This window comes from Pezoporus flaviventris, unplaced genomic scaffold, assembly GCF_033815535.1.
Source record: "Pezoporus flaviventris isolate CSIRO_AGI_PZ_B2104156 unplaced genomic scaffold, CSIRO_AGI_Pfla_v1 ptg000147l, whole genome shotgun sequence".
NCBI classification, from domain to species: Eukaryota; Metazoa; Chordata; class Aves; order Psittaciformes; family Psittacidae; genus Pezoporus; species Pezoporus flaviventris.
In genome coordinates this window covers 294,964-439,142 of record NW_026892695.1, presented here as the reverse complement: position 1 = coordinate 439,142, position 144,179 = coordinate 294,964, and the positions used below count along the sequence as shown (strand labels likewise).

The 144,179-nt window shown below is 47.7% G+C and overlaps 1 protein-coding gene across 1 annotated transcript; it reads right to left on the bottom strand.

The window, feature by feature from the left end:
* Positions 1–34,900: 34,900 nt before the first annotated feature.
* Positions 34,901–121,587, bottom strand: LOC133282944 (ran-binding protein 10-like). Its single transcript, XM_061479315.1, has 14 exons — positions 121,383–121,587; positions 119,852–119,963; positions 91,521–91,573; positions 70,522–70,689; positions 66,226–66,248; positions 62,525–62,709; positions 54,272–54,384; positions 49,325–49,433; positions 48,138–48,286; positions 43,382–43,577; positions 42,255–42,379; positions 41,230–41,375; positions 40,640–40,751; positions 34,901–35,057 (listed from the first exon to the last, which is right to left on the bottom strand). Exons 1-14 carry the CDS (start codon positions 121,585–121,587, stop codon positions 34,927–34,929), a joined length of 1,827 nt encoding a protein of 608 aa, XP_061335299.1. The 3' UTR covers positions 34,901–34,926.
* Between the last annotated feature and the right edge of the window lie 22,592 nt (positions 121,588–144,179).

Here is a 144,179-nt window from a genome sequence, read left to right as displayed (position 1 = left end):
TTTATAAAGTAGACCCAGTGAACCTAGGGGGAAAAAGTGATAGAGGAAAAAGTAGGCACCACTGCAGCAACCAGGCAACTTCATGCACAGACCAAGGAAAGAAAACTGGACTTTAAGAATTAACTTGGTGGTTGGGACATTCTGAGAGACTTTGTGAGTGCGTGTCTTAGACATAGAAATAAGTATAAAGCAAGTGTGGAGTCCGGATCCATCTTTCTGTTATTCCGCAAGGCATAGAGCCAGAGAAGGACAAAGTGTAAAGACTTGCTGAAAGGAAGTCTCGGGAAACAGAATGGGGTATAAGAAAAATAGTCTTAAGGAAAAGAGACAGAATAAGAGGAATCATCCCGGGAATAACATTCCTCCAGAAAGTCCCTTAGGGAGGATGTTGAAAAACTGGAAAGATGTTGTTGTAGTTTAAGCCCAGCCAGTAACTCAGAAACATGCAGATTCTCATTCACTCCCCCCTGCTTCTTCCCCCCCCCCCCCCCCCCTTGGGATGGGGAGGAGAATTGAAACAATGCAACTCCCACGGGTTGAGATAAGAACAGTTGAGATAAAAACAGAACTAAGGTATAACACAAAACCACAACTGCAACCACCAATAATAATAATGGTAAGGGAAATAATAAGGAGAGAGAATATAAAACTAAAAGAGGAAAAGGAAAAGAAAACAACAAACACAAGTGATGCACAATACAATTGCTCACCACCCTCTAAGCAACACCCAGCCCGACCTGAGCAGAGATGTGGGCCTTCCGGGTAACTCCCCCCAGTTTATATACTGGGCATGACATGATGTGGTATGGAATACCCCTTTGGTTAGTTTCGTTCAGGTGTCCTGTCTCTGCTTCCTCCCAGCTTCCCATGTCCCTCCTCACTGGCAGAGCATGAGAGACCGAAATGTCCTTGATTGGAGTAAACATTACTTAGCAATGACTAAAAACACTGGTGTGTTATCAGCGTTGTTCTCAGGCTAAAGTCAAAAACAGATCACTGCACCAGCTACTAAGGAGAAAAATAACTGCTACACCTGAAACTGGGACACGTATTATACAAAGGGAAAAGATAAGAAAAAGATGATACAGTACTGTTGTTTTACATGGACAAAGGAAAGTATTCAGCCACTGACTGTTTTTTGGCCAAAGCATGGGGCTGAAGAAAAATAAGAATGTCAGGCTTTAAAACTTTATGTAAATGTCAAAGGCTAAAGGGTTCAAACTTAAACAGGGGAAGTTCAGGTTAGATATAAGGAGGAAGTTCTTTACTGTGAGGGTGGTGAGGCACTGGGACAGGTTGTCCAGACAAGTAGTAAATGCTCCATTCCTGGCAGGGTTCAAGGCCAGGTTGGACAGAGTCTCAGGTGACATGGTTCAGTGTGTGGTGTCCCTGCCCATGGCAGGGGGGTTGGAACTAGATGATCTTAAGGTCCTTTCCAACACTAACTATTCTATGATTCTATAATTCTTTGTTAAGGAACCTTTCTCACAAGAAGTGTCTGATTATGCAGCATGCTGGGTATGCTGGGAGTTTATTGAATCAACAGATACAGGTTCTTATGGATTGCCGGTGATAAATACACTGTCTGCAAAAGCACGTGCAAATAATAGGGTTGTGAATTATACAAACGCGTGACAAATTTATGTATAACACAGCCTGGCTTTAAAATATAAAAGTAGAAAGTGACTATATAGAGATTCCTAATTTTCCAAAGGGAAGCACTTGGTACAGTGCAAGTCTTACCCAAAGGCGTCCCTATGGGGGGGAAGAAAGGTCCAGCCCAGCAACCGGTCCCAGGAGTCAAGGGTAATCTCCTGATGGAATCTTCCTTGACTTGTGCACGATGATGCCTTCCCTGACATTCCCTCTTCCTTTGGCCATTTTTATACTATCTTTCACCTTCAAGGTGGAGCTTGAGTGACTGTAGTCATACATACCTTTATTATTACTGGTGTAAAATTCCCTTTCTTCGCTTTTAAAGGTATATACCAAAAAGAATGTAAAGAGCATGCTCATGGAGGGGTGATCTCACCTTGGAGGTGGGTAGCATTGAAGACTGATTCAGAGAAAACTCCAGGAACAAACTTGCCAACAAATTTTTCAAGTTGACAAGCAGGTATTCTTTATTGCGGCGCTGGGAGACATGGGGGATAACTCCTCCTAATGTGTGTCCCCGTATTGCTACACAATATATAGTCCCTGGGCACACATACATATTCATGAGGCTACGTATGGATTACATCTTTTTCCAGAAAGTTCCCCGCATGCGTACAGAATTGTGGTGGTGGTGGTCTCTGAGGGTCGTTTACTTCTTCCAACAATCTCCATCACTTCTGGAAGCCTTTAAAGCACACACAGTAGATGCTTATACCAGCTTAACTGGTTCGTTACCACCACAGACATAATAATCCTCCTACTTATAAGTTAGTTTAACTGTAGCCCATCCTGGACACCTGCCATTCCCAGATACTCCTTATACTTGCATCCTGTTCTTCTAGACTGTTTTTCTTAAAACTACGTCAAGTATAACGATTTATCTTGTACAAGAATTCTCAGTATGCTCTCTAGCTGTACTCTATTTTTTTTCTATGTATCATGCACCTCAGTAATTTTCCACTGCTACTGTTACAAAGCAATCAAACTTAACATTACTTAAAACTAATCCTAAAGGTTTATATATACCATTTTGTAATTTTGTGCCCCCCCTTGTCTCAAGACAGAGGTGTGTTTTTGTATTAAAATGTATTATAATGAGGCAAAGTTCTCACAAAGGACAACATTTTGTCAAAAGATGACAGACTGTTGGCTCAGGGTAGCAAGTGTGCATCTTACCAGTCATTATCAGTTTTTAGTACCACCTAGTTCCCATCTCTGCTGATGTTATGACAGAGCTTGTGTCCTGGGTTCAGCAGTAGCAGTCATTTTTCTCCTCCTTGGTAGCTGGTTCAGTGCAGTGTTTTGACTTTCGGCCTGGGAACAGAGCTGATAGCGATGTTTTGGTTTGGCCAAGGGCTTTTGAGCCTCATGCTCTGCCAGGGAGGAGGGGAAGCCAGGAGGAAGCAGAGACAGGACACCTGACCCAAACTGACCAAAGAGGTATTCCATACCACAGCACGTCATGCCCAGGATGTAACTGGGAGTTACCCGGAAGGGGGCTGGGAGACTGCAGGGTTGGAGGAGGTATGGGTCGGTGCTTGGTCGAGCCTGGGGAGTGAGTTATCGGTTGGCTGCTGGTTAGATGTTGTATTCTCTTCCCTTGTTATTTCCTTTATCATTATTATTATTGGTGGTAGCAGTAGTGATTTGTGTTATGCCTTATTTACTAAACTGTTCTTATCTCAACCTGTGGGAGTTGCATTCTTTTTGAGTCTCCTCTCCGTCCCTCCGGGAGCAGGGGGAGGGAAAGAAGGGGGAGAGTGAGTGAATGAGCCCTCTGCCTGGTTTTAAGCCACGACAGCTTGGCTGCAGAATCTCCGCTCCGCCCCATCCTCCATCAAGCAATGTTGCCATCAAGCAGTGTTGCCAAGGGAACCGCTGTGGGATGAATTCCTTGCATACCAGGTGCAGCCGCATCTTACCCTGAAAGTCCATTTAATTTTATACCTTTCTGTTATGTGTGAACAATGCTACGCTTTTAAATAGAAGTTTAATTTCTAAATCTTGTTCAGTCATTATTCCACAATTGAGGATAGGGCTTTGAAATATTAAGGCTTTACAATATTAGAGCTTTAAGATCAAAATTAAGGCTTTGCAATATTAAGATTTTGCAATATTGGGGCTGGGGTAAGTTACTGAAGAAATGAAGCTATGAGTTTGAGATACCATAACTTAGAAAGACATACTTTGTGGTTAAAGACAATATCGTCTCTGGACAAATTATACACTCTGTGGTTAAAAAGAATACTATCTTTGTACAACCTATGAAACTAAGCCAGTGCAGGCTGGTTAAACAGCAAGTTGGGGTACCACAAGTCTTCCAGAGATTTATGAAATCGAACCATAAAAGGAGATAAATAAATAAGAGGAAAGGCCATAAGATATTGAGTAAGGGGAGATGTAACCAGAGGTGGGACAGTTAGCATGTAGATTATATGTGTCAAATAGTCTGTAAACCTTGGAGTATGCAACCAATGGGGAAACAAGGGAGGGAACTTGGGAACAGGATTTGAAATAGAAATCATAGTTCTGCTTTTGCTGTTTGTGCCTACTTGACAGGACACCTGTTTTTTTTTTTTCAAAAACATTAACAAATAGCTGCTGCTTCGCTGTTGTGTCTACCCTGAGCATTTACGATAGAAGTTTTTATCTAGAGACCATTTCTCACATCCGACTGAGCAATGGCAAAGCAGGTGCAGCTGATGTGTCTGGGCTATTGCTCCACTGTTTCACTCTTTAAGGGCTTCAGTCTTGAGAAAAATTTGCAGAGAATATATTTTCTCACAGGGGGTTGCATTTCCTGTCCTGCTAAGGCAGTACTGAACAAACAGCTGGGTATTTGCTTTGTTTAAGCAAAGCTACAGCCAAACAGCAACCCACAGAAATCAAACGTTATGCTCCAAGTGTGTTCTGTAAGGGAGCAAGATCCCGAAGGCTGAGCTAGGACCTCTCCTACCCCAGCCAGGGCTTGGGCTGCCCTTGTGTGCCCCTCTAGTGTTGGGAAGAGAGGTGGGAAAGGCAACAGAAGAGTCAGTGCCCAGGGAAGCTGAAAGGATCAAGAGAGTCAAGGATGAGCATCTCCCCTGCATCCCAGGAGCCCTGGTCCCAGCTGTGCCCCAGCCCCCTGCTCCAGCAGCACCAGCATGCTGGGAAGATGGTGAGGCCCATGAAAAAAACTTCCCCCTCCATGAATCACCAGGGCAGAAAGGTAATTTGGGGGATAAGAAGCTTTTTTCTCCTCTCTGTTACATGGGAGAGGGTGGGCAAGGGAGGGGGCTGTGTAAACAAGGCAGCCCTGGCAGCAGTGAATCATTTCTGACACATGGAGCGAGCGCCAGCATGGGGCCACTCGGGGGCTGCAGCTCCGGAGTACCAAGGGAGCATTGGGATGTGTGGCCAGTCCCTTGGCTGGCTGGTGGCACACGCTTGCCAGCTTTGCTGCTGCTCCCTCACTTCTCTAAGTCTGGCAGTGCAGGGAAAAAACCCTGTGCAAAGGATGTCCAACCATGCTCCTTCCCATGCTCTTCCTGGAGGTGCATGGGCTGCCACAGGTCCAGGAGATAACTAATGCCAAGTCTATCACACTCAGGTGGGACAAGGCTTGTCTTCCGCACCTAGTGTGCCAGACACATGCTCCTGCCTCAAGGTTTCCCCACAACCCATGGGATACAGGGGGACCATGGTCATGGCGTGTCCTTTCTTGACACCCATCTTTGTTTTCCAGCTCCACACCAGTGCAAACCCTCACCACCAATTTATTAGCTAGCTGTTTTGGTTGATCTTATAAGAACAAGGCACCACTGAGACTCCATACAGGACTCCATACAGCCCCCCCAGGGCACTCTCATTTCCAGCATCCAAACTCCCCATAGCACTCGCACCAATCCGGTTTCACAGAAGAAGAGCCCGATATTCCTCCCCCACCTCCGCCCGATATTCCTCCTCCTCCAGTTTCAAAGCAACCACCACAGCCGTGGCTATAGCACAGTCCAGCTTTTTTTTTTTTTTTTTTCCTACCTGTTTCCCTGCTCTGCAGGGGCTACAGATGCCTGCCTCTGCAACAGCACTTCCGATTTAACTCTTTCTTAACTCTGAATGTGAATCTGCTGCTTGTTGCCAGTGACAGCAATCTCCTCCTCCTTATCAATATCTGATAGGACAGATATAGAGGGTGCTCCTCTTGGAGGTACTTGTGATATATAATTTTCCTACCTATCTTCCTGATTACTGTTTTTTAACTTTAAACATCTTTCCCCAATATCACAGGCTGAACAACATCTCTCCATCTTAACTTTCAGTTTTTCCCTGTCCTTTTCCAAAGCAAAAATTAAGGGATCTGGCAGAACTATATTAATTTTACATTCAGTCTGTCACTCCGGGTGGTTTCTTAAAGTGAAAAACATATCTGCATACATTATTTCATCCCATTTTCCTTGCCCCCTCAAAACAACAGTAATTGTATCAATGTATTATAGTTCAGAGTTCCATTTTTAGGCCATTTTTCCTGATCTTCCAAAGTATACAAAGGCCACCATTGGTTATAATATTTTATTAACTTTTTCTTGTTTACCAAGCCCCCAGGAGGCCCTCCCAGTTCTTTCCAATGTGCCAAAATGCAACCCAATGGGTTTTTCTTCAGAATTCCCTTGCTTTGACCAGCTTCCATTTCAAACAATCTTTTACAAATCTCTATAGCCTTTCTCTTTCAGTGTTCTGCAAATGTACTTATAAAAATATGAGAGTAGCTACACACAAGTTTTATGATATTCTCAGGGGGTTCAATAAAATAATATCTCTGGGTTCTGCTGTTTAACTCCTCTGCTGTTAGATAATAGTTTTGGTTCCAACAAAATTTACACTGTCCTAGTATCCATGGCAGGTTTCACTGTTTAAAAGTTATTATGCACCCATATGTGAGGCTAGAATTCTCTGATATTTCTCTCATACAGCCACTGGGGTGCAGAGAGGGAACTCTTCTTAACCTTCCAATTAGTCACGGTTTACTTTTTTCTACTTCTCTCCCAGCTTTTAAATCAGAAATGAGAATACACGACAGAATTAAATACGCTTCGTCCGTCTCCAGCCGCTCTCCTCGCGGAGAACACGGAACCGCTGATCAGGACTCCACACTCGCTTCGTAGCCATGCCACGTCTCAGTCATACACGGAATTCTTGCATACAGGGATCCCATGCACACTCACACGGTGGTTCCGCTTACCTTTCTCCTGCTTTCGACACAGTCAGTAGCAGGTCCGTCCTGGCTCCCAAAACCTGGGATGAAGCGGAGACCTGGGTCCCCCTATCTTTCACCTGCTTCCTACACAGTCATTAGCAGGTCCGTCCTGGCTGCCAAAACCTGGGATGTGGCGAAAACCCGGACTCACCCGATCCACACTCAGGATTGCTAGCGGCCACTCTATAGGTCGACGAGTCCCCAACCTGCTTGCAAGCCCTACCTGCCAAGGGGAACTACACTGTGCGCCAGACATCTCTGCGCACCTTACCAGCAGCCCCGGGCCACGCGTATGCCTTATAGGCCCCCTATAAGTCCCAGGACAATTACAAACCTAAATTCCAAGACCCCCTGTTGTGGTTTAAACCAAACCAGACAACTCGTTCACTCACTCCCCCCCTTCTTTCCCTCCCCCTACTCCCGGAGGGATGGAGAGGAGAATCGAAAAGAATGCAACTCCCACGGGTTGAGATAAGAACAGTTTAGTAACTAAGGTATAACACAGATCACTACTGCTACCACCAAGAATAACAATGATAAAGGAAATAACAAGGGAAGAGAATACAACACCTCACCACCAGCCAACCGATAACTCGCCCCCCCCAGCCCGGCCAAGCACTGACCGATACCTCCTCCAACCCTGCAGTCACCCAGCCCTTCCAGCTAACTCCCAGTTACCTCCTGGCCATGACGTGCCGTGGTATGGAATACCTCTTTGGTCAGTTTGGGTCAGGTGTCCTGTCTCTGTTTCCTCACAGCTTCCCCTCCTCCCTGGCAGAGCATGAGCCTCACAAAGTCCTTGGTCAGGGTAAACATCACTTAGCAACAACCGAAAACATCGGTGTTGTCAGTGTTATTCCCAGGCTGAAAGTCAAAACACTGCACTGCACCAGCTACCAAGAAGGAGAAACATGACTGCTACTGCTGAACCCAGGACACCCCCAAAATTACAAACCTAAATTCCAAGCATACCATTTTTTTTTGCAGCTGGCACAGGTTGTTGTCTGTTCCCGCAGTGAGCGGACGAGATGCAGAGCTTCTCCAGACAAGCGGCCTGGGGCGCCTAGGATATCTGCCCCTCAGACGATCCTGCAGCCGAACAGAGGTCTCCTGGCTGGCTCGCCAAATTGATACGCGGATAGGCTCCACAACTTGTTAAAATTGTAACGTAGGTATGCTTTATTCAGCACTGAGGTGCATGGGGGATAGCTCCTCCAAAGGCATGCACACCTCAGCTTCGTTTCCCTTTATATTTATTCTTTAAAGTTATATATATGCATGAGGTTGCACAACACGCCTATACATATTCATGTCCTATCCCTGCTTGGTATTATAATGAGCTAAGAAGTCCTTTGCGTCTACGCGGTGCCTCCTAGTGGTCGTGGGCGAGGGTCTCAAGATGAAGTAAATGAGTCTTCCTCAAGCCTGAACTTTTCACCTCTAGTCATTACGCATGCTCCTTGGTGGCTTGGTTATCGTCCAAAGCGCAGAGCCAATTTCAGCCGGCCTAGGCGTCCAAAGGACGGGAATCAAGTCATGGTTCCTACCTCTTAACAATAGCAATGTCCTCATATCTTGTTCTAGCATACACAGCGAGTACGATAATCATGAACGAGTAATAACGTTAAGCAAGCGGCTTGACCTACCCCCCCATACATCGGTTAACCCTTTGCATCAGTCCCTCTTGTGTTGGTCACCTTTGGCTCCTGGCTTGTCCCCTCTCGCTGTTCCCTGCAGTCTCGACCTCGCAGTGAGAGATACCTCTGCCATTGTCTTCTCCAAGCCCTGACTTGTCTTCAGGGTGATGTATGAGGGGCACAGTTATTCTCGTGAAGCAGAGACCCGTCAGTCTCTGTCCTCTCTGGTTTGAGACTTGGGCTGTGATATATGGAATGTCTGTCCCTGCTTGGCATGGTGGTTTTCCTGTGAAACACTGCATAAGCATGCTGGTGCTTAGACCATCCTCTGGTCAATCTAACCTGCCCCTGCTTTCATGATGCTGGCTTGGCATAATATAGGACGTCCCCTTAGCTGCTTTGGCTCTCCAGTTGCACAGCTGTGGTTCTGCTGTGTAGCTGTGGTTCTTCCATGATTTGGGTTTTCTTAATCTCCACTTTTATGAGGATTGTGTCCCTGTTCATGTCACTGCAAGGGTTGCTCTTGTAGCTGAGGTCCCCCTTGGGTAACCTCAGAGACTGTCAGGACTCTCCAGGGTTATACCCCTTCAGTGACCACCTTAGGTGATGGAGGTGAGCAACAATGCCATGAAGAAAATAATTTAAAAAGATAATAGAAAGAAGTTAGAGGAGCCCCCCAAGGAGGGATGTGATGTCAGCTTGCCAACTTAGGCCACAGTTGGCACAAATACTTCTTTATTGCAGTATCTAGGGATGCCAATGTATCTTAATGCATTCTTCCAACTGAATTTGTTTTGCTGATTGCTGGCTTTATCCTAATAAAAAAATTAAGGAATAAGTAAATTTATAACTCCAAGGAGGCACTAGAACAAGTTATCAGGAATAATTCTGTTCAGAATTAAATCACTAAAAAGTAGGCTGACATTGCTTCCATGTCCAATTCTTTTTCTGTTATCAGAGCTTTGTTTTAAATGCTGAGCTGAAGCAGCTCTTCACCGCTGCCTTTGACTCTAGGAGCTCAGAAAAGGTCAGGATTGAAAATGGGAGGCTGAAGCATCCTTGTCCCTGAGTGCTACCTGACACAGAAGCCTCTCCAGCAGTTTCCCTTGGGAGCAGCAGCTCTTCCTGACACCCCAGATTCAGCCTTCACTTAACCTCCAGTCAGTTGATCATCCTCATTGGAAAATGGAAGAATATCCCCTTTTTCAGTGCATTTGAGAAATCTGGCATCACAAACTGGCTTTCCTTAGTGAAGGCTCATCCCCCACCTGCCTCTCTGCTTGGCTGTTGTGGTGTGGGTTCCCTGCCTGGCCATGGTGGGTTTCTGCGCACCCACCCTGCTCTGCTGGGTGAGCTTGCCTAGTGATTCAGTGCAGACAATCCTCTGGAGAAGGGCTCCTGGACATATCCTTCCTGCAATCTCTGTGTCTCATGGCACCAGGCAGGATTTACCGCACAGGATGCAATTTGGATCACCAGCTTCCAGTACTTGCTCACCCCCAGTGTCCAGCTGTAGGAAGCATGCTTTCAAAGAAAATCTTGTTTTCCTCTTTTCAAATTGTCTTTACAGGATGTAGGATCATACCTAGAGTTGCAGGGTGAGCGCTGACTCCAGGAAGGAACAAGAGCATTGCTTTTGATTTGTGATTGTATCCTGAGTCAACCAGAGCTTCAAAATAGGACAAGAGGAAATGGCCTCAAGCTGTACCAGGGGAGGTTTAGACTGGAGATTGGAAACAATTTTTTCACAGAGAGGATAATTAAGCATTGGAACAGGCTGCCCAGGGCAGTGGTAGAGTCATTGTCCCTGGAAGTGTTCACACGCTGTGTAGACGAGGCCCTCAGTGCCACTGCTTAGTGGTAGCCTTGGGAGTGCTGGGAAGCAGTTGGACTTGATCTTAAAGGTCTTTTCCAACCGAGGAAAAAAAAAAAAAAGGAGCTGGGGAGACCCTTGAGTGAGCACCCCAAAGAAATGTAGGGGGGCTTTACACTCAGAAAGATGAGGTTTCAGTAGAAGAAAAACTAGATTGTTTCATATTTGTCGTGGTTTAAACCCAGTCAGGTAACTTGTTCACTCACTCCCAGTGAGTGGTGCCAAGCTGACAACAATCGAGGTCCGTGTCCGTCTCCCCCCCCCCCCCCTCACCGGGCCTCTCCCCTTCCCCGCTCCCGGAGGAACGGGGAGGAGGATCGAGAGAGTGCAACTCCTACAGGTTGAGACAAGAACAGTCCAGCAACAAATCACCACCGCTACTATCAGCTAAAACAATGATAAGGGAAAATAACAAGGGAAGAGAATACGATACCACTGGCCAAGAAAGCGAGTTCCACCCGGAAGCCCCTGTACTTCCGGGTAACTCCCAGTTACCCCCCCACCCTGGGCATGAGGTGCTGTGGTATGGAATACCTCCCCGGCTAGCCCGGGTCAGGCGCCCCGTCTCTGCTTCCTCACAGCTTCCCCTCCTCCCTGGCAGAGCATGAGCCTCACAGAGTCCTTGGTCAGGGTAAACATCACTTAGCAACAACTGAAAACATCGGCTTCACCAACACTGTTCTCAAGCTAGAAGTCAAAACACAGCACTGCACCAGTTAACACAAAGGAAAAAACATGACTGCTACTGCTGAACCCAGGACATTATCCACCCCTTATTCCATACCATTCACGTCGTGCTCAGATCCCACATTTTCAATACACCATCGCTCTCCCACATATAAACATCCATATACATACAGACCAAGAGGAAAAAATCATTTTCTTAGTGCATGGACCAATCCCTATAATGCTGCCGAGTCCATTCGGTCCATGATGTTCAAAGTTCATTCTCTGTTGGGATGATGGCTGGAGGGAAGTCAGGGCCAGTCGCTGGTGACCTGGAGACATCTAGTTGATGGGCTATAAAAGCATTACACAGCAGGCAACAGCATACAATAGAGTTCACTGGCTGTTTTCCCCTAAAATCAAATCCCCTTGAGGTATACATCGGACTTCCCTATCTTCCCGCATTACCCACCAAGTATATCCAGGTCCCTGAGCAAAAGCAATCCCACGAGTGGGTTTGCCTTTACCTGAAGCAGGAATAACCCAGACTGTCTTCCCCAGCAAATTCTTCATATGCACCACGGGAACTTTGTCCTCCTCTACAATATGTAAAAGTTCTGACTGGGCTGGGCCGGCCCTGTTGGCAGATCCTCTGGTGTTGACCAACCAGGTGGCCTTTGGTAAGTCTGTATCCCAATGCTTGAAAGTTCCCCCACCCATTGCTCTCAGTGTAGTTTTTAACAGCCCATTGTACCGTTCGATTTTCCCAGAGGCTGGTTCATGGTAGGGGACGTGATATACCCACTCAATGCCATGCTCTTTGGCCCAAATATCTATAAGGTTATTCCGGAAATGAGTCCCATTGTCTGACTCAATTCTCTCTGGGGTGCCGTGTCGCCACAAAATCTGTTTCTCAAGGCCCAGGATGGTGTTCCGGGCAGTGGCATGGGGCACAGCGTATGTTTCCAGCCACCCGGTGGTTGCTTCCACCATGGTAAGCACATGGCGCTTGCCTTGGTGGGTTGGTGGCAGTGTGATATAGTCAATCTGCCAGGCCTCCCCATATTTATACTTCAACCATCGTCCTCCATACCAAAGAGGCTTTAACCGCTTGGCTTGTTTAATTGCAGCACGTTTCACACTCATGAATAACCTGGGCAATAGTGTCCATTGTTAAGTCCACCCCTCGGTCACGGGCCCATCTATATGTTGCATCTCTGCCCTGATGGCCTGAAGTGTCATGAGCCGACCGGGCCAAAAATAACTCACCTTTATGTTGCCAATCTAAGTCCATCTGAGCCACTTCAATCTTAGCCGCTTTATCCACTTGTTGGTTGTTCTGGTGTTCCTCAGTGGCCCGACTCTTGGGTACATGGGCATCTACATGATGTACCTTCACCACCAGGTTCTGCACCCGGGCAGCAATATCTTTCCACAGTGCAGCAGCCGAGATGGGTTTACCTCTGCGTTGCCAGTTGCTCTGCTTCCATTGCTTCAACCACCCCCACAGGGCATTTGCCACCATCCATGAGTCAGTATAGAGATAAAGTACTGGCCACTTTTCTCGTTCAGCAATGTCCAGGGCCAGCTGGATGGCTTTCACCTCGGCAAATTGACTCGATTCACCCTCTCCGTCAGCAGTTTCTGCAACTTGTCGTCCAGGACTCCATACAGCTGCCTTCCATCTCCGATGCTTTCCCACAATACGGCAAGAGCCATCAGTAAACAAGGCATACTGCTTTTCACTTTCTGACAGTTTATTATATGGTGGGGCCTCTTCAGCGCGCATCACCTCCTCCTCTGGTGACATTCCGAAATCTTTGCCCTCTGGCCAGTCCATGATGACTTCTAGAATGCCTGGACGACTGGGATTTCCTATTCGAGTTCGTTGTGTAATTAGTGCAGCCCATTTACTCCATGTAGCATCAGTTGCATGATGTGTAGAGGAGACCCTGCCTTTGAACATCCAGCCCAGCACGGGCAGCCGGGGTGCCAGGAGGAGCTGTGCTTCAGTGCCAATCGCTTCCGAAGCAGCTCGAACCCCTTCATAGGCTGCCAGTATCTCTTTCTCAGTTGGGGTATAGCTGGCCTCAGATCCTTTATATCCCCGACTCCAAAAGCCGAGGGGTCGACCTCGAGTCTCCCCTGGAGCTTTCTGCCAGAGGCTCCAGGTAGGACCGTTCTCCCCAGCTGCAGTGTACAGCACATTTTTTACATCTGGTCCGGTCCGGACTGGTCCAAGGGCTACTGCATGAACTATCTCGCGTTTAATTTGCTCAAAGGCTTGTTGCTGCTCAGGGCCCCATTTAAAATCATTCTTCTTCCGGGTCACATGATAGAGAGGGCTTACAATCGAACTGTAATTTGGGATGTGCATTCTCCAGAACCCCATTGCACCCAAGAAAGCTTGCGTTTCTTTCTTATTAGTTGGTGGAGACATTGCTGTTATCTTGTTGATCACATCTGTGGGGATCTGTCTACGTCCATCTTGCCATTTTATTCCCAAAAATTGAATCTCCTGTGCAGGTCCCTTGACCTTACTCCGTTTTATGGCAAAACCGGCTTTCAGCAGGATTTGGATTATTTTCCTCCCTTTCTCAAAGACTTCTTCCGCTGTATCGCCCCACACAATAATGTCATCAATGTATTGCAGGTGTTCTGGAGCTTGCCCCTGTTCCAGTGCAGTCTGGATCAGTCCATGGCAAATGGTAGGGCTGTGTTTCCACCCCTGGGGCAGTCGATTCCAAGTGAACTGGACACCCCTCCAAGTAAAAGCAAACTGTGGCCTGCACTCTGCTGCCAAAGGAATTGAGAAAAATGCATTGGCAATATCAATCGTGGCATACCACTTGGCTGCCTTTGACTCTAGTTCATACTGAAGTTCTAGCATGTCCGGTACGGCAGCACTCAGTGGTGGTGTGACTTCATTCAGGCCACGATAGTCTACTGTTAGTCTCCATTCTCCATTAGACTTTCGCACTGGCCATATGGGGCTATTGAAGGGTGAGCGGGTCCTGCTGATCACCCCCTGACTCTCCAGTCTACATATCAACTGATGGATGGGAATCAGGGAGTCTCGGTTGGTGCGATATTGCCGCCGGTGCACTGTTGTGGTCGCAATTGGCACTTGTTGTTCTTCAACTTTCAGCAACCCCACAGCAGAGGGATCTTCTGAGAGACCAGGCAAGGTGGACAGCTGCTCAACTTCCTCAGTCTCCAAATCAGCAATACCAAAAGCCCACCGCTACCCTTTTGGGTCTTTGAAGTACCCTCTCTTGAGGTAGTCTATGCCGAGAATGCATGGAGCCTCTGGACCAGTCACAATAGGGTGCTTTTGCCATTCCCTCCCAGTCAGGCTGATTTCAGCCTCCAGCACAGTCAACTCTTGGGATCCTCCTGTTACTCCAGAAATATAGATGGGTTCCACCCCTTGACAGCTTGATGGCATCAGGGTACACTGTGCACCAGTATCTACTAGAGCCTTATACTTCAGTGGGACTGATGTGCCAGGCCATCTGATCCACACAGTCCAGTAAATCCGATTGTCCCCTACCTCCACCTGGCTGGAGGCAGGGCCCCTCTAATGGTCATCACAGCATTGGACACTTAAGTCGTGTTGAAAGGGATTATTCTTCATTATCACAGGAGCTGAAGTAAAATCAGCTCTTCCACTCCATCTGGGAAACTGCTCACCAGAGACTGAAGCCGTAGCTCTCATGGGACGGTCAGTCTTGGCCCTTGCTCCCCTCTTCAGTTCACTCACCCGTTCCTCCAAAGCTGAAGTAGGTTTTCCATCCCACTTTGTCATGTCTTCTCCGTGATCCAGCAGGTAAAACCATAGGGTACCCCGTGGCGTATACCTTCTGTATCTCCTCTCTTGAACAATAGGACGCCTTTTGTTAATAGCTGAGACGTGTGTTGGTACACGTGAGGAGCTGGATAAATCAGATAGATTGTCCCTCAATTGTTCGAGGTCCTGGGACAGTTTTTTCACAGCTGAGATGATGGAAGGGGTGAGATTGTCTTCGAACTCTCGGAGTTTATGAACCATTTCATCCACTGTTAGTGGTACTATGTCATTCCAGGTCACTGTTGCCAATGAATGGGCATATGATGACGGTGCATTCCGTGTAAGTTTTCGCCACATGGGTCGTGTACATTCAACTTCATCTGGATCTATAGGTGTATCCCCGTTATTCGGCTTGATGTGATAGATCATCTCTACGATGGCCGATTCCCTCAGAGACTGGATGCCTTTGTCTATAGTAGTCCACTTGGCCGAACGACTCGTAACATCGTCCTTGTACGGAAACCTTTCTTTCACAGCTGCCAAGAGCCTCCTCCAAAGGCTGAGGGACTTTTTCTCTCTTGCAATTGCTTTGTCAATTCCCCCTTCTCTAGCAAGTGATCCCAGCTGCTTGGCTTCTGTACCTTCTAGTTCGTGACCATCGGCCCCATTGTCCCAGCATCGGAGTAACCAGGTGATGATGTGCTCCCCTGGTTGACGGTTAAAATCTTTTCGCATATTCCGCAGCTCGGTTTAGGTCCGAGGTCGAGAAGTTACCTCTTCTTCTTCTTCTTCGTCATGTGATGATGACTCCGGATCAGATTCTGGACCGGGTGGTGAATTCATTGTTTCTTCATCTCGCTTCACCCTTTTTGCCTCCTTTTTGATTGTTCTCTTGCGTACAGGGGCAACTGATATTGGTACGAATTGGTCCTCTGGTTTGGCTGCAGTGATTATCACTGTGGTTTGAGTAGCGACTGTACTTGTTGCTGGGGGTGGTGTAGCTACTGTGCTTGGAGCTGGGGTAACCGCACTGTCTGTTGCAGTTGAAGTTTGAGCAGCTGCTGTACTTGCCACTGGGGTAGCTGCGCAGTTCATTGCAGCCAAAGTTTGAGTAGCGACTGTGCTTGTCGCTGGGTTTGGTGCAGCTGCTGTGCTTGGAGCTGGGGTAACCGCGCTGTCTGTTGCAGTTGAAGTTTGAGCAGCTGCTGTACTTGCCGCTGGGGTAGCTGCGCTGTTCATTGCAGCCAAAGTTTGAGTAGCGACTGTCGCTTTGCCCTCAGATCCGCTGACATTCTTTTCCTTTTGAAGGTGCTGGATAGTGTTGAACAAGGCCCTGTAAGCATAGGCCAAGCCCCAGCACGTTGCCGTGATTTGTCCATCTCTGGTATGGCCAGAATGACCACACACCTCATTTAAGTGTTTTACTAATTCTTCTGGATTTTGCAGTTGTTCGGTAGTGAAATTCCAAAGTACTGGAGGGGCCCACTGACCTCGATACTTGCCCATACTATCCCACACACCCTGCCACTCATGGCTGTCCAGCCTCAGGGAAAATCTCTCGGTCCTCCTGCATCGTCGTTTGACCCCAGACAAGACCCAAACCTGAATCTGCTTAACTCTTGAAATCAGTAGTGGGCAAAACACACTCTGTATGCGTGTTAGCATGGTGATTCCCATCACCATCAGCAAACAAGTCTCAACAGCATTAAAAGGCCATTCAAAAAATTCAAAACTCTCAAATGTAAATGGTCTGGGGGGACGACTAGGAGGGTAAAAGGATGTCTCCTTCACAGGTTGAGCACCGGAGGAGGAGAAAAAAAATGTGTAATTGCTAAGCACCTCCATCATATACCTCCCAAAGTATAAAGGTGGTGACCACACTGGGAACATAAGCCAGATCAGTTTCATGATCAATGGTTCTATTGTATTACAAGTCATTACCATAAAGTACAATGGGATAAAATCCTTAGCCCAAGCCCCACACTTGAAAAACACTAATACAGCAAATACTGGATGGACGTAAGATATGATATACTAAAACTGTGAGATCAAGAGGAACAACCTTGAGAGCCAATAAATCAGCATTGTGACGAGTGACTATCAATCCAGTCAGATCTGTTCTTATCTCAACCCCTCGTGCCCCACGTTGGGCGCCAAAAAGAACTGTCGTGGTTTAAACCCAGTCAGGTAACTTGTTCACTCACTCCCAGTGAGTGGTGCCGAGCTGACAACAATCGAGGTCCGTGTCCGTCTCCCCCCCCCCGCCGGGCTCTCCCCTTCCCCGCTCCCGGAGGAACGGGGAGGAGGATCGAGAGAGTGCAACTCCTACGGGTTGAGACAAGAATAGTCCAGCAACAAATCACCACAGCTACTATCAGCTAAAACAATGATAAGGGAAAATAACAAGGGAAGAGAATACGATACCACCGGCCAAGAAAGCAAGTTCCACCCGGAAGGCCCTGTCCTTCCGGGTAACTCCCAGTTACCCCCCCACCCCGGGCATGACATGCTGTGGTATGGGAATACCTCCCCGGCTAGCCCGGGTAAGGCGCCCCGTCTCTGCTTCCTCACAGCTTCCCCTCCTCCCTGGCAGAGCATGAGCCTCACAGAGTCCTTGGTCAGGGTAAACATCACTTAGCAACAACCGAAAACATCGGCTTCACCAACACTGTTCTCAAGCTAGAAGTCAAAACACAGCACTGCACCAGTTAACACAAAGGAAAAACATGACTGCTACTGCTGAACCCAGGACAATATTCTAAATGGAGAAGACTCAAAGTGACTGGGTAGAACCAAAGATAATAGGGAAAAGCTTATTGCTAACCCTCCCACCACCTCCCTGGGGACAGGTTTCAGGCACTTGGTGATGATCAGCCATATCTCTCCTGCTTTGGCAGCCCAGCTTCCTCTGCAGCGTGGAGCCTGTGTGTTCCCAAGCAGCACAGTGACAGTGTAGCTGTTTTCCAGCACAGCTGGGTGTGCTCAGTTACCTGCTGAGACCCCATTTCCAAGCATGGGGCACATTCTGCCCAGCTCCTTCCTCCCTCCACTGGCACCATTGCTGGCAAAGGCTGCACCTGAGGTGTCCCCAAGCTTTCCTCCTCTTCCTCCTCGTGTAGGATCAAGAGAGCCCTGCTTATGTTTTATGTAAACAAGCAAATTCTCCAGAGCCCAGTCAAATGAAAAGGGAACTTGGGTCAGCAGTGGGGCTTTCCCGCACTCATCAGTTAATGACAGCACACCAGCCTTTCCCTTCCCAAAAAGTAAAAGAATAAACATCAGAGGGTCTCCAGGGAATTGTGAATTGTCTGGCTGCAATAGTGATGGCTTGAAGACCTGAGAAAGGGGAAGCAGAGCATCCCAGGCCAGACCGTCTGCCAGATAAGCAGGCCCAACTCTGCAGAAGCAGGCCCCCACTAGTAGTTTTAATTCTCAAGGTCCTCTCCATCCAGAGCAGTCTCTTCCTTGACTGGCTTCAGGGTGCCCCTGTACTTGTTCAGTCACCAGTGCTACATGCTGCCCTGGCTGCCCACCTGAAGCATCCTCCATGAATGGAGTGGTTGGGTGAAGCCATGGGGAGACTCGCCATGGGCTTGCAGCAAGTCCATCCCAAAAATCCTTCTGTGTTGATCAGGGTCCAGCCCTCAGATAGTGGCTTTGCCCCAGGCATGGTCAGGGCAGGCTGTGAGCTCCCTTGGTCTGTGGCAGCAGTGGTCACTGCGTTTCCACTTAATGCTTCCCAGCGAGTTCAGAAGCCATCCAGCCATCTCCAGCATGTCTGTGGTGGCTCTGGGGCTAAGTGACTTTGCGGGGAAAGCCGGGCTTTGCCTTTCCTGTTGTCATGAATCCCCTCTGTGGGTTTGTGAGTCCTCGGGGTTACGCCTCTGCAGAGGAGGATTTCACTTCCTTTGTGGACCCTGTGGCTTTCCCACAGGCCCTCCTCGATGAACAAAGTTGCTCAAGTCTGTTCAGTCTTTCTACGTATCACCACTGTCAGTAACCCTGAAGATCCCACGTGACATGGAAATCCCCTTGGTCAAAGGAAACCTACAGGTCTTTCACTTGAATTTGGTCAACATTCTTTGAAGATAAATTGTAGCACCCCTTTGCCTGAGCTCACAGCTGAGCTCTGATGAGGAGCACCCTGAGAGGAAGAGCCATCACGCTGCCACCATGCTCAGTGCAAGGATGGTCCTGGTGCTCGCGATGCTACTTGCCCTCTCTCCACACTGTGATGCAGATAAAGCTCCTCGTGGGCCCCCGCTGTGGGTCAGGGCTGAGAGTTGTCCTGTTGGGGAGGTCAGGGCAAGAAACCACGGTATGAAGCAGGGACAGCGCTGCTGGCAGGAAGAGCAACCCCCTGGTGAGGGCAGGGCTGTACATCCACAGTGCCACACCCTGTTTTGTTTGTGATCCCAAGAGTGAAATTAAGATGCATCATCGGTGTTCATTGGTGGAGAGTGTCCTCATGGAGGTGTCTTTCTGGAGTCATCCTCATGGCAATGGCTTCCTTTCGTGATTACCTTTTCCCCCTTTTATGAGTTGGGGGAGTACCTATGCTCTTAATGTCATGTATTACACGTGTTCCTGGTGGACCAGTTTTGATGGTCTTGCAGCCAGCTCTTCACCTGCATGTGTCTGCAGCAATTCTTGGGATAATGGGCAGCAATTCCTCAGAGCACTCCTCGAGGTAATGGATGGAAGAGTCTTAGCTCTTTCCCACTCATCCCTCAGGCAATGGATGATGGAGTGCCAGTTCAGCTCCTCACAACCTTCTCCCAGAATGGATATGGGAGTCTTATCTCAACTCCTCCCACCCATCTTTGAGACAATGGACTAGTGGAATTCCATCTCAGCTTCTCATGCTAATCTTTGAGACAGTGGACAATGGAGTCTGATTTCAGATCAGTCTCTCACAGTCCCACAGTGCAGGAAAGGATGGAGACTGCTCCCAGGGATGGGTGGCTTTGGTAAAGCCAGCTGAGGGCTGTTGGTGCTGGGGGATAACCCGGAGCATCCTCCAGCCCCAGGAATGGAGCAGGGCACCTGGGGCTCCTCATGGCAGCATCTGCAGAATGGGGGGATGTTGTGTGCATCAGTCGTGTCATGGGGGAAGGTCTTAAAGACTGCTTTCCAAAGCCAGCATTCACCATCTCTCTTTGTCTTCTCTAGCCCCTTACACACCGTTCGAGTGCTGCGTCAGTTACAGAAGTCCCCTTTACGGCTGGCTAACCTGAAGGCACTTCCAAGGAGTGCTCTTCCCCAGCAATTATGTAAGTCCTAGCAATTTCCCCAATGTTGTGCTGTCTCCTGGGCTGCCACAGGTTCAGTTGATCTAGGGACAGGACTGGGCCAGGTCTGCGTGGCCAGTCCATGGGTGGCGGTCTTCCATCACAAAGAGGAATGGACATGACTGGCCACTTCTACAGGGCCGAGTTAAGGAGGTGAGTCTGTAGGATTAAATTATTAGGTTTAAACTAACAGTAATATGTATGACTTTAACATAGTAAAATACAGCAAGCTATTCTAACTTGCTGACACGGAGGGAGTAAGGAATGTTTGGCTGACAGGGGAAGGAACATCATGGGACTGATAACAACTAAGGAGACAGTAAATAAGACCAAGGATGCCAGCCTTCCAGATGACAGAGACTGGAACAGAAGCAAGGACATACCACTGCTAACAGAGCACTAGGACCTTGCGAGCGTGCACAAGTACTTGAGGTCATTCAGTAAACACAGTGAGGAAGACTAACGGGGACCACCAGAGACCCCCACTCAGCAAGAAGGCGCATGCGTAATTAGGATGCAAATATTATAATTAGTTCCTGGAAATCGCATGAATATGCAAATAATTCCATGGGGAAAGCTATGAGTACGCTAAATACAGAGCTGCCGCCAGCAAGTAACAGGTGCGCTCACCTTTGCGAAATGATTTGCGTGTGCGCGCAGCGCTGCAATAAAGAATGCTGCTTTCTAAAACTCCACATTGAGTCTTAGAGAGCTTCTCAAACTGACTTTTGTGGTAACAAGTCCATCGCCGCTCCTGAAGGCTCTGCACAGGCTCTAGAGGCACCGGGCCGTGGGATGAGCTGCTTGTAGGACACCGCATACCCAGGGGCAGCATACAGGGACAAAGGGAGAGGAGCAGGAGAGCAGGGTGGGGAGGATGGCATGGACGTGTGGTGTTATATCTGTTGTTTCTCACCAAGCTTCACCTTTCCTCTTGGCAGGTTTGAGACTGGTTCAGGCTACCCAGCATCCTGGTGGGAAGGAAGGTTTATAGCCATCCTCCTGGGAGGGGCTGCAGAGGTCTGAGACAAGGGGGAACAAAATCACAAAATGGAATATAGAAACCTTTAGAATTAGTTTTAAGTAATGTTAAGTTCGATAGCTTTGTAACAGTAGCAATGGAAAATTACTGAGGTCCATGATACATAGAGAAAAAAAATAGAGTACAGCTAGAGAACATACTGAGAATTCTCACAAGACAAATCGTTATAGTTGTGACATAGTTTAAGAAAAACAGTCTAGAAGAACAGGACACAGGGATAAGAACAAGACACACGGATAAGGAGTATCTGGGAACCGCAGGTGTCCAGGATGGGCTACAGTTAAACTAACTGATAAGTAGGAGCATAGGAGGATTATTATGTCTCTGCTGCTAATGAACCAATTAAACTGGTATGAGCATCTACTGCACATGCTTCAAAGGCTGCCAGAAGTGATGAAGATTGTTGGAAGAAGTAAACGACCCTCAGAGACCAGCACCACAATTCTGTACGCATGCGGGGAACTTTCTGGAAAATTATGTAATCCATGCGTAGCCTCATGAATATGTATGTATGCCCAGTGGCTATAAAAGGACGGCTTGTGTGGCAATGGGGAGACACACGTTAGGAGGAGCTATCCCCCGTGTCTCCCGGTGCCGCAATAAAGAATACCTGCTTGTCAGCTTGAAAACTTTGTTGGCAAGTTTGTTCCTGGAGTTTTCTCCGAATCAATTTGGCACCCCAGATGGGACCCTCTCTGCTCGGCTGCAGGACCCGCTGAGGACAGGGCTCCCTAGGGCCCTCGGGAGTTTTTCCCAGAGGGACCCCTCGACTCATTCGGATCACTGTGGGAGCAGACAAGGGCCATCTCATAAAAGGTATTCTTTTCTTTTATATAGTCTGTAAGGTGCAGGGGGCATCTTGCATAAAGACTAAATTGCTAATTGGGTTGGTTTGGTAAGCGTACGCAAGGTTTGGAAGCCTTCCGTAAATCAAGGTAGGAAATCTTGTAGGTAAAGGCGTATACCCGGCTGCTAGCGTCCGTTTGGTATATACCCACAAGAAGCAGGGGGCATCTTGTGGTTTGGGTCCTGCAAGACGCAGTGGGCATCCTGTAGAAAAGGTTTTGGATTTTACTGGTATACAGCCACAAGAAGCAGGGGGATTCTTGTGGTTTGGGTCCTGAAAGACGCAGTGGGCGTCTTGTGGAAAAGGTTTTGGATCTTGTTGGTATTTATTTTGTGGCTTGTTACATTAAGGATTTTGGTCTTGTGATTTTGGTATCAGTGACAGCAAGGGCATCTTGTGGTTTGGGTCCTACAAGACACAGGGGGTGTCTTGTGGAAATGTTTTTGGGTCCAGTGTGCTATCAACAGCCCATAAGGGATTTGATTCAGTGATGCTGCCAGCGTGCGTCCCTGAATAGGTTAGTCGAATCACCCTCCGATACAGTGGGCTGTCCAGTACGTCCCACAGTGGGATGCAGACAGGCTGGTTGGGCACAAGGGTCTTGTCCTTCTTGGGACACTGACAGGCTGGTCGGGCACAAGGGTCTCATCCTTCTTGGGACACTGACAGGCTGGTCAACTATAAAGGGTTCAAGGAAACCCCCCTATTAATGTTACAATATGGTCTGAGCCATCGGGGTTAGGATGTATTGCTTTTGATTCTACTGGTATTCGTCTTATTTTGTGGCTTGTTACAGTAATGATTTGTGATTTTGGTACTGGTGACAGGATGTTATAACTGTGTCATTAACTGTTGTTTGTTTGTTTGAATTTTAGTCTGTCTTTGTCTCAAGTGTTGTAACTGTGTGGAGTGTGTCTGCGGGATCCCGTTTGTGTATGTGTGTGTGTGAATGTGAGATTGATAATGGAAAATCAGCAGAGTGGATAGATCTTGAAAAAGAGTCCTTTGGATGCATTTTGGCACACTGGAAAGAACTTGGAGGGTCTCCTGGGGGCTCGGTAAATAAGAAAACATTGGTAAAATATTGTAACCAATGGTGGCCTTTGTATACTTTGGAAGATCAGGAAAAATGGCCTAAAAATGGAACTCTGAACTATAATACATAGTTACAGTTAATGCTGTTTTGAGGGGGCAAGGAAATTGGGATGAAGTAATGTATGCAGATATGTTTTTCACTTTAAGAAATCACGCAGAGTAACAGACAATGCAAACTTAATATAGCTCTGCCAGATTTCTTAATTTTGGCTTTGGAAAAGGAGAGGGGAAAACTCAAAGTTAAGCTGGAGATGTTCAGCCTGTGATATTGGGGAAAGATGTTTAAAGTTAAAAAAACAGTAATCAGGAAGATAGGTTGGAAAATCATGTTTGTTCCTGGAGTTTTCTCCGAATCAGGTCCCCAATGCTGAGGGTGGGCACTGACTCCCCAGAGCGCTGTGCTGCATCAACCAGCAGGGCACCAGCTCCTGGGGTGCTGCCGGCCCCACTAGCACCCGCCTGCTGAGCACAGCCACAAAATACAGGTTTACTTAATGTGGTATGGGAGAGTGGTGGTGTCATTTCTTCTCCCAGCCCCAATAACTGTGCTGCTGCTTGTCATGCCGAGGAATGGAGACAGCCAAGGGGCTGGGGTGGGATGGGAGCTCTTCTTGCTGCCTCCCAGAACCTCTTGGGTCTCTCTGGGGGGATGGGATGGTGCTGAATGGGGTGCTCTGGGCACTTGGGTACTCATTTCAAGGGGATGCAAGAAGGGCTGAAGACTACTCTGAGGGCTTTTAGGTACAACACTGCCATTGGTTTTGGGTTTTCAGCTTTCAGCTTGTCCTTTGCATTGCCCCATGCAAGCCATACATGAGCAAAGCCTGGTAGCCACATCTTCCCTAGGACTTTAGTGCAACTGATCTGTGTCCTGCAGACGTCCTTGGGCAGGTAGAACAGATGCTTAAGCAGACAAGGGAGGCATGTGGAGATCTCCTGGGTGTACCAGGAGATGCTTTAGCTTGAGGAAACCTTTCGAACCATTGCCTTTACTCCTCAGGAGCCTTCAGACCATGGAGACACACTGTTTGCTTGGTCTTGGTGCCCTCTCCTGACAGCTGTGGCATGGATGCAGCACCGACCCCAGGGCTCTGCATGGAAATGTCCAGCAAGGCACTGTGCAGGGGATGAACACAGTGTGCCTGGGAGCCCAGCGCCTCACCTCCAGCCTGGGCTTTCATCCGCCTTCCCTAGCATCAGCTCCTGGCAGAGATGTGCCAGCACAGAACCAGCATCACAATGACCTTGGCCCCAGCTGAGCCCATTGAGAAGCCTCTTGCCCTGTCTATGGTGCATGTGGGTCCCACCAGCCCCTGCCCTTGCCAGCTCCATGGTATCCAGTACAGTGGGGCTTGGGCCATCCTTTGGAGCTGACTTCTCCAACCAGCACAGACCTCTGCAGCTGCTGTCACCTGTGGATAGGGACAGGAACAGGGCTGTGAGGCCATGGTGTACATTAAAAACCCCCAACAGAGGGTCCCGACCCAGGACTGGAGAAGGGCACCTGCCTGGGACAGCAGTTGTGGATCCTATGGGAAGATCTGGGTAACCCAGGACCTGCTGTCCTGTGTGAGCCCAGCACAGCTGCCAGGGGAGGGCACTGAGACCAAGCAAACAGGGTGTCTCCATGGTCTGAAGGCTCCTGAAGAGTAAAGTCAACAATTTAAAAGGCTTCCTCAAGCTGAAGCACCTCCTGGTGCACTTGGGAGATCACCACCTGCCTCATGGTGCCCATGAGACCTCTGGTTCCGGGACCCACAGTGTGTCAGGGTTATCCCTCAGAGGCATCCAGCTCTGAGGTCCCCAAGACAAGAGGGATGTGGAGCTGTTGGAGTGAGTCCAGAAGAGGGCCACAGGGATGCTGTGAGGGCTGGAGCAGCTCTGCTCTGGAGACAGGATGAGAGAGCTGGGCTGGTTCAGCCTGGAGAAGAGAAGGCTCCGGGGAGACCTTAGAGCAGGTCACGGTGCCTAAAGGGGCTACAAGAAACCTGGAGAGGGGCTTCAGACAAGGGCCTGTAGGGACAGGCCAGAGGGGTGATTGAGATGAGCTCTTAGGCAGAAGTTCTTCCCTGTGAGGGTGCTGAGGCACTGGCAAAGGCTGCCCAGAGAAGCTGTGGCTGCTCCATCTCTGGCAGTGTTCAAGGCTAGGTTGGATGGGGCTTGGAGCAACCTGCTCTAGTGGAAGGTGTCCCTGCCTGTGGCAGGGGGTTGGGACTGGATTATCTCTAATGTCCCTTCCAACCCAAACCAGTCTGTGATTCTATGATATTAAAGAGTTGGTTTTATCTGGCTTTAATTCCTTTTACTCTCTCATCAATTTCCATTGCTGTCAGCTTTCTCTTTCTAATTGGTTTTGTATCACCATTTGAGATCCAGATTTGATCTCTGTTTGTAAGGTCTTTTTGCTGCCTACCATACAGTTTGTTATGCTATTATTTCCCTTGACACATTGCCTTTTCCAATTCCCTTATTCCTAGCCATGGCAAGGAGGCTCTAGTGGATTTATGCCTTTTTGGCCATGGTTGATGGCGATGAAGGCTTTCTCTAGAGAGGGCTGCATTCAACTATAGTGAGGTTGCAATTGGTGTAGACATCAATAAAATCATGTGCACAGCCTGTCCCTCCTCCTCTCTCTACACAGATGGCTCCTTGCCTTTGCATCTGCCCAACCAGGCAAACCTTGGGGAGGCCCTGGAGCTTCACACATGGAGAGGAGACTCTGCCATTGGTGGGGATGGCCTAGGAGATCGCCGGGAGCACCCAGGCACAGCAATTTGGAAGGGGCTGGAGAAGACTAAGGCCAAGCCCAAAAGATACAGGGGAAAGCCCAAGTCCTCCAGAGAGCCTCTTGGAGCCTCTTCAGGCCTTCAAATACTCCACATGCAGTCATTTGCTTTATGAGGCGCAGATAGTGGAGGCATCTACTAATGCTTCTGATGGTACAGGGTTAATTAGCTAGGGAAAAGGAGCAGTGACCGTGTGCCTCAGATGAGCCTGAAAAGTGAGCTTGGCACATGAGGTTTTCTGCGTGAGGAGATGTTTTGTCTGGAGAAAGCTATCAGCTCAGTTCCCCCTTAATTACAGCCCTTTGCTTTTAACCGATGTCTAGGAGGTGGTGTGACCCTGGTGGCTTGTTGGGCTTGAGGGTCTGTACATCAGGGAGGTGGCAGGAGCTGCAAAAGGGAAGGGGGGAGAGCCTGAGGGATGCAGAGGCTGTAGAAGGGGGCTCAGGGACTGTGCATAAGGTGTCTTCTCCCTGCAGATCCCTTTTCTGGGAAAAGTAGCATTAGAAACCAGCGATGCTGTGCCCAGCTCTCCGCATGGCCACCCTGCTACCATGCCAGGCCACCAGACCTGAATGGCCTGCAGACCATTCTTCCAAAACAGAGTTGTCAGCACATTTGATTTGTTTCCTTCTCCTTTCTTCTTCTAGAGAAGTCACACAAACATGAGATAATCTTCACGGAAGTCCATTTTCACCTTTCCTCTCCTCCGAGAAGCCTTGCCTCGTTCCCAAGCCACAGTCAGGTCCTCTCCCATGCTCCCACTCAGCATCATCCCATGTGGGTTCCCACCAGGTCCTCACCCCCTCCTTACAGCTGCATCTCATCTTCCCAGGGAGCAGATCTCTGCATGGAAGCTGGGCTGATGTCCACCAGTGCTGTGTGGTGCTGCCCTCGGGGTCCTCTCTGGGGTCTGGGATGACTCTTTTGGGGTTGTGGTAGGGTTTGTCCCATCTCCCTGAGGAATGACCTGTCTGTATACTGATAATCACGAGCCTCCATCCCTCTGATCATCCCATGTCAATCCCATTGCCCATGTGGGAGGTGGAGGCAATGCTTAGGCTCAGACTTGGGCTCAGACACGGGCTCAGACACAGGCATCCCACTGCTGTTGCCCCATTTCTTCCCTTTCTATAAAGTCACCAAAAGCATCTCTGTCACCACTTTCTCTGGGGTCCCTCCTAGTTCAGTCCAGTGTGGCTTTTTCGTCTCATCCCATCCTATCCAATGCTGAGTGTTTCAGTGCCTAACCCAATGCTCTTGGTATGGGCAGGGTGGTTGGGGAGGATGGTTTGGCAGGAACTCATCAGTCACTTGCCTTTGACAACTCAGGCAAACCAGCTAAACCCATGACTGACCAGAGATTTTGGGTTGTCTCTCCTTTTAGAAATGAAGAGGAAATCATTAGACTTGACATTTTGTCATCACAGAATCTGCTTTCCTGGGTAAATTTCAGTTCTCCCGAAACCTCCTGGAAGCCGCTCTCAGCCCTGTGGCTCTTCCTCAGAAAGCAGAAGAGGCCATCCCGTTCCTCAGCCTCTTTGACCTGCCACTGGATGTGGCCCCCAAAATAAACGACAGAAATCCCCTTGTCTAAGAGGCTTCCTAGAATATGTCTGAAATTTGGGGAAAAGTGGTTGAAGTGGGTGTGTCCTGGGTTCAGCAGTAGCAGACATTTTTCTCCTTAGGGTGCTAGGTGACCTCAGCAAAGCCAACCCTGCTTGGAGGAGACTAGCAGCTGTTCCCCAGATCTCAGCTGGATGAACAAGTGTTTGGAAGGGGGAGACCGTTGCAGCTGTTTGGAGCCTCCCAAAACACCTTGCAAGTTGTGACCCTACCTTGGAAACCCCCAAAAACTCATCCCCAGACTGAGCAACCCGATATCACCATACACTGCAGCAGTGTGGGCTGTGGGTCCCACGTGTTCCCTCTGCCCACTACTGTCCATGTTTCCCATTCCTGTCCTTGTGGCCATGAAGGGAAACCAATCCCTGCTGCAGGGTGCTGTGGGAGCTGCTGAGAAGCTCCACAGCTGCCATCCCATGTTCAATATCCTGCAGTGTTAGTGTCTGGCAATGCAGTTAGCTGCAAAGTGCTGCCAAGGGCATTCACATCTCTCCTTTCCCTTGACAGCCCACATCACGTCCACCAAATGATGCATCAAGTATGCACAGAAACCTATCCAGTATGTGAAGATCTACAAGACGCCCTGAGGCTACTCCCTGCTTGCAGCTGTGTGAGTACCCCCGGGGTTTGCACTGCAGTACGGCTGGGAGCTAGAGCAGCTCCCCCCATCCCTACCAACAACTCAGACCCAGCTGGGAGCATAGACCTGCGGGGTGGTGGTGGGGGTGGTGGTAGGAAAACAGCTCTGTGGGATGGGCAGAAGGGGGAAAACCCTTCTGTTTTGGTGGTTTCTGCTAATGCCAGTGGTCTGGGAAGGCTCAGACATGGACCATCAGCCTGAGGAGGGCAGAGGCTGCTGGAGATGGCTCCAAGCCTCCATCCAGGATGGGGCTGCACACAGAGAGGGGAGAAGTAGTGCATGGGAAGGGAACAGCTCATAGTTCATATTTTCACTCTCTTTCCTCACTTTCTCAATGCAGGATTGTGGCTGTCACTGGCGATGAGGTCTGAGCCAGCCCCAGGAAGCCCTAGTTGAGGAGCTATGCAAAAGCTTCCAAGGAAAAAATTAAATCCTCCTTCTGCCGTCCACCATCCAACTCGCCCATCCAGTCCTCCCATCTCTGGAGGGAGCTGACAGTGCTCATGGTGCTTCTCCAAAGGGTCCCATGGCAGTGGGCACCATCACTGTAGGTAGATCCAGCCCAGACCACCCCAGGACCAGTGTAATGGTGGCCACGAAGTTACTCCTGCTGTCACTGCCCCACTAGGATGTGCCCAGTGGAGCAAATATTTATAATAAATATATAAATATGATAATAAAGACTCATTGCCACAAATTGCTCTTTGAATTTTTCCTGATTCTTCAGCCCAAGGAGACATCCCACAAGCCCAAGGCATGGTGTGACTGAAAAACCCTTTTGCCACAGGCACGTGTTTCTCCAGGCTTGGCGCAAACTGTGCCTGGTCACTGCATGCTTCATTGGGAACACGATAGGGGGGCCAGGTCTTGACCCATAGGTGAGGTTACCCTTACCCATAGGTAAGGCTATTCATCCTTACAGCATGCTCTCTGCCCCATGGGCATTGCAGGCATTCCAAAAGTAGGTGATTGGAGTGAAGGGTTCAAGGAGAAGATCTGCCAAACCCTTTATCAGCTTCCAAATATGCTGGTGGCTGCTGTAAGGTGAGGGAGATGAAAACATCCGCAGTGCCCAGAGGGTGAGGACACAACCCCCTCAGTGGTAAGTGCCATGGACTGATCCTCAGCCTAAAACCTCATCAGTGGTTCACGCTCATGACTAGAAAACAGTCAGGGCTGTATTTTCTAGAGTACTGAATGTAGGCAGGGGACAGGAAAAACCCATCCCACAAATCATAAGCACCATGGGATGATGCATCAATGGAAAGGGAAGCTGAAGCAGAATCAGATTTTGGGGGACAAACATCTCATGGATGGCACTTGGCTGTTTATAGACATAAAGCTCCAGAGTTATACCTTGGGAGCATGTAACACCGAGGGCTGTGATGGCCATGTTGTCTTCTAAAAGAAAAAAAACGGATCTGCACCATATGTAATGCAAAGGTGGTAAGCTCATGGATAGAAAGCCCCAGTCTGTATTTCAGAGACTCTTTAAACACTCCCCTTACTAAGCAGCCTTTCCCAGTCATTCACACTGGAGGGCTGCAAAGATTATTTCCTCCATTTGCTTTAAACACTGCTGCAAATCAAAACCACACAGGTCCCCAACCAGATTTCAAATGGAGAACATGGTGCTCAAGGAGAAAAAGTGATTCTTGCCATGGCACACAGCTAATCTGGAAAGTTTTGACCTGCAGAAAGAGCTGTGTTGACAAGATCTGGAAGGCGCTACAAGATGCTATTGCCAACGAGAGGTGAAAACGTTGAGAAGCACCAGCAGATCATCTAGGAATGCCACATCGCACCATTTATGAGAAAGGTGGTGGTGAAAAAAAAAGAAACCAACCCTCATAATTATGGTTTTACTAGTCTCTATCCCTTCACTAACAAATTAAAACAATGCTCTGCAGGACATGCCAATGTTATTTCTGAGGATTCTCCACCGTGATAGCCTGCTTTGGGTGATGGGTGGAATTGCAGTGCCATTCAGGACTCATCCAGACCCCAAGGAACTCCTGCTCACATGAGCTGATGAGTTAACTGCTGCCAGGTGGGAATGTTACTGAACTCATAGCATTGGGACCCAAGATGCGGGAGGTGGTCTGTGAAAAAAGGACGCCAATGGAAAATTTCCAGGGTCTGCTCTAAGGGTTCGATCACTGGAAGCATCACTTCTACACTCTAGCAACTGTGGGAGAAGCTCTTTTGTAGATGTTTTGTAGAACAGCCATCATGTGCTTCCTGCTATGCTGAGAACATGGTGTAGTGGAAATATATAGTGGCGTCAGCAGAAATATATACAGATGTTGGCAGCTGCTGCAGCATGACCTGCCCCCTAAATGTCCTGTTACCAAAGCTGTGTAAGACGTACCAGAAAGTCTAACTGCTTGCTTCCCTCTAAAAACTGTACGTGAGGCAGCAATGCTCAAGCCAAGAGCCAGCCCTGACCACCAAGGGACCTGCCTAACGACAGGGACGTGCTTCTGTCTGTGTCCCCTCACCCCTGGATGGGGAAAACTCATCCCAGAGCCAGCTCAACGTTGTTAGGCAGAGCCCAGCTCCCTCTGAATGGCCAGTCCCAAGCCACGGGGATCACTGGTGTGTAAGGCTGACAAATCACATGGCTCCATGCTGGCCCTTGCACAGGGATGTGTATTTTAATAAAAATAATTCTGTCAATACACAGCAGATCATCGGTTTCTTTACCATAATTCCAGTATATTTTCATAGGCTTTTTCCCAGTTAAAATCCACCCCTCCCCCTTTTTCAAGCTTTCATGCAAAGTGTCAGATAACTTAATTCACAAATACTAAGCTTAAACTGAATCAATGTGCACAATTTGCGTAATGTCCATTTAGGCAATGCTGTACCAAAGAGGAGACCTCCCCTCCTCCCAAGGCAATGAGGAGATCTGCTCCATCGCAGCCCAGTGGTGGCCGCTCCTCCAGGGCTGGTTGAAGCTGCCCACACATCACAAACAAGCTTACACGTCCCCACACAAAGTCATGGCTGCATTAGTCAGAACCTGAGCACAACAATCAGAAACCACTAGTGAAACCACAGGAATACCTGACATTAAAAAAAAAAAACAAAACAACACCAAAACCAACCAAACAAGTGACAGGTATGGGACAGATATGTCACAGCAGAAAAGCCTTTGCACTCCTCAAAAACCAGAATCAGGACAACAGGTACAAGAGCTGGCAAGAAGCTGGCAGCAGCAATGGGTGCTAGTTACAGCAGTGATGTCTGTCAGAAACTGGGTCAAGTAGACAGAGAAGAACAACTCAAGCTGGCACTACTGCTTTGAGTGCAAGAAGCAGAAAGTATCATTGCTGTCTTGTCTACAGGGATCTGCTGCCACTGTGCTGCACACTGCCAGTGGCAGAGACTCATAATTAATCACCAGCATGAGATGAGTGTGACCCCTCAGCACTAACCCTGACACAAGAGCAAGATGGTTTCTAACTGCCATGGTTTAAGGCCAGCCAGTAACTCAGAACCATGCAGCTGCTCGCTCACTCCCCTCCACCTTCCTCCCCCTGTTCCCGGAGGAATGGGGAGGAGAATCGAAATAATGTAATTCCCACGGGTTGAGATAAGAACAGTCCGGTAACTAAGGTATAACACAAACCACTACTGCTACCACCAATAACAATAACAATAAGGGAAATAACAAGGGAAGAGAATACAACCACTCACCACCCACCAACCAATACCCAGCCCGACCCAAACAGCTATCTAGCCCTTCCAGGTAACTGCCCCCAGTTTACATACTGGGCATGACATGCTGGGGTATGGAATACCCCTTTGGTTAGTTTGGGTCAGGTGTCCTGTCGCTGCTTCCTCCCAGCTTCCCCTCCTCCCTGGCAGAGCATGAGACTCACCAAGTCCTTGGTCAGAGTAAACATTACTTAGCAACAACTAAAAACATCGGTGTTGTCAGTGTTATTCCCAGGCTGAAAGTCAAAACCACAGCACTGCACCAGCTACTAAGGAGAAAAATGACTGCTACTGCTGAACCCAGGACACTACCACAGGGAGGCTCTCCATGAGAAGACAGAGAGACCATCTCATTACACCAGAACTTTTTGGCACCAGAATAACCCAATATCTAGGAGCATCTCTTGGGTTTTTTTTGCAGTGAAAACAACACAAAACAAAATGCTCTAGGATAGTCAGCACAGCTTTGCCGAAAGACTAAGTGAAGCATTAATATGACACATGACGGACTTGGCTTAAAGGAACCACAAAAAGAAGGAACAAAAAAAAACCAAAACAACTCAGATAAAGACAGCGTTGTTACAAAGATGAGAGAGAATTTTGACTGTAGCCAGACAGCAGCAAGCTGAATGTTGACCAACAGCAGAGGAAGTTGCCAAATGTGAAAGGCAAAGCCATGTACCATGGTATTTCCAACCTAAGTACCCACAATCAGCTCCTCAGCATGCCATAAACCTGGGTCTATGAAATGGAGAGCCTGCAGAACAATCTCTCACCAGGACAAGTTCGTGTGCTGCCTCAGGTTTAGCACAGGCACACAAGGGCTCCAGAAAAGAGTTAAGTGTCTCTACAACTGCAGTGAGGAAAGGACTACAGGCTGGGTAACAGCCCTCACTAGGACAACGAACAGAACTGAGAATCAGTAGAGAAGCTTTCAGTCACATGAGCTGTTCCCAGAACTGAAACAGAAGCCCCAGATTTGCAAGTTAAATTCTGTGTGGTGCAGTTCTCTGCTCCTGTCCGTCTAGAAAAGCTGTAGTACACAGAGCTTCTCCCTCTGCTTCTTTCAGCTGAGTTGATCTAATAAAAATCTCTCCTCCATCTCTAAACCTCATGTTGCCTGTTTTCTTAGGCCACCATGGCTCAAGCACTGCCTTTACACATCATATACCTTCACCAAAAGGTAGTGATAGGCATTTCGAACCACTGCCAACACCATCTGCATATTCACTGCCACAGCTGCCTTCTGCAGTGTAGGGGACACCTGATCCCTGCTCTGCCTTGGTTTCAGACCTCATGTTCCAGCTGCAAACGCAGAAAATCCTTAAAGCTCTGCACAGAGGTCACACAGCACCTTCCTTTCTTCAGCAGCACGCAAGCTCTCTGGCTGCATGAAGCCCTGGCAAAAGCTAACCCTCATTTTAAGGGCAAACTTCAACACAATCTCTTCATCTTTCATTGACCTTTCCAAAACAAAATCATAAACAGCAGTAAAATACATGTTGAGTCTGAGCTCTCCTGGGCCCTCCTCAGGGGTACTGACCTAAAATTCATTTGGTGCAGAATTACACGGCCTCCTGTGCAGCCAGACCAAGCCTGAAGTCTCCCAAGGGTACATCAGAGGATGCAAAGCACGTGGTTCTGCTACACAGCCTCACCACTTAAAAGTACAGGCTCAGAAACACAGGCAGATGGTTTGAATGCCAGCTTAGTGGCACTCGAGTCCCTGGGCTTGATACATACTGCAAATGGACACATTAGTCCATCTTACTCGGAGGTTACTCACACACAGATCCTTGCTTTGGGCCTGAAACTAAAATAATTTTCTCAGCACTCCTTAAAGAAATGTTCCTGCTTCCTTCTGAATGGCTCAAATCTTACAAAGCTGGTACTGACCTAATCCACAGCTGGTGCCACTTGCAAGGATGAGCACAGGTCAGCTTAGTGTTCCCAAGACACTGGCAAAATTTAAAAGTGCTTATTTAGATCAGTGTTACTTGAGGGGTATTACTATTATTACTGAGTCCTAGTGACAGAGCCCCCCTATATGATGAAAAAGGGGGGGTTGTGATTTAACACCAAAACTGACAGCCCAACTGGCAGCACCCACAGATGTTTCCTGGAGGCCAACGACCTGCTTCTACCAACACAATAGTAGATGACTTCATATTCATCAGTCCAGTCCTGTCCCTCTAGCTGCTGTGAGAGCTGGATTTACCCATTTCACAGGACTGAGGACTGAGAGATGATGCTGTAGTTCAGCCGCTAACATAAGGCAATATCAAGTCTTCTACTCTTCCCACTCACAAAGACAAGGACTTGTGAGGCTCGTGCTCTTGAGAGAGGCATGTACCGTGAAGGACCAAGCTCCTTCATTTCTCATAATTAGTGCATGACAGGACCTACCTCATCAAATCTCCTGAAGGGCTGCATGACATGTATGACTGGGACTGAGTCTGTGAGCAATAAATACATCGATGACTTTGTGGAGGTGGAAGAGACCTTTATAATAAACAGGATTCAAATAAAATAAATTCCCTCTGAGCTGCTACTGCAAGAAGAGTTCAGATAACTAACACAGAAAATGATGCTGTATGTGCATGATGGAGGGAGAAGGGAAGAACAAGCTGTCAGCAACTTGATGAGCTTCCTCAGTAAATCAGCAGAAACCAGCTCAGCAAAACTCTCCAGATCCATGAGAAACAACTCAAATCAAAATAAAAGAGAAATCCCTACATTGTAAGGTACTACATTAGAATAACCAGCAAAATACTGAGTGCTGCTGGAGCTACAGCAATGGCAGAGAGGCAGGTAAGATCTGCCAGTCGTTCCTGGGGTCGGGAATAGCCACATAGTGAGGGACTCACTCAATATGTTCACAGGTTCTGTGTGTGTGTGTGTGTGCTAGAGGGGGTGGGGGTGGCAGGGAGGTCAGGCTGTTGAACGAGGTGGTGGTGTAGAGTAGCAGCAACAGAAGATGAAGGGCAGCATTCAACGATGTCAACTCCATCTTGGTTCTGGTGGCTAGTGCAAATAGTCATCCACTCTGGCAAAGGAGCAGGAGCCCAAGCCCACGCGAGCCATAAGCCGCAAACACTCTGAGGCCTGGCCCAGGGTAAGCATCAGTGGGGGCTGCTTTGGCAGGTTCTGAGATTCTGTGGGGGCAAAAAACAGAAAAAACTGAAATCTGTTTAGGAGATGTGTCCAGCTGAGTGCGGGCTGCCTGCACTCGGTCCCACTCAGTCCCACCCAGGCACCAAGCCCAGCACCCCTGGCAGAAGGCCGAGGTGAGTAGCTCCAGAGAGGATGCCTTCAAAACCAGAGCAAGGGGAAACAGAGCGTCCAGGAGCCTCAATTCTGAGCAGCGAGAGCCACTGAGGGAGCCTCAAGTCCTTGACAGGACTTGCCCAGGAGCTGGCAGCTCAGCCGACACAAGCAGCTGACTCACAAGGGGCAGCGCCAGGAGGAACAGCACCATCCCTGAGTGGGTAAAAACCTGCCCCAGGGAGCCCAAGTGACCAGAAGCAAGGCAAACAGGGCATAGCACGGCAGTCTGCGCAGGCAGCAAGTGCGATGGTGAGCACTCGCCTCAGGACCAGGGCCTGGTCTGGGAGCTCTGCTCTGGCTGCCTGGACGGTGGCCAGCGTAGGCACCCAAACAGAGCTGATGAGAAGGGAGGCTGCAGCGCAGACCTCGGAGTGTAGTAGGTGCCTCCACTTGTCGCCTGAGGCAAGGGTACAAAATGGGCAGGGCTGCACTCGGTGAGCCCTGGTGGAGGTCCTCCTGCAGCAGGTGGCTGAGCTGTGGGAGACTCAGGCTCAAAGATGTCAGGGAAGCTGACAGGGAGCTGGACTGCTTGCTCCAGGCCCAAACTGTGCAGGGACCACAAGCGTACATCACAGCTCATACAGAAAAGGAGGGCATTAACCCAAGAAGCTGGGAACTAGTAACACCCCCCCTCCCCCCAAAAAAAAAAAACCAAACCAAACCAAACCAAAAACCCGCAAAAAAAAAAAACAAAAACAAAAACCCAAACAAAAGCAACCAAAAAACCGAAACCCACCCAAAGAAAGGAAGAAAAGGACAATTAAAAGCAAGGGGCTTCCTCCTAAATGTGACATCCCCACCCAGAACCACTTTGCAGTTCTGCAGGGGGCTAACGAGGAAAAACACACCTCGCCACATGAACAACCTGCTGATGCACCAGGAAAGAGGATCACTACTGGTGCTGCCAGGAAAAAGCAGGGGGTTATTGTAGCAGGTGACTCTACTTCAAAAGGCACAGAGGCACCTATCTGTTGGCCTGACCCAGTCTCGAGGGAGGTGTGTTGCCTACCAGGGGCACGGATCAGGGATGTCGCAGAGAGGCTGCCTGATCTAGTAAGTTCCGCTGACTATTATCCACTTCTAGTGGTCCATGTGGGTGCTAGCGATATAGATAGCAGTAGCCTGGAGAACATTAAGAAGGACTACAGAGCCCTGGGAGAGGTGGTCAGGTGCTCTGGAGCTCAGATAGTTTTATCATCAATATTCCAGGTTAAAGGGGAGGACCTTAAAAAAGCCAGGAAGATTTGGCAGATTAATAAATGGTTAGAACGGTAGTGCCATAGTCAGGGGTTTGGTTATTTAGAAGAAGGGAATAGGTCTGGAAGGCCAGGTCTACTGGAAGCTGGTGGAGCTAGAGTCTGACAAAGAAGGGGAAGAGCTGTTTTGGTAGGAGGCTTGCCTAGCTGGTCAACGCAGCTTTAAATGAGATGTGTTGGGTGAGGGAGGCATCTATCCTTCCCAACACCCCCAGTCAGTTGCCAGCACCTGTAATAAATGCTTGGAGCGACGCAGAGCTATTTCAGTCGCTCCAGTCGATGAGCCGGCTTCATTCGGAGCTCAGCTCAGATGCCTCTATAAAAATGCCCATCGTATGGGGAATAAGCATGAGGAGTTAGGGATGTGTGCACGGCTAAAGGGATATGATATCAGGGGCATAACAGAAACACGGTGGGATGGCTCCTATGACTGGAGTGATGGAATGGAAGGTTATAAGCTCTTCAGGAAAGACAGACCAGGCAGATGGGGAGGTGGAGTAGCTATTTATGTCAGTGATAGACTGGAGAGTATGAAACTCTGCCTGGGGACGGGTGATGGGCCAACTGAGAGCTTGTGGGTCAGGGTGAAAGGGAGAACAGCAATGGGGGACATTACTGTGGGGATCTTCTTATAGGCTGCACAATAAGGAAGATGCCGTGGATGAAGCAATCTATAGACAGACAGGAGCAGACTCACACTCACAGGGTCTTATCCTCATGGGCGACTTCAATCACCCGGACATCTGTTGGAGGGTCAGTACGGCCAGGCACAAGCAATCCAGGAGATTCCTTGATTGTGTGGAAGACAACTTCCTCCTGCAAGTAACAGAGGAGCTGACAACGAGAGGTGCCATGCTTGACCTCGTGCTCACCAACAGGGAAGGGCTGGTGGGGAATGTAAGACTCCAAGGCAGCCTTGGCTGCAGCAATCATGTGACGGTAGAGTTCGAGATCCTCAGGGCAGTGAGAAGGGCACACAGCAAGCTCACTGCCCTGGACTTCAAGAGAGCAGACTTTGGCCTCTTCAGGAACCTGCTCAGTAAGGTTCCATGGGATAAAGCCCTAGAGGGCTGGGAGGCCCAAGACTGCTGGGGATATTGAAAGATCACCTGCTACAAGCTCAGTAGCGTTGCGTTCCAACTAGAAGGAAATGGGGCAAGAAGGCCAGGAGACCTCCATGGATGAATAAGGAGCTGCTGAGGAAGCTTAGAGGGGAAAAATGAGGCTTATAAAAGGTGGAAGCAAGGACAGGTGGCCTGGGAAGAATACAGGGACATTGCCCAGGAAGCTAAGGCCCAGCTAGAATTAAATCTGGCAAGGGATGTGAAGGAAAACAGAAAGGGCTTCTATAGGTATGTAGCAAATGAAAGACAGACGAGGGATTACGTGGGCCCTCTCCGGAAGCTATCAAGAGAAATGGCTACCCTGGATTTGGAGAAGGCTGAGGTTCTCAACAACTTCTTTGCCTCAGTCTTCACTGGCAAATGCTCTGACCACACCACCCAAGTCTTGGAAGGCGGTTGCAGGGACCCTGAGAATGAAGACTTTAGGCCCACTGTAGGAGAGGATCAGGTCTGAGACCATCTTAAGAACCTGAATGCACACAAGTCCATGGGACCTGATGAAATCCATCCGTGGGTCCTGAAGGAGATGGCAAAGGAAGTTGCTAAGCCACTGTCCATCACGTTTGAAAAACCGTGGCAGTCAGGTGAAGTTCCTGATGAGTGGAAAAAGGGAAATATAACCCCCCTTTTCAAGAAGGGGAAAATGGAAGACATGGGGAATTACAGACCAGTCAGTCTCACCTCTGTGCCTGCCAAAATCTTGGAGCAGATTCTCCTGGAAGGCATGCTAAGGCACATGAAAAGCAACCAGGTGGTTGGTGACAGCCAACATGGCTTCACTGAGGGGAAATCCTGCCTGACCAATTTGGTGGCCTTCTATGATGGGGCTACGGAACTGATAGACAGGGGCAAAGCAGTTGACGTCATCTACCTGGACTTGTGCAAAGAAGCATTCGACACTGTCCCGCACGACATCCTTGTCTCTGAATTGGAGAGGCATCAATTTGATGGATGGACCACACTGTGTATAAAGAATTGGCTGGATGGCCACACGCAAAGAGTTGTGGTCAATGGCTCAGTGTCCAGTTGGAAACAATTAATGAGTGGTGTCCCTTCAGGGGTCGGTGTTGGGACCGGTCTTGTTCAACGTCTTTGTCGGCACCATGGACAGTGGGATTGAGTGTGCCCTCAGCAGTTAGAAAAGAGATTCAGAGCAGCCCTGCGCGGATGATGAGAAACTGAACATGAGCTAGCTTCAGTGTGTGCTCGCAACCCAGACACCAACCATATCCTGGGCTGCATCAAAAGGAGCGTGACCAGCAGGTCGAAGGAGGTGATCCTGCCCCTCTACTCTGATCTCATGAGACCTCACTTGGAGTACCGTGTACAGTTCTGGTGTCCTCAACATAAAAAGGACATGGAACTGTTGGAACAAGTCCAGAGGAGGGCCACGAGGATGATCAGGGGACTGGAGCACCTCCCGTATGAAGACAGGCTGAGAAAGTTGGGGCTGTTCAGCCTGGAGAAGAGAAGGCTGCGTGGAAACCTCATATCAGCCTTCCAGTATCTGAAGGGGCCTACAAGGATGCTGGGGAGGAACTCTTCATTAGGGACTACAGTGGTAGGACAAGGGCTAACGGGTCCAAACTTAAACAGGGGAAGTTTAGATTGGATATAAGGAAGAAGTTCTTTCCTGTGAGGGTGGTGAGGCACTGGAATGGGTTGCCCAAGGAAGTCGTGAACGCTCTACCCCTGGCAGTGTTCAAGGCCAGGTTGGATGGAGTCCTGGGTGACATGGTTTAGTGTGAGGTATCCCTGCCCATGGCAGGGGGGCTGGAACTAGATGATCTTAAGGTCCTTTCCAACCCTAACTATTCTATGATTCTAAGGCACTGGCTCTGGAAGGAAGCTACTCCTGAGCAACAGTGGCTCTGCACCGCTGCTCCTCTGCACACCCTACCACCCGTGACACATCCCACATGGAGCCACAGCTCACCAGGGCCTTTGAGAAATCGCTACTGTGGTGGCCAGAGCAAGAAAAAGGCAGTTGAGCTCCTGTTGCCTTAGTGTCTGCCAGAAAACCCTCAAACCATGAGATATTATAGCATGGAAGAATAAGGAAAGGCAGGAGAAATTGGGAACAAATGAGAGGCAATGTCTCCATCTCTCCCGCTTATGCAAGTCTACACAGCTGTCCAAGCACTAGACAAACTCACTCACTGGGCACTGCTTCTTTTCAACATAATGTTTGCTATGTATGCAAGAGGGAATCCTTAGCTGACCTTGACAGACAAGGTATCTTGCCATCTGTGTGATGAAGCATGTCCAGACGCCATCTTTCATATCTCCCTGGTGACACCCCTCAGCAACTTGACCATGATTCTCAAGTGCTGGACAAACAACAATTGAGTTACCCAGCTGGACTCAGTCCATGCTGACTGTCAGGGGAAGGGACTCTCCTTCCCAAACTATATGCACATCATGGGAACACACAGAGGCAACGCTTGAAGGGAAGACAAACCCTGTCTGCATTTAACTCTGCATGTTTGGCATAAGCTCAAAGGTAAGTGGTATTATGGCTCCCCTCTGCTTTACAGCCAGCACTGTGGAAACCTGCTTCACTTACAGTTTATTGCAACAGAGCAACTGCATTCCCTGCCAGAAAGTAGGATGATGGCAGGACAAGACTCTGCCAACCCAAACAGCATGGAAGAGCTCTGGTAATGCCAGCAAAATGATTCAGGTGAGTTCAGAGCAAGAAGCAAGAGGAGCAAGAAATGAATCAGAGATCTTGGCTTCTTCAGTAAGCAAGGGAGGAAAATCATAAGGAACATCCTTGGAAGCAGCACTGAGAAAGACCCAAGGAAGGGAGTCAAAATTAGATTACATCAGAAGGATCCCTTCTCTGCAGGCTTCCCTCCCACCTCCCTTCCTGCATCACTGCCCTATCAGTCCCCAGCAACAGGAAGAGGCAAAAGCTAACCACAAATATTTCTGAGCTTTTCCTGACACTCACAGGCTTGCCTGACACAGAACAGCCCTTGAGAGGTAAGTCCAGTGGGTAGCACTCACATAGGAACCAGGCCTTACCCAATATAGCACTATTAAGAGCAGCACACACAGGTTCCCTCTGGACTGGGTCCAACTGTTGACCAACGGGGCAGTTCCAAGGGTCTGAGTAAGCCAACAAGCTAAATGCATCCTGTGCGAGAGAACAGAAAGGCACAGTAAGGTCATGCATGGCTGCAAAGACACAGGAAAACCAGGTCCATCAGCTGGGGCACCTCCTGCCACTGACAAGGTGACAGGTGCCTACCTCCTGAAAAGAAAGGGCCCTTCTTGGCAGCAAGGGACCACACTGAGCTATCAAGATAGTGGATTAAAAAGGGTGCCCCCTCCACCTGCCAGGGGAGCCAGCACGGTAAGACAGGTAGTCACCTGTAGAGAAGAGCATGCAGTTGCTCCAGGGAGGCAGGCAGGAACTGTGTTTCTTCTCTCCTGTGCTGAAAATTGGGTCTAGATGCTCTGTGCTCACCAAGCTTTCACCTCTGATCCCCATACAGGCCCCCTCTTCCTCACCAGGAGCAGAAGTGGGGGCTACCCAGAGCTCTGCAAAAGAACCCACAATCCCAGTGCTGGCCCACAGAACTACTGTGATGCAGCACAAGGCCCAGGCTTACCTGAAGCATCTCTTTGTGCACTGTGTTCTTTCCATATTCACTGCAAAGCTGCTCACTCAGTATTTGCAGCTCACGTCCAAACTGGATCATTCGCTCCGTGGCAGCATGGCTCCCTCCACAGAGTTGCCTCTGGGGGCAGCAGTCTTCTAGAAGAAAGGCAGTGGAGAAGTAACAACCGTCTTCCATTCCCCACTGCTGCCCACTCTGTGACATGCCACCCATAAACTCCTTCCCCTTCTGGAGCAGGTAGCTGCTCTCCACTCTAAGTTTATCCCACTGGAAGCTTTTTGTGATCCCTGCACTGCAAGAGCCAGTAATATTTTTTTCACAGCACCTTTTAGGTACAGGAAAACTTGAGCTCAGTTTGCTTAATGCCTGAGGATTAGCTACATTTTGAGTCTTCTGATAAAATCATGGGAGCTTGCAACTCCAACAGTGTTTCCCCTTCACATGTGTAATATAGTGCACACAACATGGAAACTCCTGGTCTAACCAATCCCAGACTCCAAAAACTTTCAGTCAGAGATGCTAACACCACCAACTTCCCAGAACTGGTTGCCCACAAGACCCATTCGAACTGGAGGAATCCCCAGTTTCAGAGGTAGTGTAGCTGATTAATCCTTTCTCTCCCAGCTAAAGCATCCACAAACACGACAGTTGTAGCTGACCACACTTTGCTGAGGACACTTTGTGACTGGGCATCAGCCAGCTTTGCGCAGCTCTGTTCGGTTCCTCAGTTGGCAAAAGTGCCAGGACTGCTTTGAGCTGGTTTCACAACCAGTGCTGAATAACCCTTTGACTCCTATTGCTTTCCCTGCTCCACATCACCAGCACTGCTGAGACTATGAAAAGCCAGAGCTAGTTTAGTTCCAGGACAGATTCATCTTCCCCATGAAACAGGCATCTCGAGAACTTCATTCACTGGGCTGGGTATGTGGTTTTTTTCTCTACAATCCAATTACAATTTAACTCTCAATACCAACTCTTTCTATTTCCCTTTACCCCTCTTGCCTCTGAGGCCCTACCCATGCTGGATTCATCTGTCTGCAGGATCTCTTCATGTTTGTAGGTTCCATTCATTATCCTGGTGGATGAATGTTCCAGGACTCCGTTTGGATAATGCTCAGCCTCCACTTCCATCTCACTGTCACTGAGGTGAAAGGAAGAAAGTGGGTCCGTGCAAACCTCATGAAGTTCAACAAGGCCAAGGGCAAATTCCTGCACTTGGGTAGGGGCAATCCCAAACACACAGGCTGGACAGAGACTGAATGGAGCAGCCCTGAGAAGGACTTGGGGGTGTTGGTCAATGAGAACCACTCCATGACCCACCAGTGAGCACCTGAGCCCAGAAACCACCCATGTCCTGGGCTGCATCTCCACAGCGTAAACAGCAGGTTGAGGGAGAGGACTCTTCCCGTCTACTGTGCTCTGGGGAGACCCACCCCTGCAGTCCTGCATCCAGCTCTGGGGCAACACCACAGGAGGGACATGGAGCTGTTGGAGCAAGGCCAGAGGAGGCCACAGAGATGCTACGAGGGCTGGTGCAGCTCTGCTCTGGAGACAGGCTGAGAGAGCTGGGCTGGTTCAGCCTGGAGAAGAGGAGGCTCCAGAGAAACCTTAGAGCAGTTCCCAGTGCTTAAAGGGGCTACAAGAAACCTGGAGAGGGGCTTTGGACAAGGGCCTGTAGGGACAGGACAAGGGGGAATGGCTTTAACCTGCCAGAGGGGATACTGAGATGAGATCTTAGGCAGAAGTTCTTCCCTGTGGAGGTGCTGAGGCACTGGCAAAGGCTGCCCAGAGAAGCTGTGGCTGCCCCATCTCTGGCAGCGTTCAAGGCCAGGTTGGACGGGGCTTGAAGTAACCTGCTCTAGTGGAAGGTGTCCCTGCCTGTGGCAGGGGGCTGGAACTGGATTATCTCTAATGTCCCTTCCAACCCAAACCAGTCTGTGATTCTATGAGCCCCCAAGCCCAAGCCAGAGCAGGGGAACTGGAACAGGCTTGTTTCTGCTGGGAATAGTAGTGATCTTGTAGATAATGAGGAGTTATTCTGCTGTTCAGAAGAGCAGGACAAATGCCTGGCTCCTCAGAAAGCAGACTGAGCCCTCTCCCACCATCTCAGCCTCCTCAGGCATCTACAAAGGAAAACAAATACCTGGTTTCTTGGTTACTCATACTACTGTGCTGCTGAGATTTAGTAGAATCTGTAGAATTAGACTCAGAGTAATTCACAGATGAGGGGGAGGAGGAGAAGGAAGATGAAGATGATGAACTCAGTGTTGGGTATTTACTGTGACTCTGTTTGCTTTTCGTGGACATGACTCCATTTCTACAGGTTGGGCTATCTGCTCCTGAAAGTCAAGAGGAAAGGGAAAAACGAGACCAGACTGACAATATAATTCAATTGTGAAGCCAACAATTTAGCAAGAGAGCAGGCCCCAAAGGAAGACAGCAAAATAAGGATGCAGAGCTTAAATTATGGCTTATTGTTCTTAAATTCAATGGGGCTTAGAGAAAACACAAATGAATATGGAAAGAACCTCACTGCTCAGCGGCAACATCCAAGCTTAAGGAAGTTCTAAAACCAGGCTGTAAATAAAGGATGAGCGGAAACAGCTCACACAAGTATAGAAATTACTGTTGAAATATGAAGCATAGATGGTTTGTAAAGAAGTTTACCAACTCTCAACTGCTCCCCCCAAAAAGGTCCCTAACAAGCTGTGGACCTCACTAACGCAGGACACAAACAGGTCATTACTGAAAGTTTTATATGGATTCAGAAAGGACTGGCTAAGCTTACAAGGGCTATTTAACACCCAGACCACTGCAAATGATTAGAGGCTCAAATAATAATTTGGGAAAACCTCAATATGTTTTTTCTGCCTTCCTATACCCTTCCCTAGGCAACTACTATTGACCGCAGGATCTTGGCTAGATGATGGGACCTGGGCATGGCTGCTCTTCTAGAAATACTGATATATCCAAATTCATCAGCTGATCATACAGTTATATTTATAGCTAGGGAATTTCTGGTTTTATCATGACAACAGAGAGTCAAACAAGGAGCAATTCTGTGCATTTTAATGACAAGGATGCAGCAGACTGTGCACAACAGTTCTGCTTAACATTTCAAATATGCACTGATGAAATGATCACTATTTTCAAAGCACAAGGACTGACAGAGAGAACTGTGAAGGTGATGTCCCATGGATGGAGCCATACATATGAATGCTGCCTCGTGCTACAGGTGTAGGCATCTCCTGGCTGAAAAAAAGGTATTACCAAGAGCTTCTATAGACTGATGGGATGATTCTGACTGTCTAGTCGGAGAAAAATACCCAGGGCTCCTCACAATACAATACAGGAAAAAAAAAGATACTGGCTTAGGAAGGTGAGTGACATCTTGGAGGCATTCATAGAATCATAGAATAGTTAGGGTTGGAAAGGACCTTAAGATCATCCAGTTCCAACCCGCCTGCCATGGGCAGGGACACCTCACATTAAACCATGTCACCCAAGGCTCCGTCCAACCTGGACTTGAACACCACCAGGGATGGAGCATTCACAACTTCCCTGGGCAACCCATTCCAGCGCCTCAACAGCCTTACAGTAAAGAACTTCCTCCGTATATCCAATCTAAACTTCCCCTGCTTAAGTTTTAACCCCTTACCCCGTGTCCAAACACTACAGTCCCTAATGAAGAATCCCTCCGCAGTACTTACCAATTCAAGTAATTGTCTTCCTTTCAATTCAGTGTTTGCTTGTCCACAACAGTGGGAATACTGAAACAAAATACACATAGATGGCCTGTTACAGGCCACCTGATCGGGAGAACTCTGTGGACGAAGCAATCTATAGACAGATAGGAGCAGTCTCATGCTCACAGGCTCTAGGCCTCATGGAGGACTTCAACCATCCTGATATCTCTTTGAGGGACAGTACAGCCTGGCACAAGCAATCCAGGAGATTCCTCGACTGTGTGGAAGACAACTTCCTCCTGCGAGTAACAGAGGAGCTGACAACGAGAGGTGCCATGCTTGACCTTGTGCTCACCAACAGGGAAGGGCTGGTGGGGAATGAAAGACAGACGAGGGATGACGTGGGCCCTCTCCGGAAGCTATCAAGAGAAATGGCTACCCTGGATTTGGAGAAGGCTGAGGTTCTCAACAACTTCTTTGCCTCAGTCTTCACTGGCAAATGCTCTGACCACACCACCCAAGTCTTGGAAGGCGGTTGCAGGGACCCTGAGAATGAAGACCTTAGGCCCACTGTAGGAGAGGATCAGGTCTGAGACCATCTTAAGAACCTGAATGCGCACAAGTCCATGGGACCTGATGAAATCCATCCGCGGGTCCTGAAGGAGCTGGCAAATGAAGTCACTAAGTCACTGTCCATCACGTTTGAAAAACCGTGGCAGTCAGGTGAAGTTCCCGATGAGTGGAAAAAGGGAAATATAGCCCCCATTTTCAAGAAGGGAAAACGGAAGACCCAGGGAACTACAGACCAGTCAGTCTCACCTCTGTGCCTGGCAAAATCTTGGAGCAGATTCTCCTGGAAAGCATGCTAAGACACATGAAAAACAAAGAGGTGGTTGGTGACAGTGTCCTGTGTTCAGCTGTAACAGGTATTTTTCTCCTTCCTAGTAGCTGCTGCAGCGCTATGTTTTGGCTTCAGTCTAAGAACAATGCTGATAACACACTGATGTTTTCAGTTGTTGCTAAGTAATGCTCACCCCGATCAAGGACTTTTCAGTCTCATGCTCTGCCAGTGAGGAGAGGCACAAGAAGCCGGGAGGAAGCAGAGGCAGGACACCTGACCCAAACTAGCCAAAGGGGTATTGCATACCACAGTATGTTCACGTCCAGTACAGAATCTTGAATCTTGGGAGAGTTATACAGAAGGGGCTGATGGCTGCTCGGGTCATCGGGTGGTGAGCAATTGTATTCTCTCCCCTTGTTATTTCCCTTATCATTACTATTGGTGATAGTAGTAGTGGTTTTGTATTACACCTTTGTTACCGGACTGTTCTTATCTTAGCCCATGGGATTTACATTGTTTCCATTCTCTTCCCCATCCCCCTGGGAGTGGGGTGAGGAAGAGGAGGGGGAGTGGTTCTGAGTTACCAGCTGCGTGGTTCTGAGTTACCAGCTGGGCTTAAACCACGACAGTCAGCCAGCATGGCGTCACTAAGGGGAAATCCTGCCTGACCAATTTGGTGACCCTTCTATGTTGGGGCTACAGAACTCCTGGATTGAGGCAGAGCAGTTGATGTAATCTACCTGGACTTCTGCAAAACATTTGACACTGTCCCGCACGACATCCTCATTTCTAAACTGGAGAGACATCAGTTTGATAGACGGACCACTCGGTGGATAAAGAATTGGCTGGGTGGCCACATGCAAAGACTTGTGGTCAACAGCTCAGCGTCCAGTTGGAGACCAGTAATGAGTGGTGTCCCTCAGGGGTCGGTGCTGGGACCAATCTTGTTCAACGTCTTTGTCAGTGACACGGACAGTGTGCCCTCTGCAAGTTGGCCGATGACACCAAGCTGTGTGGTTCAGCTGATACGCTAGATGGAAGGGATGCCATCCAGAGGGACCTTGACACGCTTGAGAGGTGGACTAATGCCAACCTCGTGAAGTTCAACCAAGCCAAGAAGCCAAGTGCAAGGTCCTACACCTCGGTCGGAGCAATCCCAGGCACAGCTACAGGTTGGGCAGAGAAGAGATTCAGAGCAGCCCTGCAGTGAAGGACTTGGGGGTGCTGGTCAATGAGAAACTGAATATTATCTGCTTCACTGTGTGCTTGCAGGCGAGAAACCAACCGTGTCCTGGGCTGCAGCAAAAGAAGCATGACCAGCAGGTCGAAGGAAGTGATCTTGCCCCTCTGCTCTGCTCTCCTGAGATCCCACTTGAAGCACTGTGTGCACTTCTGGTGCCCTCAAAATAAGGACACGGAGCTGTTGGAGCATGACCAGAGGAGGGCCACGAGGATGATAAGGGGGCTGGATCACCTCCCATATGAAGACAAGCTGAGAAAGTTGGGGCTGTTCAGCCTGGAGAAGAGAAGGCTGCGTGGAGACCTCATAGCAGCCTTCCAGTATCTGAAGGGTCCTCACAAGGATGTGGAGAGGGACTCTTCATCAGGGACTGTATTGATAGGACAAGGGGTAACGGGTTCAAACTTAAACAGGGGAAGTTCAGGTTAGATATAAGGAAGAAGTTCTTTACTGTGAGGGTGGTGAGGCACTGGAACAGGTGGCCCAAAGTAGTGGTGAATGCTCCATCCCTGGCAGTGTTCCAGTGTTCAAGGCCAGACTGGACAGAACCTTGGGCAACATGGTCTAGGGTGAGGCATCCCTGCCCATGGCAGGGGGTTGGAACTGGATGATCTTAAGTTCTTTTCCAACCCCAAACATTCTGAATCTCTGCTTATATCTTGCAAGAGCAAAGTCCACGGGGGCAGTAGATACTCTAATGCAAGGCATCCCCCTAACCTTTCCCTCAGTTGGCCAGAACAGAGCGTCTTCTGCTCAGTTGTTACTGGAAAGCAATTCTTTTGCAGACTCCAAGGTCCAGGAACATGCTTTGTTTTCCAGACCTCCCTGTACAGCTCTGTCAGTGGAACACTGAGTCACTAGTGGCTGCACTAGAAGGCCATCTTCAAAAGCTTCTTTTTTGTGAAAATAACCTGCTGTGCAGACAACTGTCAGTGGAAAATACCTAATGCAAAACCAGTTCTGCAACAGTGTAGACACACCCATGATCACAGTATGTCTTCTCAGCTGGTTATCAGAAAGGAAAGGAGAATTCATAGAATAATGCACAGAAAGTAGCAGGTAAGGTAACACACAACCATGTCCACCTTTGACATTTGCTCTTCTCAGTACAAGACACAGAAAACACGCTTACCAGTACTATGAACGTGTGAGTTGCTCGATCCATGTCTAGGACTTAAGCTGGGGGACCTGGGGTAACTGTCCTGGGATCTGGGGCTGCGGGCACTGAAACAACGGACTTCGCTGTCTGTCCCGATCACCATCTCCACAAACTGCCGACACCTGGTTGCACAGGAGGTAAGAAGGAGAAGAGGCTGCGTGACAGCCAGGATGCTCTGCACCAAGGCTTCCTCAGTTACCGAGTGGAGAACTTCCGGAAACTGCATAGGAGTTAAACTTCTTGGCTTTCAAAAAGACATTCCAGACTCCCGGTACCCGTGTATTGCAAGTGCTCTGATAATGCTATAGGAGGAAGGAGTTTGGAAACTGCAACTTCGAAGTTAATGAATGTTGAGACATTCCCCAAAAGCAAGCTTATTTCCACTGTGGTAAGAATAAACTGTTCCTTTACAGCATGCTTTCATCTCCACCACCTCTAGCAGGTACTCCAAAATTCAATTGTGGGTTGGTTTTTGATTGTTTGTTTGTTTGTTTTGTTGTTGGTTGGGTTTTTTTTTCCAGGTAGAAGATACTAAATCTGCCAAACATCATAGTTCCCCCACTACTCCATCAGCCTGGAAATACTGGTGGCTAATAGAAAACAGAGAAGCAAGGGTAAAAAATGCAATATCCACAGGGACAGTGAGGACAGCTCCTCATTTAGCTTTACTGGGAATTGTCCTTATATGTCTCAGAAGGCTGGGGAGAGCCACTCTGTATGGCTGGAAAAACTGGGACACATAAGCTCTTTTTCCTTTTAAACTCTTCCCCAGACAGCCTTTTCTATACCCCTGCCTTTCTAGGAACCTTCACAGTGACTACCGCGTGCTCCAGTGCTGCAAGATCTCCACAAGACAAGTAAAGGCCATCTGTGAAGGAGCAGAAATTCCTTCACAGAGCTAAAATTTCACCTACTTCTGGCCTGACCTCACAAGGCAAAGCCATACCAGGTCTGAGCAGCAACAAAAGGGCTAGGTCTACATTGCTACAAGGACTGTGCAAAGGACTGAACCTCCGTCCTCTCCCACCTGCTCTTGAAGGGATCTCAAACAGTTTAAATTCAGACAAAGGTGTGCAGCCAGACTGGATGGCTGGACAGCCTCTTTCTTCTCTCCATCTACACATTTCAACATTAGGGAGTATAAAGCTATTCATACTTACTTTAACATGAAGAGCAGGTTAGGGTTATGTTCTAGAAGACCAGGATAGAGCTGCTGGGTGGCTTCTATAGCCTCTCCCACTCTGCCTGCTAACACTAGCTTCTGTATTCCTGAAAGCAAAAGGAGATCCATTGACACACAGGACTGCCCAACAAAAATGGCCAGAGGAGTTGTCTCACATATGCTACATGGCTCCCCACTACCACCTTGCCCATGGGCTAGGAAGAACTGGGGAACACATCTTGTTTATTATGGATTAGTGTGAGGAAAAGCCTGATAGAATCTGTTAGTAGCTCAGAAACACCAAGAGTGGAAGGATCTGAAGGATGAAGTAGGTGCACTGGGGTGAGGTGCTCTGGGACTTTTGTCCTTTAGTCCCAGAGCTATGTAGCCATGGAAAAGAAAGCAGGACACAACAATTTCAGAGGTCATCACCAAGCATGAAGGTGGTCTTCAGGAGTAGTCAGCCTGGATTCACAAAGGGTAAATCTTGCTTGACCAATCTGATAGCCTTCTATGATGACATGGTGTCCTGGGTTCAGCAGTAGCAGTCATGTTTGTTTTTTTTTTCCTTTGTGCTAGCTGGTGCAGTGCTGTGTTTTGACTTCCAGCCTGAGAACAGTGTTGGTGAAGTCAATGTTTTCAGTTGTTGCTAAGTGATGTTTACCCTGACCAAGGACTTTGTGAGGCTCATGCTCTGCCAGGGAGGAGGGGAAGCCGGGAGGAAGCAGAGATGGGGCGCCTGACTCGGGCTAGCCAGGGAGGTATTCCATACCACAGCACGTCATGTCCGGGGTGGGGGGTGACTGGGAGTTACCCGGAAGGACACGGGGCTTGCGGGGGGAACTCGTCTTCTTGGCCGGTGGTATCGTATTCTCTTCCCTTGTTATTTTCCCTTATCATTGTTGTAGTTGATAGTTGCGGTGGTGATTTGTGTACATTGGTTGCTGGACTGTTCTTGTCTCAACCTGTGGGAGTTGCACTCTTTCGATCCTCCTCCCCGTTCCTCCGGGAGTGGGGGAGAACCCCGGTGGGGGGGGGGGACACGGACCTCGATTGTTGTCAGCTCGGCACCACTCACTGGGAGTGAGTGAACAAGTTACCTGACTGGGTTTAAACCACGACACATGGCAGGATAGGTTGATGAGGGGAGAGCAGTGGACGTTATCTACCTTGACTTCAGCAAGGCTTTTAACACTGTCTCACATAACATCCTGGTAGGTAAGCTTAGGAAACATGGGTTAGATGAATGGACAGTGAGGTGGACTGAGAACTGACTGAATGGCAGAGCTCAGAGGGCTGTGATCAGTGGAGTAGAATCCAGTTGGAGGCCTGTAGTCAGTGGTTTTCCCCAGGGATCAATACTGAGTCCAGTCTTATTCAACTTGTTCAGCAAGTTTGTTGATGATAGGAAGCTGGGGAAGCGGCTGATACACCTGAAGCTGTGCAGCCATTCAGCGGGACCTTGATAGGCTGGAGAATTGGGCAGAGAGAAACCTAATGAGGTTCAAAAAGGGCAAGTGTAGGGTACTGCACCTGGGGAGGAAGAACCCAAAATACCAGCACAGGGTGGGGGCTGACCTACTAGAGAGCAGTTCAGCTCAGAAGGACCTGGTAGATGATTGGTAGATGATAAGTTGACTATGAGCCAGCAGTGTGCCCTTGAGCCAGGAGGGCCAAAAGTATCCTGGGGTGCATGGGGAGGAGCGTGGCCAGCAGTCGAGGGAGGTGATGCTCCCCCTCTACTTGACCCTGGTGGGGCCACATCTGGAGCACTGTGTCCAGTTCTGGGCTCCTCAGTACAAGACAGACAAGGAGCTACTGGAGAGGGTCCAGTGGAGGCCACAAGGATGATCAGGGGTCTGGAGCATCTCTCTTATGAGGAGAGACTGCGTGAGCTGGGGCTGTTTAGTCTATCGAAGAGCAGACAGAGGGGATCTCATCAATGCAGATCAATACCTCAAAGGCAGGTGCCAGAAGGATGGTGCCAACTCTTTTCAGTGGTGCCCAAAGACAAGATGAGGAGCAATGGCCATAAACTAACACACAACATGAGGAAGAACTTCTTTCTGTTGAGGGTGGCAAAGCATTGGAACAGGCTGCCCAGGGGGGTTGTGGAATCTCCCTCTCTGGAGACATTCAAAACCCACCTGGTTCCTCTGTGACCTGCTCTAGGTGGCCCTGCCTTGGTAGGGGGTTGGACTGGATGATCCCCAGAGGTCCCTTCCAATGCTAATGGTTCTGTGATTCTGTGAAGACCCCAGGTCACTCCCATGTTACATCCTCTGGCTGGTTCACACTTGGAAGTGTATGTATGGCTGAGCATCAGACAAGCAGAGTATTCTTAGAGGGTCTTCAGGCTTAAACCACAGCCCAGTGCTGTTTCCCCAATATCACTACCTCTAAGTAGAAGTAGTTATACCAACAAAACTGGGCTCCTGCAAGTCCCACCTCAATGCATTGAAGTAACCTGAGCTTGGCCTGCAATAAGAATGCGGCACCTGTAAGCTGGCTCCAAGAATCAGCTACTGACTAAGCTAGAAACAGCCCAACGAGTTGTATGTTTCTAGGAGGTGCAAAGATACAAGGCAGAAGCCATCTATGATCCTGGGTGTTCATGGCCCGCATGTGTCAGAAGACACAAGAGCAAGACCTAACTTGAGATCCCACCCCTGAACACTCAGCAAAGTTGCTGATCTACTGAGGTTCACACTTTTTTTTTTTAACAAGTGTCCTTAAAACTACAAATGCATTGCACTTCCTTCTCTGTTTTTCCAGGACTCCTTACAAACAACAGAAAGAAGATTTTGGATCACCTGCTCTAATGACAGCAAGCCATGACTTTTGCAAGTCATGAGCAGTTGAAAGCCCAGCCTGGAAATCCTCATTAGCAACCCCCAGTAACAACATGCAATGACTTGTTTTGGCTCCCACGTCTCAGTGTCTATCTGCTTGTCAACGTAGCTGAAAGCCAAAACCAAAGAGGTAGCTCTCACACCAATGTGTGTTGCACTCCTTCATCTCACTCTCTGTTTCTCATCTCACTGCTTCTGACAGCTCTCTTTGCCTTGTTTGGCAACTCTCACAGATGTCATTGCTTTTTTACTTCCCCCTCTCTTTGTTTTCCCATCTGTGTATTCCTCACACCTTTTATTTGAGCCCCAGCTTCAAAGCTCCTCTGTCTGTCTCATCACCTGTCTTCGGACAAATGAGACTGCACTGGCTCATGAACCTCTGGAAGGCTTTACCACCAAAACCCACACCAGCAGAACACTGACTGGGGTCAGGGTTGCACAATGCATGACTTCGAAAGCATAAAGTCCATCACCACTACCGGCCAGCAGCTACAAGTTATCGTGGGTACTAAGCAGAGTCCCCAGATGAACCTGAATGCTGGCTAAGCGCATGTAATGTATGGAGAGTGAGCTGCAAAAGGGCACGATCCTCCCTATGTGTAACAATCACATCAGGAACAGTTCACAAAAGGAATGGAAACTACAGAGTCTGATGTAGCCTGCAGTCAACAGCCACAGGCCTTACTCTGCAGCAACCAAAAGCCCTTACAGCCTCCCCAGCTAAGAGATAAGCCACTCTGGAGGAAACATCAGTAATCAAACCAGACAGTGAATGCAAATCCTTCACCCAGTGAAAGCTAAACACATTGGCTGCAAGTTTGCAAAACCTTCAATATGCAAAGAACTTGCATGAAAACAAAATGTATGAAAGGACTGGAAAGTTCATTAACTCTGGAAGCTGCAGTAAAAACAGATTGATATGTCTGAGTCCCTATGAGCAGGCTAATGAAACTAATGACCCAAAATGCTAATAACCCAAACCCAAAGGGATCTCTGGCACACAGTGACCTCAGTTCAGATAAAGTCCAAGGTAACCATTCTATTTGCCACTGATTTAGCACTACCTTCAAGAAAGCACCTTAGATACCATGTTTAGCCTGATGTGTGAAACTGCTGGACTCAAAGCTGAGTCATCTCAACTTCCAGGATTCAGCTATTCATTTTCAACAAGACTGAGGAAAATTAACCAAGTTGATCAGAAAACTTTGCACACTCAACACTGACAGGCATGCAGGTCAGTGCTCAGAGCAGACAGGCAAAGGAAAGAATAGGGCAGTTCCTCAGGCAAAGAGGGCAGAGAGTGGAGGGGTGTCATGGTTTAAGCACAGCTGGTAACTCAGAACCACGCAGCTACTCACTCACTCCCCCAATTCTTCCCCCTCCCAGAGGGATGGGGAGGAGAATGAAAAGAATGTAACTCCCACAGGTTGAGATAAGAACAGTCCAGTAACTAAGGTATAATACAAAATCACTACTGCTACCATCAATAATAACAATGTTAAGGGAAATAATAAGGGGAGAGAATGCAATTGCTCACCACCTGCCGATCGATACCCAGCCTGACGTGAGCAGCAATCTGGGCCTTCTGAGTAACTCCCCCCATTTTCTATACTGGGCATGATGTGCTGTGGTATGGAATACCCCTTTGGTTAGTTTGGGTCAGCTGTCCTGTCTCTGCTTCCTCCTGGCTTCTTGTGCCCTTCCTCACTGGCAGATCACGAGACTGAAAAGTCCTTGATCAGAGTAAACATTACTTGGAAACAACTAAAAACATCAGTGTGTTATCAGCACTGTTCTCAGACTAAAGTCAGAACACAGCACTGCACCAGCTACGAGGAAGGAGAAAAATAACTGTTACAGCCAAACCCAGGACAAGGAGACACAGTGATGATGGGAAAAGTGCTCCCAGCAGTGGTCCCCAAGCTCTGCTGACCCACAGGCTGCAAAAATGAGTCAGCAGTGCGCTCTGTACAGCTCTGTACTGTCATGGAGTAACTTTTCTACTTTCACAGCACTCCATTCTTCTGCAGACTCCTCAAGGTAACACATGGCCAGCGTGCCAGGCTTTGGGAGTGACTACCCAAGAGACTTACTTTGTCTATTCTTTATTGAGTTTTGTTCTTCCTGGATTGTGGTGTCTGTGACTCTGGCAAAGGCAGTTGCTGTTGAACAGTACCCATGATGAACCAAATACGATGAAACCATACTAGAAAATAGGAAAATACAAACATATGAAGACATTGGTAAAACAGGATAATCCACTGAAGAAAAAAAAAAAAAAAAAATTTCAATGCAACTGATGCAAAGGGTTAACAAATGTACAGGGGGGTTAGGGTTGAGCCACTTGCTTAACAATGATACTGCTTGCTCATGCTTATCGTACATGGTATTTGCAATGCACAAGGGGATAGGTCAAACCGCTTACTTAACAACGCTACTGCTTGCTCATGCTTATCGTACTTGCAATGTACAAGGGAACAGATCAGGACACTTGCTTAACGATATCATTGCTCACTCATGATTATGCTAGGACAAGATATAAGGACATAGCTATTGTTAAGAAGTAGGGACTGTGACTTGATTCCAGTCCATTGGACGCCTGGGCCGGCTGAAATTGGCTCTGCGCTTTGGACAAAGACAGAGCCTCCAGGGAGCATGCGTAACGACCAGAGGTGAAAAGTTCAGGCTCGAGGAAGACTCGTTTACTTAATCTTGAGAGCCTCACCCACGACCACCAGAAGGCACTGCGCAGGCGCAAAGGACTTCTTAGCTCATTATAATACGAAACGGGGATAGGACATGAATATGCATAGGCGTGTTGTGCAACCTCATGCATATGTATAACTTTAGAGGATAAATGTAAAGGGGAAACAACGATGAGGTGCACATGCTTTTGGAGGAGCTATCCCCCATGCGCCTCAGCGCTGAATAAAGCATACCTACTTTACAACTTTAGCGAGCTGTGGACTCTATCCACTCATCACAACAGAAACTGCAAGTGCAGTGACCAAACTCAGCTTGCTTAGGACATAACCAGGGTTCAGACAGTGTAAATTTACAAGATAGGCACCTGGTCCTCAGCAAACAGGAGGAAGGCTCTAAATTCACCTTACAGGGGCTGGGGGAGAATAATAAAAAAAAATAAAGAATCCCAGTTCATACACGCTATTTATTTCATGCCTGCTGTCCAGGGTCACTTGTAAGGGCTTAGTACTGCATCCAGTGACGTCTTATAGAGACAGCACATCTGAACCTCAGAAAGGCTCACGGTTTCCAAGTAGATCTCAAAAATAAAACATTCTGGTCCTGAATTTCTTCCACCACTTATTTTGCCAGCAATTTTATCTCTGGTAGTTGAATCTTCTTATGAATTCTACACATTCACAGCTAGTTTTATCTGCTGATTTACAACAAGTAGACCATCAGCACTGATTTTACAAACATTAACACATTTTAAAGCTGTATTTTCAAAAATGTTGGGAGGGAGGAGGAGGCAGCATCACTGTCAGAAAACAAACACCACAAAGCATCTTTCTGAACAGAGCATTTCTAAAGCACTTCTGCCTCCCAGGATATAGTGGTTAAATGCTAATGCTCACCAGATCTTAACAAAAGCTAAAAAGTCAGCACAGGATTTCAAAGCTTCTAGTGATGAATCTCAAAATAGGCTTCTCATGAAGAAGCTGGTATTGAACTAAGTCACAGCTCAAACCTCATGTTCAACTTGGCTACTCTCAGTACAAGGAAGTAGTATTTTATGAGTCAGCAATTGTTTTCAGGCATAACATTGTAAGCATGTGTGCAATTTTTAAAACTTGCTTTAAAAGCAAGTGCTTCTGACCAGGGTTGGTCCAAGACATGCCCTTTGCCCTTGGCATGGCACAGACAAGAAGATCCAAGCGCACCCCTCTTGCTCTCAAGCACAGTAGGTGCCAGGTTACCCTGGCTCAGCCAGGTTGAAACACTCAACACTGATCCAGGCTGACAGGAACAGAGGGAAAAGGCAACTCTTGCTCCAGTGTAATTCAGTAGCCAGAGTGAGAGGCAGTAAAGATTTAAATACTGCACAAAACCTGAGCTCCTCCCTATGCCACTTCTGCCCGTGGCACCACAGAAAGGGTCCCTGCTGGGTACACAGCAGTATTACACGCTGGTCACTATGACAGGCTCATTTTCAGCAATGACTTATCAGTTCTGTCTCAGCTACTTCCTACAGCCGTGCTGCACACTCTCAAACATCCAGCAGCATGTTTGCATCCAGAGGTACTTCTCCTGAAGTTCTGGGGAAACATTACCACACTGCACTGTGACCTATGTGACATGTTCATGCAGACAATAAAAAAACTTTCTGAATCCCAGGTTCTCCAAATGAGTGCTTTTACCACTTGGGAACCATGGTTAAGACTTGTAGACAGCAGAAGTGCTCGAATCATGGGAGCAGCTATCTCTGTGCTGCATCTCAGAGGGCTTCTCTCACCTGGAGCAGTCATGGTGGTTGGTGGTAGAGAGGCTTGTACCATATCTGGCTTTTCCTCTTCAAAACAGAACTCAACTGCATGCTTCTCCCGCACATAAAGTTCTCTTTCTGCATGGTACCACTTAGACTCTCAAATGAACAATGCCAAGTCCTCCCACTTTATCAGAAATAAGGACCTACAGCATTCCCCCCCTCCCATAATCAACCACACCAGCTGACCTCAAGTCTCAGATACTCCTACTCAGGTTCTTCATGGCAAAAGCTAAAAAAGGGTAGAGATCCTTAAGAGTGTAACAACACACAAAGACAACAAGTTATCCACATGAGTCCCTTTCAGGATTCCAAGCCCTTGAAAACCTTGCCAGATCAGCCTCTCCAGTGACAGGATATCCAGGAGTGCAACACAGATGAAAAATTCTGCCAGGCTAATTCTTGCTCTGCAGGTAGGCACTCCTAACAACAAACCTTCCCAGTGACAGCCTCTCTAAGTCTGCACCTCTCAGGATCTGTCAGGGAGGAGAGTCTTTGAAGAGAAGGAAATGAATGCTTAACTGCAAGGTTAGAGATTAAATAAGATACTATGAATCTGAACGAAACCACAGGACAAGAAAACATCATCCCAAGAGCTTGGGGCTCCAACCTGAAATAGATGGACTACTAACATGAGGTATAATCCCTGACCGAAACCTGCCCACAGAGAGGAGGAAGATAGAAACACGATGCTGATTCTTAAAAAGAAGTCCAAAGGAGATATGAGAAACTCCAAAGCAGTGACCCTGACACCTCCACCATGCATGTCAGCAGGAACAATTCTGGAGAACGCAAGGAACAAATACAGGGATAAACCTGTCCTACTGCAGAAGAATCAGTGGCTTTTGTAAAGGGAAGTCATGGCTCCCTCATTTGGTGATATTTTGGGAGGGAGTCTGGAAACAGGCAGAGAAGAGATACTTTTGCAATCCACTTGGTTGTCCAAAGATGTTTCACAGTCTTTCAGCAAACCCTCCCACAGAAATTGCGTTACCATGTGATAAAAGGAAAGGTCCAACATGGCTGAACATTCAGTTCAACAATGCAGTGGCAAAACCCGTCATTTTTACCCGGGAAAGGAAAAAACCACTCTAGTGCTGCAGGAACATGTGCTACCAACATACTCATAAAACTAAGCTTGACAGACCAGTGCTCTCACACACTGCAGGTCCTTTCACGTTCGAAGATGCAGGGGATGCACTTTTTTCTGAAAAAGTCACCTTTTGAGCACTAGGAACCAAGTATTTCCATTTAAATATCAATTAAACCCTTCCTTCTCTTTGGCTGCTTTCCAAAAGCAGATCTTGTCTTTCCAAAGCCGGGCAAGGTGCGGTGCAGAGAACGGAATGCCCCCACTGAGTCAACGGTATAGTACATCAGAATGAAAAAGAATGTTAAAGTCAATGCCAGTTGTTACATCTCATCCATGCTGGGTCAGACCAAACACCCTGTTGCCCAGTACTTGGACCTCCTAAATGGCAAAAGCAAATGCCTAGGAAAAAATAAAGGAACAAGGCACACGTGAAATATACTTTTCCCTATAACCCTTCCAGCTTCCAATGATCAGTCAGGTAGCTCCTATCCTGGTGGTGGAACCTCACTCCACCATAGTTCTGATAGATTTTTCTTTCTAATAACTTCTTCAGTCACTTTTTGGATCCATGCTGTTTTCATGGCACCTTATGGAAGAGAGCGTGAAAAAAACCCCTCCTTTATTCTTTCTAAATGTGCCATCTGGTTAACTTCACTTAAAATCATAGGATCATTTAGGTTGGAAAATACCTTTAAGATCATCGAGTCCACCATTTACCCCAGCACTGCCAAGGCCACCATTAACCCATGTCACTGAGGGCCTCATCTACATAGTCTGTGAATACTTCCAGGGACAGTGACTCCACCACTGCCCTGGGCAACCTGTTCCAATGCCTGAACACCCTCTTCGGGGAAGGAATTGTTTCTAATCTCTAGTCTAAACCTCTCCGGCGCAGCTTGAGGCCATTTCCTCTTATCCTATCACTTGATCCTTGGAAGAGACCAGCCCCCTCCTGGCTCCATCCTCCTGTCAGGCAGTTGTAGAGAGTGATAAGGTCCCCCCTGAGCTTTCTCTTCTTCAGACTAAATCCCCCCAGGTCCCTCAGCCGCTCCTCATCACACTTGTGCTCCAGAGTCTTCACCAGCTCCGTTGCCCTTCTCTGGCCCTGATCCAGCACCTCACTGTCTCTCTTGTAGTGAGGGGCCCAGTAGAATTGTTCCTTCATCACCTTGTAAAGGTTATCCAAGACATTTTTTCACACTTCTGCCTTACCCTTAACAACCAACGCTGTATATTTATTCCCTGCCTTACACCCACCCACCCCATGTGCAAAGGCATATCCTGATTTATGGGCTTGTTCTTGGGTTTTTTTCATGCTTTTCTCACTTCTACTGCATGCTTTTGGAGAGAAAGAACCAAAACATCACATTAAGGGTGCACCACATATTCACACAGTAACAGAATTATTTTTGGCCTCTGGTTTTCCCCTGACAAATCCTTGCATTACTTTTTTTTTTTCTGCTTGCTACCAAAAAAAAAAAAAAAAAAAAAGCTGACATTTCCGTGTAATGATTCATCAGATCCCAAAGATGATCTCATTCCTTCCTGAAGGGTCCCTTATTCCCATCCATTCCAGCGCAATTCCTCACCCACTCATTCCCTCTTTTGTCTCTTAAACAACTCATAATCCACATCAGGCATGTGCCCTTAGCCTCTGGCTGCATAGGCCCACCTTAGTTTGAGTGAGGGAACTTCTCAAAAGGCTTTTTGGACTTCCAAGACGAAGACAGCAGCCCAAGAACCACACTGACATGCCTGCAGGCTCCTCTTTGCAAAACCCACATCCAGTATCTGAAGGGGGCCTATAGGGATGCTGGGGAGGGACTCTTCATTAGGGACTGTAGTGCCAGGACAAGGGGTAACGGGTTAAAACTTAAACAGGGAAAGTTTAGATTGGATATAAGGAGGAAATTCTTTCCTGTTAGGGTGGTGAGGCACTGGAATAGGTTGCCCAGGGAGGTTGTGAATGCTCCATCCCTGGCAGTGTTCAAGACCAGGTTGGATGAAGCCTTGGGTGAGATGGTTTAGTGTGAAGTGTCCCTGCCCATGGCATGGGGGTTGGAACTAGATGATCTTAAGGTCCTTTCCAACCCTAACTATTCTACGATTCTATGATTCTAAATCCTGTGTAAAATCCCACAAAAGAGGCAGTCTAAGAAGCTTCTTTGAATTCAGCACATTTCTCCACGCACAATGGGAGGCTACAGGTATTCTTGAGTGTCAGACACCTTCTTGCAATTTCTCAATTGAAAAAACCCAAAACTGACAATAAAAACCACCCCCCAAAACCCATACAAGCCCCAAACAAAACCCTAACCATGCAAGCATAAGCCTCGCAAGCCAAAAACCCTAAACAAAAACACTAAACCAAGCACAACCATAAATTTCTCAAGCCATAAAACCACCACAAAATGACAGGAAGGTGTTGATGAATTAAGATGATTCCGAGAAAATAAAGAAACAGAAAAGTGATTTCTTATGCTTTTGATTTTTCCACATGTTGCCTAACAGTGGAGGATGCATGAGGGGCATGACAAGGTCTATTACACTCTGAAGAGTTAAAATCATTCCATTTTCACCCCAAAGTGGTTTGGACACAGAGACTATGGGATGGACAGGGTGCCCTGAGTGGCAGAGAGAACCCAAAACACATGGAGCTGAAATACGTTGGTACCAGTGTTTGGCCTCTGGAGGAGGGGACACAAGCGGACACAAGGACATACAGTGCATCCCCTCACATCGCCTGATATGTTTCTAAAGCAGAGTAATTAGCAGGGCAGGTTTTTAACCAGAGGAAATAGAGCAGCCTGGAAGAAATTTCCTATGATGAAGATGGCGAAACACTGTCACAGATTCCCCAAAGAGGTGGTGGTTACACCCTGGAGACACTAGAGGCCAGGCTGGATGTGGTTATGGGCAACCTGATCTTGTTGAAGATCACAGAATCAGCTAGGTTGGAAAAGACCTTTAAGATCAAGTTACCCCAGCACTGCCAAGGCCACCACTAAACCATGTCCCTATGGACCTCATCTCTATGGGTTTTTAACTCTTCCAGGGGTGGTATTCCTGCTTATCGCAGAGGGTTGGACTAGATGACCTTCAAAGGTCCCTTCCAACTGAAACTATTCTATGATCTATTCTATTATCTATGTGTCCAACGCATCTACACTTCAGTAGCGCTTCTATGCACCTGTCCAAGTCAGACATCAAGGTTCTCTCAGCCCATCGGTGCCTGACTCTCTTCTGAAACCCTTCAATGAAACACGGCACCATACACACCATCCTCCCCTTCTCTTGATGCAAGGCAGTTTGGAGAGAAATTTTGTTCCACAGCCACAAGTTCACCTGTTTTCTCCTTGAGTCTCATTAGGAGTCTGGGCAAATATCTGATCCCAGAGACTTTCTTGACTTCCCCTCACCTATTTATTCCAGTGCTTCTTTGACAGACACTTCAAACCCAGACACAGGCTCTGCCAAGTCCTTCATAAAGAAGCATCCCAGCATGACAACCTACCTGATTTCTGGACACACACAGGCAAAGAATTCAATTTGATATGGTCTTATACTCCCCAAGGTCTCTTTTTATACTGCAGTCTTCCTACAGGCCCTACAAACTCTCTGGCAAGCCTCCTGCTCCTTATTTTCTTGAAGAAAGATATTATTACTATTTTCAATAGCTTCTGCTAGTTGTTTTTCAAAAGTTTTGCTGATTGCCCTGAATTATCTTCAAATAACTAAATACAAGACTAACAGAAAACAAGAACGATCACATGGATGTGATTATAACTGCATCTAAGTCTCCTGAATGACAGTGACCGGTATCAGGTGTTTAGGGAAAGAACATAATAAAAAGGTGAAACACAGAGCTCTCTGTAATCAGAGATAGAAGCAACAGCCATAGACCTGGAGGTTCAAAATATAACCGTGGAATTGGCCTCTGTGGATTACCATAAATATTTAAATATGTATCTTTTAAAATCTACTTAAACTCCCACTACTTCTTGCAGCAGCAAGTCCCACAGTTTCAATGAAAAAAAAAAAATATTGTTTTTAATTGAGAATGTGCTTTTCCTCTAATTCTTGTGGTTTGGGAAACAGTGAATAATTACTTTCTAGCCATGCTCTTCATGGTGTGAATGACTGATGACAGACAACTTCCTCCATCTTCCAACTTCCATCTTCCTCAATTACCTGTTTCCAAGCTGTGAAGCCTTAGTCAGCTCTGTCTTCCTTCAGGCAGAAGATACTCTTGACCTCTGACAACTCTTGTCAATTGTTCTCGTCAAGCTCCACTCAATCCTTTTTGCCATTGGAAATGCATTCAATATTCATACATTTACAAAGTGCCATAACTGTGTTTTCAGTTAAGTTGAGTTTGGAAGCCTTTGGTTTAGGCTATTTCTTGCTCTTTCATTTCTCAATTCAGCTGACTTACATACTGGCTTTTCTTGTATGTTAAGAGTTTTTATGGTGTCCTTTACCCTCCCCTTCCCCCAGTGCTTCACCTCAAAGTTCCTACAAACTTTCACACAGTCTTTGGCTGAAAACTTCTTCCATATCTTTTACATTTGAAACAGCAGCGATCTACATAGGAAAGACTATCAAACAACAAAACAGAGGGTAACACAATTTGAGCAAAATGCACTACCTGGCAATTTTTGCCATAAGAATGCATAAATTAGCATTAAAAAAAGTATTTATGGCCTAAAAGAACAGAGGAAGCTGAACATCAGAACAGTGACTTACTTCTGCAGCATGGCTTGCCACTCGCCTAGTCTGGCTCCTATGGGAAACTGCTTAATGGTGCTCTGAATCTTTGCTCGCCACTCCCTCATGTAGTCCTCAATGTCGAACACAAATGGCTGCTGCCCAAAGTTGGCATCAACTATCTCTCCTGGAGTCTGAAGACCCACCGTAGGGTAGAGATTTGACTAGGAAAGAAGAAAAAGAAACGTCTATTAAACTGAGATTTCTGTTCCTAGTTCCAGTTACGTGGTTTGGTAAGACAGAAGAGCTGCTCTTTGCATTGAACAATGTACTGGAGCAGGGAGGGGCAACAGCCCTTTGGGGACCTCTCAAGGAACACCACGACTTATTGCACAGTTATTGAAAACTATTGCATAAAACCAGAGCCACGGGTTCAATCCCCCAGCAGTCACTGACTGATGCCATGGCTGCTGGCCATGGCCTGTCCACTTCCTGGCTTAGTCTTCTAAGCAATTTCTACCAAAGTTCAAGAGCCAGCAGCTAACAACAACAGCAATAAAAATGAAACGGGCATCATGTCAATACGCAGATCTATGTGTCCTCCACTTTTTTTGACTGATTTCTCTTATTCCTTGGCAGCTGACACGCTGGATACTGACCTAGCCAGAAACCAGACACTGGGCAAGACGCGCGGATGTCCACAGTGGAATTCAAGTCTGGAAGGTGCCTGGTTGTCCTGTCTTGCTCATGGTGGAATCCATGTCAGAGTAGATCAGCAGAGGGGCAGACCTCTCTAGATCAAATCAGCAAGATCTACTACTGTGGGGTAGACGGTCATCCTAAAGAAAGCCTAAGTTCTCTCCTCCTCTATAGCGAGGGGCATGGGCTTCCCTGCAGTTACCTGGAACACTTATTCAACTCATTTTTTCACTATTGCAGAGACCTGAGACACTGGCAACGTCACTGATTGCCCCTTGAGACCTTGCTGTGGATTTTACTTTTTACTAAAGGTATTAAGACGGTTATGAGGTGGAACTCAGCAGAATCCTAATCCCATTGGTAAAAATGGAGCCAGCATGCTGTGGAAAGCGATTACTTCTCTCTGCTTTCGCTGGCATGGCTACGTCTGCAGTACCATACTTGGTTCCCCACTTCCAAATCCACCTCCCCAGGACAAGAAAAAATCACAAATGGGGCCCAGCAGGGTTCTGCTATGAGGGTCAGAGGGTTGGAGTGCACAGCACATAAGGAGAGGTTGAGGGAATCACCCTGGAGAAAAGAAGGCAAAAGGGCAATATCTAACTGCAAGTCTTCCACTCCCAAAAGGAATGTGATAAAAAAAGATGGAGACAGATTTTTCTCAAGGATGTTCAGTGAAAGGACAATGGGCACAAGCTGCAACCAGGGAAATTTTGATGGGACGTAAGGAAGAAATTCTTTCTTGTAAGGATAATTAAGAACCGGAACAGGTTTCCAAAGAGACTGAAGCACTTCTATCCTCTGAGGTATTCAAAACTCAACTGGATAAGGTCTTGACCAACCTCCTCTACCTTTGAGATGATCAAATCTCAAAAACCAAAGGAAAAAACATGAACCTATAAATAGAGGCTGGAAATGAGGATGACCACATTGTTGCTGACTCAGCACACCTCCTTTCCTATTCTCACGCCAAGGAAGTCGCTGGGTTAGAGGTGTGCAAAGAAAATAAGAGCACGACACAGGAAGAGCTACCAGAGGAAAACAGCATGTTTAAAGTCAGTCTCTCCTCTTTCAAACCTTGCTGACAAAGAAATATCTGTAATGAGGGATCAGACCTTTTCCACAGTCCATAAGTTCAACTTCTTTATTAACTTAGCTTTTTAGTATTATGAACCCAAGGACATACAAAGCCAGGAATCAGACACCCAAAATACCTGGAAGTTAGAAGTTAAAAAAAAAACCAACAAGATACAACATATCACATATTTTTCGGCCATTTTGGGGTGTGCTCATCTTTGAGGGGAAGCTGCCCATCCCCAACTGCTCTCAAATCACCTCCAAATTAAAATTCCGTTTTTCACATGTGGGATGTGTCCTCTCTGGTTAGCAACTTTTAGAAACCACACATATCTCCACCACCCTGCCAGATGCAGGGAGACATCACCCCAGAGCCCACTAACCAGGCAGATGCTTCTGACAAGCTCTTCACATCTTCCCCTGCCAAATCCACACTGGAAAGCTCTATGGCCACACTTCTGCTGCGAATGACAGAGCAATGGTATGGGTGCTGGATGGCTATTTTTTATTGATAAGAGCCTAAATAGTAATTACCCATCTACCCCAACATGAAGAGTGCTCTCATCTCAGAAAGAGAAGCAGTCTAGCCAGATGAGAAAACAAAGTGGTGAAAAAATTAGAAGTAATATGGTAAAACTGTGACTCCTAATGTAATCCAAGTCCAGAGGGAAAACAAAGAGCACCTAAAGCTAAGGGATAACAGCACAGAGGAATGTTCCTGCTATGGAGCAAGGCTGTCAAAACAACTCACTCCAAAAGGTGAGGACAGGTAAAAATCATCTTTTACTTTTTTAAAAACTGTACTTAGATCAAGTGAATAAAATGCTATGAAACAACCCACAGAAAGAGGGTTTCTGGCTTTGAACACACTGCAACCAAGTTCAGCGAGCCTGGGAACCAAGGAAAAAACAGTATTGACAGCTGATGTGAAAAGGCATATTAAATAACTGGAACATCTTTCAGCACAGACACTGGCTGGGATACAGGAGAGATCGGTAAAGCCATAAATCCCATTGGGAAGGCAACCAGGGAGGGCTAGGCATTATTTCTCACAACACAAAAATTAGAGGAACAAAATATATTTTTCAGCAAGAGGTGCCAGGCAGAGCAAGCTTTCTTCCACACAGTGCTTCTGTGCTTCTAGCCAACCAAGAAAATCAGCACTTTGAAGGCCTAAACAAGTTATGGAAACCAAGGAATTCCTCAGAGGAAATTCACTTGGGGTTATTAAGTACAAAGACAGGAGTGCAATCTCAGGGACAAGAAGTTCTGTGTATGAGGGAAGTGGGTGCAGTGGATGTATCGGTGTATGCCTGACCTGTCTTTATCTTCTTTTTCTAAAATTCTGCTCCTTGTCCAAGAGAGTCTGAAAAAGAGCAACCATGGTTTTGCTCATGACTCACTGTGAAAGTCGTGCTTTTCTACGTTCTGACTAGATGCTATTGCCTGGTGTAACTCAGTTGGCGAATCAGAGGAGTAACTATCAGCCCCACATGGATACAAAATACATTCCTCCGGCAATTCCACGAGCTGGTTACTCATCGTGGGAGAAGGCTTGTCAAAAACTTGTGTGATGAGCAGGCATGCTAAAGCCAGATTGATGATGGGACATATGAGAGGCTACTCAATAGCTTTGCACAGACTCCCCAGAGTCAAAGCTGCATTAGGAAGACACTGACCCGTAATGAAGTTTGAATCCTTGTTTTAATTAGAGGAAAAGGATCCCTCACCACCTCCAGAGGATGCCTCACCCTCCAGAGGTGGCGAGGGATGACAGGAGGCATGTGATTAGCCCACAAACCCAGGCACAGGATTACAAAGTCACAGAAAAAAGAGCATCCGCATCATTCAGTAACGCTTTAACATTGCTTTCTTTAACAGGGCATCAAACAATCACACAAACACTCTTCCCTCTCCCTTCACTTTGCATCCCTAGTTAAAAAAAAGAAAAGAGGTGTACTTACAGGGAGGTCTGTAAAGGCTATACCTGTGGGGGGAAAAAATACTAGAATTAAAAAGACACAAGATTTTCTCCCTGCTTGGCTACATAGAATCCTAGAATAGTTAGGGTTGGAAAGGCACTTAAGATCATCTAGTTCCAAACCCCCTGCCATGGGCAGGGACACCTCGCACTAAACCATGCCACCCAAGGCTCTGTCCAACCTGGCCCTGAACACTGCCAGGGATGGAGCATTTACCACTTCTTTGGGTAACCTGTCCCAGTGCCTCACCACCCTCACAGTAAAGAACTTCCTCCTTATATCTAACCTGAACTTCCCCTCGTTAAGTTTGAAGCCGTTACCTCTTGTCCTACCACTACAGGCCCTAATGAAGAGTCCTTCCCCAGCATCCCTATAGCCCCCCTTCAGATACTGGAAGGCTGCTATGAGGTCTCCACGCAGCCTCCTCTTCTCCAGGCTGAACAGCCCCAACTTTCTCAGCCTGTCTTCATACAGGAGGTGCTCCAGTCCCCTGATCATCCTCGTGGCCCTCCTCTAGGCTTGTTCCAACAGTTCCATGTCCTTTTTATGTTGAGGACAACAGAACCATACGCAGTACGCCAAGCGAGGTCTCACAAGAGCAGAGTAGAGGGGCAGGATCACCTCCTTCAACCTGCTGGTCACGCTCCTTTTGATGCAGCCCAGAATACGGTTGGCTTTCTGAGCTGCGAGCACACACTGAAGCTGGCTCGTGTTCAGTCTCTCATCAAGCAACACCCCCAAGACCTTCTCTGCAAGGCTGCTCTGAATCTCCTCTCTGCCCAAACTGTAGCGGTGCCTGGGATTGCCCCGGCCCAGGTGTAGGACCTTGCACTTGGCACATACCGAAACACAGCAACATTAGGTAGCAACTCTCAGCTCTGAGAATGCTCTTCACGACCTGTAGTATCTAGAAGTAACTTCCTTCCCCAGCCCCCTCCTCTGGAAGGTTTTGCATCTGGAAAAAGGTTCAGGGAAGAGCCTAAATGTTTCCAACATCTGACCCAAAACTTGATTTTCTAAAAGGCAGCTCCTCTTTTCTTTGCTTCTCCCTCTGTTATTATGAAGGAATCAGTTTTCAAGACTCACTTGGGCTTAACAGAGTTTTACCATAACATTGCTCCGGTTAAGGCTATAAATAGTTCTCACTAGCCAGAGAGACAGGGATGAACATTCAACACTTTGCATTACTGCCGGGGAAAAGCCTTGCAACAGGATTCAAGAGCACCCGAGAACAACTCCATCCTCAACTACACTGCTACAGTTCCAAACAGAAGAGATGGAAGGGATGGCTCCGATGACTGGAGTGTTGGAATGGAAGGTTATAAGCTCTTCAGGAAAGACAGACCAGGCAGATGGGGAGGTGGAGTAGCTATTTATGTCAGTGATAGACTGGAGAGTATGAAACTCTGCCTGGGGACGGGTGATGGGCCAACTGAGAGCTTGTGGGTCAGGGTGAAAGGGAGAACAGCAATGGGGGACATTACTGTGGGGATCTTCTTATAGGCCGCACAATAAGGAAGATGCCATGGATGAAGCAATCTATAGACAGACAGGAGCAGACTCACACTCACAGGGTCTTATCCTCATGGGCGACTTCAACCACCCGGACATCTGTTGGAGGGTCAGTACGGCCTGGCGCAAGCAATCCAGGAGATTCCTCGACTGTATGGAAGACAACTTCCTCCTGCAAGTAACAGAGGAGCTGACAACGAGAGGTGCCATGCTTGACCTCGTGCTCACCAACAGGGAAGGGCTGGTGGGGAATGTAAGACTCCAAGGCAGCCTTGGCTGCGGCAATCATGTGACGGTAGAGTTTGAGATCCACAGGGCAGTGAGAAAGGCACACAGCAAGCTCACTGCCCTGGACTTCAAGAGAGCAGACTTTGGCCTCTTCAGGAACCTGCTCAGTAAGGTTCCATGGGATAAAGCCCTAGAGGGCTGGGAGGCCCAAGACTGCTGGTTGATATTCAAAGATCACCTGCTACAAGCTCAGTAGTGCTGCATTCCAACTAGAAGGAAATGGGGCAAGAAGGCCAGGAGACCTCCATGGATGAATAAGGAGCTGCTGAGGAAGCTTAGAGGGGAAAAATGAGGCTTATAAAAGGTGGAAGCAAGGACAGGTGGCCTGGGAAGAATACAGGGACATTGCCCAGGAAGCTAAGGCCCAGCTAGAATTAAATCTGGCAAGGGATGTGAAGGAAAACAGAAAGGGCTTCTATAGGTATGTAGCAAATGAAAGACAGACGAGGGATTACGTGGGCCCTCTCCGGAAGCTATCAAGAGAAATGGCTACCCTGGATTTGGAGAAGGCTGAGGTTCTCAACAACTTCTTTGCCTCAGTCTTCACTGGCAAATGCTCTGACCACACCACCCAAGTCTTGGAAGGCGGTTGCAGGGACCCTGAGAATGAAGACCTTAGGCCCACTGTAGGAGAGGATCAGGTTTGAGACCATCTTAAGAACCTGAATGCGCACAAGTCCATGGGACCTGATGAAATCCATCCGCGGGTCCTGAAGGAGCTGGCAAAGGAAGTTGCTAAGCCCCTGTCCATCATATTGCTAAGCCACTGTCGATTACGTTTGAAAAACCGTGGCAGTCAGGTGAAGTTTCTGATGAGTAGAAAAAGGGAAATATAACCCCCATTTTCAAGAAGGGGGAAACGGAAGACATGGGGAATTACAGACCAGTCAGTCTCACCTCTGTGCCTGGCAAAATCTTGGAGCAGATTCTCCTGGAAAGCATGCTAAGGCACATGAAAAGCAACCAGGTGGTTGGTGACAGCCAACATGGCTTCACTAAGGGGAAATCCTGCCTGACCAATTTGGTGGACTTCTATGATGGGGCTATGGAACTGATAAGACAGGGGCAAAGCAGTTGACGTCATCTACCTGGACTTGTGCAAAGAAGCATTCGACACTGTCCCGCACAACATCCTTGTCTCTGAATTGGAGAGGCATCAATTTGATGGATGGACCACTGGGTGGCTAAAGAACTGTCTGAATGGCCGCACGCAAAGAGTTGTGGTCAATGGCTCAATGTGCATTTGGAGATTAGTAACGAGTGAAGTTCATCAGTGTTGGGACTGATCTTGTTCCACAACTTTATTGGCGACATGGACATAAGTGGGATTGTTGGCGACATGGACATTGGGAGTGAGTGCGCCCTCAATCCCTGACACAGCTACAGGTTGGGCAGAGAAGAGATTCTGAGCAGCCCTGTTGGAGAAGGACTTGGGGGTTTTAGTTGATGAGAAACTGAATATGAGTCGGCTTCACTGTGCGCTCGCAGCTCAGAAACCAACCATGAAAAAGAAAGTTGGGGCTGTTCAGCCTGGAGAAGTGAAGGCTGCGAGAAGACCTCATAGCAGCCTTCCAGTGTCTGAAGGGGGCCTACAAGGATGATGGGGAGGGACTCTTCATTAGGGACTGCAGCGGTAGAATAAGGGTTAATGGGCTCAAACGTAAACAGGGGACGTTTGGGTTAGATATAAGGAAGAAGTTCTTTACTGTGAGGGTGGTGAGGCACTGGAATAGGTTGCGCAAGGAAGTTGTGAATGCTCCATCCCTGGCAGTGTTCAAGGCCAGGTTGGATGAAGTCCTGGGTGACATGGTCTAGTGTGAGGCATCCCTGCCCATGGCAGGGGGGTTGGAGCTAGATAATCTTAAGGTCCTTTCCAACCCTATCTATTCAATGATTCTATCATTCTATCTGTGAGAGACACCTTTGGGCAAAATTTTTAAGTCCATAACTTTAGGGGAAATAAACAACTGTGGAATGAACCTAATCGTAGGTAAGTGCTTAAGTAAGACTTCTTAAGCTGAATTAATGTCCAAGTTTGGGAATGCTTGGACTGACGTGTTAAGGCTCACAGACGGACAAGTCCCTTTAAAAAATGAAAAGATGCTGGTACAGTTGCTTTGCAGGTAGTTGAATAACACACTAACTAAACGTACCACTTCTTTATTTCCCTGTTGACCAAACATTTGCCATCTCATCCTACCTCCCACTGGTTGTGCAGTAGCAGAAGAAAAGAGCAGAAGCTAGGGATGCAATCCTAACCTACCTCAACAGATAAAGCAGCATGGAAACCCTTTCACATGCTGGAAGCATTTCTGTCTTGCAGCCCATTTCCAACTCCTGACTGCTGCCCAGCACTGTTTTTCTCTCCCATTCCACAAATGTGGGACAAGTGTTACGACACATGCCAAGTATTAGAGTAACCAGCAGCAAGAGCAGGGGAGGAGCAACCCTCTCCTGAGAACACCTTTCTTTACTTACCTAAGCTGTGGCCATTTTTCGTGTAGAAGCAGGTACTGTTGATGAGGTTGACGCAGCAGCCAATCACATCTCCAGTGGTGAACGTAGGGCCATAGGGCTGTCCTGTCCCCGAAGAGCAGAAGGAGTGCCCATCATCCCCATGGTACCCATAGGAATGTTTATCCCATCCTGCACAAGACAAGACAAAAGAACAAGTCAGCAGTGAGGCCACTTCAGCTGAGGACACAATTTTCGGGGAGGAAATTCAAAATTTTTAATCCTACTCCTGATACATCCCAATATTAATTTTCACATACCAGTAACTGAAAAGTCATCAATCATGATACATCAATTAGATTTCAACCTCGTTTGTCCCTTATGAGAAATAATTAAAGGAACAAATTGCCAAAAGTCATTGAGAGATTTTGTTTCAAAAGCCATTAAAAACCTATTTCTGCTTTATCTTGCCTGCAGTTGTATTTCCCACTAACACCATCTTCCAGCAGAAGCATTTAATGAAATAATTCTCAGCCAAGTGCAGCATTGTCTGCTCACAGATGTAACCCAATGGCCAGAGGCACCTTTTGCATTCTCACATTTACATTTCCCTTCCAACAGCTGATAAGGATTTCTGTGTTCCCCTTGGGTGGTGACATTTCCCATTCTGTGGGCATCGTACAGCACAACTCTCAGCTGGTGATTTTAAAAGTGTCCAATTCTAACATTAATATATTTTATTTCTTCTGCTAGTAACACTGTGCCAGAGTTACCGCTGGGCTCAGGGACTGCGTCCTGCCCGCTTGCCCTTTTCCACACCTCACAGTAATTCCACTATTCAGAGCTCCTGATTTTGCTCTGTTCTACCCCAATTCTGTTGTAGATTCTTTTGTGAATTTCCTACATATAGAAAGGCCAAATATAACTGGTAACTACTGCAAAGAAGAGAGATTAATCCAGCTTTTAAAAGCGGAAGTGTTCTTCAGGCAACACACTGGCCTCTTCAGGACTCTCCCTCTTGAAGAGGAGAGGACAGTGTTCCCACAGCTGTGGCCACAGAGTGATTCAGAGCTTCCAGTATCTGAAGGGCCTACAAGAAACCTGGAGAGGGGCTTCAGACAAGGGCCTGTAGGGACAGGACAAGAGGGAATGGCTTTAACCTGCCAAAGGGGAGATTGAGATGAAATCTTAGGCAGAAGTCCTTCCCTGTGAGGGTGCTGAGGCACTGGCACAGGGTGCCCAGAGAAGCTGTGGCTGCCCCATCCCTGGCAGTGTTCAAGGCCAGGTTGGACAGGGCTTGGAGCAACCTGCTCTCGTGGAAGGTGCCCCTGCCCATGGCAGGGGGCTGGATCTGGATGAGCTTTAAGGCCCCTTCCAACACAAACCAGGCTGGGATTCTATGATCTATTAAGTGACAGAGGCAAAGAACAAGTTGGATACAAAAGCTTATCACGTACACAGGCTTCAAATCTCATTGCACTAAATAATTCACAAGCTCATTTTATAGGCCAACATTTCAACTCTTAGCTGATGGGCCAGAACACTTTTATAAAATATTAAGACACCTTCCAAAAAATCTCGCAAGGTAATGGGTAAGAGTCATTGTACAGAGACACTGAGGCAGAGCAGTGAAGTGGCTCAGACAGAAGAGACGTCAGGGTTCCCTGTGGAATGCAGGGGACTAGCACCCAGCTCCTGTTAAAAACAATCCCTGAAACGGTATTTAATGAGGTAAGCAAATTATGAACTATAGAAATTTTTACATAAACACAAGACCTTATGGAGAAGTCTTCCAGAAGCAGCACATCTCATGATGTTAAGTGCTTGCAACAAGGCCTTCTAGATGCAAAACTGAGGTTCCTTAACTACTTTCCACATCAATTAAGGTAAAGCAACAGGGTTTTCTGAAGAGGATCATATTTATCCATCAGTAGAAACATCTGTTCTTCATCAGTTTGAGTCGCAGTGAGATTTAGCTTTGTGTTGATGTTACCTTTTATCTGAAAGGCTCAAGTAATAGGTACAGCCACTATAAAATTATTTTTTCTATTCTGAAAACCAAACAGTGCCGATTACAACTCTTGTTGACAGCTAAATTCCTGTCTCTAAATCACCAGTCAACTCTTAACTGTCACTAAGATCACATGGATTGTCCATAACCTGAGCTACAGTTGGAGATGCAGCCTGTGGTATTGGTGAAGGCCAAAGCACAAAACCCGCTATGCAATGCTGTCCCCACTCCACTTTAGAAACTCTTTTTGCACATGGCACAGAACTAACACAACCTGTGGGATGGCAGAAAGCTCCAGGTGAAGACAGGCTCCAGCATGCCAGTATCATGCATCTGTGGGAACATGCTGCATAAGAGCGCAGAACCTCTACAACGAGCCAGCCCATCTCCAAACGAGTTATGGCACAGAAATCAGGGCATCAAAAAGTGTGGGACATCCTTACTCCCTAAGTAAGAATCACTGATGCCTGAGCACTTAATAGTGGAAACAATTTCTTTGATTAACCTTCCAATGCCAGGGTTTCTGTCTTGAAATACTGACTGATGGTTTTGTTCAGCTTAAATGATGTGACTAAGCACCTTCCCAAATATTCCAGGGTGAAGCATAGTTACTGAAAGTTCAGCGTTTGGTCCGCCTTCTCCATTCAACACTGCAGTCTGCATGCCCAAAGGCAGGTCTAACTAAAAAGACCAACAGACAGAGAGGAGGAAAAAACAACACCTCCCTAAAAACCCTGCCCAAATGGCTGGCAGCAGTTTTGCTGGCTGCAGACAGGGTAGTCAGTAGGAGCAATACAAGCAAACACATGAACTGAAGTGGGTCAGAAGGGTAACAAGGCAGTCACTTTTACTTTATACATTCCTAATTTTCACATAAATATCCATAAATAAAACACTTAACTCAGAAGGTTACTTATCCCCATTCTGTGCTTCAGGAGCTGTTTTTGATACTCTCCACCTCTGAACACATTTGAGAAAGTGTCAGACTGTCATTTGAGGACTTTATTATCACCGCTCTGGGGTCACTCTTCAGCAAGTATCAAGCAGTGAACTAAGGCATATGTCAAACTCCTCTTGCCATGCCAACTCACCCAGTATCAGCTCTCAGCAGAAGGCTCATGTTTTAAAACATGTCCCACCTAAACAACTTGCATCCAGCTAGCGCAAGATAACCTGATGAGGAGGCACACCTAATGAGCAGAGCACAGGAGTGCCGGGGGCTGTGGCAGCCACGAGGATCAAGAAGGAAACTGTTCATGCTTCCAGGCACAAAACCAACTTCCAGTTCAGCAGTTCTTGTTTTGATATTCTCGACTGCTTATAAAAACTGTGTGAGTCTACCAATGATAAGCCACAGCTCCTACACAGCACACTTCAGCATCACGACTCCAAAACCGAAGACCTACTGGGAAGAAAGAGGGAATGGTACATAAGCTTGTGCATTTCTTGCAATTCCTGCACAGCATGTTCATAGTAAAAGTTGTTTTCTTTGCAAGAAGTCACAAAATCCCAGAGTGCAGCCCAGGCTAGGATCTGCCCGGCTAGGAACAGCGCTGGGGAACAGGACCTGGGGGTCCTGAAGGACACAAGATCCATAGGAGTGACCAGTGAGTGGGTGCGGCAGAGAAAGGCAACAGGGTGCTGGGGAAAACCAAACAAGGACACCACCAGCAGAGATAAAGATGTCCTTGTCCCACTGCTCCGTGACTCCCCAGCACTGGACACTGTTAAGATTCAGCTGAACAGGGTGCTGGGACATCTACATTAGGTCATGCTTTGCCTAGAAATGCTGGATCAGATGAAGTTTGAGGCCCCTTCCAACCAGGGATTCCGTGATTCGATGATTACTTCCACTACCACCAAGACAACTCCTGTAGATGCTCTCACTCCATCGCAATCTACAGCATTAATAACTGCGGCATTGCACATCACAGCCTCTTTAATCATAGAAACATAGAATAGTTAGGGTTGGAAAGGACCTTAAGACCATCTAGTTCCAACCCCCCTGCCATGGGCAGGGACACCTTATGCTAAATCATATCACCCAAGGCCTAGTCCAACCTGTTCTTGAACACTGCCAGGCACCAGCAAGAAAACAGACACAGCTAGAAGGCATTTGGCCCAGAAATTACCCAAAATAAAATCACAGAAAAGTTAGGGTTGGAAAGGACCTTAAGATCATCTAGTTCTAATCCCTCTGCCATGGGCAGGGACACCTCACACTAGACCATACCACCCAAGGCTCTGTCCAACCTCGCCTTGAACACCGCCAGGAACGGAGCATTCACAACTTCCTTGGGCAACCCATTCCAGTGCCTCACCACCCTCACAGGAAAGAACTTCTTCTTTACATCCAATCTAAACTTCCCCTGTTTAAGTTTTCATCAGTTACCCCTTGTCCTATCACTACAAGTCCCTAATGATGAGTCCCGCCCCAGCATCCCTATAGCCCCCCTTCAGATACTGGAAGGCTGCTATGAGGTCTCCACGCAGCCTCCTCTTCTCCAGGCTGAACAGCCCCAATTTTCTCGGTCTATCTTCATACAGGAGGTGCTCCAGTCCCCTGATCATCCACGTGGCCCTCCTCTGGACTTGTTTCAACAGTTCCATGTCCATTTTATGTTGAGGACAACAGAACCATTCACAATGCTCCAAACGAGGTCTCACGAGAGCAAAGTAGAGGGGCAGGATCACCTCCTTAGACCTGCTGGTCACGCTCCTTTTGATGCAGCCCAGGATACGGTTGGCTTTCTGGGCTGCAAGCGCAAACTGAAGCCGGCTCATGTTCATTTTCTCATCGACCAACACCTCCAAGCCCTTCTCCGCAGGGCTACTCTGAATCAGTTCTCTGCCCAACCTGTAGCTGTGCCAGGGATTGCTCTGACCCAGGTGTAGGACCTTGCACTTGGCATGGTTAAATTTCATAAGGTTGGCATCTGCCCACCTCACAAGCATATCAAGGTCCCTCTGGATAGCATCCCTTCCCTCCAGCCTATCAACTGAACCACAGAGCTTGGTGTCATCGGCAAACTCGCTGAGGGCATACTCAATCCCACTGTCCATGTCACCGACAAAGATGTTGAAAAAGACTGGTCCCAACACCGATCCCTGAAGGGACACTACTCGTTACTGGCCTCCAGCGGGACATTGAGCCATTGACCACAACTCTTTGCGTGCGGCCATCCAGACAGTTCTTTAGCCACCGAGTGGTCCACCTATCAAATTGATGTCTCTCCAATTTAGAGACAAGGATGTCATGCGGAACAGTGTCGAACACTTTGCACAAATCCAGGTAGATGACGTCAACCGCTCTACCCCTGTCCATCAGTTCCGTAGCCCCATCATAGAAGGCCACCAAATTGGTCAGGCAGGATGTCCCCTTACTGAAGCCATGCTGGCTGTCACCAACCACCTCGTTGTCTTTCATGTGCCTTAGCATGCCTTCCAGGAGAATGTGCTCCAAGATTTTGGCAGGCACAGAGATGAGACTGACGGGTCTGTAGTTCCCTGGATCATCCATTTTCCACCTTCTTGAAAATGGGGGTCACATTTCCCTTTTTCCAGTCGTTGGGAACTTCACCCGACTGCCACGATTTTTCAAATATGATGGACAGGGGCTTAGCAACTTCATTTGCCAGCTCCTTCAGGACCCGCGGATGGATTTCATCAGGACCCTCTTCCATCACACATCCTCGTGAAACCCTTCCATAGCCCAGGCATTGCCACTACTAGCACTCCGCCCTTCTAATAACAGCTAATAGCCCTTCTCAGCTTCGTAGCTTCACAAACCTTCTGTCCTGGGTTTAGCAGTAGCAGTCATTTTTTTTCTCCTTCTTAGTAGCTGGTGCAGCGCTGTGTTTTTGATTTTCGGCCTGGGAACAGAGCTGATAGCATTGATGTGTAGTCTGACCAAGGACTTGGTGAGTCTCATGCTCTGCCAGGGAGGAGGGGAAAACGGGAGGAAGCAGAGACAGGACACCTGACCCAAACTAGCCAAAGAGGTATTCCATCCCCCAGCACGTTGTCCTGGGTTCAGCAGTAGCAGTCATGTTTCTCCTTCTTGGTAACTGGTGCATTGCAGTGTTTTGACTTTCGGCTCGGGAACAGAACTGATAGCGATGCTTTGGTTTGGCCAAGGACTTTGTGAGCCTCATGCTCTGCCAGGGAGGAGGGGAAGTCGGGAGGAAGCAGAGACAGGACACCTGACCCAAACTGACCAAAGAGGTATACCATACCACAGCACATCATGCCCAGGAGGTAACTGGGAGTTAGCCGGAAGGGCTGGGAGACTGCAGGGTTGGAGGAGGTATCGGTCAGAGCTTGGTTGGGCTGGGGGGGGGGTGAGTTATCAGTCAGCTGGTGGTGAGGTGTTGTATTCTCTTCCCTTGTTATTTCCTTTATCGTTATTATTATTGGTGGTAGCAGTAGTGATTTGTGTTATACCTTAGTTACTAAACTGTTCTTATCTCAACCTGTAGGAGTTGCATTCTTTTCGATTCTCCTCTCCGTCCCTCCGGGAGTAGGGGGAGGGCAAGAAGGGGGGGAGTGAGTGAACGAGTTACCTGACTGGGTTTAAACCATGACACACGTCATGCCCGGGATGTAACTGGGAGTTACCCAGAAGGGCACTCTCTGCTCGGTCGGGCTTGTTCTCGGCAGGTGATATTGTATTCTCTTCCCTTGTTATTTCCTTTATCATTATTATTATTGGTGGTAGCAGAAGTGATTTGTGTTATACCTTAGTTACTAGACTGTTCTTATATCAACCCACGGGAGTTGCATTCTTTTCGATTCTCCTCTCCATCCCTCCAGGAGGAGGGGAAGGGAGGAAGGGGGGGAGCGAGTGAACGAGCTGTGTGGCTGGGTTTAAACCACGACAGTTCTTTTTGGCGCCCAATGTTGGGTGCGAAGGGTTGAGATAACAGCAATGTCTCCACCAACTAATAAGAAAGAAACACAAGCTTTCTTGGGTGCTGTGGGGTTCTGAAGAATCCACATCCCAAATTACAGTTCGATTGTAAGCCCTCTCTATCATGTCACCCGGAAGAAGAATGATTTTAAATGGGGCCCTGAGCAACAACAAGCCTTTGAGCAAATTAAACGCGAGATAGTTCATGCAGTAGCCCTTGGACCTGTCCGGACCGGGCCAGATGTAAAAAATGGACTGTACACCGCAGCCAGGGAGAATGGTCCTACCTGGAGCCTCTGGCAGAAAGCTCCAGGGGAGACTCGAGGTCGACCCCTCGGCTTCTGAAGTCGGGGATACAAAGGATCTGAGGCCAGCTATACCCCAACTGAGAAAGAGATACTGGCAGCCTATGAAGGGGTTCGAGCTGCTTCAGAAGCGTTTGGCACTGAAGCACAGCTCCTCCTGGCAACCCTGGTGCCCGTGCTGGGCTGGGTGTTCAAAGGCAGGGTCTCCTCTACACATGACACAACTGATGCTACATGGAGTAAATGGGCTGCACTAATTACACAACGAGCTTGAATAGGAAATCCCAGTCGTCCAGGCGTTCTAGAAGTCATCATGGACTGGCCAGAGGGCAAAGATTTTGGAATGTCACCAAAGGAGGAGGTGGTGCGCGCTGAAGAGGCCCCACCATATAATAAACTGTCAGAAAGTGAAAAGCAGTATGCCTTGTTTACTGATGGGCCTTGCCGTATTGTGGGAAAGCATCGGAGATGGAAGGCAGCGGTATGGAGTCCCTGATGACAAGTTGCAGAAACTGCTGAAGGAGAGGGTGAATCGAGTCAGTTTGCCAAGGTGAAAGCCATCCAGCTGGCCTTGGACATTGCTGAACGAGAAAAGTACTTTATCTCTCTACTGACTCATGGATGGTGGCAAATGCCCTGTGGGGGTGGTTGCAGCAATGGAAGCAGAGCAACTGGCAACACAGAGGTAAGCCCATCAGGGCTGCTGCACTGTGGAAAGATATTGCTGCCCGGGTGCAGAACGTGGTGGTGAAGGTACGCCATGTAGATGCTCATGTACCCAAGAGTCAGGCCACTTAGGAACACTATAACAAACAACAAGTGGACAAAGTGCCTAAGATTGAAGCGGCTCAGATGGACTTAGACTGGCAACATAAGGGTGAATTATTTTTGGCCCCATGGGCCCATGACACTTCAGGCCAACAGGGCAGAGATGCAACATACAGATGGGCCCACGTTCGAGGGGTGGACTTAACAATGGACACTACTGGCCAGGTTATTCACGACTGTGAAACATGTGCTGCAATTAGGCAAGCCAAGCGGTTAAAGCCTCTTTGGTATGGAGGACAATGGCTGAAGTATAAATATGGGGAGGCCTGGCAGATTGAATATATCACACTGCCAGCAACCTGCCAAGGCGAGCGCCATGTGCTTAGCATGGGGGAAGCAACCACCAGATGGCTGGAAACATACACTGTGCCCCACGCCACTGCCCGAAGCACTACCCTGGGCCTTGAGAAACAAATCTTGTGGCAACACAGCACCCCAGAGAGAACCGAGTCAGACAGTGGGACTTATTTCCGGAATAACCTTATAGACACTTGGGCCAAAGAGCACATCATTGAGTGGGTATATCACATACCCTACCATGCACCAGCCTCTGGGAAAATCGAACGGTACAAGGGGCTGTTAAAAACTACACTGAGAGCGATGGGTGGGGGAACTTTCAAGCATTGGGATACACACTTACCAAAGGCCACCTGGTTGGTCAACACCAGAGGATCTGCCAACAGGGCTGGCCCAGCCCAGTCAGAACTTTTACATATTGTAGAGGGGGACAAAGTTCCCGTGGTGCATATGAAGAATTTGCTGGGGAAGACAGTCAGGGTTATTCCTGCTTCAGGTAAAGGCAAACCCACTCGTGGGATTGCTTTTGCTCAGGGACCTGGATATACTTGGTGGGTAATGCGGGAAGATGGGGAAGTCCGATGTAGACCTCAAGGGGATTTGATTTTAGGGGAAAACAGCCAGTGAACTCAATTGTATGCTGTTGCCTGCTGTGTAATGCTTTTATAGCCCATCAACTAGATGTCTTCAGGTCACCAGCGACTGGCCCCGACTTCCCTCCGACCATCATCCCAACAGAGAATGAACTTTGATAGAACCAGACGAGTTCTGCGGTAAAGGAACGATCAGCATCAGCAGGCAACGATCCAACACTGCACACAGCCTCGCCTGCCCTGAAAGACTGTTACAAGAGATGGAACCTGACATCATGGACCAAATGGACTCTTCCGCATTATAGGGATTGGTCCATGCACTAAGAAAGGATCTCTTTCGCTCTGCCTGCGTATGTGGATGCATATATATGTAAGAGCAATGGTATATTGAAAATGTGGGATCTGAGCATGACATGAATGGTATGGAATAACCATATAAGTGGATACTGTCCTGGGTTTAGCAGTAGCAGTCATTTGTTTCTCCTTCTTAGTAGCTGGTGCAGCGCTGTGTTTTTGACTTTCGGCCTGGGAACAGAGCTGATAACATCGATGTGTAGTCTGACCAAGGACTTGGTGAGTCTCATGCTCTGCCAGGGAGGAGGGGAAGCCAAGAGGAAGCAGAGACAGGACACCTGACCCAAACTAGCCAAAGAGGTATTCCATCCCCCAGCACGTCATGCCCAGGACGTAAATGGGAGTTACCCAGAAGGGCACTCTCTGCTCAGTCGGGCTCGTTTTCGGCAGGTGATATCGTATTCTCTTCCCTTGTTATTTCCTTTATCATTATTATTATTGGTGGTAGCAGTAGTGATTTGTGTTATACCTTAGTTACTGGACTGTTCTTATCTCAACCCGTGGGAGTTGCATTTTTTTCAATTCTTCTCTCTGTCCCTCTGGGAGGAGGAAGAGGGAGGGCGGGGGGGAGTGAGTGAACGAGCTGCGTGGCTGGGTTTAAACCGCAACATCATGTGAGCTATAAGATAGGTAACAGCAAGACAAGCATATGCTGTCATTAACATTTGTTTTCAATGCTTTATTATGTGAGTGAATGAAGCAAAGCACAGTGGGGGGAAAAAAAAAAATAATCCAAGCAAGTTCAACTGACTAATCACCAAAATAAAAGGTATCTAGCCCAAGAGATGCAGCCAACCAAGCTAGCTTTAGCCCAGTACACCCTAGCAAGACGCTCCTTCATAAAAAAAGTCTCCACGATCAGCTGGATAACTGTTAATTGGAGGGAACACTCAGGCTTTAATTAAGGCTTTCAGCACATATCACAGGTGAGAGTAAAACTTCTATCAAAAATCATCTCAGACCACTTTTACCCATGCGTTTGTAGAATTAAGTTTCACAGAGGAGTTGCTTCAACTGGGCAACAAACAGATCCACGTTAATAACAACCCCCAAAACAACCAGTGCCCCCTGCCCATCATTATTAACCCAATTACATGACCCAGTTCATATGCAGTCCCACAAACTAGTTTGTTGGGATAAATTAGAGGGTACCAGAAGCATAAGCATGTGTATCTACATCCTGGGGGTGTTTCTAAAGGTGCTTTGGGGGAGTGCACATTTATTTATTTATTAAATAAAAAAAGACTAAAAAAAATAATAAAATATCGATATCAGCCTTACTTTTTCTTTAACTAATATACAGAAACTAATCGCCATACTCTACAATTTACGCAGGTACTAAATAAGTGATGTGTGTCTTTATGAAATTCCTTATGGGTACTATAGTTACCTATATGCAAATCAGACACCAAACCAAAGATTTGGGGACTATTCAATCTGGGTTATACTTACTGCACAAATAAAAGAAATTTCCTGAAAAGTTGTATCTCCTCCTGGCTAGCAAGGTTAAAGGTTTAAATGTGGAGTTGGGTTATATACTAACTTTTCACTGAATAACTCCACCAGGACACTGCAGAGACAGTCTTGCCATTACCGATCTAGTAGAAGTAATAGTAACATATCCAAATTGCCATAAAATGTATTAAATGTTGAACCAAATATACATTTTGGTGCCACCTAAAGTTACATAAGAACCACTTTTATCCCAAAACTCTATATCAAACAGTACTCAAATGTTGCAGAATGACTCTAAGAGCAGGACCAGAGAGCCCTGGAGGACTGTGCGAGCAAGGCAGGGGGTGGCCCCCACAGGTAACGGGAAACCGGACATGGGAGGAGAATGTGAAGGAAGCTGTGTGGGCCTAACCAATACTGTTGTGCCAAGGAGGAGCGGCTAAATACCACTCCTATAAATATGTGAACTGCGTCACAAATAAAGTAGAAGTTTGCTTATCACCCATATTGGGTTGGCCTGTCTGCTTCTCCTCGCCGCTTACAAACGGCGCCCGAACAGGGACGTGGACTACAGGGCCCTGGTCACTGGGGACCCAGAATACAGGGCCCAGACTAGCGGGGACTCGGAATACAGGGCCCGGACTAGCAGGGACCCGGATTACAGGGCCCCGGTTAACGGGGACCCAGATTACAGGGCCCCGGTTAACGGGAATACGGATTACAGGGCCCCGGTTTAACAGGGACCCGGATTACAGGGCCCCGGTTTAACGGGGACCCGGATTACAGGGCCCCGGTTTAATGGGGACCCGGAATGGCAAGTGAGCGGCGCCGGCGGCAGCGGCCAGGGAGCGCGGGCAATGCTGCTGCGGTGGCGTGACGGACCCGGGTGCTTGGACTAACCGAAAGGAGTCCACCGCTGGGACGAACCAGACACTGCTGCGTCGGGAGGCCGATCCGGAGACCGAGGTTACAGGACGACCCAGAAGAAGACGATCCGGAAAAGGCCGGCCATGAAAATGGACCGAGAGGTAGCCCTGGACTTATTACAGTGCTTTTTATAAAAGAGGGGAATTGAGCCCTGAACTTATTACAGTGCTTTTTATAAAAGAGGGGAATTGAGCCTGAGACTCTAAAGCAGCTAGCAGGTCTAGTGGCTGTAGGGAAGGCTAAGGGATTTTTTGTAGATCCTAATACAGTTTTTGAGGAGAGTGAGTGGCGAAAGTTTGGTGATGAGCTATTTGACTCAATGCTAAATGATGATAAAACGGCAAAGAAACTCGGTAAACCATGGAGAGAAGCAATAAACTGTATAAAAAGATACAAGGCAGAAAAGAAAACTGCCGCGGTAGCAATGGAGAAACTAGGAACAGACGTCCCCGGTCAGTTGAAACCGGGGGAAGATTACAACTCGTTTCCCCCAACCCACGGGAGCACAGGGTTTCCCACCCCCCCCCTTTCCTTTCCCCCCCCCCATCAGAAGGTGCCGCGGAGGAGGTGTAACCCCCTGCTCCCCCACCACCCCAGTTCCGAAAGTAGGGACTTTGAAAAGGACAGAGAAAGTATATTAGAAGGTATACGCATGATAAATGTCGAGGAATCCGAAAGAAAGAGGGCGGTGCCTCGGCGCCGGATCGATTGGGGCGCCATTTTGAAGCACGCAGTATAAAATAGAGATCATGCGCTAGCGGGAGATTTAAAGGAACTGCGAGCCTCTCCAACCCACTATGCCCTAGAGTGAAAAAGTTTTTAACTCAGTCACGGAGGAGCCAGGTCTGCAGATGGCTACATACCGAACGAGAGACATCTGACAAGAAAGACACAGCTGCGAGCAACGGAGACCCTGAGTCCGGCGCAGGATCAGCCCCCGAATCCCCTGAATCCGAGCCAGATTTATATCCTCTGCTTCCAGACCTTGACTCTTCGTCTCCTGGGTCGGTCTGCTTAGACTTACTGGCCCTGGAGACGCTCAGGTGTAACAATGGGTAACCAAGGATATGATCATTACTGGGGAATTTTCTGCAATGGGCATCTTTGCATATCCTGTGTTTGCTACACAGCAGGGGGCTAAAGAGTGGGAAGCTCTTGATCTCAAAATAGTTAAGGAGGCCTGACAAACAGTGACCACGTATGCGTTAAAATCCTCTTACACTCAAGCTGTATATGTTATGATTTTTTCTTGCAATTGACAGGGGGAGCCCATACAGTTTCTCTGTGATACTCATGTACTAGAAGTTGGTAAATATAAGTATGTCCAGGCTTCTATCAACCCTTGGAGACCTTTGTAGATACTGCTGACCACTTCTTCCAGCACAGGCTGGCCACCTGTGTCGGAATGAGTGTGCATTTTGGTCAGTATAAAAGCCCAAGCCTCATACGATGTGGGGGAGGGAGAGCCTCTGCGGGGACACCCGCTAAGGTTGAGCCTGCCACCTCGCACTGCAATGATGCTTCTCGGAGCTGGTTTGCTGTTAGTCTCCACAGGGTCCTTGTGCCACGTTCTGTACGTGGGACTGTAGTGGGAGTAATGATTATCTGGATTTGGTGCTTCAAATATTGTGTGGTGTGCTTGTGGGATCCCATACGCGTGTGTGTATTTGTATGTGTGTGCTGAGGGCAGACGGTGTTCTGGGTATTTTTCTTGTTGTTGGGTTCATGTAAAAGCTTTCAACGGGTAGCTGTTTAACATTTTGGGCATGAAAGGGTTAACGTAAAGGTGCAGTTGCCGGCAGGTATTTATGGTTGCTGCTGAAGCAGGCAGGCTGCTATAGTTGCTGCCCAGCAGGATGGCTTTTGAAAAAAATAAAAAAATAAAAAAAAAAAGGGGGGGGGGAGAGAGAGAGAGTAATGATGCTGCATTTAACCTGTTTAACCAGTCTACTTCTCAAGAACTGAAGAACTGATAACCTGAGGGAGGGGGGTATATTTGTGTCCTCCTGCCTACAAGTCCATGGCGACTGCCTGCAAAGTTTGTCAAGCCTTGCCATGAGCTGGACAGACGAATGGAAAAACCTGATCCTCAGCTACAGGAGCTGACCGTGAATACCCCAAGCAGAATGAGACAGAGGAAGAGAAAGAACGATTAACTGCAAAACATCACTTGGGGGCAACTGAAAAGTAACATCCTGAATATGTGTGCTTGTAAAACAGCTATTATTAGAGGTTGTGATTTTGTGTATAAAACCACCTGTATTTACTAGCTAGTTGCTAATAAGAAACTGCACCTTGTATTGTATAGATTTGTCACTTGTAAAAGAGATGTTAGAGTATGGAAATTTGCTGCTAGAAAATGCTAAGGCAAAAGCTAGAAAGATTTTAATACAATGGTAGTCTTATAAAGCAGGTGATGGAACAAATTAAGAGGGTGGGAGAATTCCACTGGGAAGAAATGACTTTGGCTAGTCCCTCACTGCCATCAGCATCTTCAACATGCTGCTGCACCCTGTAATAGTTACTCTGCTAATGTAAATTTGTGTGTGCCTTGCTGTACTAGCGACTTGTTACTGGATGAAGCAGGTGAAACTGTGCATTGACAACAAGGTGGAAGGACTGAGGCTGACCAAATGCCTGCTACCACAATCAAGGGCAAGACTGGGTTGGCTTCTGTGTTTGCCACCAAGAAGAACCTTTAGCTCTGCTGTTGGCTGCAACCCAGCAGGCGTGGAGCGGTGGGGACACATGCCATGCCAGACCTTGATGTGAAGGATCAGAGAGCTATACAGCCTGTTACCAGAGAGACATACAGCAGAAAAAAGGGGCAGGCCCAGCAGCCTCTAGTTGGCATATGTTGGAGATATAATCTAGCCCAGATCCCCTGCTCAAGTAGGGTCATCCAAACCATATATAAAAAGGTAAGGGGGGAAGATGTGGAGACAGTGTTCTCACGGGAGAATGCATAATTGGTACATAAACTTTGAATAGTCCTGAAAGATACAGCAAGGCCATGAGAGGCCTGAAGAAGCTTAAGCAAGCAAGATAAGAGGCTGGAATTCATCAAGTTAATGAGAACTGTGGACTGTTGGCAAGCTTTCAAGGTTGAGTTCTCACACCTGTGTTTAACCAATTATATGTTAGTCACTAAGGGTCTTCAAAACATGTATCCAATCATAATATGCCAAATCACTGTAAGTGCTTCAGCTGGGGCCTTGGCTCAACTAAGCAGACTGGGTTGCTGAGTTGCTAAGCAGACAATTCTACATCGAAGGCGATTTCTGATTTGTTTTAATGTTGACTCTGTAAGACATGCAACACTGCAGAACCTTTTGTTGTTGGAACAGGGACATGGACGTGAAGAGTTTGATGGAATGTGTTGTATGAGTCTCTCTGATTATGCTAATTTGATGCACGCACAGCTGAGAACCCTGGCTCAGCTTACCCAACAATAGTAAATGAGCAATATCCTAAGAATAACTAGATGGTTGTCTTCACGGGGCATTACAGGTTGAGTCAAACACTGCGGTTTAAAGTATTGCACTTATGTATCATTGTTAGGTTAATCATCGTAGCTATTAGACTTGCTTATAGTTGTGTGATAAAACAGGTGAACAGAATAACCCACAATGCCTTGCTCGCACAAAGAAAAAGGGGGGAATTGTTGCAGAATGACTCTAAGAGCAGGACCATAGAGCCCTGGAGGACTGTGCGAGCAAGGCAGGGGGTGGCCCCCACAGGTAACCGGAAACCGGACATGGGAGGAGAATGTGGAGGAAGCTGTGTGGGGCTAACCAATACTGTTGTGCCAAGGAGGAGTGGCTGAATACCACTCCTATATATATGTGAACTGCGTCACAAATAAAGTAGAAGTTTGCTTATCACCCATATTGGGTTGGCCTGTCTGCTTCTCCTCGCCGCTTACACTCAAAGGTCCCTGGTGCTTAGTCCTGAGGAGGACCCAACAAAGTGCAAGTAGAAAATGCAAAGAAAACAGGCAAGCAAAGAGGATTATAAGCAATGATCATGTAAAAGCAAGTACTCAAACCTCTCCTAAGAGATCACAAGGCTTCCTTCAGCCATTCTTGAATAATTTGAGTGGTTTAACTAGAAACCTCAATGGCCTCAAGTTCTTTAAGAGCTACAACACTAAGAGCAAAGCAGGGGGTTGAGGGGCAGGTAAATTGAATGTCTCCATGTTTCTTTACAGCATTAAACCTTCCTTATGGATAATAACAGATAGAAGGAACAGAATTTGGGTTTCTCTGTGGTGCTCCAAGGTTCCCTACACACTCCACAAGCATCACACGAGTAGCTTTACTTCAGCCCGATGTGCACAGAGCACAACAGGCAGCCTGCCCATAGCCTGATGCCTGCTTGCCCAGCCTTGACATGTGGAGTCTACACTGTCAACAGCTTGGACTGCCACTGCTTCCTGATCCTTTTTTTCATAGAATCACAAAACAGACTGGGTTGGAAGGAACCTTCAAAGCTCATGCAGTCCATCCCCCTGCAATGAGCAGAGAAATCTTCTTCTAGATCAGGTTGCCCAGAACCACATCCAGCCTGGCCTGGAATGTCTCCAGGGATGGTGCATCCACCACTTCTCTGGGCAACCTGTGCTAGGATTTTACCACCCTCATTGTACAAAATTTCTTCCTCAAATCCAGCCCGAATCCCCCCTCTTTTAGTTTAAAACCATCACCCCTCACCCTGTTGCAACAGGCCCTGCTGTCTCTCCCCATCTTTCTTATAGGCCCCTTTTAAGAACTGAAAGGCCGCAATAAGGTTTCCCCAGAGTCTTCTCTTCTTGTCGTGGTTTAAACCCAACCGGTAACTCAGAACCACAAAGCCACTCGCTCACTCCCCCCCCTTCCTCCCCCTGCTCCCAGAGGGATGGGGAGGAGATTCAAAAGAACGTAAACCTCACAGGTTGAGATAAGAACAGTCCAGTAACTAAGGTATATTATAGCACTACTAATAATAACGATAGGGGAAATAACAAGAGGTGAGAATATAAAACTAAAAAGGGAAAAAAAAAACCCACAACAAGAAGACAAACCAAAACCTAATAAACACAAGTGATGCACAATCCAATTGCTCAGCACCAACCAACCAAAACCCACCCAAACACAGCACTGCACCAGCTACTAGGATGGAGAAAAATAACTGCTACAGCTGAACCCAGGACACTTCTCCAGGCTGAACAAGCCCAACTCTCTCAGCCTTTCCTCACAGGAGAGGTGCTCCAGCCCTCTGATCATTTTTGTGTCCCTCCTTTGGGCCCTTCTCCAACAGGTCCACGCCTTTCCTGTACTGAGGACTCCAGAGCCAGATGATTCAATACTCCAGGGGGGTGGGGGGTTGTCCTGGGTTCAGCAGTAGCAGTCATTTTTCTCCTTTGTGGTAGCTGGGGCAGTGCTGTGTTTTGACTTCCAGCCTGGGAACAGTGCTGGTGATACTGATGTTTTCGGTTGTTGCTAAGTAATGTTTACCCTGACCAAGGACTTTGTGAGGCTCATGCTCTGCCAGGGAGGAGGGGAAGCCGGGAGGAAGCAGAGACGGGGCGCCTGACCCAGGCTAGCCAAAGAGGTATTCCATACCACAGCACGTCATGCCCGGGGTGGGGGGTAACTGGGAGTTACCTGGAAGGACAGGGTCAGACTTGTTTCTTGGCAAGTGGTATTGTATTCTCTTCCCTTGTTATTTTCTCTTATCATTGTTGTCGTTGGTGGTAGCGGTGGTGATATGTGTTGTACATTGGTTGCTGGACTGTTCTTGTCTCAACCCGTGGGAGTTGCACTCGTTCGATCCTCCTCCCCATCCCTCACGGGAGCATGGGGAAGGGGAGAGCCTGGGGGGGGGGGGGGGGGGGCGATTGCTCTCAGCCTGGCACCACTCACTGGGAGTGAGTGAACAAGCTGTCTGGCTAGGGTATAAACCACGAAAGGGGTGTGTGTCTCACCAGAGCAGAAGGGCAGAATCACTTCCCTTGACCTTTCCCACCCATCTGTCTTCCTAATGTGTTAACAAGTTGCAAGAAGGATAGACTACAGCATGTCCTGGGTTCAGCAGTAGCAGTCATGTTTTTCCTTTGTGTTAACTGGTGCAGTGCTGTGTTTTGACTTCTAGTTTTGAGAACAGTGTTGGTGAAGCCGATGTTTTCGGTTGTTGCTAAGTGATGTTTACCCTGACCAAGGACTCTGTGAGGCTCATGCTCTGCCAGGGAGGAGGGGAAGCTGTGAGGAAGCAGAGACGGGGCGCCTGACCCGGGCTAGCCGGGGAGGTATTCCATACCACAGCACATCATGCCCGGGGTGGGGGGGTAACTGGGAGTTACCCGGAAGGACAGGGGCTTCCGGGTGGAACTCGCTTTCTTGGCCGGTGGTATCGTATTCTCTTCCCTTGTTATTTTCCCTTATCATTGTTTTAGCTGATAGTAGCGGTGGTGATTTGTTGCTGGACTGTTCTTGTCTCAACCCGTAGGAGTTGCACTCTCTGGATCCTCCTCCCCGTTCCTCCGGGAGCGGGGAAGGGGAGAGCCCCGGTGCGGGGGGGGGGGGGGGGGGGGGGGGAGACGGACACAGACCTCGATTGTTGTCAGCTCGGCACCACTCACTGGGAGTGAGTGAACAAGTTACCTGACTGGGTTTAAACCACGACACAGCATTAAAATTACATCTAAACTAAAAGCAAAACTTTGATTTGCTTTATTTCCTCAACATAGCAAATAGAGTAGAAGTTATAGCTGAGGTATATTTACTAAAGAGGCAAAGAAGTACAAGTTCCATGGTGTAAGACCTTACACTAAGACAGTGCACAGAAATCCCATGTGACATTTTGGTCAACTATTTTTAAGTATGGTTCTGGAAGAGCTTTGCAGCAGGGCAAATACCATAAGGTATTTTAAGACAGCTTGATCAGCTGCATGAACAGTTAAACAAGCTTAATAGCAATTACTTCTTAAGATAGAAAAATCAAGCTGGATGTCCAAAATGTTGACTTAGCCAGGAGGATTTGAAATCAGACTCAATTTAATCCCATATTTCAGGGCGCTTGCTGGTTGCTCTAGAAGCCAGTGGGAGGCCCTTCTTTTCTCAGGTTGTTCCCTTCCCATTTCTGTTTAAGCCTTAGAAACTGTGAAAGCTTGGCAAGGATTTTCTTTTGCACGTCTTCAGTGTGGGATAACAGCCACTTCCTGAACTTGCTCTGAATTTCAATGTTTTCTTTCAGTACAGGGAGTAAGACACTGGTGCTTGTGATACACCCAGTGGTTAGAGTTCAGGAAAAGGTCACCACACATTGTGACAAATCAAGAAAACATGGCAAATAGGGACAGGGTGAATGAAGAGCCAGGGATATTTGGTCAGAGAGAAGACCACAAAGCAGTGATAAAGGTCTTCATGTACACAAAGATGAAAGAAATTAGTTATTCTCCACCTCCACATGATCCAAGAGTAATGGACTTTGACTACATGGGAGATTCAGCTTAGTCATCAGGAAAAGTTTCCAACACAAGTACAGTGCTGGAATAAGTTACAGAATCACACAGAATAGTTACGGTTGAAAAGGACCTTAAGATAATCTAGTTCAACCTCCCTGCCATGGACAGATATAGCACACACTAAACCATGTCACCCAAGACTCCATCCAACCTGTCCTTTAACACTGCCAGAAAGGTAATGGAATGCTGGTTTAGACACACACCTTTCAGGCAGGACTGATGCATAACTGAATTAGCTTCAGATCAGAAGATTCAGTGAGGTCCCATCTTGCATATTTATATTTACCATTGGGACTAAGTCCTGTAGCACAAGTCCTTCATTTGTCACTGGAGTCACAGAGAGGAACAACAGAAGCATAAACTGATACATGGAAATTAACTTCTTTAGACAGAATTGAAGTAGAAAGATGCCCTGGGATCTGTGAAAGATGACAGGGGAAAAAAAACAAAAAACAAAAAACAAAACAAACCCAAACAAAACTGTTTTCATGGTTTAAGCCCAGCCGGTAACTCAGAACCACGCAGCCACTCACACGCTCCCCCCTTCATGCCCCCTGCTCCCAGAGGGATGGGGAAGAGAATGGAAACAATGTAAATCCCACGGGTTGAGATAAGAACAGTCCAGTAACTAAGGTATAACATAAAATCACTACTGCTACCACCAATTATAATAATGATAAGGGAAATAATAAGGGGAGAGAATACAGTTGCTCACCATGTGCCAACTGATACCCTGCCTGACCCGAGCAGCCATCTGGGCCTTTCAGGTAACTCCTCCCAGTTTACATACAGGGCATGATGTGCTGTAGGATGGAATACCCCTTTGGCTAGTTTGGGTCAGGTGTCCTGGCTCTGCTTCCTCCAGGCTTCCCATGCCCCTCCTCACTGGCAGAGCACGAGACTACAAGTCCTTGGTCAGAGTAAACGTTACTTAGCAACCACTAAAAACATCAGTGTTATCAGCGTTGTTCCCAGGATGAAAGTCAAAAACACAGCGCTGCACCAGCTACTAAGAAGGAGAAAAGTGACTGCTATAGCTGAACCCAGGACTACGGGTCATTTACATTCGACTTCATCTGGATCTACAGGCGCATTCCTTGCATCCGGCCTACGACAGATCATCTCTACAATGGCTGATTCCCTCAGAGACTGGATGCTTCTCTCTATCGTGGTCCGCTCTGCTGACCGACACATAACATCATCCTTGTATGGAAACCTTTCTTTCATAGCTGCCAAGAGCCACCTCCAAAGCCTGAGGGCTCATTTCTCTTTTGCAATTGCTTTGTCAGTTCCCCCTTCCCTAGGAAGTGATCCCAGCTGCTTGGCTTCCCTACCTTCTAGTTCGTGACCATCAGCCCCATTGTCCCAGCATCAGAGCAATCAGCTGAAATATTTTCTCATATCCGCAGCTCAATCAAGGACTGGGATCAAGAAGTCACCCAACACAAGTGATGCCCAATACAGTTGCTCACCACCCGCTGACCTGAGGAGCCTGCCCAACCTGAGGAGCCATCTGGGCTTTTCAGGTAACTCCCCCCACTTTCTATACTGGGCATGATGTGCTGTGGGACGGAATGCCCCTTTGGCTAGTTTGGGTCAGGTGTCCCGTGTCTCTGCTTCCTCCTGGCTTCCCCTCCTCCCTGGCAGGGCATGAGACTCAAAAAGTCCTTGATCGGAGTAAACATTACTTAGCAACAACTAAAAGCATCAGTGTGTTATCAGCATTGTTCTCAGGCTAAAGCTAAAACACAGCACTGCACCAGCTACTAAGAAGGAATAACTGTTACAGCTGAACCCAGGACAAGACTGATAACCAGAACAAACTTGAACATTGACTTACCAGGAAGCCTGTTCATGCTGACCCCTTGAGCAGAAAGTCCTACTCCTATGTACCTTCAAAAAACCAAATAAAGTATCAGTCAAACACAGAATGGCCAAGCCACCAGATTTCCTGCAGCAGAAACAGAGCAGTAAAAAACAAAAAACCCAATCCACACTCATTTAAGGTCAATGTTGAAATCATTTTCCCATTACTTTTTCAGTCTTTTCTTGAATGCAAGATAAAATGCCAGTCTGCTTTAGTGACTGACAGCTTTCCAGTATAGAACTACAGCTACTCTTTTGCTGTTCATGTGTAGGAAGAGGACTGGAAAGCAATTGGCAACTAAACTAGTGGGGATTTTGAGTTTTGTTGTTGGTTTTGTTTTGTCCTTTGTGGGTTGTGTTTTTGTTGGTTTTGGTTTTTTTTTTTGGTTTTGTTGTTTGTTTTTTTTTTACTCCATATATCAGAAAAAATACCCCCACTTATATAGGTGGTTAACAAGAACGTAAAAAATACCTAAGGGCATCTATAGTATATGGGGACAAATGTCTATCTAGCTTAAGGTATTGCCTCCAGGAACAGCTGGCAGTGGATGCACAGGATACAGCAAACGGTTGTACTTTCCAAGAGCATTCTTTCGTTGTCCAACACATTTTACATATTTCCAAAGGTGTTCTTTCTGTATTTCACACCTCAATAGATTTCCTCCCATTAATTTGACCACTTTCTGAACCTTTGCAAGCTCTTTAAAAAGACAACATCCACCACTCAATTACGGTCCAAGCTAGCTTTGCTTGACGCTTGCATTTTAAGAATTAGAAGACAGGGGAAGAGCATTTATCTGTTAACTTTACTCAAGGTTCTGACGGTCCTCATTCATAACCTACTCTGCAATGGTCTCTTCTCATGTTTGACTACTCACAGTCCACTCAGTTGTTCATCTTATGGAAGCTCCTCTATACATCTTAATACTCTTGCTACACTTCTAGTTCTGTTATCCTCTTTGAGAAGCCAGGGGAAACCAGAACTGCGAGCGTCATTCCGTCATTCACAACACAAATGCACATGGTGATTATTACAGACAACAGTATAATGACGTCCTTGATTTTGGTTTCTATTCTTCCCCTTCCTGGTCTCTATTATTGCTTTTTGTTTGGTTTGGGTTTTGGTTTTTTTTTCACTGCAGATGAGAACTGAGCTGAACAGCTGCTCACGTCCTCGGTTCCAAATACTCCAAGCCAGTTTTGTGTATACAACAAATTCAGAACTAGTTAAGCAGTACTTACAGACCTACTACTTGCTTGTTTGCTTTTTTTTTTTTATGAATAAATTATAACATTAAATATCATTCAATGTAAACCTCTGCAGAGCCTGTGTGCCTATATCATCCCTGGTTTTGGAGGTTTCAGGTGTGGACAGACTCTATCTGAGGTATCCATTAACTGCAGTCTCTTTTTGAGGGATTCCAAGAGACTCTTAGAAGAGGGTGCACAGAAAAGTTAGCACCCACTTCAAACAGGAAGGAAAAAAAAAATAAGTAAAAAAAAATAATCTTTTTTAGGGGTCTGGGTAATGATACATTTAAACCCATTATCCATCATACATAAAATATATACCTTAAATAAAACCAGGCAAAAGTGACCACCTAAAACCATCTTCTCAGCAGTGAACATGGAATACTTGCGACTGCCCCCCCAACCAGATCAGAAAAATACTGCATCAGTAGATCAATTCCAAATAGAGCAGAGAAACAAAAAGAACCCCAACAAACCACCAAACAAACCACAGACACATGCTAGTGATTCAGGCAGAACGGTCTTGTTTCCACTTACCAGCAGCCTTGGCGGTTACCATAGCACTAAATTCTTCCAGATTTCTCCTGCACCTCAGCCCAGCTGCTTTTTAAAATTTGATTATACTAAATCAGCAACACTTCCCACAAGCCATAACATCAGCTCTGCCTTTCATACATACACCAGTTCTCCTTGGCCACAGCAGGTGAATGAAGGACCTTGGTAGCAAGCCTTCATGCGAGAAAATGCTCACTCTACACACGTGTCTGCACAGCACACGACCAGCAGAATTGCCAATAGCTTTCCCTCTAGATCTTACAGCATGCTGACAGAATGGGCTGCATCTCCAGCAGCATGAACAGCAGGTCGAGGGGATTCTTCCCCTCTGCTGTATTCTGGGGAGACACCCCCACCCACAGTCCTGCATCAAGCTCTGGGGCAACAGCACAAGAGGAATGTGGAGCTGTTGGAGCGCATCCAGAAGAGGTGGAACGAGATGAGTTTTAAGGTCCCTTCCAACACAAGCCATTCTAGGATTCTATGAAGATTAAGTTCAAAAAGACAAAGTTTTTGGTTCCCTCCCCCAGTTCCCAAGTACTTCAGCAGTAAACATCAGCATGCATGCTACTCCAGCCCAGTGACCTTTAAAGAGGACAGCATCACTTCTGGCTCCTAAGAAAATTTGTGTGGTGGATTCTGCAGTGCAGAGACTTAATATACACAAATTTAAGGTTTTGCTCGATTCTACCAATAAAAGGCTGTAATTGGATAAGAGATGGAAAGAGCCAAAGTGATGACTGTACTTCCAAATAATAATTTAACTCCTAAAGAAACGACCTCACCTGGAGTATTGTGTGCAGTTCTGGTGTCCTCAACATAAAAAGGACATGGAACTGTTGGAACAAGTCCAGAGAAGGGCCACAAGGATGATCAGGGGACTGGAGCACCTCCCGTATGAAGATAGGCTGAGAAAGTTGGGGCTGCTCAGCCTGGAGAAGAGAAGGCTGTGTGAAGACCTCATGTCGTGGTTTAAACCCAGTCAGGTATTTGTTCGCTCACTTCCCCCCCCTTTCTTGCCCTCCCCCTGCTCTCGGAGGGACGGAGAGGAGAATCGAAAAGAATGCAACTCCCACGGGTTAAGAACAGTTTAGTAACCAAGGCATAACACAAATCACTACTGCTACCACCAATGATAATAATGATAAAGGAAATAACAAGGGAAGAGAATACAACACCTCAGCACCAGCTGACCGATAACTCGGCCCCCAAGCCCGACCAAGCTCCGACCGATACCTCCTCCAACCCTGCAGTCTCCCAGCCCTTCCGGCTAACTCCCAGTTACATCCTGGGCATGACGTGCTGTGGTATGGAATACCTCTTTGGTCAGTTTGGGTCAGGTGTCCTGTCTCTGCTTCCTCCCAGCTTCCCCTCCTCCCTGGCAGAGCATGAGGCTCACAAAGACCTTGGCCAAACCAAAACATCCTTGTTATCAGTTCTGTTCCCAGGCCGAAAGTCAAAACACTGCACTGCACCAGCTACCAAGAAGGAGAAACATGACTGCTACTGCTGAACCCAGGACACCTCATAAGCAGCCTTCCAGTATCTGAAGGGGGCCTATAGGGATGCTGGGGAGGAACTCTTCATTAGGGACTGTAGTGATATGACAAGGGGTAACGGGTTAAAACTTAAACAGAGGAAGTTTAGATTGGATATAAGGAGGAAATTCTTTCCTGTTAGGGTGGTGAGGCACTGGAATAGGTTGCCCAGGGAGGATGTGAATGCTCCATCCCTGGCAGCGTTCAGACCAGGTTGGACGAGGCCTTGGGTGATATGGTTTAGTGTGAGGTGTCCCTGCCCATGGCAGGGGGGTTGGAACCAGATGAACTTAAGGTCCTTTCCAGCCCTAACTATTCTATGATTCTATGCATTTACTCAGCCAGGAAGCACTGTATATTCTCACTGGGCAGAAATTATCCAAAAAGCTACAAGCAAAGTTATTTCACAGGAGTGACAATATTTGACTAACCTAACTTCAAACACAGGGATCTCTCAAAGAGGCTGTTCTAAGCAGTCATCGTCGTCATCATCGTCATCATCATCATCATCATCATGGCTTGACTTTGCAAAGGGCTTTACCCACGCTTACTACAAGCGCGCTGATGACTGAAAAGGCCAATGTGAGATAGGCAAATCCGGCTGCAAAAAGCACAGTGAAAGGTCTCCTTGGGTGGTATAGGCGGGGCCCAATTCTTTCTATGCTGTCTTTTCTCCTCGAGACTAGTTCTGCGTGAGTTCTCAAAGGAGTCAACGGCATTATGTATGGTGTGTCTCCAAGTCTCCTGATTGGAGGCCAAGGTGGACCACTGATGGTAGTCAATATGGCCAAGGCTAAGGTATTGTTTCAGGGAGTCCTTATATCTCTTCTTTGGGGCACTTCTCTTGCGGCTACCGGTGGCAAGTTCACCGTAAAACACAATCTTAGGGAGGCAGTGATCCTTCATCCTAGAGACGTGCCCTGCCCAGCGCAGCTGCAATTTCAGCAATGTGGCCTCAATACTGGTGACACCTGCCTGTTTGAAGACAGTAACATTTGACACATAGTCAGTCCAATGGATGTTTAGAATTGCACAGAGGCAGCGCTGATGAAAGCATTCGAGTCGTCGCAGGTGATGGCGGTAGATGACCCATGATTCAGACCCATATAAAAGAGTAGACAGTACAATGGCTCTATAGACACTGATCTTTGTACTTTTCTTCAGGTATTTATTGCACCAGACTCTTTTATGGAGTTTTCTGAAGGCTCTATATGCCTTTGCTATTCTGCTGTCTATCTCTTTGTCGATCGTGGCATCCGAGGAAATAATGCTTCCCAGAGAGCTGAACTGACTTAAGCTCTGACTCGCCAATGGTAATGTGGGGATGATGGTAATCTTCTTTGTGGTGCAGGTTGGTAGAGAACTACTGTCTTCTTCAAGCTGACTTCCAGCCCAAAAAGCTCAGCCGCCTCCACAAAGCAAGATGTTAAACGCTGCAGAGCTGCTTCTGTGTGGGCAACAAGGGCGGCATCATCAGCAAAAAGCAGTTCACAGACAAGGTGATTTAGGGTCTTAGTGTGGGCCTTCAGTCGCCTTAGATTGAATAGGCTACCATCAGTACTATATCGAATATAAATGCCGTTTTCACAGTCACAGTATCACAGTATGCTAGAGATTGGAAGGGACCTCAAAAGATCATCTAGTCCAATCCCCCTGCCAGAGCAGGAACACCTAGATAATGTTACACAGGAATGTGTCCAGGCCAGTTTTGAATGTCTCCAGGGAAGGAGACTCCACAACCTCCCTGGGCAGCCTGTTCCAGTGTTCCGTCACCCTCACTGAGAAGAAGTTTCTTCTCAAGTTTAAGTGGAACCTCTTGTGTTCCAGTTTGTACCCATTACCCCTTGTCCTATCATTGTTTGCCACTGAGTAGAGCCTGGCTCCATCCTCGCGACACTCCCCCTTTATATATTTATAGACACTAATAAGGTCACCCCTCAGTCTCCTCTTCTCCAAACTATAGAGACCCAGCTCCCTCAGTCTTTCCTCATAAGGGAGATGCTCCACTCCCTTAATCATCTTCGTTGCCCTGCGCTGGACTCTCTCCAGCAGCTCCCTGTCCTTCTTGAACTGAGGGGCCCAGAACTGGACACAATATTCCAGATGCGGTCTCACCAGGGCAGAGTAGAGGGGAAGGAGGACCTCTCTCGACCTACTAACCACCCCCCTTCTAATACACCCCAGGATGCCATTGGCCTTCTTGGCCACAAGGGCACAGTGTTGGCTCATGGTCATCCTGTCGTCCACTAGGACCCCCAGGTCCCTCTCCCCTACACTGCTCTCTAACAGGTCGTTTCCCAACCTATACTGGAACCTGGGGTTGTTCCTGCCCAGATGCAGGACTCTACACTTTCCCTTGTTATACTTCATCAAGTTATTCCCTGCCCAACTCTCCAGCCTGTCCAGGTCTCGCTGGATGGCAGCACAGCCTTCTGGCGTGTCAGCCACTCCTCCCAGCTTAGTGTCATCAGCAAACTTGCTGATAGTACACTCAATTCCCTCATCTAAATCACTGATGAATATATTAAATAATACTGGTCCCAGTACTGACCCTTGAGGCACTCCACTAGTTACAGGCCTCCAACTAGACTCTGCCCCATAGACTACAACTCTCTGGCTTCTCTCCTTTAGCCAGTTCACAGTCCACCTCACTACCTGATCATCCAGACCACACTTCCTCAATTTAGCTGTGAGGATGCTGTGGGAGACTGTGTCAAATGCTTTGCTGAAGTCAAGGTAGACCACATCCACCGCTCTGCCATCATCCATCCACCGTGTTATTTCCTCATAAAAGGCTAAGAGATTGTGTAAGCGGCGAGGAGAAGCAGACAGGCCAACCCAATATGGGTTATCATTATCAACTTCTACTTTATTTGTGACGCAGTTCACACATATATAGGAGTGGTATTCAGCCACTCCTTCTTGGCACAACAGTATGGGTTAGCCCCCCACAGCTTCCTCCACATTCTCCTCCCAGGTCTGGTCTCCGGCCACCTGTGGGGGCCACCCCCTGCCTTGCTTGCACAGTCCTCCAGAACTCTATGGTCCTGCTCTTAGATTCATTCTGCAACAAGATTGGTCAAGCATGATTTCCCCTTGGTGAAGCCATGTTGACTGCCCCTCGTAACCCTCTTATCCTTGATATGCCTTAAGATGGCACCAAGGATAAGGTGTTCCATCACTTTCCCAGGGATGGAGGTGAGGCTGACCGGTCTATAGTTACCCGGGTCCTCCTTCTTGCCCTTTTTGAAGACTGGAGTGACATTTGCTTTCCTCCAGTCCTCAGGCACCTCTCCCGTTTCCCAAGACTTGGTAAGGATGATGGAGAGTGGTCTAGCAATGACTTCTGCCAGTTCCCTCAGCACCCGCGGGTGCATCCCATCTGGACCCATGGATTTATGGATGTCCAGACTGCTCAACTGGTCTCTAACCCAGTCCTCATCGACTAAGGCAAACCGCTCCGTTCACCTGACTTCATCTAAGGTCTCAAGGGTACAGGGCTCTTCAGGACTGCCTGCAGCAGAGTAGACAGAGACAAAGAAGGCATTCAGTAACTCTGCCATCTCTGTATCTTCTGTCACCAGGGCACCCATCCCGTTCATCAGTGGGCCTACATTGCCTCTGGTGTTAGTTTTATTTGCCATGTATTTGAAAAAGCTCTTTTTGCTGTCCTTGACTCTTCTCGCGAGGTTTAATTCTAAGGAGGCCTTAGTCATCCTAGCTGCCTTCCTACATCCTCTAGCAGCAGCCTTATATTCCTCCCAAGTGGCCAGCCCCTCCTTCCATGACCTGTAAACTCTCCTCTTCCACTTGAGCATACCCAGCAATTCCCTATTTAGCCACGCAGGTCTCCTGGCCCTCTTCCTTGACTTCCTACGTGTCGGGATGCTCCCATCTTGAGCTCGGAAAAAGCAGTCCTTGAATGCCAACCAACTATCTTGGGCCCCTTTACCTTCAAACAGCCTTGCCCATGGGATTTCCCCTAGCAATTGCTTGAAAAGGCCAAAGTTTGCCCTGCTAAAGTCCAGGGTTGCAATTTGTTCATCAAGGTCTACCGTAGCCCTTTGGAGCATCATGCTGAAGAAGATTGTGAATAAAGTTGGTGCGAGAATGCAACCTTGTTTCACACCACTGGTTATTGGGAAGGGCTCAGAGAGTGCATCGCCATATCTAACTTGGCCTTGCTGATCCTCATGTAACAGAATAATCATTTTGAGGAACTTGGGGGGACAACCTAATCGTTCCAAGATCAGCCACAGGCCTTTTCTGCTCACAGTGTCAAAAGCTTTGGTGAGATCAATGAAAGTTACATAGAGCCCCTTATTCTGTTCTCTACACTTCTCCTGCAGTTGTCTGAGAACAAATACCATGTCTGTGGTACTTCTATTAGCTCTGAAACCACACTGACTTTCAGGTAGAAGTTCTTCTGCGATAGCGGGTACTAATCTGTTCAATAGTATTCTTGCAAGAATTTTTCCAGCAATGGAGAGCAGAGTTATACCTCGGTAGCTTGAGCAGTCTGACTTTACACCTTTTTTCTTATACAGAGTGATGATGATTGCATCACAAAAATCTGATGGTAATTTACCTTGTTTCCAACAGCACACAACTAGCTCATGAAATTTAGCATGAAGTGCTTGGCCTCCATGCTTCCAGATTTCAGGTGGGACTCCGTCAACCCCAGCTGCCTTGCCAGTTTTCAGCTGCTTTATAGCCTTAAGAGTCTCTTCCATGGTAGGGGCTAAATCCAATTCATTTTTCACTGCATGTTGTAGAATGTGCTGGATTCCTTCGCCTTGGACTACACGGTTAGCACTAAAGAGTGTTTGAAAATGTTCAGACCAACGATTCAGGATGGAGATTTTATCTGCAAGAAGCGTTTGGCCATCTGCAATAAGTAAGGGGCTTTGAACCTGAAATGTGGGTCCATACACTGCCTTCAGAGCCTCATAGAATCCTCTGTGGTCACCCAGATCTGCACATAATTGAGTCTTTTCTGCTAGGTTGAGCCACCACTTGTTCTGGATGTCTCAAAGTTTCTGTTGGAGATTGCTACATGCAAGACAAAAGGCTGCTTTTCTTACATGGCAAAGTGGCTGAGCAAGGTGTGCTTGATGAGCATATCTCTTCTTTGTCAGCAATTCCTGGACCTCCTGCTTGCTATCGTCAAACCAGTCTTTGTTTTTCTTTAAGGAGAACCCAATGGATTCTACAGAGGACTGCAGGATGCTATTTTTAATATGTTGCCAAAGCGCTTCAGGAGAAGCATCTATAAGCTGGTCTTCAAGCCTAGTTTGAAGGTTAGCCTGAAAGCTGTCCCTCACTGCAGCTATTTGGAGATTATTAACATTGAGCCTCCTCCTCGGAATGCCGCCCCTCTTAGGTTTGGGCTTGAAGTGGAAATTCAGTTTGCAACGCACAAGGCGGTGGTCTGTTTGACATTCTAACGGGCTAACCTCTTCTTTTGACCAAGGTTTAGTTCGAATTCTTAATAGAGCCAGTGGTAAACCTTGGTACCAATATAAATTTGTTTCCCGACATATTTTACTAATCTGTTGTTTAATCAGATGGTTCATTTTTTCTACTTGCCCACTGGCCTGAGGCCTGTATGGAACATGTAGTTGCCAATCAATTTCTAATCTTCTGCTAATTTCTTGTGACAATTTTGCACTAAAGTGTGAACCTCAGTCAGAAGAAATAGCCGCTGGCACTCCAAATCGAGGTATTATCTCGTTAAATAATGTTTTAATCACTTGTTCTGCATTATTTATCCTACAACAGAATGCTTCTGGCCAGCCTGAAAAAGTACCCATTAACACCAACAAATACCGATAACCTCTTTTTCTCGGTAATTCAGAAAAATCTATTTGCCACTGCTGTCCCAGATATCAAATTGGGACAACTGGGAGCAGAAGTTTTCTATTTTCAGTTTTAGGATTATTCTTAAGACATAGCTGACATTGTTTTGTCACTAATTGAACTATAGTCTATAGATTTCTTCTTACAATTTGTTTATTTAAGTATATATACAAAGAGTTACTACCCCAATGAGTTTTATTATGCTCCTCCTGAACTAACTTCCAGAGTTGGTTATAGGGGATTACAATTCGCCCATCAGATATCTGAACCCCACCCTCTTTGTTTTCCTGTCCTTTTAGATCTTCAATTAATTTTCTATCCTCTTCTGAATACCTAGGTTTAGATTTCTCAATTGTTAGTTTGCTGTCAGGGATTAAGGACATGATTTGAGATTGCTCAGATGCCAGTTTGACTTCAAAATCGGCCAAATTATTTCCAATTTCCTGATCGGAGTCACCTTGTTGATGTCCTTTACAGTACATAATAGCTACTTCTTCAGGTAGCTGAACAGCTTCCAGTAGTCGTAGCATTTCTGTAGCATGTTTAATCTGTTTCCCTTGTGTGCTCAAAAGTCCTCGTTCTTTCCAGATAGCACCATGTGCGTATACCACACCAAATGCGTATTTAGAATCAGTCCAAATATTTATCCTTTTATCGGTAGCCAATTCCAGGGCTCTTGTTAATGCCATTATTTCTGCCTTCTGGGCAGAGGTGTTCTCCGGTAAAGGTTTAGCTTCTATTACCTGTGAAATGGTGGTAATGGCATATCCTGCCTTTCGTTCACCATTATTCATGAAGCTACTACCATCAGTAAACCAAGAATCAGCATCTTCCAGAGGTTTCTCTTTCAAGTCTGATCGGCTCGAATATACAATCTCTATAGGGGCCAACCAGGCATGTGTTAGTGGTTCCGTTGATTGCTCCCGCAAAAAGGATGCTGGATTCACAACATTAGTGACCACAATTTGACAACTGCCGCCACAGCTCTTGCGCATCCGGGCCATCCTTTGCTCGCTTTATCCAGCTGTTTTGAAAACTATGCCACTGCCCTTCTATAGGGTCCTAGTTTCTGAGCAAGGACCCCCAAAGCTATTCCCTGTTCTTCATGGGAATATAGCCAAACGGATTTAGTCACAATCAGAAGTCGCAGAGCTGCAGTTCTCATTAGCTCTGTTTTTAAATTTCTAAAAGCCCCCTCTGCTGTATCAGTCCATTCTAAAGAGGGAGGGTTTCCCTTCAACAGTTCATATAGTGGTCTTACCAGAACACCATAATTATGGATCCAAAGTCTGCACCATCCAGTCATTCCCAGGAATGTCTGGAGCTCCTTGACGGTCAACGGTCGTGGAGCCTGACAAATGGCTTCTTTTCTAGCAGCTCCAAGTTCTCTCTGTCCTCCTGTTATTTCATACCCCTAGGTAGGAAACTCGGGTTTGGGTTAGTTGGGCCTTTTGTTTGGACACCCGATAACCATTCAGTCCTAGGAAATTTTAATAATTCCACCATCCACTGGATACATTCTTCCTTCATTTCTGTAGCAATTAATAAGTCATCCACATATTGTAACAGAGTCCCCGTCTGAGCAGATGGCTTCCATGACTCTAGTTCCAGTGCTGATTTCCAAAAACTGCTGGACTGTTTTTAAACCCTTTAGGTAATACCATCCAAGTTAACTGAGTTTCCCTTCCTGTGTCAGGATTTTCCCATTCGGAAGCAAATAATTTTGGCTTTCTTAGAATCATAGAATAGTTAGGGAAAGGACCTTAAGATCATCTAGTTCCAACCCCCCTGCCATGGGCAGGGGCACCTCACACTAAACCATCTCACCCAAGGCTTCTTCCAACCTGGCCTTGAACGCTTCCAGGGATGGAGCACTCACAACCTCCCTGGGCAACCCCTTCCAGTGCCTCACCACCCTAACAGGAAAGAATTTCTTCCTTATATCTAATCTAAACTTCCCCCGTTTAAGTTTGAACCCGTTACCCCTTGTCCTGGCACTACGCTCCCTAATGAAGAGTCCCTCCCCAGCATCCCTATAGCCCCCCTTCAGATACTGGAAGGCTGCTATGAGGTCTCCACTCAGCCTTCTCTTCTCCAGGCTGAACAGCCCCAACTTTCTCAGCCTAAAGGACGCTTTCTTTGGCTAATAGTAAGCAAAAGAAAGCGTCCTTTAAATCCAGGACAGAAACACATTTCTGATTATTGTTCAATTTAGTCAATAAGTCATATGAATTAGATACTATCCTCTGCAATTCTGTTGATTGCTCCGAGATCTTGAGCCAATCTGCAACTTTTTCATCACATTTCTTTACTGGCAAGACAGGAGTATTATATTCCTATTCACATTAAATTAATAATCTATACTTTAAAATTTATCAATGATTTTTTTTATTCCCTTTGATCTTCTAATTTTAAGGGATATTGTTTTAATCTAATTGGGCAGCCCCCCCCCCATCCCCCCTTTTATTTCAGTTTTAACAGGCAAAGCATTTTTTCACTTTACCAGGAACTTAAGATGCCCATACTCACAGATATACCTGATTAAGGTTTTCTTTTATTTCAGGGAGGTCCTCCTGTATCCACTAAAATTCCACTTTATTTCCTCTAGTCCCTAGTTTTGATTTAACCAGTGGATCTGCTAGGGTAGATTCTCCAGGTCCCCGTCAGTCTAGTCCCAATTCAGCCACAGGAGCCACCCCACGGCACTCCCTGCCCAGGGCAGTCCCACTTCCAGCGTCCAAACTCCCCATAGCACGCACACCCATCCGCTTCCACAGAAGAAGAGCCCACTCCCCCACCTCTGCGCGACATCCCTCTTCCCACCTTCAAACACAGGAGCTGCTCGAGCTCCCCTCCTTTCCCCCTTGGTTTTCCCTCCCCCCCCCCAGTTGCTCACCCTACTCTGCAGCGGCTGCAGATGCCTGCCTCTGCAACAGCACTACTGGTTTAACCCTTTCTTAACTCCGAATGTGAATGTGCTGCTTGTTGCCAGTGACAGCAATCTCTTCCTCCTTATCAATATCAGATAGGACAGATGCAGACGGTGCTCCTCTCAGAGGTACCGGCGATACATAATTTTCCGACCTATCTTCCTGATCACTGTTTTTTAACTTTAAACATCTTTCCCCAATATCACAGGCTGAACAACATTTCTCCATCTTAACTTCCAGTTTTTCCCTGTCCTTTTCCAAAGCCAAAATTAAGGAATCTGGCAGAGCTATATTAAGTTTGCATTCAGTCTGTCACTCCATGTGGTTTCTTAAAGTGAAAAACATACCTGCACACATTACTTCATCCCATTTTCCTTACCCCCTCAAAACAACATTAATTGTAACAATGTATTATAGTTCAGAGTTCCATTTTTAGGCCATTTTTCCTGATCTTCCAAAGTATACAAAGGCCACCATCGGTTACAATATTTTACCAATGTTTTCTTATTTACCGAGCCCCCGGGAGACTCTCCCGGTTCTTTCCAGTGTGCCAAAACGTGCCCTAAAGGACTCTTCTTCATGATGTCTTCACTCTGCTGATTTTACATTATCAATCTCTCACTCACACACACTAGGGATGCCACAGACACACTCCACACAGTTACAACACTTGAAAAACAGACAGAGACTAAAATTCTATCAAACAAACCACAATTAATAACACAGTTATAACATCCTGTCACCGATACCAAAAATCACAAGACCAAAATCCTTAATGTAACAAACCACAAAATAAATCAAATACCAACAAGATCCAAAACCATTTCCACAAGACATCCCCTGCATCTTGTAGGACCCAAACCACAAGATGCCCCCTGCTTCTTGTGGATGTATAGCAAACGGACGCTAGCAGCCGGGTATACGCCTTTACCTACGAGATTTCCTATCTCGATTTATGGAAGGCTGCCAAACCTTGCGTACGCTTACCAAACCAAACCAATTTAGTCTTTATGTAAGGATGCCCCCTGCACCTTACAGACTTGCCCTGGGTTCAGCAGTAGCAGTCATGTTTTTTTTCCTTTGTGTTAACTGGTGCAGTGCTGTGTTTTGACTTCTAGTTTGAGAACAGTGTTGGTGAAGCCGATGTTTTCGGTTGTTGCTAAGTGATGTTTACCCTGACCAAGGACTCTGTGAGGCTCATGCTCTGCCAGGGAGGAGGGGAAGCTGTGAGGAAGCAGAGACGGGGCGCCTGACCCGGGCTAGCCGGGGAGGTATTCCATACCACAGCACGTCATGCCCGGGGTGGGGGGTAACTGGGAGTTACCCGGAAGGACAGGGGCTTCCGGGTGGAACTCGCTTTCTTGGCCGGTGGTATCGTATTCTCTTCCCTTGTTATTTTCCCTTATCATTGTTTTAGCTGATAGTAGCGGTGGTGATTTGTTGCTGGACTGTTCTTGTCTCAACCCATAGGAGTTGCACTCTCACGATCCTCCTCCCCGTTCCTCCGGGAGCGGGGAAGGGGAGAGCCCCGGTGCGGGGGGGGGGGGAGACAGACACGGACCTCGATTGTTGTCAGCTCGGCACCACTCACTGGAAGTGAGCGAACGAGTTACCTGACTGGGTTTAAACCACGACAAGACTATACAAAAGAAAATAATACCTTTTATGAAGATGGCCCTTGTCTGCTCCCGCAGCGGTCCAAATGAGCCAAGGGGTCCCTCTGGGAAAAACTCCCGAGGGCCCTTGGGAGTCCTGTCCTCAGCGGGTCCTGCAGCTGAGCAGAGAGGGTCCCATCTGGGGTGCCAAATTGATACGGAGAAAACTCCAGGAACAGGCTCGCCAAATAAGTTTTCAAGTTGACAAGCAGGTGATCTTTATTGTGGCGCCGGGAGACACGGGAGATATCTCCTCCTACCATGTGCCCCCATACTGCTACACAAGACGTCCTTATATAGTCCCTGGGCATACATACATATTCCTGAGATTAGGTATGGGTTACATTATTTTCCAGAAAGTTCCCCACATGTGTACAAAATTGTGGTGGTGGTCTATGAGGGTCGTTTACTTCTTCCAACAACCTTCATCACTTCTGGCAGCCTTTGAAGCACACACAGTAGATGCTCATACCAGTTTAATTGGTTCGTTAGCACCAGAGACATAATAATCCTCCTGTCCTCCTACTTATCAGTTAGTTTAACTGTAGCCCATCCTGGACACCTGCCATTCCCAGAAACTCCTTATCCTTGCATCCTGTTCTTCTAGACTGTTTTTCTTAAAACTATGTCAACTGTAACGATTTATCTTGTACAAGAATTCTCAGTATGTTCTCTAGCTGTACTCTATTATTTTTCTGTGTATCATGCACCTCAGTAATTTTCCATTGCTACCGTTACAAAGCAATCAAACTTAACATTACTTAAAACTGATTCTAGAGGTTTATATATTCAATTTTGTAATTTTGTGCCCCCCTTGTCTCATCACGCAGGTAAAACCATAGGGTGGCCCGTGGCATATACCTCCTATATTTTCTCTCTCAAGCAGTATTACGCCTTTTTTTAATAGCCGAGACATGGGTTGGTACCCGTGGGGAGCTGGAGAGATCGGATAGATCGTCTCTCAATTGTTTGAACTCGTGAGACAGTTTTTCCACAGTTGAAATGATGGAAGGGGTAAGACTGTCTTCGAACTCTCAGAGTTGACAAATCATTTCATCCACTGTTGGTGGTGCTATATCATTCCAGGTTATTGCTGCCAATGAGTGGGCATATGATGATGGCGCATTCCGTGTAAATTTCCACCATATGGGTCGTACACATTCGACTTCATCTGGATCTACGTGTCTTTTCCCGGCATCCTGCTTGCGACAGATCATCTCTACAATGGCTGATTCCTTGGCCGAACGACTCATAACATGTATGGAAACCTTTCTTTCACAGCTGCCAAGAGACGCCTCCAAAGGCTGAGGGACTGTTTCTCTTTTGCAAATGCTTTGTCAATTCCCCCTTCCCTAGCAAGTGATCCCAGCTGCTTGGCTTCTCTACCTTCTAGCTCGTGACCGTCGGCCCCATTGTCCCAGCATCGGAGCAACCAGGTGGTGATGTGCTCCCCTGGTTGACAGGTAAAAACTTTTTGCATATTCCATAGCTTGGTTAAGGTCCTGGGTCAAGAAGTCACCTCTTCTTCCTCTGATTCACGTACTAATAACTCCTGGTCAAATGCTGTCCCGGGTGATGAGTACATTGTTTCTTCATCTTGCTTCATCTTTCTTGCCTCTTTTTTGCTTTTCCCCTTGCGTACAGGGGCAACCGATACTGGCACAAACTGGTCCTCTGGTTTAGCTGCAGTGATTATCACTGAGGTCAGAGTGGCTACAGTATCTGATGTCGGGGTTTGGGTAGCTGCTGTACTTGTCACTGGAGCTGGTGCAGCTGCTGTGCTTGGAGATGGAGGAGCTGCGCTGTCTGTTACGGTCGAAGTTTGAGTAGCTGCTCTATTCGTCGCTGGGGTTGGTGCAGCTGCTGTGCTTGGAGCTGGAGTAGCTGCACTGTCTGTGGCGGTCGGAGTTTGAGTAGCTGCTGTACTTGTTGCTTGGGCTGGTGTAGCTGCTGTACTTGGAGTTGGAGTAGCCGAGTTGTCTACTTTAGTCAAAGTTTGAGTAGCTGCTGTACTTGTCACTGGGGTTGTTGTAGCTGCCGTATTTGGAGTTAGAGTAGTTGCATTGTCGGTTGCTTTGCCAACAGATCCAGAGACATTTTCTTCCCTTTGAAGGTGCTGGACAGTGTTGAACAGGGCTCTGTAAGCATAGGCCAAGCCACAACACGTTGCCATGATTTGTCCCTCTCTGGTATGACCAGAATGACAACACACCTCATTTAAAGGTTTTACTAATTTTTCTGGATTTTGCACTTGTTCAGTGGTAAAGCTCCAAAGCACTGGAGGGGCCCACTGGCCTAGATACTTGCCCATACTATCCCCCCACACCCTGCCACTCATGACTTCCCAGCCTTGGGGAAAATCTCTTGGTCCTCCTATATCGTCGTCTAACCCTAGGCTAGGCTCAAACCCAAGTCTGCTTAACTTTCAAGATCAGACAAAATGGTCATGGGTAAAATACACTCTGTGTGGGTGACAACATGGTGATCCCAATCAGCAGGCAGGTCTCAAGGGTATCCAAGGGCCATTCAAAGCCTTCAGAACTCTCAAATGATGCTGTAAATTGTCTGGTGGGGGGCTGGGAAGGTAAGGGAATATCTCCTGCATAGGCTGACCACCCGAGGAGGGAAAAAAAGATGTGTAATTGCTAAACACTTCTATTATATACCTCCCAAAGTATAGAGGTGGTGACCACGCTGGGAACGCAAGCCAGATCAGTTTCATCATCAATGAGTCTGTTGTAATACAAGTCATTACCATAAAGTACAGTGAAACAAGAACCTTAGCCCAAGCCCCCCAGCCGATAAACACTAAAACAGCAAATACCAGCTGTAAGTAAGGCACAACATTCTGAAACTCCGAGATCAAGAGCAACAACTTGGAGATCCAATTAATCAGCGTTGTGACAAGTGACTATTAATACAAAGAAATGAATGATTAGACACACTCCGGTCAGATCTGCCGTTATCTCAACCCTACGAGCCCCATGTTGGGCACCACAAAGAACTGTCGTGGTTTAAGCCCAGACAGCAACACAGAACCACGCAGCCACTCGCTCACTCCCTGCCCTTCCAGAGGGATGGGGAGGAGAATCGAAAGAATGTAGCTCCCACGGGTTCAGATAAGAACAGTCCAGTAACTAAGGTATAACACAAAACCACTACTGCTACCACCAATAATAATAATGATAAGGGAAATAACAAGGGGAAAGAATACAACCACTCGCCACCCGCCAACCGATACCCAGCCCGACCGAGCAGTGAGCTACCACTTCTGGGTAACTGCCCCCAGTTCTATTCCTGGGCATGACGTGCTGTGGTATGGAATACCTCTTTGGCCAGTTTGGGTCAGGTGTCCTGCCTCTGCTTCCTCACGGCTTCCCCTCCTCCCTGGCAGAGCATGAGACTCAGAAAGTCTTCGGTCAGAGTAAACATTACTGAGCACCAACTAAAAACACCGGTGTTATCAACGCTGTTCCCAGGCCAAAAGTCAAAAACACAGGACTGCACCAGCTACTAAGAAGGAGGAAAATGACTGCTACTGCTGAACCCAGGACACAGTGCAAGAAGAAGGAAGATCACACTGGAGAAACAGTGAAATTCTAATTTACAGCAGGTTGACAATCATTTGATTTAAAGGGGGGGGGCTGGGAAGGTAAGGGCATGTCTCCTTCATAGGCTAACCACCCGAGGAGGGAAAAAAAAGTTGTGTAATTGCTAAACACTTATATTATACACCTCCCAAAGCATAGAGGTGGTGACCACACTGGGAACGCAAGCCAGATCAATTTCATCATCAATGAGTCTATTGTATTACAATTCATTACCATAAAGTACAGTGAAACAAGAACCTTAGCCCAAGGCCCCCAGCCAACAAACACTAAAACAGCAAATACCAGCTGTAAGGTAGGTACAACATGCTAAAACTCTGAGATCAAGAGCAACAACTTTGAGAGCCAATAAATCCGCATTGTGACAGAAGACTATTAATCTGAAACAATCAATGCTTATCACAAATACGATTAGACACTCTAGTCAGATCTGTCATTATCTCAACCCTTCGAGCCCCACATTGGACGCCACAAAGAACTGTTGTGGTTTAAGCACAGTCTGTAACTCAGAACCACACAGCTGCTTGCTCACTCCCCCATCTTGTTCCTCCCGTAGCACTGCACCAGCTACTAAGGAGAAAAATTACTACTACTACTGAACCCAGGACAGATTCCCAGCTCCCTTCCACTTTCAGGATCATGTTCAACTGGTATCTGTCTGCTGTAGGAAGTGTCAAATCTTTCCCTTTTCCGAGTTACCTTCAGGAAGGGAAAACACTGATGATGTAGGTTAGCAATATATGTAGGAACACTGAAAGACAGAAAATACAGATCAGAGATGAAGACTTGACTTGAGCACCATTTAAGAGAGAAAAGGCATAATACAAACCTCACCAAGCTAAAATTACCGCTGGGATCTAGAAGAATAACCAACTTCTCCATCTGTCACCCCAAGCACTATCACATCCAACATGACCCCAAACCCTACAAAATACCATGGTTGAAACCAACTGTACCTGAAACTGAGGTGTTGCACCAATTTGGTTTTTCAACTTCATTTTTTTTTTTTCCACTCTTGACAGCTGACTTTGTTCTCTAAGTCACCTGGTATTCAACAAAGGTCACATAAATTGTCAGTGGAAAATGGTGCATTCAGCCTTGGGACAGCATAAAGCATTACTGAAATGAATACTTTGATTATTTATTCTGGTGACACCCAAAAGAATATGCAGAAGTTCTGTTCGGTCTGACCTGGTGATTAACAAACCTCACTTCCAAATGAGCTGCTGGAAACCGAGTTCAGAATTGCCAAATTTTTTTTATCCAATATATTAGGGAAGTTGAACAGCTTCCTATGATTGAATGGACATAAGATTATTTGACTGCCAGTCTAAGCAACAGGTCATATTTCCTGGCATGAATGAAGCCTAGAAAACAGTCAAGAGAGACAGTAGAGGCACTACACATATCTAACAGAAAGGCATCCAAATGAGGGCAAGTCATATAAAGACTGCAAGTTTCACACTGAAGACTAATCCTGCATTTCAGTCCACTATAACAGACACCTTCTGGGGGAAGAAAATGTTCCCAATATCCAGTCTAAACCTCCCCTGGCACACCTTGAGGCCATTTCCTTTTATCCTAAAGACCAGCCCTCTCCTGGCTCTATCCTCCTGTCAGGCAGTTGTAGAGAGCATTAAGGTCTCTCCTGGGCCTATCTCTTCTCCAGACTAATCCCCCCAGGTCCCTCAGCTGCTCCTCATTACACTCATGCTCCAGGCCCTGCACCAGCTCTGTTGCCCTTCTCTGGCCCTGCTCCAGCACCTCAATGTCTCTCTTGTAGTGAGGGGCCCAGAACTGAACACAGGATTCAAGGTGCACCTTCACCAGCTCCCAGTACAGGGGGACAACCCCTGCCCTGGCCCTGCTGGCCACACTATTGCTGATACAGGCCAGGATGCCGCTGGCCTTCTTGGCTGCCTGCTGTCGTGGTTTAAGCACAGCCAGCAACTCAAAACCATGCAGCCACTCGCTCACTCCCCACCTTCTCCCCCCCCTCCCAGAGGGATGAGGAAGAGAATTGAAAGAATGTAACTCCCACAGACTGAGATAAGAACAGTCCAGTAACTAAGTATAATGCAAAACTACTACTGCTACCACCAATAATAATAATGATGATAATGGAAATAATGAAGGGAGAGAATACAATTGCTCACCAGCCAGAGTTCAAATGTTATTCTTGAAGGACAGGATTAATTAATTGCACTTGATAACTCTGCTGTGGGGCTTTCCCTTCTGGATAGTTAGGCCCATGATGTTCATCCTTTAGCAATGAAAAACACCAAACACACACAGCAGGCTGATACCTTTATAATGATTAAAAATTCAATCTGCAGTAGCTGTAGAAACCCAGGCCTTGTCAGAAATGTCCCTTTATTGCTTTTCCAACATCTTGAATATTGCTTTAAAGGAACTCCATATACATCCTCATTCAGTTACATCTTGGATCAAAATACTGCCAGAGTGAACACAAGACTGGATGGGATCCAAACCCCACTGCCAGCTCAGCTCCCCAAGGTGCCAACTCACAGGGGATGGTTGCTTCTAATGGTACCTAGAGGATCTGTTGCTGTGGCCGTTCTTCCACTTGCCCCTGGTTAAGTAGTAGAGACTGACAGGGCAAACACAGTCTCAACAACAGCCTGCAATATTAAATAGTACCACAAAAAGTAGGATTGGTGCAGGAAAAACTTCCTCAGATTGAGTATCCTGGTTCCAGCACACTCCCCCAAGCTTCCAGTTGTCATGCTGCTCTGTGGTGCAATCTATCCTGAGCTAAGGCCCTGTCCTGGGTTCAGCAGTAGCAGTCATGTTTTTTCCTTTGTGTTAGCTGGAGCAGTGCTGTGTTTTGACTTCTAGTTTTGAGAACAGTGTTGGTGAAGCCGATGTTTTCGGTTGTTGCTAAGTGATGTTTACCCTGACCAAGGACTCTGTGAGGCTCATGCTCTGCCAGGGAGGAGGGGAAGCTGTGAGGAAGCAGAGACGGGGCGCCTGACCCGGGCTAGCCGGGGAGGTATTCCATGCCACAGCACGTCATGCCCAGGGTGGGGGGTAACTGGGAGTTACCTGGAAGGACAGGAGCTTCCGGGTGGAACTCGTTTTCTTGGCCGGTGGTATCGTATTCTCTTCCCATGTTATTTTCCCTTATCACTGTTTTAGCTGATAGTAGCGGTGGTGATTTGTTGCTGGACTGTTCTTGTCTCAACCCGTAGGAGATGCACTCTCTTGATCCTCCTCCCCGTTCCTCCGGGAGCGGGGAAGGGGAGAGCCCCGGTGCAGGGAGGGGGGGGAAACGAACACGGACCTTGATTGTTGTCAGTTTGGCACCACTCACTGGGAGTGAGTGAACAAGTTACCTGACTGGGTTTAAACCACGACAGTTCTTTTTGGCGCCCAACGTGGGGCACGAGGGGTTGAGATAAGAACAGATCTGACTGGATTGATAGTCACTCGTCACAATGCTGATTTATTGGCTCTCAAGGTTTTTCCTCTTGATCTCACAGTTTCAGTATACCATATCTTACGTCCATCCGGTATTGGCTGTATTAGTGTTTTTCAAGTGTGGGGCTTGGGCTAAGGTTTTTATCCCATTGTACTTTATGGTAATGACTTGTAATACAATAGAATCATTGATCATGAAACTGATCTGGCTTATGTTCCCAGTGTGGTCACCACCTTTATACTTTGGGAGGTATATGATGGAGGTGCTTAGCAATTACACATCTTTTTTCTCCTTCTCAGGTGCTCAACCTGTGAAGGAGACATCCTTTTACCCTCCTAGTCGTCCCCCCAGACCATTTACATTTGAGAGTTTCGAATTTTTTAAATGGCCTTTTAATGCTCTTGAGACTTGTTTGCTGATGGTGATGGGAATCACCATGCTAACACGCATACAGAGTGTGTTTTGCCCACTACTGATTTCAAGAGTTAAGCAGATTCAGGTTTGGGTCTTGTCTGGGGTCAAACGACGATGTAGGAGGACCGAGAGATTTTCCCAGAGGCTGGACAGCCATGAGTGGCAGGGTGTGTGGGATAGTATGGGCAAGTATCTAGGTCAGTGGGCCCCTCCAGTATTTTGGAATTTCACTCCCGAACAACTGCAAAATCCAGAAGAATTAGTAAAACACTTAAATGAGGTGTGTGGTCATTCTGGCCATACCAGAGATGGACAAATCACGGCAACGTGCTGGGGCTTGGCCTATGCTTACAGGGCCTTGTTCAACACTATCCAGCACCTTCAAAAGGAAAAGAATGTCGGCGGATTTGAGGGCAAAGTGACAGTCGCTACTCAAACTTTGGCTGCAATGAACTGCGCAGCTACCCCAGTGGCAAGTACAGCAGCTGCTCAAACTTCAACTGCAACAGACAGCGTGGTTACCCCAGCTCCAAGCACGGTAGCTACACCACCCCCAGCAACAAGTACAGTCGCTACTCAAACCACAGTGATAATCACTGCAGCCAAACCAGAGGACCAATTCGTATCAATATCAGTTGCCCCTGTACGCAAGAGAACAAGCAAAAAGGAGGCAAAAAGGGTGAAGCGAGATGAAGAACCAATGAATTCACCACCCGGTCCAGAATCTGATCAGGAGTCATCCTCACATGACGAAGAAGAAGAAGAAGAGGTAACTTCTCGACCTCGGACATCAACCGAGCTGCGGAATATGCGAAAAGATTTTAACCGTCAACCAGGGGAGCACATCATCACCTGGTTACTCCGATGCTGGGACAATGGGGCCGATGGTCACGAACTAGAAGGTACAGAAGCCAAGCAGCTGGGATCACTTGCTAGAGAAGGGGGAATTGACAAAGCAATTGCAAGAGAGAAAAAGTCCCTCAGCCTTTGGAGGAGGCTCTTGGCAGCTGTGAAAGAAAGGTTTCCATACAAGGACGATGTTACGAGTCGTTCGGCCAAGTGGACTACTATAGACAAAGGCATCCAGTCTCTGAGGGAATCGGCCATCGTAGAGATGCTCTATCACATCAAGCCGAATAACGGGGATACACCTATAGATCCAGATGAAGTTGAATGTACACGACCCATGTGGCGAAAACTTACACGGAATGCACCGTCATCATATGCCCATTCATTGGCAACAGTGACCTGGAATGACATAGTACCACTAACAGTGGATGAAATGGTTCATAAACTCCGAGAGTTCGAAGACAATCTCACTCCTTCCATCATCTCAGCTGTGAAAAAACTGTCCCAGGACCTCGACAAATTGAGGGACGATGTATCTGATTTATCCAGCTCCTCACGTGTACCAACACGCGTCTCAGCTATTAACAAAAGACGCCCTATTGTTCAAGAGAGGAGATACAGAAGGTATACGCCATGGGGTACCCTATGGTTTTACCTGCTGGATCACGGAGAAGACATGACAAAGTGGGATGGAAAACCTACTTCAGCTTTGGAGGAACGGGTGAGTGAACTGAAGAGGGGAGCAAGGGCCAAGACTGATCGTCCCATGAGAGCTACGGCTTCAGTCTCTGGTGAGCAGTTTCCCAGATGGAGTGGAAGAGCTGATTTTACTCCAGCTCCTGTGATAACGAAGAATAATCCCTTTCAACACGACTTAAGTGTCCCATGCTGTGACGACCATTAGAGGGGCCCTGCCTCCAGCCAGGTGGAGGTAGGGGACAATCGGATTTACTGGACTGTGTGGATCAGATGGCCTGGCACATCAGTCCCACAGAAGTATAAGGCTCTAGTAGATACCGGTGCACAGTGTACCCTGATGCCATCAAGCTGTCAAGGGGTGGAACCCATCTATATTTCTGGAGTGACAGGAGGATCCCAAGAGTTGACTGTGCTGGAGGCTGAAATCAGCCTGACTGGGAGGGAGTGGCAAAAGCACCCTATTGTGACTGGTCCAGAGGCTCCATGCATCCTCGGCATAGACTACCTCAAGAGAGGGTACTTCAAAGACCCAAAAGGGTACCGGTGGGCTTTTGGTATTGCTGCTTTGGAGACTGAGGAAATTGAGCAGCTGTCCACCTTGCCTGGTCTCTCAGAAGATCCCTCTGCTGTGGGGTTGCTGAAAGTTGAAGAACAACAAGTGCCAATTGCGACCACAACAGTGCACCGGCGGCAATATCGCACCAACCGAGACTCCCTGATTCCCATCCATCAGCTGATCCGTAGACTGGAGAGTCAGGGGGTGATCAGCAGGACCCGCTCACCCTTCAATAGCCCCATATGGCCAGTGCGAAAGTCTAATGGAGAATGGAGACTAACAGTAGACTATCGTGGCCTGAATGAAGTCACACCACCATTGAGTGCTGCCGTACCGGACATGCTAGAACTTCAGTATGAACTAGAGTCAAAAGCAGCCAAGTGGTATGCCACGATTGATATTGCCAATGCATTTTTCTCCATTCCTTTGGCAGCAGAGTGCAGGCCACAGTTTGCTTTTACTTGGAGGGGTGTCCAGTTCACTTGGAACCGACTGCCCCAGGGGTGGAAACACAGCCCTACCATTTGCCATGGACTGATCCAGACTGCACTGGAACAGGGGCAAGCTCCAGAACACCTGCAATACATTGATGACATTATTGTGTGGGGCGATACAGCGGAAGAAGTCTTTGAGAAAGGGAGGAAAATAATCCAAATCCTGCTGAAAGCCGGTTTTGCCATAAAACGGAGTAAGGTCAAGGGACCTGCACAGGAGATTCAATTTTTGGGAATAAAATGGCAAGATGGACGTAGACAGATCCCCACAGATGTGATCAACAAGATAACAGCAATGTCTCCACCAACTAATAAGAAAGAAACGCAAGCTTTCTTGGGTGCAGTGGGGTTCTGGAGAATGCACATCCCAAATTACAGTTCGATTGTAAGCCCTCTCTATCATGTGACCCGGAAGAAGAATGATTTTAAATGGGGCCCTGAGCAGCAACAAGCCTTTGAGCAAATTAAACGCAAGATAGTTCATGCAGTAGCCCTTGGACCAGTCCGAACCGGACCAGATGTAAAAAATGTGCTGTACACTGCAGCTGGGGAGAACGGTCCTACCTGGAGCCTCTGGCAGAAAGCTCCAGGGGAGACTCGAGGTCGACCCCTCGGCTTTTGGAGTCGGGGATACAAAGGATCTGAGGCCAGCTATACCCCAACTGAGAAAGAGATACTGGCAGCCTATGAAGGGGTTCGAGCTGCTTCGGAAGTGATTGGCACTGAAGCACAGCTCCTCCTGGCACCCCGGCTGCCCGTGCGGGGCTGGATGTTCAAAGGCAGGGTCTCCTCTACACATCATGCAACTGATGCTACATGGAGTAAATGGGCTGCACTAATTACACAACGAACTCGAATAGGAAATCCCAGTCGTCCAGGCATTCTAAAAGTCATCATGGACTGGCCAGAGGGCAAAGATTTCGGAATGTCACCAGAGGAGGAGGTGGTGCGCGCTGAAGAGGCCCCACCATATAATAAACTGTCAGAAAGTGAAAAGCAGTATGCCTTGTTTACTGATGGCTCTTGCCGTATTGTGGGAAAGCATCGGAGATGGAAGGCAGCTGTATGGAGTCCTGGACGACAAGTTGCAGAAACTGCTGAAGGAGAGGGTGAATCGAGTCAATTTGCCGAGGTGAAAGCCATCCAGCTGGCCCTGGACATTGCTGAACGAGAAAAGTGGCCAGTACTTTATCTCTATACTGACTCATGGATGGTGGCAAATGCCCTGTGGGGGTGGTTGAAGCAATGGAAGCAGAGCAACTGGCAACGCAGAGGTAAACCCATCTGGGCTGCTGCACTGTGGAAAGATATTGCTGCCCGGGTGCAGAACCTGGTGGTGAAGGTACGTCATGTAGATGCCCATGTACCCAAGAGTCGGGCCACTGAGGAACACCAGAACAACCAACAAGTGGATAAAGCGGCTAAGATTGAAGTGGCTCAGATGGACTTAGATTGGCAACATAAAGGTGAATTATTTTTGGCCCGGTGGGCCCATGACACTTCAGGCCATCAGGGCAGAGATGCAACATATAGATGGGCCCGTGACCGAGGGGTGGACTTAACAATGGACACTATTGCCCAGGTTATTCATGAGTGTGAAACATGTGCTGCAATTAAACAAGCCAAGCGGTTAAAGCCTCTTTGGTATGGAGGACGATGGTTGAAGTATAAATATGGTGAGGCCTGGCAGATTGACTATATCACACTGCCACCAACCCGCCAAGGCAAGCGCCATGTGCTTACCATGGTGGAAGCAACCACCGGGTGGCTGGAAACATACGCTGTGCCCCATGCCACTGCCCGGAACACTATCCTGGGCCTTGAGAAACAGATTTTGTGGCGACACGGCACCCCAGACAGAATTGAGTCAGACAATGGGACTCATTTCCGGAATAACCTTATAGATATTTGGGCCAAAGAGCATGGCATTGAGTGGGTATATCACATCCCCTACCATGCACCAGCCTCTGGGAAAATCGAACGGTACAATGGGCTGTTAAAAACTACACTGAGAGCGATGGGTGGGGGAACTTTCAAGCATTGGGATACACATTTACCAAAGGCCACCTGGTTGGTCAACACCAGAGGATCTGCCAACAGGGCCGGCCCAGCCCAGTCAGAACTTTTACATATTGTAGAGGGGGACAAAGTTCCCGTGGTGCATATGAAGTATTTGCTGGGGAAGACAGTCTGGGTTATTCCTGCTTCAGGTAAAGGCAAACCCACTCGTGGGATTGCTTTTGCTCAAGGACCTGGATATACTTGGTGGGTAATGCGGGAAGATGGGGAAGTCCGATGTATACCTCAAGGGGATTTGATTTTAGGGGAAAACAGCCAGTGAACTCAATTGTATGCTGTTGCCTGCTGTGTAATGCTTTTATAGCCCATCAACTAGATGTCTCCAGGTCACCAGCGACTGGCCCTGACTTCCCTCCAGCCATCATCCCAACAGAGAATGAACTTGGAACATCATGGACCGAATGGACTCGGCAGCATTATAGGGATTGGTCCATGCACTAAGAAAATGATTTTTTTCCTCTTGGTCTGTATGTATATGGATGTATATATGTGGGAGAGTGATGGTGTATTGAAAATGTGGGATCTGAGCACGACGTGAATGGTATGGAATAAGGGGTGGATAATGTCCTGGGTTCAGCAGTAGCAGTCATGTTTTTTCCTTTGTGTTAGCTGGTGCAGTGCTGTGTTTTGACTTCTAGTTTTGAGAACAGCGTTGGTGAAGCCGATGTTGTCGGTTGTTGCTAAGTGATGTTTACCCTGACCAAGGACTCTGTGAGGCTCATGCTCTGCCAGGGAGGAGGGGAAGCTGTGAGGAAGCAGAGACGGGGCGCCTGACCCGGGCTAGCCGGGGAGGTATTCCATACCACAGCACGTCATGCCCGGGGTGGGGGGTAACTGGGAGTTACCCGGAAGGACAGGAGCTTCCGGGTGGAACTCGTTTTCTTGGCCGGTGGTATCGTATTCTCTTCCCTTGTTATTTTCCCTTATCATTGTTTTAGCTGATAGTAGCGGTGGTGATTTGTTGCTGGACTGTTCTTGTCTCAACCCGTAGGAGTTGCACTCTCTCGATCCTCCTCCCCGTTCCTCCGGGAGCGGGGAAGGGGAGAGCCCCGGTGCAGGGGGGGGGGGGGAGACGAACACGGACCTTGATTGTTGTCAGCTTGGCACCACTCACTGGGAGTGAGTGAACAAGTTACCTGACTGGGTTTAAACCACGACAGTTCTTTTTGGCGCCCAACGTGGGGCACGAGGGGTTGAGATAAGAACAGATCTGACTGGATTGATAGTCACTCGTCACAATGCTGATTTATTGGCTCTCAAGGTTTTTCCTCTTGATCTCACAGTTTCAGTATACCATATCTTACGTCCATCCGGTATTGGCTGTATTAGTGTTTTTCAAGTGTGGGGCTTGGGCTAAGGTTTTTATCCCATTGTACTTTATGGTAATGACTTGTAATACAATATAATCATTGATCATGAAACTGATCTGGCTTATGTTCCCAGTGTGGTCACCACCTTTATACTTTGGGAGGTATATGATGGAGGTGCTTAGCAATTACACATCTTTTTTCTCCTTCTCAGGTGCTCAACCTGTGAAGGAGACATCCTTTTACACTCCCAGTCCTCCCCCCAGACCATTTACATTTGAGAGTTTCGAATTTTTTAAATGGCCTTTTAATGCTCTTGAGACTTGTTTGCTGATGGTGATGGGAATCACCATGCTAACACGCATACAGAGTGTGTTTTGCCCACTACTGATTTCAAGAGTTAAGCAGATTCAGGTTTGGGTCTTGTCTGGGGTCAAACGACGATGTAGGAGGACCGAGAGATTTTCCCAGAGGCTGGACAGGTAGACTCGAGGCCAAATTCAGGTCCTAGACCAGAGATGACAGAATCAGCAGATTCAAAATTATATTTGCAATCACCCCACTTCCCCCTCTTTGAGCATGTTTTCCTTGATCATGCATATAGGGTTTATAAAAAACAGCCTCAGAAGTTCTCCTTCCACAGCTCAAGTACTTCTATGAGTACTCTTTACCACACCAACATCTCTCTAACAGTCCATAATTAAGGTCAAGATTCCTCCCTATTTCACTCCACTTCTGAGCCATCATAATTCCAGAAATCTAAGTGACCAGATCTAGCTAGCAAGAGGAAAACCAGTTTTAATTCAATCTGCACCAGACCCAAAGTTTCTGAAATTTTTAAAACTGCCCATATCAAACAGCACAGAAAACAGCTATGTAAGTGCCTCTACCTCCAGCACATTCTATCACCTTTACATCTATTAACCAAGAGAATCCAACCTCCTTGTGATGTACCTGCCTGTTCCACCCTGCAGCCACAGGACCTCCAGTCCTTCCAGAAAGGAGGTCAGAGTACAGCAGAACTTTTAAATCCACATCACCAGCCACTGAACTGGAACAAGGCACTTACCCATCTCTACCTTTACTGACGATTTTCACTTCAAAGTAATAAATGCCACAGGCTGTAGGTATAGGGTGCGTAGCCCTGACCGACGCAGCATCTTTGTGATTCTTACCGTGACCTAGGAAAGAACAGAAATGTAAGTCCTGATAGGAGCCGAACTCTGCCACATTTTGGTCTGAAACACTACTGCCCTAACACAGCAGGGAACTGTTTCTACATACATCCAATAATATAAAGCCCTCTTTTCAGAGGGCTGGAATATACAGCCCTGCGCTGCCACTGTGAACCATCCCTTCAGTAGGAGTACTGTAGTTTTTCCTTTGTTTACACTGTGAAGTTACTGAGACTGACAGTAGTACCTCTCTCCCTCCCCACGTACAAAATTTGAAGACCAATGTACACCGACAGAAGACAAACATAACTACGCAAAGGGGGATTTACATCAGTGTTTACTAATCAGGCAAGAAAAAGAATAATCAGTTCTCTGCTGGGTAGGTAGGAAGAACAGACTCCACTGACAAACAAGGAAAACACCAATGTGATTCCCCCAGTCCTACAAACCCACAAACATCCCTTTCGTGTTAACTCACTGTCCTGGGTTCAGCAGTAGCAGTCATTTTTCTCCTTCTTGGCAGCTGGTGCAGTGCTGTGTTTTGACTTTTGGCCTGATGTTTTGGTCTGGCCAAGGACTTTGTGAGCCTCATGCTCTGCCAGGGAGGAGGGGAAGCCAGGAGGAAGCAGAGACGGGACACCTGACCCAAACTGACCAAAGAGGTATTCCATACCACAGCACATCATGCCCAGGATGTAACTGGGAGTTACCCAAAAGGGCTGGGACTGCAGGGTTGGAGGAGGTATTGGTCGGTGCTTGGTGGGGCAGGGGCGAGTTTTCGGTTGCCTGGTGGTGAGGTGATGTATTCTCTTCCCTTGTTATTTCCTTTATCACTATTATTACTGGTGGTAGCAGTAGTGGCTTGTGTTATACCTTAGTTACTAAAGCGTTCTTATCTCAACCCGTGGGAGTTGCATTCTTTTCGATTCTCTTCTCCGTCCCTCCGGGAGTAAGGGGAAGGAAAAGAAGGGGGGGACTGAGTAAACGAGTTGCCTGACTGGGTTTAAACCACGACGCTCACGGAGACAAAGCCCCAGCTCCGCTACACATCAATGCCATCCGACCCCTTGGCCAAGCTTTAGGCAGAACGACAGAGTAAACAGACGACCTAGCTACACTGAGGAGCTCGGGCCCGGAGTGGCGACACTGCGAAGCGTTCTACAAAGCAGCACACTCCACCAAAGAAAAAGCCCTCGGCTCCCAACTACCTCCACTGCCCGAGCCCAGGGAAACCCACGGCACCCAGGGCCAGCAGCCCGCCCCGCGACCGCCGCCCAGCCGAAGCACCCCTTTCCCCAGGACTATCAGACACACTGTCACCCCAGCGGAGAACCCGATACCGGCCGGGCAAGAGCCGCGCCGAGGCCGCTCCGCTCTAGGCCCAGGCCGAAGCCGAACCCGGCAACCACCACCCCAGACCGGCACCTTTGTAGTGGACGCGCAGATTGTCCTGCGAAAGACCGATGTAATTGCACTTATCCTTGAGGCTCCAGGACCGCGGCAACGGCGTCTCCTCCTGATTAACAACAGGGTAAAGCCGACGAAGGCGCCAGCTCAACTCCTGCTCCACGGGTAGACACGACAGCACCGTAGCCCCCCCTTGCAAACCACCCACGCACGCCTCCGCCATCTTAGATTTACTTCGTGCCACCGGGTGGGGAGCGAAGGCCAGTTCCGACCGCTGGCCAATGAGCTGCGAGCACTACCTGACAAGAAACAATCCAGCCCGCATCCCATCCACCCCTACGCTCGCCTCGCTCTCATCAGGATTGCAGTTCCCGAAAGGCTCAGCGCGCGGAACCTCATCGCTCCTTTCGGCGCGCTGTATGCTGGGGAATGGCTTGAGGAGCGCCGTTGGGTGCGAGGTTCTTGCTCCCGGCGTGTTTTCTGGCAGCGCGGCGCTGAGGGGCTGCGTCGTACTTGTTGCTGTTTTCCCACCGCCTGCGCGCAAGCGTCGGGACCGATAGCCCCGTCAGCAGAGTTGGCAGGGCAGTGCCGTGCCAGTGGCTTCGTCCCGGGGCTGGTCTCTCCGCAGAGCCCGTTTCCTGCCGGGGTGGGGCGGGGCTGGGCAGCGCCGGAGCTGCCGCCACTGGAGCGGTGGGGCTGTGGAGTGTACAGGGATGATTCGCGTCAGCAGCTTAGAAATCCTTGTAGCCATTGCGCTTTGTGTGGAATTGGAACCCCTTGTGACCATTGTACCATGTGTGGAGAATATAGGAATGATCATTATTATGATAGATGTTCCTGTCAATACAATGACGAAAGGGAAGAGGAGACAAAGGAATAATCCCTCTTACTCAACCGCTTTACTGCTCAAAGAGAGCTTTGTTTAACTGCTTGAATGCCTTTAAGGGGTTAGGTAACCAAGAGATACACCCTGTTACAGGATGTTGTGAAACTTGGGTACTAGGCAAATAGCCATATAAGGCTATTTAAGACAGATTTAAGTGATTAGAACCTGCTCAACTTTCTAATAGTTTGGGATGGCTCCTGAGCTTTCAGCAAGATTTAAAGGTGCCCAGGTTAGCTAAAGTTTGGATGTTTCACTGTATTTCTTTAACTCACCAGGTTCTTCTGTTCCTTGGACAAGATGTATTTCAGACTACTGGTGCATGCCTGGCAATCTGGAGTCTCTGAGGAAGTTTCAGGAATAGTCCTGTGAAAGAAACTTTTCAATAGAAAGAATATGTGAAAAAAGTCCTGCAAGAAAGAAACATTTCACAATATAAAGGATTAACTAAATATACAGTGGAGATTGAGCTCCTGGCTCACATGTACCTAAGGTAAGTAGCCAATTATGAAGCTCCTGACAGATGAAGATATCCAACAGCATAATGTACTGGGAGGGACTGCTGGAAAGATCTGTGGTGCAGCTGAACTCCGGGTTTTGCCATTTGGTGACCGGCATACCATTTGGTACTGTCCTCACTGTCCCAATGAGAACAACCAGGCTGAACCCAAATGAATTCATATAACCATAGAATAGTTAGGGTTGGAAAGGACCTTAAGATCATCCAGTTCCAACCCGCCTGCCATGGGCAGGGACACCTCACATTAAACCATGTCACCCAAGGCTCTGTCCAACCTGGACTTGAACACCACCAGGGATGGAGCATTCACAACTTCCCTGGGCAACCCATTCCAGTGCCTCGCAACCCTTACAGTAAAGAACTTATTCTGTCATTGCAAGCTCAGATGAACCACTTCCCTCCAACCCAAACACCTGGAAACCAAGCACTAAGCTTTTCCCAAGTCTTTGAAGCGCCAGCCTTCGCTGCTATGACAAAGCAGGGCTGGATCTTGTGAGAACTAAGTAACCTCTGCACCTTCCCCAGGGACCGCTGCCTGATGCAGCCCTTGTCAGGGGGGCAGCTCGGAGCCAGTGGTTATTCTGGTGTTTGAGACAGCTCAGATCTTACAAATGGACCAGTTTTACCCTTCCCTACGTCTGCTAAAGATGGGCAATGCCTTTGCTTGTCAGAGCAGCTCAGCCAGCCTGCCAGAGCAACCTTCCTCCAACAGCCAGCACCAGTCACCGGCTTTAACTGGGGGACAGTGGTTTGCCACCCAAAGATGTCAGAGAGCTCACAGATCAGCACACTGCACTGATCTCAGCCAGCTGGACTTAAACAGGGGAAGTTTAGACTGGATCTAAGGAGGAAATTCTTTCCTGTTAGGGTGGTGAGGCACTGGAATGGGTTGCCCAGGGAGGTTGTGAATGCTCCATCCCTGGCAGTGTTCAAGACCAGGTTGGACGAAGCCTTTGGTGATATGGTTTAGTGTGAGGTGTCCCTGCCCATGGTGGGGGGGTTGGAACTTGATGATCTTAAGGTCCTTTCTGACCCTAACTATTCGATGATTCTATTGGTCTTCTGAAGAAAAGAGATTCAAAACAGCGGTAGAGAACCTGTCACCCATGGGTCAAAGAACCAGGGTCCCAAAAGCGCCTGCAAAGCCGGTGCCCTGGGGTGGCAGTCATGCCATGGCACTGATGGCCTGACAGGCAGTAGGAACCAGCAAATTACAGGACAAATATAACCAGGAACTCTCTTTCCTAGACTAGTAAGTAGCATGTATAGGTGAAAGACTTTGAGAAGTAAACATACACTTGCATGTGCATTGTAGGGAAAATGAGTGTGGCCATGATATGGAAAAGCAGCCCTGAGGTCCCAGTGAATTTGCAGGTCCTGTACTGCACGAGATGACCGTAGACTCGGCTTGATCTCTGAGCACTGGCTTCACCTGCCAGCCTGGCTTCACCCTCAGGTGGAGGCAGCTGTTGTACCTTTAGCAGCTCTCACCCTCTAACCACCCACTTTCCAGGGAGGTGGGCACAGGGCAAACTGCCCTCACTTCCAACAGCCCACCAATGGCCAGCACAGCACTGGGCTGGGAGATTCCATCTGGTGGGCTGTTGGATCTCCCACCCTAGTGTACAAAATGTAAGCCTCAAGCTACAGCTCTCTGAAATGCAGTAACAGCAGAGCACTGCTGGGTGGAGAGGTCCTGTTTCACTCCTGGTGCCTAGGTGTACTGTTAACTATACTGTATGCTTGACAATTCTCTGAGCTATTTTAGTTTGCTAATGCAAAGGAAGACCTACAGGTCCCTAGTTTAGGCTGCCTAAACACTTAACACACAAGTTTCCCCCTCAGGGGGAGTGATTCTGCAGCTGGCAGTGAGGACAGAGGCAGAAACCCCAAGCATTGGGTCAGGTTGCCCAAGGAGCCCCACCTTTGGGTGAGATTCCCTGAGACACTGCGAGCTGATCTATCAGCTCAGTGCTCTTGAAAAGCCAGGGCACTGATACACGGATAAACTCCACAACTCGTTGAAGTTGTAAAGTAGGTATGCTTTTATTCAGCGCCGGGGCGCATGGGGATTGCTCCTCCAAAGCATGCACACCTCAGTGTCGTTTCCCTCTACTTTTCTCTTCGAAAGTTATACATATGCATTGGGTTGCTCAACATGCCTATGCGTATTCATGACCTATCCTCGCTTCCTATTATAATGAGCTAAAAGGCCCTTTGCGCGTGTGCAGTGCCTCCTGGTGGTTGTTGGGCGAGGGTCTCAAGATGAAGTAAACGAGTCTTTCTCAGTTTAAACTTTTCACCTCTTGCCATCACGCATGCTCTCTAGGGGTCTGGTCACTGTCCAATCCGCAAAGCTGGTTTTAACTGTAACTGGGTAACTGTTTCTTCCCCTTATCAGTAGCTTATGTTCTGGTACTGCATGGTAAGCATGACGGGTATTTGTTGAATGAGTATAAGAAAGCAGTACTTTTGTTAAGCAAACGGAATTCTTTTAACCCCCCTGTACATTAGCTAAACCTCTGTATCAGCACCTCTTCCCAGCCGTATCCTCTTGCTGTTTAACTTGTGCTGCTGCCATGGCTTATCAGGCCTCTTTATAAGCTGCTTTCATTCATCAGCTCAGCAGCAAACTAACTCAGAGTCATCTCTGGAACTTGCTTAGTGATCAGCACGAAAGAGAAAATATAAGATTGTACCTGGTACAGCTTTCACGGCACAGGTACACTGGCATGAGAAACTGTGGAAGCTTGTGCTGTGCACCTGGATACAAGGAGCATGGAAAAGCAGGAGCAACCAGGAGCCACATCTGACAACAATTATCGGGTGGCAACACCAGGGCGGTGCCACAGCCCCACAGGAAAGGACGCTCTCCCAGCGGGGCGGGGGTCTGACCCGTACCTGCCCGGCGGAACGCAGCTCGTCGCCATGGCTGTGTCTCTGCTGTTTACACGTGTACCCCATGGAGACACTTCACCCTGTGTCGTGGTTTAAACCCAGTCAGGTAACTTGTTCACTCACTCCCAGTGAGTGGTGCCGAGCTGACAACAATCGAGGTCCGTGCCCCCCCCCCCCACCGGGGTTCTCCCCTTCCCCACTCCCGGAGGAACGGGGAGGAGGATAGAAAAAGTGCAACTCCCACGGGTTGAGACAAGAACAGTCCAGCAACCAATGTAAACAAATCACCACCGCTACTATCAACTACAACAATGATAAGGGAAAATAACAAGGGAAGAGAATACGATACCACCGGCCAAGAAAACGAGTTCCACCCGGAAGCCCGTGTCCTTCTGGGTAACTCCCAGTCACCCCCCACCCCGGCCATGACATGCTGTGGTATGGAATACCTCCCCGGCTAGCCTGGGTCAGGCGCCCCGTCTCTGCTTCCTCCCGGCTTCCCCTCCTCCCTGGCAGAGCATGAGCCTCACAAAGTCCTTGGTCAGGGTAAACATCACTTAGCAACAACTGAAAACATCGACTTCACCAACACTGTTCTCAGGCTGGAAGTCAAAACACAGCACTGCACCAGCTACCACAAAGGAAAAAAAACATGACTGCTACTGCTGAACCCAGGACATTATCCACCCCTTATTCCGTACCATTCATGTCGTGCTCAGATCCCACATTTTTCAATACACCATCGCTCTCCCATATATCTACCTCCATATACATACAGACCAAGAGGAAAAGATCATTTTCTTAGTGCATGGACCAATCCCTATAATGCTGCCGAGTCCATTCGGTCCATGATGTTCAAAGTTCATTCTCTGTTGGGATGATGGCTGGAGGGAAGTCAGGGCCAGTCGCTGGTGACCTGGAGACATCTAGTTGATGGGCTATAAAAGCATTACACAGCAGGCAACAGCATACAATTGAGTTCACTGGCTGTTTTCCCCTAAAATCAAATCCCCTTGAGGTATACATCGGACTTCCCCATCTTCCCGCATTACCCACCAAGTATATCCAGGTCCCTGAGCAAAAGCAATCCCACGAGTGGGTTTGCCTTTACCTGAAGCAGGAATAACCCAGACTGTCTTCCCCAGCAAATTCTTCATATGCACCACGGGAACTTTGTCCCCCTCTACAATATGTAAAAGTTCTGACTGGGCTGGGCCGGCCCTGTTGGCAGATCCTCTGGTGTTGACCAACCAGGTGGCCTTTGGTAAATGTGTATCCCAATGCTTGAAAGTTCCCCCACCCATCGCTCTCAGTGTAGTTTTTAACAGCCCATTGTACCGTTCGATTTTCCCAGAGGCTGGTGCATGGTAGGGGATGTGATATACCCACTCAATGCCATGCTCTTTGGCCCAAATATCTATAAGGTTATTCCGGAAATGAGTCCCATTGTCTGACTCAATTCTGTCTGGGGTGCCGTGTCGCCACAAAATCTGTTTCTCAAGGCCCAGGATAGTGTTCCGGGCAGTGGCATGGGGCACAGCATGTGTTTCCAGCCACCTGGTGGTTGCTTCCACCATGGTAAGCACATGGCGCTTGCCTTGGCGGGTTGGTGGCCGTGTGATATAGTCAATCTGCCAGGCCTCCCCATATTTATACTTCAGCCATCGTCCTCCATACCAAAGAGGCTTTAACCGCTTGGCTTGTTTAATTGCAGCACATGTTTCACACTCATGAATAACCTGGGCAATAGTGTCCATTGTTAAGTCCACTCCTCGATCACGAGCCCATCTGTATGTTGCATCTCTGCCCTGATGGCCTGAAGTGTCATGGGCCCACCGGGCCAAAAATAATTCACCTTTATGTTGCCAATCTAAGTCCATCTGAGCCACTTCAATCTTAGCCGCTTTATCCACTTGTTGGCTGTTCTGGTGTTCCTCAGTGGCCCGACTCTTGGGTACATGGGCATCTACATGACGTACCATTCACCACCAGGTTCTGCACCCGGGCAGCAATATCTTTCCACAGTGCAGCAGCCGAGATGGGTTTACCTCTGCGTTGCCAGTTGCTCTGCTTCCATTGCTTCAACCACCCCCACAGGGCATTTGCCAACATCCATGACTCAGTATAGAGATAAAGTACTGGCCACTTTTCTCATTCAGCAATGTCCAGGGCCAGCTGGATGGCTTTCACCTTGGCAAATTGACTCGATTCACCCTCTCCTTCAGCAGTTTCTGCAACTTGTCGTCCAGGACTCCATACAGCTGCCTTCCATCTCCGATGCTTTCCCACAATACGGCAAGAGCCATCAGTAAACAAGGCATACTGCTTTTCACTTTCTGACAGTTTATTATATGGTGGGGCCTCTTCAGCGCGCACCACCTCCTCCTTTGGTGACATTCCAAAATCTTTGCACTCTGGCCAGTCCATGATGACTTCTAGAATGCCTGGATGACTGATATTTCCTATTCGAGTTCGTTGTGTAATTAGTGCAGCCCATTTACTCCATGTAGCATCAGTTGCATGATGTGTAGAGGAGACCCTGCCTTTGAACATCCAGCCCAGCACGGGCAACCGGGGTGCCAGAAGGAGCTGTGCTTCAGTGCCAATCACTTCCGAAGCAGCTCGAACCCCTTCATAGGCTGCCAGTATCTCTTTCTCAGTTGGGGTATAGCTGGCCTCAGATCCTTTATATCCCCGACTCCAAAAGCCAAGGGGTCAACCTCGAGTCTCCCCTGGAGCTTTCTGCCAGAGGTTCCAGGTAAGACCGTTCTCCCTAGCTGCAGTGTACAGTACATTTTTTACATCTGGTCCGGTCCGGACAGGTCCAAGGGCTACTGCATGAACTATCTCGCGTTTAATTTGCTCAAAGGCTTGTTGCTGCTCAGGGCCCCATTTAAAATCATTCTTCTTCTGGGTCACATGATAGAGAGGGCTTACAATCGAACTGTAATTTGGGATGTGCATTCTCCAGAACCCCACTGCACCCAAGAAAGCTTGCGTTTCTTTCTTATTAGTTGGTGGAGACATTGCTGTTATCTTGTTGATCACATCTGTGGGGATCTGTCTACGTCCATCTTGCCATTTTATTCCCAAAAATTGAATCTCCTGTGCAGGTCCCTTGACCTTACTCCGTTTTATGGCAAAACCAGCTTTCAGCAGGATTTGGATTATTTTCCTCCCTTTCTCAAAGACTTCTTCCGCTGTATCGCCCCACACAATAATGTCATCAATGTATTGCAGGTGTTCTGGAGTTTGCCCCTGTTCCAGTGCAGTCTGGATCAGTCCGTGGCAAATGGTAGGGCTGTGTTTCCACCCCTGGGGCAGTCGGTTCCAAGTGAACTGGACACCCCTCCAAGTAAAAGCAAACTGTGGCCTGCACTCTGCTGCCAAAGGAATTGAGAAAAATGCATTGGCAATATCAATCGTGGCATACCACTTGGCTGCCTTTGACTCTAGTTCATACTGAAGTTCTAGCATGTCCGGTATGGCAGCACTCAATGGTGGTGTGACTTCATTCAGGCCACGATAGTCTACTGTTAGTCTCCATTCTCCATTAGACTTTCGCACTGGCCATATGGGGCTACTAAAGGGTGAGCGGGTCCTGCTGATCACCCCCTGACTCTCCAGTCTACATATCAACTGATGGATGGGAATCAGGGAGTTTCGGTTGGTGCGATATTGCCGCCGGTGCACTGTTGTGGTCGCAATTGGCACTTGTTGTTCTTCAACTTTCAGCAACCCCACAGCAGAGGGATCTTCTGAGAGACCAGGCAAGGTGGACAGCTGCTCAATTTCCTCAGTCTCCAAAGCAGCAATACCAAAAGCCCACCGGTACCCTTTTGGGTCTTTGAAGTACCCTCTCTTGAGGTAGTCTATGCCGAGGATGCATGGAGCCTCTGGACCAGTCACAATAGGGTGCTTTTGCCACTCCCTCCCAGTCAGGCTGATTTCAGCCTCCAGCACAGTCAACTCTTGGGATCCTCCTGTCACTCCAGAAATATAGATGGGTTCCACCCCTTGACAGCTTGATGGCATCAGGGTACACTGTGCACCGGTATCTACTAGAGCCTTATACTTCTGTGGGACTGATGTGCCAGGCCATCTGATCCACACAGTCCAGTAAATCCGATTGTCCCCTACCTCCACCTGGCTGGAGGCAGGGCCCCTCTAATGGTCGTCACAGCCTTGGACACTTAAGTCGTGGTGAAAGGGATTATTCTTCGTTATCACAGGAGCTGGAGTAAAATCAGCTCTTCCATTCCATCTGGGAAACTGCTCACCAGAGACTGAAGCCGTAGCTCTCATGGGACGATCAGTCTTGGCCCTTGCTCCCCTCTTCAGTTCACTCACCCGTTCCTCCAAAGCTGAAGTAGGTTTTCCATCCCACTTTGTCATGTCTTCTCCATGATCCAGAATGTAAAACCATAGGGTACCCCATGGCGTATACCTTCTGTATCTCCTCTCTTGAACAATAGGACGCCTTTTGTTAATAGCTGAGACGTGTGTTGGTACACTTGAGGAGCTGGATAAATCAGATAGATTGTCCCGCAATTGTTCGAGGTCCTGGGACAGTTTTTTCACAGCTGAGATGATGGAAGGGGTGAGGTTGTCTTTGAACTGTCAGAGTTTATGAACCATTTCATCCACTGTTAGTGGTACTATGTCATTCCAGGTCACTGTTGCCAATGAATGGGAATATGATGACGGTGCATTCCGTGTAAGTTTTCGCCACATGGGTCGTGTACATTCAACTTCATCTGGATCTATAGGTGTATCCCCGTTATTCGGCTTGATGTGATAGAGCATCTCTACAATGGCCGATTCCCTCAGAGACTGGATGCCTTTGTCTATAGTAGTCCACTTGGCCGAACGACTCATAGCATCGTCCTTGTACAGAAACCTTTCTTTCACAGCTGCCAAGAGCCGCCTCCAAAGGCTGAGGGACTTTTTTCTCTTGCAATTGCTTTGTCAATTCCCCCTTCTCTAGCAAGTGATCCCAGCTGCTTGGCTTCTGTACCTTCTAGTTTGTGACCATCGGCCCCATTGTCCCAGCATCGGAGTAACCAGGTGATGATGTGCTCCCCTGGTTGACGGGTAAAATCTTTTCGCATATTCTGCAGCTCGGTTGATGTCCGAGGTCGAGAAGTTACCTCTTCTTCTTCTTCTTCGTCATGTGATGATGACTCCTGATCAGATTCTAGACTGGGTGGTGAATTCATTGTTTCTTCAACTCGCTTCACCCTTTTTGCCTCCTTTTTGCTTGTTCTCTTGCGTACAGGGGCAACCGATATTGGTACGAAGTGGTCCTCTGGTTTGGCTGCAGTGATTATCACTGTGGTTTGAGTAGCAACTGTACTTGTTGCTGGGGGTGGTGTAGCTGCTGTGCTTGGAGCTGGGGTAACCGCACTGTCTGTTGCAGTTGAAGTTTGAGCAGCTGCTGTGCTTGGAGCTGGGGTAACCGCGCTGTCTGTTGCAGTTGAAGTTTGAGCAGCTGCTGTACTTGCCACTGGGGTAGCTGCGCTGTTCGTTGCAGCCAAAGTTTGAGTAGTGACTGTACTTGTCGCTGGGGTTGGTGCAGCTGCTGTGCTTGGAGCTGGGGTAACCGCGCTGTCTGTTGCAGTTGAAGTTTGAGCAGCTGCTGTACTTGCCGCTGGGGTAGCTGCGCTGTTCATTGAGGCCAAAGTTTGAGTACCGACTGTTGCTTTGCCCTCAGATCCGCCGATATTCTTTTCCTTTTGAAGGTGCTGGATAGTGTTGAACAAGGCCCTGTAAGCATAGGCCAAGCCCCAGCACGTTGCCGTGATTTGTCCATCTCTGGTATGGCCAGAATGACCACACACCTCATTTAAGTGTTTTACTAATTCTTCTGGATTTTGCAGTTGTTCGGTAGTGAAATTCCAAAGTACTGGAGGGGCCCACTGACCTAGATACTTGCCCATACTATCCCACACACCCTGCCACTCATGGCTGTCCAGCCTCTGGGAAAATCTCTCGGTCCTCCTACATCGTCGTTTGACCCCAGACAAGACCCAAACCTGACTCTGCTTAACTCTTGAAATCAGTCGTGGGCAAAACACACTCTGTATGCGTGTTAGCATGGTGATTCCCATCACCATCAGCAAACAAGTCTCAACAGCATTAAAAGGCCATTCAAAAAATTCAAAACTCTCAAATGTAAATGGTCTGGGGGGACGACTGGGAGGGTAAAAGGATGTCTCCTTCACAGGTTGATCACCTGAGAAGGAGAAAAAAAATGTGTAATTGCTAAGCACCTCCATCATATACCTCCCAAAGTATAAAGGTGGTGACCACACTGGGAACATAAGCCAGATCAGTTTCATGATCAATGATTCTATTGTATTACAAGTCATTACCATAAAGTACAATGGGACAAAAACCTTAGCCCAAGCCCCACGCTTGAAAAACACTAATACAGGAAATACCGGATGGAATTAAGATACGATATACTGAAACTGTGAGATCAAGAGGAACAACCTTGTGATCCAATAAATCAGCATTGTGACGAGTGACTATTAATCCAGTCAGATCTGTTCTTATCTCAACCCCTCGTACCGCACATTGGGCGCCAAAAAGAACTGTCGTGGTTTAAACCCAGTCAGGTAACTTGTTCACTCACTCCCAGTGAGTGGTGCCGAGCTGACAACAATCGAGGTCCGTCCCCCCCCCCACCGGGGTTCTCCCCTTCCCCACTCCCGGAGGAACGGGGAGGAGGATCGAAAAAGTGCAACTCCCACGGGTTGAGACAAGAACAGTCCAGCAACCAATGTAAACAAATCACCACCGCTACTATCAACTACAACAATGATAAGGGAAAATAACAAGGGAAGAGAATACGATACCACCGGCCAAGAAAGCGAGTTCCACCCGGAAGCCCGTGTCCTTCCGGGTAACTCCCAGTCACTCCCCAGCCCGGCCATGACGTGCTGTGTTATGGAATACCTCCCTGTAAGCATAGGCCAAGCCCCATGCCCTTAGGGGATGACTATATTATGGTAAAAGGGGCAACTGGCCAAAGTGAGAAGGCATATTTTTGTAAACCATTGAAATATCAATTGGGAAAGCAATGGGGCATTCATAAATTCTTATATATGCCTAATTCCCCAAAAGCTCTCCTAGGGAGAGACTTACTGGAACATTTGGGAGCAATTATTATTTTCAAAGGAGGCGAGATCACTTTAGAGGTAAATGATCAGCAATATATAGAGATGTTAAGTTTAGTTTTAATTGCCAATCATGTTGTGGAAGAAGTCAGGGAAGATGTATTGGATCAGGTATTCCCAGGGGTATGGGCTACAAACATACCTGGGAGGGCCAAAAATGCACCCCCGATACAGATTAAGCTCAAGGAGGGAAAATAGCCAGTCAGGATTAAACAGTACCCTCTGAAAAAGAAAGGTAGAGAAGGAATTTACTCAATAATTGAGAATTTCCTACAATTGGGACTGTTAAAGGAGTGCCAGTCTGATTTCAATACCCCTATTTTACCTGTTCAGAAACCTGACGGGTCATACCGAGTGGTACAGGACTTACAATCTGTCAACAAAATAACTGAGGATCTTTACCCTGTAGTAGCAAATTCATACACTTTGCTAACATGCTTAACACCAGAGCTAACTTGGTTTACCATTCTAGATTTAAAGGATGCCTTCTTTTGCCTCCCTCTCCACGAAGCCAGCCAGAAAATCTTTGCATTTGAATGGGAAAGCCCTAAGAGTGGGCGCAAAACCCAGCTCACATGGATGGTGTTGCCTCAAGGATTTAAGAACAGCCCCACTCTGTTTGGAGAGCAACTTTCAAAAGACTTAGAGTCCTGGGAGGCTCCGCCAGGAGAAGGGAACCTACTGCAGTACATAGATGATATCTTAATTGCCACCCAGACAGAAGAGGCCTGTGTGGCTTGGACAGTAAGCCTCTTAAATTTCCTGGGACTCCAGGGATATAGAGTGTCTAAGAAAAAGGCCCAGGTAGTGAAGCAGAAAGTGATTTACCTGGGCTATGAGGTTAGCGCTGGACAACGGACTTTGGGGCAAGATCGTAAGGAAGCAATATGTCAAACCCCAAAACCCCTGGACAATAAAAGAACTGCGAACCTTCCTGGGTATGACGGGGTGGTGCAGGTTGTGGATTTACAACTATGGGCTCCTTGTGAAGCCCCTATATACGCTCATTGCCAATGGAAATAGAAACCTCCAATGGACAAAGGAGGCCACACAGGCCTTTGACCAGCTGAAGAATGCTCTCATGTCAACTGCAGCTCTAGGACTTCCAGACGTGGGTAAACCATTCTTTTTATTTTCTCATGAGAGACAAGGGATTGCCCTGGGAATACTAGCACAAGACTTGGGTCCATACCAACGAGCAGTTGCTTATTTTTCTAGGCAGTTAAATGTAGCGGCCAGAGGATGGCCTAGGTGCCTCAGAGCCGTTGCAGCAGCCGTGCTGAATATCCAAGAAGCACGCAAATTTACCTTGGGCCAGAAAATGACAGTGCTAGTGTCCCATACAGTGTCTGTAGTGTTGGAAGTGAAAGGCGGGCACTGGCTTTCCCCTCAGAGGTTCCTGAAATACCAAGCCGTCATTGTGGAACAAGATGATATAGAGATAGTGGTAACTAACATTGTCAACCCAGCTTCTTTCCTTAGTGGAAAAGAAGGAGAACCTGTACACCATGATTGCCTGGAAACCATTGAAGCCACATACTCCAATCGCCCAGACCTGAAGGATACCCCTTTGGACAATGCAGAAACCTGGTCTACTGATGGGAGCAGCTATATCGCCAGTGGAAAGCGACATGCTGGATATGCAGTCACCACCTGCAGAGAAGTAATAGAATCTGGACCTCTGCCACTAAATACCTCCGCACAAAAGGCAGAACTGACCGCACTGACTAGAGCTCTGGAACTAGCAAAAGGGAAAAGGTTAAACATCTATACAGACTCAAGATATGCATTTGGAGTTGTGCATGCACATGGAGCTATTTGGAAAGAAAGAGGACTGTTGAATTCACAAGGAAAAAACATTAAACATGCACGAGAAATATTGAGACTGTTGGAAGCGGTCCAATTACCTGAGAAGGTGGCAATTATGCACATCAAGGCACACCAGAAGGTGAGCTCAGAATTAGAGGAAGGAAATGAGCTGGCGGACAGAGAGGCAAAAGAAGCGGCAAAGGGTGAGATAACAATTGAAGGAGCTTTAATTCCTGATGGGGAAATTTCTCTGGGAGGTAAGCCAAACTATAATAAGGAAGATCAGAAATTGATTATAGATCAAGATGGAATATTTAATGAGAAAGGGTGGGCTAGTGTTGCAGAATGACTCTAAGAGCAGGACCATAGAGTTCTGGAGGACTGTGGAAGCAAGGCAGGGGGTGGCCCCCACAGGTAGCCGGAGACCGGACCTGGGAGGAGAATGTGGAGGAAGCTGTGGGGGGTTAACCAATACTGTTGTGCCAAGAAGGAGTGGCTGAATACCACTCCTATATATGTGTGAACTGCGTCACAAATAAAGTAGAAGTTGCTTATCACCCATATTGGGTTGGCCTGTCTGCTTCTCCTCGCCGCTTACAGGCTAGTACACCACAGGGGAGGATAATTGTTCCCTCATCTTTGTTATGGGCCCTTATAAAAAATGAACATCAGAAAACACATTGGGGAGTGGATGCCTTACATAAATATTTAATAAACAAAATCATAGCTAGAAATTTGTATGCTACCATCCAACAAGTAATTCAACAATGTGATCTTTCCCTTCAAACCAACCCCAAAATTACTCCCAAACTTAAATTAGGCCAAATTGGCAGAGGTAATGGACCAGGCCAAGAATGGCAGATTGACTTCATGGAGCTGCCAAAAAAAACGGGGTATAGACATTTATTGGTACTAACTGACACCTTTTCAGGTTGGCCAGAAGGCTTTCCAACTAGAAGTGCACAAGCCTGGGAGGTAGTAAAATTATTGTTACAGGAAATAATGCCACGATATGGAGTTCCAGCCACTATATCTTCAGACAGAGGGCCACATTTTGTTTCAAAAGTGGTACAACAAATTAACAAACATTTAGGTATTGATTGGCAACTTCATACTCCCTACCACCCTCAATCAAGTGGTCAGGTGGAGAAAATGAACCATCTAATTAAACAACAAATTGTGAAATTGGGTCAGGAGGCCAGTCTACCTTGACCCCAGACACTTCCATTATCTCTATTGAGAATTCGAACTAAACCAAGAACTCGAGAAGGGTTGAGTCCTTTCGAAATTCTGTATGGAAGACCATATGGGGTCCAACAGGGAACGTCTCTCCAAGTGGGAGAAGAGACTATGAATAATTATATAATAGAGTTAGGAAAACAGTTCAAGAAAATTGAAAAATATGTGGCTGGAACTTGAAACAGAGGTCTGGACAGTCCAGTACATAATATACAACCTGGAGATTATGTGTATATAAAATCTTTCAGACCCACAGGGGAAGAAGATCTTGAACCAAGGTGGAAAGGGCCGTTCCAAGTACTACTCACAACTTTCACAGCTATCAAAATTAGAGAACAAAACGTCTGGATTCATCATACTCGAGTCAAGAAGGCTCCAAAGGCACCCTGGACAATCACATCAAGCAGTACTAACAGACTGAAATTAAAACTAACTCGCGAAAGATAGAGTGATCCATGGGTGTCAATACGATATTGCAATTGTAATCAGAATATAAATCCGGGCAACACTTACTACCTATAAGGGTAGTGTAGTGCAAGTGCTGCACATATTGCATGAAGCTTGGCCCAATTATAATAGACATATATACTTAAGTAGAATAATTAAAATGAAGCGATTATTGATATTAATCCTCTATATCTGTACCATGGTCCAAGCCATAGAAAAAGAAACTTCAATACTGGGCTCAAATACAAATGTCTGGCTCACATGGGCAAACAAGACTGGGATTACTGATTTTTGTCTGACCTTGGCACAGGTGGGAAATCCCTTTCAAACGTGCCTAATTGGTATACCATACTTGAACCCCTTTGATTTTCAGGGATGGGTAAGGAATGACTCGATTCTAAATCTTACCACAGTGATCAAAATGGTCAAAAGAGCTCATGGGACCAATTGGATAGTTGCATCAGCCCAAATGGGTGTAATAATAAAAAACTTAAATTATTCTACTATCCCAATGCAAGAACTCCAACTCCTGGGATCTGACAAAACTAATCAGAGCTGTATAACTTTTAATACATGGTCAAGCAAAGTCCCTGAGACCAAGGTAACTAGCGGGAAGACATGGTATCATAATATAACCGCTTACTGCTCAGGATCATCTCCAATGTTACGATACAATGATGAAATACCTAAAGCTCTACCCCCAGGATATTTCTTGATATGTGGAGACCATGCATGGCCAGGAATTCCTTCCAAACCCTTTGGAGGACCATGTTATCTAGGTAAATTGTCCCTGTTTGCAGCCTCCAAAAGGCATTTAGTCCAGGACATGAAAAACAGCCTCCGCAGAAGCAAACGATCCATTAGGCAATTAGGCCCGAATTGAGATTCCACTTTAAGAATCTGGAATCACACAACAAGATTTTTGGCGGCATTATGTGTACCAAGTATAGCTGCGGGGAAAGCATTGGCAGATATACATTATTTAGCATGTTGGGCGGCTAAGCAATTAAATATAACTTCAGATGTGATATCCTCGCTAGCCACAGACACAGATAGTGTAAGACATGCATCTTTACAAAATCGAACAGCAATTGACTTTTTATTATTGGCCCATGGACATGGTTGTGAGGATTTCGAAGGTATGTGCTGCATAAACTTATCTGATCATTCTGAATCAATTCATGCTAAGCTGCGAAAACTGCAGGAAAATATGCAAGAGCTTAGAATTGTTGGAGGCAGATTGGATGAATGGTTAAATAACCTAGGAGTTACTTGATGGTTCAGGGAAATACTTAAGGCCTTTTAATGTTAGCTATAGGACTACTTATTTTAATGACTGTACCTTGCATAATACAATGTATATCGAAATCACTTAATAAATCAATAGAAGGAACATGGGTAGCTCTGTCATAAATAATATAGAAAAAGAATTTACTAACTTTATAGAAAAAGGGGGGATTGATGCAGAGGGTTGACCAATGTACAGGGGGGTTGTACGGGGGGGGTGTACAAGGGGGTTAGAAGAATTCACTTGCTTAAACAAAAGTATTGTCTGTTGTAAATACCTACTAAGCAGAAGAAAGACACCTGGTTCTATTGATAAGGAAAAGCAGACACCTGGTTCTTTTAATAAGGAAAAGCAGACACTTGGTAGTATTGATAAGCAGCTATTGAAAAGGAAAAGCAGATGCCTGAATCTACTGATAAGGGGGAGAGGCAGATGGTTTATGGCTGGGACACAGACCAAAGCCTAAGGCCATACATGAAGACTAAAAGGTGAAAAGTTCAAGAAAAGGAAGACTCATTTACTTCATCTTGAAGACCCCTACCCACAGGAGGAAGACTCATTTACTTCATCTTGAGACCCCTGCCCATGACCAGAGAGGGCACTGCCTAGGCGCAAAGGACCTTCTAGCACAATATAATACGAAGCGGGGATAGGGCATGAATATGTATAGGCGTGTTGTGCAACATTATGAATATATATAACTTTAGAGAATAAACGTAAAGGGAAACAACACTGAGGCACGCATGACTTTGAGGAATTATCCCTGTGCGTGTCAGCACTGAATAAAAAGCATACCTACTTTAAAACTATTAACGAGTTGTGCAGACTATCCGCGCATCAATTCCTTTGTCTCCTCATCCCTTGGCAACGTGCTGGGGCTTGGCCTATGCTTACAGGGAGATATTCCATAACACAGCACGTCATGGCCGGGGTGGGGGGTGACTGGGAGTTACCCGGAAGGACACGGGCTTCCGGGTGGAACTCGTTTTCTTGGCCGGTGGTATCGTAGTCTCTTCCCTTGTTATTTTCCCTTATCATTGTTGTAGTTGATAGTAGCAGTGGTGATTTGTGTACATTGGTTGCTGGACTGTTCTTGTCTCAACCCGTGGGAGTTGCACTTTTTCTATCCTCCTCCCCGTTCCTCCGGGAGTGGGGAAGGGGAGAACCCCGGTGGGGGGGGGGGGGCACGGACCTCGATTGTTGTCAGCTCGGCACCACTCACTGGGAGTGAGTGAACAAGTTACCTGACTGGGTTTAAACCACGACACAGGGTGAAGTGTCTCCATGGGGTACACGTGTAAACAGCAGAGACACAGCCATGGCGACGAGCTGCGTTCCGCCGGGCAGGTACGGGTCAGACCCCGGCCCCGCTGGGAGAGCGTCCTTTCCTGTGGGGCTGTGGCACCGCCCTGGTGTTGCCACCCGATAATTGTTGTCAGATGTGGCTCCTGGTTGCTCCTGCTTTTCCATGCTCCTTGTATCCAGGTGCACAGCACAAGCTTCCACAGTTTCTCATGCCAGTGTACCTGTGCCGTGAAAGCTGTACCAGGTACAATCTTATATTTTCTCTTTCGTGCTGATCACTAAGCAAGTTCCAGAGATGACTCTGAGTTAGTTTGCTGCTGAGCTGATGAATGAAAGCAGCTTATAAAGAGGCCTGATAAGCCATGGCAGCAGCACAAGTTAAACAGCAAGAGGATACGGCTGGGAAGAGGTGCTGATACAGAGGTTTAGCTAATGTACAGGGGGGTTAAAAGAATTCCGTTTGCTTAACAAAAGTACTGCTTTCTTATACTCATTCAACAAATACCCGTCATGCTTACCATGCAGTACCAGAACATAAGCTACTGATAAGGGGAAGAAACAGTTACCCAGTTACAGTTAAAACCAGCTTTGCGGATTGGACAGTGACCAGACCCCTAGAGAGCATGCGTGATGGCAAGAGGTGAAAAGTTTAAACTGAGAAAGACTCGTTTACTTCATCTTGAGACCCTCGCCCAACAACCACCAGGAGGCACTGCACACGCGCAAAGGGCCTTTTAGCTCATTATAATAGGAAGCGAGGATAGGTCATGAATACGCATAGGCATGTTGAGCAACCCAATGCATATGTATAACTTTCGAAGAGAAAAGTAGAGGGAAACGACACTGAGGTGTGCATGCTTTGGAGGAGCAATCCCCATGCGCCCCGGCGCTGAATAAAAGCATACCTACTTTACAACTTCAACGAGTTGTGGAGTTTATCCGTGTATCAGTGCTCTGGCTTTTCAAGAGCACTGAGCTGATAGATCAGCTCGCAGTGTCTCAGGGAATCTCACCCAAAGGTGGGGCTCCTTGGGCAACCTGACCCAATGCTTGGGGTTTCTGCCTCTGTCCTCACTGCCAGCTGCAGAATCACTCCCCCTGAGGGGGAAACTTGTGTGTTAAGTGTTTAGGCAGCCTAAACTAGGGACCTGTAGGTCTTCCTTTGCATTAGCAAACTAAAATAGCTCAGAGAATTGTCAAGCATACAGTATAGTTAACAGTACACCTAGGCACCAGGAGTGAAACAGGACCTCTCCACCCAGCAGTGCTCTGCTGTTACTGCATTTCAGAGAGCTGTAGCTTGAGGCTTACATTTTGTACACTAGGGTGGGAGATCCAACAGCCCACCAGATGGAATCTCCCAGCCCAGTGCTGTGCTGGCCATTGGTGGGCTGTTGGAAGTGAGGGCAGTTTGCCCTGTGCCCACCTCCCTGGAAAGTGGGTGGTTAGAGGGTGAGAGCTGCTAAAGGTACAACAGCTGCCTCCACCTGAGGGTGAAGCCAGGCTGGCAGGTGAAGCCAGTGCTCAGAGATCAAGCCGAGTCTACGGTCATCTCGTGCAGTACAGGACCTGCAAATTCACTGGGACCTCAGGGCTGCTTTTCCATATCATGGCCACACTCATTTTCCCTACAATGCACATGCAAGTGTATGTTTACTTCTCAAAGTCTTTCACCTATACATGCTACTTACTAGTCTAGGAAAGAGAGTTCCTGGTTATATTTGTCCTGTAATTTGCTGGTTCCTACTGCCTGTCAGGCCATCAGTGCCATGGCATGACTGCCACCCCAGGGCACCGGCTTTGCAGGCGCTTTTGGGACCCTGGTTCTTTGACCCATGGGTGACAGGTTCTCTACCGCTGTTTTGAATCTCTTTTCTTCAGAAGACCAATAGAATCATCGAATAGTTAGGGTCAGAAAGGACCTTAAGATCATCAAGTTCCAACCCCCCCACCATGGGCAGGGACACCTCACACTAAACCATATCACCAAAGGCTTCGTCCAACCTGGTCTTGAACACTGCCAGGGATGGAGCATTCACAACCTCCCTGGGCAACCCATTCCAGTGCCTCACCACCCTAACAGGAAAGAATTTCCTCCTTAGATCCAGTCTAAACTTCCCCTGTTTAAGTCCAGCTGGCTGAGATCAGTGCAGTGTGCTGATCTGTGAGCTCTCTGACATCTTTGGGTGGCAAACCACTGTCCCCCAGTTAAAGCCGGTGACTGGTGCTGGCTGTTGGAGGAAGGTTGCTCTGGCAGGCTGGCTGAGCTGCTCTGACAAGCAAAGGCATTGCCCATCTTTAGCAGACGTAGGGAAGGGTAAAACTGGTCCATTTGTAAGATCTGAGCTGTCTCAAACACCAGAATAACCACTGGCTCCGAGCTGCCCCCCTGACAAGGGCTGCATCAGGCAGCGGTCCCTGGGGAAGGTGCAGAGGTTACTTAGTTCTCACAAGATCCAGCCCTGCTTTGTCATAGCAGCGAAGGCTGGCGCTTCAAAGACTTGGGAAAAGCTTAGTGCTTGGTTTCCAGGTGTTTGGGTTGGAGGGAAGTGGTTCATCTGAGCTTGCAATGACAGAATAAGTTCTTTACTGTAAGGGTTGCGAGGCACTGGAATGGGTTGCCCAGGGAAGTTGTGAATGCTCCATCCCTGGTGGTGTTCAAGTCCAGGTTGGACAGAGCCTTGGGTGACATGGTTTAATGTGAGGTGTCCCTGCCCATGGCAGGCGGGTTGGAACTGGATGATCTTAAGGTCCTTTCCAACCCTAACTATTCTATGGTTATATGAATTCATTTGGGTTCAGCCTGGTTGTTCTCATTGGGACAGTGAGGACAGTACCAAATGGTATGCCGGTCACCAAATGGCAAAACCCGGAGTTCAGCTGCACCACAGATCTTTCCAGCAGTCCCTCCCAGTACATTATGCTGTTGGATATCTTCATCTGTCAGGAGCTTCATAATTGGCTACTTACCTTAGGTACATGTGAGCCAGGAGCTCAATCTCCACTGTATATTTAGTTAATCCTTTATATTGTGAAATGTTTCTTTCTTGCAGGACTTTTTTCACATATTCTTTCTATTGAAAAGTTTCTTTCACAGGACTATTCCTGAAACTTCCTCAGAGACTCCAGATTGCCAGGCATGCACCAGTAGTCTGAAATACATCTTGTCCAAGGAACAGAAGAACCTGGTGAGTTAAAGAAATACAGTGAAACATCCAAACTTTAGCTAACCTGGGCACCTTTAAATCTTGCTGAAAGCTCAGGAGCCATCCCAAACTATTAGAAAGTTGAGCAGGTTCTAATCACTTAAATCTGTCTTAAATAGCCTTATATGGCTATTTGCCTAGTACCCAAGTTTCACAACATCCTGTAACAGGGTGTATCTCTTGGTTACCTAACCCCTTAAAGGCATTCAAGCAGTTAAACAAAGCTCTCTTTGAGCAGTAAAGCGGTTGAGTAAGAGGGATTATTCCTTTGTCTCCTCTTCCCTTTCGTCATTGTATTGACAGGAACATCTATCATAATAATGATCATTCCTATATTCTCCACACATGGTACAATGGTCACAAGGGGTTCCAATTCCACACAAAGCGCAATGGCTACAAGGATTTCTAAGCTGCTGACGCGAATCATCCCTGTACACTCCACAGCCCCACCGCTCCAGTGGCGGCAGCTCCGGCGCTGCCCAGCTCCGCCCCACCCCGGCAGGAAACGGGCTCTGCGGAGAGACCAGCCCCGGGACGAAGCCACTGGCACGGCACTGCCCTGCCAACTCTGCTGACGGGGCTATCGGTCCCGACGCTTGCGCGCAGGCGGTGGGAAAACAGCAACAAGTACGACGCAGCCCCTCAGCGCCGCGCTGCCAGAAAACACGCCGGGAGCAAGAACCTCGCACCCAACGGCGCTCCTCAAGCCATTCCCCAGCATACAGCGCGCCGAAAGGAGCGATGAGGTTCCGCGCGCTGAGCCTTTCGGGAACTGCAATCCTGATGAGAGCGAGGCGAGCGTAGGGGTGGATGGGATGCGGGCTGGATTGTTTCTTGTCAGGTAGTGCTCGCAGCTCATTGGCCAGCGGTCGGAACTGGCCTTCGCTCCCCACCCGGTGGCACGAAGTAAATCTAAGATGGCGGAGGCGTGCGTGGGTGGTTTGCAAGGGGGGGCTACGGTGCTGTCGTGTCTACCCGTGGAGCAGGAGTTGAGCTGGCGCCTTCGTCGGCTTTACCCTGTTGTTAATCAGGAGGAGACGCCGTTGCCGCGGTCCTGGAGCCTCAAGGATAAGTGCAATTACATCGGTCTTTCGCAGGACAATCTGCGCGTCCACTACAAAGGTGCCGGTCTGGGGTGGTGGTTGCCGGGTTCGGCTTCGGCCTGGGCCTAGAGCGGAGCGGCCTCGGCGCGGCTCTTGCCCGGCCGGTATCGGGTTCTCCGCTGGGGTGACAGTGTGTCTGATAGTCCTGGGGAAAGGGGTGCTTCGGCTGGGCGGCGGTCGCGGGGCGGGCTGCTGGCCCTGGGTGCCGTGGGTTTCCCTGGGCTCGGGCAGTGGAGGTAGTTGGGAGCCGAGGGCTTTTTCTTTGGTGGAGTGTGCTGCTTTGTAGAACGCTTCGCAGTGTCGCCACTCCGGGCCCGAGCTCCTCAGTGTAGCTAGGTCGTCTGTTTACTCTGTCGTTCTGCCTAAAGCTTGGCCAAGGGGTCGGATGGCATTGATGTGTAGCGGAGCTGGGGCTTTGTCTCCGTGAGCGTCGTGGTTTAAACCCAGTCAGGCAACTCGTTTACTCAGTCCCCCCCTTCTTTTCCTTCCCCTTACTCCCGGAGGGACGGAGAAGAGAATCGAAAAGAATGCAACTCCCACGGGTTGAGATAAGAACGCTTTAGTAACTAAGGTATAACACAAGCCACTACTGCTACCACCAGTAATAATAGTGATAAAGGAAATAACAAGGGAAGAGAATACATCACCTCACCACCAGGCAACCGAAAACTCGCCCCTGCCCCACCAAGCACCGACCAATACCTCCTCCAACCCTGCAGTCCCAGCCCTTTTGGGTAACTCCCAGTTACATCCTGGGCATGATGTGCTGTGGTATGGAATACCTCTTTGGTCAGTTTGGGTCAGGTGTCCCGTCTCTGCTTCCTCCTGGCTTCCCCTCCTCCCTGGCAGAGCATGAGGCTCACAAAGTCCTTGGCCAGACCAAAACATCAGGCCAAAAGTCAAAACACAGCACTGCACCAGCTGCCAAGAAGGAGA

What these genes read in the sequence shown, in the direction of transcription:
- LOC133282944 (XM_061479315.1), bottom strand. Translation starts at nt 121,587, where the DNA reads ATGGCGGAGGCGTGCGTGGGTGGTTTGCAAGGGGGGGCTACGGTGCTG. An exon ending in GTCAGTAAAGGTAGAGATGG is followed by an intron (nt 91,574 to 119,851) that starts GTAAGTGCCTTG and finishes GGTTTTTTGAAG; the next exon opens with GTACATAGGAGTAGGACTTT. An exon ending in GAAAAATGGCCACAGCTTAG is followed by an intron (nt 66,249 to 70,521) that starts GTAAGTAAAGAA and finishes TTCCCCCCACAG; the next exon opens with GTATAGCCTTTACAGACCTC.